Raw genomic sequence first — 144,179 nt, 5'->3', positions numbered from 1 at the left:
AATACTATAGCATGCCGTTCGAGACCATGGGCTATAGCCCATCGCCATGGCCATAAATGATGAAAAACAAGGATTTGAAAAAAAGACGAAAATGACTACGAGACGATGGGCTATAGCCCATGGTCTCGGAGTGATTTTCGCCTTTTTATCAAATCCTCAAAAATTATGGAAAACGGCATGCTATAGTATGCCGTTCGAGACCATGGGCTATAGCCCATCGCAAAGTCAGTATTTGACTTTTGAAAAGTCAAACGGTGACTTTTCCCGGGGTCTGTCAAAAAGTCGAGGTTTGACTTTTAATTGTGATACTGGGCTGCCCATCGCCATGGTCATAAATTATGAAAAACGAGGATTTGAAAAAAAGACGAAAATGACTCCAAGACGATGGGCTATATATAGCCCATGGTCTCGGAGTGATTTTCGTCTTTTTTTCAAATCCTCAAAAATGATGGAAAACGGCATGCTATAGTATGCCGTTCGAGACCATGGGCTATAGCCCATCGCCATGGTCATAAATTATGAAAAACGAGGATTTGAAAAAAAGACGAAAATGACTCCGAGACGATGGGCTATAGCCCATGGTCTCGGAGTCATTTTCGTCTTTTTTTCAAATCCTCAAAAATGATGGAAAACGGCATGCTATAGTATGCCGTTCGAGACCATGGGCTATAGCCCATCGCAAAGTCAGTATTTGACTTTTGAAAAGTCAAACGGTGACTTTTCCCGGGGTCTGTCAAAAAGTCGAGGTTTGACTTTTAATTGTGATACTAGGCTGCCCATCGCCATGGTCATAAATTATGAAAAACGAGGATTTGAAAAAAAGACGAAAATGACTCCAAGACGATGGGCTATATATAGCCCATGGTCTCGGAGTGATTTTCGTCTTTTTTTCAAATCCTCAAAAATGATGGAAAACGGCATGCTATAGTATGCCGTTCGAGACCATGGGCTATAGCCCATCGCCATGGTCATAAATGATAAAAAACGAGGATTTGAAAAAAAGACGAAAATGACTCCGAGACGATGGGCTATAGCCCATGGTCTCGGAGTCATTTTCGTCTTTTTTTCAAATCCTCAAAAATGATGGAAAACGGCATGCTATAGTATGCCGTTCGAGACCATGGGCTATAGCCCATCGCAAAGTCAGTATTTGACTTTTGAAAAGTCAAACGGTGACTTTTCCCGGGGTCTGTCAAAAAGTCGAGGTTTGACTTTTAATTGTGATACTGGGCTGCCCATCGCCATGGTCATAAATTATGAAAAACGAGGATTTGAAAAAAAGACGAAAATGACTCCAAGACGATGGGCTATATATAGCCCATGGTCTCGGAGTGATTTTCGTCTTTTTTTCAAATCCTCAAAAATGATGGAAAACGGCATGCTATAGTATGCCGTTCGAGACCATGGGCTATAGCCCATCGCCATGGTCATAAATTATGAAAAACGAGGATTTGAAAAAAAGACGAAAATGACTCCGAGACGATGGGCTATAGCCCATGGTCTCGGAGTCATTTTCGTCTTTTTTTCAAATCCTCAAAAATGATGGAAAACGGCATGCTATAGTATGCCGTTCGAGACCATGGGCTATAGCCCATCGCAAAGTCAGTATTTGACTTTTGAAAAGTCAAACGGTGACTTTTCCCGGGGTCTGTCAAAAAGTCGAGGTTTGACTTTTAATTGTGATACTAGGCTGCCCATCGCCATGGTCATAAATTATGAAAAACGAGGATTTGAAAAAAAGACGAAAATGACTCCAAGACGATGGGCTATATATAGCCCATGGTCTCGGAGTGATTTTCGTCTTTTTTTCAAATCCTCAAAAATGATGGAAAACGGCATGCTATAGTATGCCGTTCGAGACCATGGGCTATAGCCCATCGCCATGGTCATAAATGATAAAAAACGAGGATTTGAAAAAAAGACGAAAATGACTCCGAGACGATGGGCTATAGCCCATGGTCTCGGAGTCATTTTCGTCTTTTTTTCAAATCCTCAAAAATGATGGAAAACGGCATGCTATAGTATGCCGTTCGAGACCATGGGCTATAGCCCATCGCAAAGTCAGTATTTGACTTTTGAAAAGTCAAACGGTGACTTTTCCCGGGGTCTGTCAAAAAGTCGAGGTTTGACTTTTAATTGTGATACTGGGCTGCCCATCGCCATGGTCATAAATTATGAAAAACGAGGATTTGAAAAAAAGACGAAAATGACTCCAAGACGATGGGCTATATATAGCCCATGGTCTCGGAGTGATTTTCGTCTTTTTTTCAAATCCTCAAAGATGATGCAAAACGGCATGCTATAGTATGCCGTTCGAGACCATGGGCTATAGCCCATCGCCATGGTCATAAATTATGAAAAACAAGGATTTGAAAAAAAGACGAAAATGACTCCGAGACGATGGGCTATAGCCCATGGTCTCGGAGTGATTTTCGTCTTTTTTTCAAATCCTCAAAAATGATGCAAAACGGAATACTATAGCATGCCGTTCGAGACCATGGGCTATAGCCCATCGCCATGGCCATAAATGATGAAAAACAAGGATTTGAAAAAAAGACGAAAATGACTACGAGACGATGGGCTATAGCCCATGGTCTCGGAGTGATTTTCGCCTTTTTATCAAATCCTCAAAAATTATGGAAAACGGCATGCTATAGTATGCCGTTCGAGACCATGGGCTATAGCCCATCGCCATGGTCATAAATGATGAAAAACGAGGATTTGAAAAAAAGACGAAAATGACTCCGAGACGATGGGCTATATATAGCCCATGGTCTCGGAGTCATTTTCGTCTTTTTTTCAAATCCTCAAAAATGATGGAAAACGGCATGCTATAGTATGCCGTTCGAGACCATGGGCTATAGCCCATCGCAAAGTCAGTATTTGACTTTTGAAAAGTCAAACGGTGACTTTTCCCGGGGTCTGTCAAAAAGTCGAGGTTTGACTTTTAATTGTGATACTGGGCTGCCCATCGCCATGGTCATAAATTATGAAAAACGAGGATTTGAAAAAAAGACGAAAATGACTCCAAGACGATGGGCTATATATAGCCCATGGTCTCGGAGTGATTTTCGTCTTTTTTTCAAATCCTCAAAAATGATGGAAAACGGCATGCTATAGTATGCCGTTCGAGACCATGGGCTATAGCCCATCGCCATGGTCATAAATGATGAAAAACGAGGATTTGAAAAAAAGACGAAAATGACTCCGAGACGATGGGCTATAGCCCATGGTCTCGGAGTCATTTTCGTCTTTTTTTCAAATCCTCAAAAATGATGGAAAACGGCATGCTATAGTATGCCGTTCGAGACCATGGGCTATAGCCCATCGCAAAGTCAGTATTTGACTTTTGAAAAGTCAAACGGTGACTTTTCCCGGGGTCTGTCAAAAAGTCGAGGTTTGACTTTTAATTGTGATACTGGGCTGCCCATCGCCATGGTCATAAATTATGAAAAACGAGGATTTGAAAAAAAGACGAAAATGACTCCAAGACGATGGGCTATATATAGCCCATGGTCTCGGAGTGATTTTCGTCTTTTTTTCAAATCCTCAAAAATGATGGAAAACGGCATGCTATAGTATGCCGTTCGAGACCATGGGCTATGGCCCATCGCCATGGTCATAAATGATGAAAAACGAGGATTTGAAAAAAAGACGAAAATGACTCCGAGACGATGGGCTATAGCCCATGGTCTCGGAGTCATTTTCGTCTTTTTTTCAAATCCTCAAAAATGATGGAAAACGGCATGCTATAGTATGCCGTCCGATATGGGCTATAGCCCATGGTCATAAATGATGAAAAACGAGGATTTGAAAAAAAGACGAAAATGACTCCGAGACCATGGGCTATATATAGCCCATGGTCTCGGAGTGATTTTCGTCTTTTTTTCAAATCCTCAAAAATGATGGAAAACGGCATGCTATAGTATGCCGTTCGAGACCATGGGCTATAGCCCATCGCCATGGTCATAAATTATGAAAAACGAGGATTTGAAAAAAAGACGAAAATGACTCCGAGACGTTGGGCTATAGCCCATGGTCTCGGAGTCATTTTCGTCTTTTTTTCAAATCCTCAAAAATGATGGAAAACGGCATGCTATAGTATGCCGTTCGAGACCATGGGCTATAGCCCATCGCAAAGTCAGTATTTGACTTTTGAAAAGTCAAACGGTGACTTTTCCCGGGGTCTGTCAAAAAGTCGAGGTTTGACTTTTAATTGTGATACTGGGCTGCCCATCGCCATGGTCATAAATTATGAAAAACGAGGATTTGAAAAAAAGACGAAAATGACTCCAAGACGATGGGCTATATATAGCCCATGGTCTCGGAGTGATTTTCGTCTTTTTTTCAAATCCTCAAAGATGATGCAAAACGGCATGCTATAGTATGCCGTTCGAGACCATGGGCTATAGCCCATCGCCATGGTCATAAATTATGAAAAACAAGGATTTGAAAAAAAGACAAAAATGACTCCGAGACGATGGGCTATAGCCCATGGTCTCGGAGTGATTTTCGTCTTTTTTTCAAATCCTCAAAAATGATGCAAAACGGAATACTATAGCATGCCGTTCGAGACCATGGGCTATAGCCCATCGCCATGGCCATAAATGATGAAAAACAAGGATTTGAAAAAAAGACGAAAATGACTACGAGACGATGGGCTATAGCCCATGGTCTCGGAGTGATTTTCGCCTTTTTATCAAATCCTCAAAAATTATGGAAAACGGCATGCTATAGTATGCCGTTCGAGACCATGGGCTATAGCCCATCGCCATGGTCATAAATGATGAAAAACGAGGATTTGAAAAAAAGACGAAAATGACTCCGAGACGATGGGCTATAGCCCATGGTCTCGGAGTCATTTTCGTCTTTTTTTCAAATCCTCAAAAATGATGGAAAACGGCATGCTATAGTATGCCGTTCGAGACCATGGGCTATAGCCCATCGCAAAGTCAGTATTTGACTTTTGAAAAGACAAACGGTGACTTTTCCCGGGGTCTGTCAAAAAGTCGAGGTTTGACTTTTAATTGTGATACTGGGCTGCCCATCGCCATGGTCATAAATTATGAAAAACGAGGATTTGAAAAAAAGACGAAAATGACTCCAAGACGATGGGCTATATATAGCCCATGGTCTCGGAGTGATTTTCGTCTTTTTTTCAAATCCTCAAAAATGATGGAAAACGGCATGCTATAGTATGCCGTTCGAGACCATGGGCTATAGCCCATCGCCATGGTCATAAATTATGAAAAACGAGGATTTGAAAAAAAGACGAAAATGACTCCGAGACGATGGGCTATAGCCCATGGTCTCGGAGTCATTTTCGTCTTTTTTTCAAATCCTCAAAAATGATGGAAAACGGCATGCTATAGTATGCCGTTCGAGACCATGGGCTATAGCCCATCGCAAAGTCAGTATTTGACTTTTGAAAAGTCAAACGGTGACTTTTCCCGGGGTCTGTCAAAAAGTCGAGGTTTGACTTTTAATTGTGATACTGGGCTGCCCATCGCCATGGTCATAAATTATGAAAAACGAGGATTTGAAAAAAAGACGAAAATGACTCCAAGACGATGGGCTATATATAGCCCATGGTCTCGGAGTGATTTTCGTCTTTTTTTCAAATCCTCAAAAATGATGGAAAACGGCATGCTATAGTATGCCGTTCGAGACCATGGGCTATAGCCCATCGCCATGGTCATAAATTATGAAAAACGAGGATTTGAAAAAAAGACGAAAATGACTCCGAGACGTTGGGCTATAGCCCATGGTCTCGGAGTCATTTTCGTCTTTTTTTCAAATCCTCAAAAATGATGGAAAACGGCATGCTATAGTATGCCGTTCGAGACCATGGGCTATAGCCCATCGCAAAGTCAGTATTTGACTTTTGAAAAGTCAAACGGTGACTTTTCCCGGGGTCTGTCAAAAAGTCGAGGTTTGACTTTTAATTGTGATACTGGGCTGCCCATCGCCATGGTCATAAATTATGAAAAACGAGGATTTGAAAAAAAGACGAAAATGACTCCAAGACGATGGGCTATATATAGCCCATGGTCTCGGAGTGATTTTCGTCTTTTTTTCAAATCCTCAAAGATGATGCAAAACGGCATGCTATAGTATGCCGTTCGAGACCATGGGCTATAGCCCATCGCCATGGTCATAAATTATGAAAAACAAGGATTTGAAAAAAAGACGAAAATGACTCCGAGACGATGGGCTATAGCCCATGGTCTCGGAGTGATTTTCGTCTTTTTTTCAAATCCTCAAAAATGATGCAAAACGGAATACTATAGCATGCCGTTCGAGACCATGGGCTATAGCCCATCGCCATGGCCATAAATGATGAAAAACAAGGATTTGAAAAAAAGACGAAAATGACTACGAGACGATGGGCTATAGCCCATGGGCTATAGCCCATGGTCTCGGAGTGATTTTCGCCTTTTTATCAAATCCTCAAAAATTATGGAAAACGGCATGCTATAGTATGCCGTTCGAGACCATGGGCTATAGCCCATCGCAAAGTCAGTATTTGACTTTTGAAAAGTCAAACGGTGACTTTTCCCGGGGTCTGTCAAAAAGTCGAGGTTTGACTTTTAATTGTGATACTGGGCTGCCCATCGCCATGGTCATAAATTATGAAAAACGAGGATTTGAAAAAAAGACGAAAATGACTCCAAGACGATGGGCTATATATAGCCCATGGTCTCGGAGTGATTTTCGTCTTTTTTTCAAATCCTCAAAAATGATGGAAAACGGCATGCTATAGTATGCCGTTCGAGACCATGGGCTATAGCCCATCGCCATGGTCATAAATTATGAAAAACGAGGATTTGAAAAAAAGACGAAAATGACTCCGAGACGATGGGCTATAGCCCATGGTCTCGGAGTCATTTTCGTCTTTTTTTCAAATCCTCAAAAATGATGGAAAACGGCATGCTATAGTATGCCGTTCGAGACCATGGGCTATAGCCCATCGCAAAGTCAGTATTTGACTTTTGAAAAGTCAAACGGTGACTTTTCCCGGGGTCTGTCAAAAAGTCGAGGTTTGACTTTTAATTGTGATACTGGGCTGCCCATCGCCATGGTCATAAATTATGAAAAACGAGGATTTGAAAAAAAGACGAAAATGACTCCAAGACGATGGGCTATATATAGCCCATGGTCTCGGAGTGATTTTCGTCTTTTTTTCAAATCCTCAAAAATGATGGAAAACGGCATGCTATAGTATGCCGTTCGAGACCATGGGCTATAGCCCATCGCCATGGTCATAAATGATGAAAAACGAGGATTTGAAAAAAAGACGAAAATGACTCCGAGACGATGGGCTATAGCCCATGGTCTCGGAGTCATTTTCGTCTTTTTTTCAAATCCTCAAAAATGATGGAAAACGGCATGCTATAGTATGCCGTTCGAGACCATGGGCTATAGCCCATCGCAAAGTCAGTATTTGACTTTTGAAAAGTCAAACGGTGACTTTTCCCGGGGTCTGTCAAAAAGTCGAGGTTTGACTTTTAATTGTGATACTGGGCTGCCCATCGCCATGGTCATAAATTATGAAAAACGAGGATTTGAAAAAAAGACGAAAATGACTCCAAGACGATGGGCTATATATAGCCCATGGTCTCGGAGTGATTTTCGTCTTTTTTTCAAATCCTCAAAAATGATGGAAAACGGCATGCTATAGTATGCCGTTCGAGACCATGGGCTATAGCCCATCGCCATGGTCATAAATTATGAAAAACGAGGATTTGAAAAAAAGACGAAAATGACTCCGAGACGATGGGCTATAGCCCATGGTCTCGGAGTCATTTTCGTCTTTTTTTCAAATCCTCAAAAATGATGGAAAACGGCATGCTATAGTATGCCGTTCGAGACCATGGGCTATAGCCCATCGCAAAGTCAGTATTTTACTTTTGAAAAGTCAAACGGTGACTTTTCCCGGGGTCTGTCAAAAAGTCGAGGTTTGACTTTTAATTGTGATACTGGGCTGCCCATCGCCATGGTCATAAATTATGAAAAACGAGGATTTGAAAAAAAGACGAAAATGACTCCAAGACGATGGGCTATATATAGCCCATGGTCTCGGAGTGATTTTCGTCTTTTTTTCAAATCCTCAAAAATGATGGAAAACGGCATGCTATAGTATGCCGTTCGAGACCATGGGCTATAGCCCATCGCCATGGTCATAAATTATGAAAAACGAGGATTTGAAAAAAAGACGAAAATGACTCCGAGACGATGGGCTATAGCCCATGGTCTCGGAGTCATTTTCGTCTTTTTTTCAAATCCTCAAAAATGATGGAAAACGGCATGCTATAGTATGCCGTTCGAGACCATGGGCTATAGCCCATCGCAAAGTCAGTATTTGACTTTTGAAAAGTCAAACGGTGACTTTTCCCGGGGTCTGTCAAAAAGTCGAGGTTTGACTTTTAATTGTGATACTGGGCTGCCCATCGCCATGGTCATAAATTATGAAAAACGAGGATTTGAAAAAAAGACGAAAATGACTCCAAGACGATGGGCTATATATAGCCCATGGTCTCGGAGTGATTTTCGTCTTTTTTTCAAATCCTCAAAAATGATGGAAAACGGCATGCTATAGTATGCCGTTCGAGACCATGGGCTATAGCCCATCGCCATGGTCATAAATTATGAAAAACGAGGATTTGAAAAAAAGACGAAAATGACTCCGAGACGTTGGGCTATAGCCCATGGTCTCGGAGTCATTTTCGTCTTTTTTTCAAATCCTCAAAAATGATGGAAAACGGCATGCTATAGTATGCCGTTCGAGACCATGGGCTATAGCCCATCGCAAAGTCAGTATTTGACTTTTGAAAAGTCAAACGGTGACTTTTCCCGGGGTCTGTCAAAAAGTCGAGGTTTGACTTTTAATTGTGATACTGGGCTGCCCATCGCCATGGTCATAAATTATGAAAAACGAGGATTTGAAAAAAAGACGAAAATGACTCCAAGACGATGGGCTATATATAGCCCATGGTCTCGGAGTGATTTTCGTCTTTTTTTCAAATCCTCAAAGATGATGCAAAACGGCATGCTATAGTATGCCGTTCGAGACCATGGGCTATAGCCCATCGCCATGGTCATAAATTATGAAAAACAAGGATTTGAAAAAAAGACGAAAATGACTCCGAGACGATGGGCTATAGCCCATGGTCTCGGAGTGATTTTCGTCTTTTTTTCAAATCCTCAAAAATGATGCAAAACGGAATACTATAGCATGCCGTTCGAGACCATGGGCTATAGCCCATCGCCATGGCCATAAATGATGAAAAACAAGGATTTGAAAAAAAGACGAAAATGACTACGAGACGATGGGCTATAGCCCATGGTCTCGGAGTGATTTTCGCCTTTTTATCAAATCCTCAAAAATTATGGAAAACGGCATGCTATAGTATGCCGTTCGAGACCATGGGCTATAGCCCATCGCAAAGTCAGTATTTGACTTTTGAAAAGTCAAACGGTGACTTTTCCCGGGGTCTGTCAAAAAGTCGAGGTTTGACTTTTAATTGTGATACTGGGCTGCCCATCGCCATAGTCATAAATTATGAAAAACGAGGATTTGAAAAAAAGACGAAAATGACTCCAAGACGATGGGCTATATATAGCCCATGGTCTCGGAGTGATTTTCGTCTTTTTTTCAAATCCTCAAAAATGATGGAAAACGGCATGCTATAGTATGCCGTTCGAGACCATGGGCTATAGCCCATCGCCATGGTCATAAATTATGAAAAACGAGGATTTGAAAAAAAGACGAAAATGACTCCAAGACGATGGGCTATATATAGCCCATGGTCTCGGAGTGATTTTCGTCTTTTTTTCAAATCCTCAAAAATGATGGAAAACGGCATGCTATAGTATGCCGTTCGAGACCATGGGCTATAGCCCATCGCCATGGTCATAAATGATGAAAAACGAGGATTTGAAAAAAAGACGAAAATGACTCCGAGACGATGGGCTATAGCCCATGGTCTCGGAGTCATTTTCGTCTTTTTTTCAAATCCTCAAAAATGATGGAAAACGGCATGCTATAGTATGCCGTTCGAGACCATGGGCTATAGCCCATCGCAAAGTCAGTATTTGACTTTTGAAAAGTCAAACGGTGACTTTTCCCGGGGTCTGTCAAAAAGTCGAGGTTTGACTTTTAATTGTGATACTGGGCTGCCCATCGCCATGGTCATAAATTATGAAAAACGAGGATTTGAAAAAAAGACGAAAATGACTCCAAGACGATGGGCTATATATAGCCCATGGTCTCGGAGTGATTTTCGTCTTTTTTTCAAATCCTCAAAAATGATGGAAAACGGCATGCTATAGTATGCCGTTCGAGACCATGGGCTATAGCCCATCGCCATGGTCATAAATTATGAAAAACGAGGATTTGAAAAAAAGACGAAAATGACTCCGAGACGATGGGCTATAGCCCATGGTCTCGGAGTCATTTTCGTCTTTTTTTCAAATCCTCAAAAATGATGGAAAACGGCATGCTATAGTATGCCGTTCGAGACCATGGGCTATAGCCCATCGCAAAGTCAGTATTTGACTTTTGAAAAGTCAAACGGTGACTTTTCCCGGGGTCTGTCAAAAAGTCGAGGTTTGACTTTTAATTGTGATACTGGGCTGCCCATCGCCATGGTCATAAATTATGAAAAACGAGGATTTGAAAAAAAGACGAAAATGACTCCAAGACGATGGGCTATATATAGCCCATGGTCTCGGAGTGATTTTCGTCTTTTTTTCAAATCCTCAAAAATGATGGAAAACGGCATGCTATAGTATGCCGTTCGAGACCATGGGCTATAGCCCATCGCCATGGTCATAAATTATGAAAAACGAGGATTTGAAAAAAAGACGAAAATGACTCCGAGACGATGGGCTATAGCCCATGGTCTCGGAGTCATTTTCGTCTTTTTTTCAAATCCTCAAAAATGATGGAAAACGGCATGCTATAGTATGCCGTTCGAGACCATGGGCTATAGCCCATCGCAAAGTCAGTATTTGACTTTTGAAAAGTCAAACGGTGACTTTTCCCGGGGTCTGTCAAAAAGTCGAGGTTTGACTTTTAATTGTGATACTGGGCTGCCCATCGCCATGGTCATAAATTATGAAAAACGAGGATTTGAAAAAAAGACGAAAATGACTCCAAGACGATGGGCTATATATAGCCCATGGTCTCGGAGTGATTTTCGTCTTTTTTTCAAATCCTCAAAAATGATGGAAAACGGCATGCTATAGTATGCCGTTCGAGACCATGGGCTATAGCCCATCGCCATGGTCATAAATTATGAAAAACGAGGATTTGAAAAAAAGACGAAAATGACTCCGAGACGATGGGCTATAGCCCATGGTCTCGGAGTCATTTTCGTCTTTTTTTCAAATCCTCAAAAATGATGGAAAACGGCATGCTATAGTATGCCGTTCGAGACCATGGGCTATAGCCCATCGCCATGGTCATAAATTATGAAAAACGAGGATTTGAAAAAAAGACGAAAATGACTCCGAGACGATGGGCTATAGCCCATGGTCTCGGAGTCATTTTCGTCTTTTTTTCAAATCCTCAAAAATGATGGAAAACGGCATGCTATAGTATGCCGTTCGAGACCATGGGCTATAGCCCATCGCCATGGTCATAAATTATGAAAAACGAGGATTTGAAAAAAAGACGAAAATGACTCCGAGACGATGGGCTATAGCCCATGGTCTCGGAGTCATTTTCGTCTTTTTTTCAAATCCTCAAAAATGATGGAAAACGGCATGCTATAGTATGCCGTTCGAGACCATGGGCTATAGCCCATCGCAAAGTCAGTATTTGACTTTTGAAAAGTCAAACGGTGACTTTTCCCGGGGTCTGTCAAAAAGTCGAGGTTTGACTTTTAATTGTGATACTGGGCTGCCCATCGCCATGGTCATAAATTATGAAAAACGAGGATTTGAAAAAAAGACGAAAATGACTCCAAGACGATGGGCTATATATAGCCCATGGTCTCGGAGTGATTTTCGTCTTTTTTTCAAATCCTCAAAAATGATGGAAAACGGCATGCTATAGTATGCCGTTCGAGACCATGGGCTATAGCCCATCGCCATGGTCATAAATGATAAAAAACGAGGATTTGAAAAAAAGACGAAAATGACTCCGAGACGATGGGCTATAGCCCATGGTCTCGGAGTCATTTTCGTCTTTTTTTCAAATCCTCAAAAATGATGGAAAACGGCATGCTATAGTATGCCGTTCGAGACCATGGGCTATAGCCCATCGCAAAGTCAGTATTTGACTTTTGAAAAGTCAAACGGTGACTTTTCCCGGGGTCTGTCAAAAAGTCGAGGTTTGACTTTTAATTGTGATACTGGGCTGCCCATCGCCATGGTCATAAATTATGAAAAACGAGGATTTGAAAAAAAGACGAAAATGACTCCAAGACGATGGGCTATATATAGCCCATGGTCTCGGAGTGATTTTCGTCTTTTTTTCAAATCCTCAAAGATGATGCAAAACGGCATGCTATAGTATGCCGTTCGAGACCATGGGCTATAGCCCATCGCCATGGTCATAAATTATGAAAAACAAGGATTTGAAAAAAAGACGAAAATGACTCCGAGACGATGGGCTATAGCCCATGGTCTCGGAGTGATTTTCGTCTTTTTTTCAAATCCTCAAAAATGATGCAAAACGGAATACTATAGCATGCCGTTCGAGACCATGGGCTATAGCCCATCGCCATGGCCATAAATGATGAAAAACAAGGATTTGAAAAAAAGACGAAAATGACTACGAGACGATGGGCTATAGCCCATGGTCTCGGAGTGATTTTCGCCTTTTTATCAAATCCTCAAAAATTATGGAAAACGGCATGCTATAGTATGCCGTTCGAGACCATGGGCTATAGCCCATCGCCATGGTCATAAATGATGAAAAACGAGGATTTGAAAAAAAGACGAAAATGACTCCGAGACGATGGGCTATATATAGCCCATGGTCTCGGAGTCATTTTCGTCTTTTTTTCAAATCCTCAAAAATGATGGAAAACGGCATGCTATAGTATGCCGTTCGAGACCATGGGCTATAGCCCATCGCAAAGTCAGTATTTGACTTTTGAAAAGTCAAACGGTGACTTTTCCCGGGGTCTGTCAAAAAGTCGAGGTTTGACTTTTAATTGTGATACTGGGCTGCCCATCGCCATGGTCATAAATTATGAAAAACGAGGATTTGAAAAAAAGACGAAAATGACTCCAAGACGATGGGCTATATATAGCCCATGGTCTCGGAGTGATTTTCGTCTTTTTTTCAAATCCTCAAAAATGATGGAAAACGGCATGCTATAGTATGCCGTTCGAGACCATGGGCTATAGCCCATCGCCATGGTCATAAATGATGAAAAACGAGGATTTGAAAAAAAGACGAAAATGACTCCGAGACGATGGGCTATAGCCCATGGTCTCGGAGTCATTTTCGTCTTTTTTTCAAATCCTCAAAAATGATGGAAAACGGCATGCTATAGTATGCCGTTCGAGACCATGGGCTATAGCCCATCGCAAAGTCAGTATTTGACTTTTGAAAAGTCAAACGGTGACTTTTCCCGGGGTCTGTCAAAAAGTCGAGGTTTGACTTTTAATTGTGATACTGGGCTGCCCATCGCCATGGTCATAAATTATGAAAAACGAGGATTTGAAAAAAAGACGAAAATGACTCCAAGACGATGGGCTATATATAGCCCATGGTCTCGGAGTGATTTTCGTCTTTTTTTCAAATCCTCAAAAATGATGGAAAACGGCATGCTATAGTATGCCGTTCGAGACCATGGGCTATGGCCCATCGCCATGGTCATAAATGATGAAAAACGAGGATTTGAAAAAAAGACGAAAATGACTCCGAGACGATGGGCTATAGCCCATGGTCTCGGAGTCATTTTCGTCTTTTTTTCAAATCCTCAAAAATGATGGAAAACGGCATGCTATAGTATGCCGTCCGATATGGGCTATAGCCCATGGTCATAAATGATGAAAAACGAGGATTTGAAAAAAAGACGAAAATGACTCCGAGACCATGGGCTATATATAGCCCATGGTCTCGGAGTGATTTTCGTCTTTTTTTCAAATCCTCAAAAATGATGGAAAACGGCATGCTATAGTATGCCGTTCGAGACCATGGGCTATAGCCCATCGCCATGGTCATAAATTATGAAAAACGAGGATTTGAAAAAAAGACGAAAATGACTCCGAGACGTTGGGCTATAGCCCATGGTCTCGGAGTCATTTTCGTCTTTTTTTCAAATCCTCAAAAATGATGGAAAACGGCATGCTATAGTATGCCGTTCGAGACCATGGGCTATAGCCCATCGCAAAGTCAGTATTTGACTTTTGAAAAGTCAAACGGTGACTTTTCCCGGGGTCTGTCAAAAAGTCGAGGTTTGACTTTTAATTGTGATACTGGGCTGCCCATCGCCATGGTCATAAATTATGAAAAACGAGGATTTGAAAAAAAGACGAAAATGACTCCAAGACGATGGGCTATATATAGCCCATGGTCTCGGAGTGATTTTCGTCTTTTTTTCAAATCCTCAAAGATGATGCAAAACGGCATGCTATAGTATGCCGTTCGAGACCATGGGCTATAGCCCATCGCCATGGTCATAAATTATGAAAAACAAGGATTTGAAAAAAAGACAAAAATGACTCCGAGACGATGGGCTATAGCCCATGGTCTCGGAGTGATTTTCGTCTTTTTTTCAAATCCTCAAAAATGATGCAAAACGGAATACTATAGCATGCCGTTCGAGACCATGGGCTATAGCCCATCGCCATGGCCATAAATGATGAAAAACAAGGATTTGAAAAAAAGACGAAAATGACTACGAGACGATGGGCTATAGCCCATGGTCTCGGAGTGATTTTCGCCTTTTTATCAAATCCTCAAAAATTATGGAAAACGGCATGCTATAGTATGCCGTTCGAGACCATGGGCTATAGCCCATCGCCATGGTCATAAATGATGAAAAACGAGGATTTGAAAAAAAGACGAAAATGACTCCGAGACGATGGGCTATAGCCCATGGTCTCGGAGTCATTTTCGTCTTTTTTTCAAATCCTCAAAAATGATGGAAAACGGCATGCTATAGTATGCCGTTCGAGACCATGGGCTATAGCCCATCGCAAAGTCAGTATTTGACTTTTGAAAAGACAAACGGTGACTTTTCCCGGGGTCTGTCAAAAAGTCGAGGTTTGACTTTTAATTGTGATACTGGGCTGCCCATCGCCATGGTCATAAATTATGAAAAACGAGGATTTGAAAAAAAGACGAAAATGACTCCAAGACGATGGGCTATATATAGCCCATGGTCTCGGAGTGATTTTCGTCTTTTTTTCAAATCCTCAAAAATGATGGAAAACGGCATGCTATAGTATGCCGTTCGAGACCATGGGCTATAGCCCATCGCCATGGTCATAAATTATGAAAAACGAGGATTTGAAAAAAAGACGAAAATGACTCCGAGACGATGGGCTATAGCCCATGGTCTCGGAGTCATTTTCGTCTTTTTTTCAAATCCTCAAAAATGATGGAAAACGGCATGCTATAGTATGCCGTTCGAGACCATGGGCTATAGCCCATCGCAAAGTCAGTATTTGACTTTTGAAAAGTCAAACGGTGACTTTTCCCGGGGTCTGTCAAAAAGTCGAGGTTTGACTTTTAATTGTGATACTGGGCTGCCCATCGCCATGGTCATAAATTATGAAAAACGAGGATTTGAAAAAAAGACGAAAATGACTCCAAGACGATGGGCTATATATAGCCCATGGTCTCGGAGTGATTTTCGTCTTTTTTTCAAATCCTCAAAAATGATGGAAAACGGCATGCTATAGTATGCCGTTCGAGACCATGGGCTATAGCCCATCGCCATGGTCATAAATTATGAAAAACGAGGATTTGAAAAAAAGACGAAAATGACTCCGAGACGTTGGGCTATAGCCCATGGTCTCGGAGTCATTTTCGTCTTTTTTTCAAATCCTCAAAAATGATGGAAAACGGCATGCTATAGTATGCCGTTCGAGACCATGGGCTATAGCCCATCGCAAAGTCAGTATTTGACTTTTGAAAAGTCAAACGGTGACTTTTCCCGGGGTCTGTCAAAAAGTCGAGGTTTGACTTTTAATTGTGATACTGGGCTGCCCATCGCCATGGTCATAAATTATGAAAAACGAGGATTTGAAAAAAAGACGAAAATGACTCCAAGACGATGGGCTATATATAGCCCATGGTCTCGGAGTGATTTTCGTCTTTTTTTCAAATCCTCAAAGATGATGCAAAACGGCATGCTATAGTATGCCGTTCGAGACCATGGGCTATAGCCCATCGCCATGGTCATAAATTATGAAAAACAAGGATTTGAAAAAAAGACGAAAATGACTCCGAGACGATGGGCTATAGCCCATGGTCTCGGAGTGATTTTCGTCTTTTTTTCAAATCCTCAAAAATGATGCAAAACGGAATACTATAGCATGCCGTTCGAGACCATGGGCTATAGCCCATCGCCATGGCCATAAATGATGAAAAACAAGGATTTGAAAAAAAGACGAAAATGACTACGAGACGATGGGCTATAGCCCATGGGCTATAGCCCATGGTCTCGGAGTGATTTTCGCCTTTTTATCAAATCCTCAAAAATTATGGAAAACGGCATGCTATAGTATGCCGTTCGAGACCATGGGCTATAGCCCATCGCAAAGTCAGTATTTGACTTTTGAAAAGTCAAACGGTGACTTTTCCCGGGGTCTGTCAAAAAGTCGAGGTTTGACTTTTAATTGTGATACTGGGCTGCCCATCGCCATGGTCATAAATTATGAAAAACGAGGATTTGAAAAAAAGACGAAAATGACTCCAAGACGATGGGCTATATATAGCCCATGGTCTCGGAGTGATTTTCGTCTTTTTTTCAAATCCTCAAAAATGATGGAAAACGGCATGCTATAGTATGCCGTTCGAGACCATGGGCTATAGCCCATCGCCATGGTCATAAATTATGAAAAACGAGGATTTGAAAAAAAGACGAAAATGACTCCGAGACGATGGGCTATAGCCCATGGTCTCGGAGTCATTTTCGTCTTTTTTTCAAATCCTCAAAAATGATGGAAAACGGCATGCTATAGTATGCCGTTCGAGACCATGGGCTATAGCCCATCGCAAAGTCAGTATTTGACTTTTGAAAAGTCAAACGGTGACTTTTCCCGGGGTCTGTCAAAAAGTCGAGGTTTGACTTTTAATTGTGATACTGGGCTGCCCATCGCCATGGTCATAAATTATGAAAAACGAGGATTTGAAAAAAAGACGAAAATGACTCCAAGACGATGGGCTATATATAGCCCATGGTCTCGGAGTGATTTTCGTCTTTTTTTCAAATCCTCAAAAATGATGGAAAACGGCATGCTATAGTATGCCGTTCGAGACCATGGGCTATAGCCCATCGCCATGGTCATAAATTATGAAAAACGAGGATTTGAAAAAAAGACGAAAATGACTCCGAGACGTTGGGCTATAGCCCATGGTCTCGGAGTCATTTTCGTCTTTTTTTCAAATCCTCAAAAATGATGGAAAACGGCATGCTATAGTATGCCGTTCGAGACCATGGGCTATAGCCCATCGCAAAGTCAGTATTTGACTTTTGAAAAGTCAAACGGTGACTTTTCCCGGGGTCTGTCAAAAAGTCGAGGTTTGACTTTTAATTGTGATACTGGGCTGCCCATCGCCATGGTCATAAATTATGAAAAACGAGGATTTGAAAAAAAGACGAAAATGACTCCAAGACGATGGGCTATATATAGCCCATGGTCTCGGAGTGATTTTCGTCTTTTTTTCAAATCCTCAAAGATGATGCAAAACGGCATGCTATAGTATGCCGTTCGAGACCATGGGCTATAGCCCATCGCCATGGTCATAAATTATGAAAAACAAGGATTTGAAAAAAAGACGAAAATGACTCCGAGACGATGGGCTATAGCCCATGGTCTCGGAGTGATTTTCGTCTTTTTTTCAAATCCTCAAAAATGATGCAAAACGGAATACTATAGCATGCCGTTCGAGACCATGGGCTATAGCCCATCGCCATGGCCATAAATGATGAAAAACAAGGATTTGAAAAAAAGACGAAAATGACTACGAGACGATGGGCTATAGCCCATGGGCTATAGCCCATGGTCTCGGAGTGATTTTCGCCTTTTTATCAAATCCTCAAAAATTATGGAAAACGGCATGCTATAGTATGCCGTTCGAGACCATGGGCTATAGCCCATCGCAAAGTCAGTATTTGACTTTTGAAAAGTCAAACGGTGACTTTTCCCGGGGTCTGTCAAAAAGTCGAGGTTTGACTTTTAATTGTGATACTGGGCTGCCCATCGCCATGGTCATAAATTATGAAAAACGAGGATTTGAAAAAAAGACGAAAATGACTCCAAGACGATGGGCTATATATAGCCCATGGTCTCGGAGTGATTTTCGTCTTTTTTTCAAATCCTCAAAAATGATGGAAAACGGCATGCTATAGTATGCCGTTCGAGACCATGGGCTATAGCCCATCGCCATGGTCATAAATTATGAAAAACGAGGATTTGAAAAAAAGACGAAAATGACTCCGAGACGATGGGCTATAGCCCATGGTCTCGGAGTCATTTTCGTCTTTTTTTCAAATCCTCAAAAATGATGGAAAACGGCATGCTATAGTATGCCGTTCGAGACCATGGGCTATAGCCCATCGCAAAGTCAGTATTTGACTTTTGAAAAGTCAAACGGTGACTTTTCCCGGGGTCTGTCAAAAAGTCGAGGTTTGACTTTTAATTGTGATACTGGGCTGCCCATCGCCATGGTCATAAATTATGAAAAACGAGGATTTGAAAAAAAGACGAAAATGACTCCAAGACGATGGGCTATATATAGCCCATGGTCTCGGAGTGATTTTCGTCTTTTTTTCAAATCCTCAAAAATGATGGAAAACGGCATGCTATAGTATGCCGTTCGAGACCATGGGCTATAGCCCATCGCCATGGTCATAAATGATGAAAAACGAGGATTTGAAAAAAAGACGAAAATGACTCCGAGACGATGGGCTATAGCCCATGGTCTCGGAGTCATTTTCGTCTTTTTTTCAAATCCTCAAAAATGATGGAAAACGGCATGCTATAGTATGCCGTTCGAGACCATGGGCTATAGCCCATCGCAAAGTCAGTATTTGACTTTTGAAAAGTCAAACGGTGACTTTTCCCGGGGTCTGTCAAAAAGTCGAGGTTTGACTTTTAATTGTGATACTGGGCTGCCCATCGCCATGGTCATAAATTATGAAAAACGAGGATTTGAAAAAAAGACGAAAATGACTCCAAGACGATGGGCTATATATAGCCCATGGTCTCGGAGTGATTTTCGTCTTTTTTTCAAATCCTCAAAAATGATGGAAAACGGCATGCTATAGTATGCCGTTCGAGACCATGGGCTATAGCCCATCGCCATGGTCATAAATTATGAAAAACGAGGATTTGAAAAAAAGACGAAAATGACTCCGAGACGATGGGCTATAGCCCATGGTCTCGGAGTCATTTTCGTCTTTTTTTCAAATCCTCAAAAATGATGGAAAACGGCATGCTATAGTATGCCGTTCGAGACCATGGGCTATAGCCCATCGCAAAGTCAGTATTTGACTTTTGAAAAGTCAAACGGTGACTTTTCCCGGGGTCTGTCAAAAAGTCGAGGTTTGACTTTTAATTGTGATACTGGGCTGCCCATCGCCATGGTCATAAATTATGAAAAACGAGGATTTGAAAAAAAGACGAAAATGACTCCAAGACGATGGGCTATATATAGCCCATGGTCTCGGAGTGATTTTCGTCTTTTTTTCAAATCCTCAAAAATGATGGAAAACGGCATGCTATAGTATGCCGTTCGAGACCATGGGCTATAGCCCATCGCCATGGTCATAAATTATGAAAAACGAGGATTTGAAAAAAAGACGAAAATGACTCCGAGACGATGGGCTATAGCCCATGGTCTCGGAGTCATTTTCGTCTTTTTTTCAAATCCTCAAAAATGATGGAAAACGGCATGCTATAGTATGCCGTTCGAGACCATGGGCTATAGCCCATCGCAAAGTCAGTATTTGACTTTTGAAAAGTCAAACGGTGACTTTTCCCGGGGTCTGTCAAAAAGTCGAGGTTTGACTTTTAATTGTGATACTGGGCTGCCCATCGCCATGGTCATAAATTATGAAAAACGAGGATTTGAAAAAAAGACGAAAATGACTCCAAGACGATGGGCTATATATAGCCCATGGTCTCGGAGTGATTTTCGTCTTTTTTTCAAATCCTCAAAAATGATGGAAAACGGCATGCTATAGTATGCCGTTCGAGACCATGGGCTATAGCCCATCGCCATGGTCATAAATTATGAAAAACGAGGATTTGAAAAAAAGACGAAAATGACTCCGAGACGTTGGGCTATAGCCCATGGTCTCGGAGTCATTTTCGTCTTTTTTTCAAATCCTCAAAAATGATGGAAAACGGCATGCTATAGTATGCCGTTCGAGACCATGGGCTATAGCCCATCGCAAAGTCAGTATTTGACTTTTGAAAAGTCAAACGGTGACTTTTCCCGGGGTCTGTCAAAAAGTCGAGGTTTGACTTTTAATTGTGATACTGGGCTGCCCATCGCCATGGTCATAAATTATGAAAAACGAGGATTTGAAAAAAAGACGAAAATGACTCCAAGACGATGGGCTATATATAGCCCATGGTCTCGGAGTGATTTTCGTCTTTTTTTCAAATCCTCAAAGATGATGCAAAACGGCATGCTATAGTATGCCGTTCGAGACCATGGGCTATAGCCCATCGCCATGGTCATAAATTATGAAAAACAAGGATTTGAAAAAAAGACGAAAATGACTCCGAGACGATGGGCTATAGCCCATGGTCTCGGAGTGATTTTCGTCTTTTTTTCAAATCCTCAAAAATGATGCAAAACGGAATACTATAGCATGCCGTTCGAGACCATGGGCTATAGCCCATCGCCATGGCCATAAATGATGAAAAACAAGGATTTGAAAAAAAGACGAAAATGACTACGAGACGATGGGCTATAGCCCATGGTCTCGGAGTGATTTTCGCCTTTTTATCAAATCCTCAAAAATTATGGAAAACGGCATGCTATAGTATGCCGTTCGAGACCATGGGCTATAGCCCATCGCAAAGTCAGTATTTGACTTTTGAAAAGTCAAACGGTGACTTTTCCCGGGGTCTGTCAAAAAGTCGAGGTTTGACTTTTAATTGTGATACTGGGCTGCCCATCGCCATAGTCATAAATTATGAAAAACGAGGATTTGAAAAAAAGACGAAAATGACTCCAAGACGATGGGCTATATATAGCCCATGGTCTCGGAGTGATTTTCGTCTTTTTTTCAAATCCTCAAAAATGATGGAAAACGGCATGCTATAGTATGCCGTTCGAGACCATGGGCTATAGCCCATCGCCATGGTCATAAATTATGAAAAACGAGGATTTGAAAAAAAGACGAAAATGACTCCGAGACGATGGGCTATAGCCCATGGTCTCGGAGTCATTTTCGTCTTTTTTTCAAATCCTCAAAAATGATGGAAAACGGCATGCTATAGTATGCCGTTCGAGACCATGGGCTATAGCCCATCGCAAAGTCAGTATTTGACTTTTGAAAAGTCAAACGGTGACTTTTCCCGGGGTCTGTCAAAAAGTCGAGGTTTGACTTTTAATTGTGATACTGGGCTGCCCATCGCCATGGTCATAAATTATGAAAAACGAGGATTTGAAAAAAAGACGAAAATGACTCCAAGACGATGGGCTATATATAGCCCATGGTCTCGGAGTGATTTTCGTCTTTTTTTCAAATCCTCAAAAATGATGGAAAACGGCATGCTATAGTATGCCGTTCGAGACCATGGGCTATAGCCCATCGCCATGGTCATAAATGATGAAAAACGAGGATTTGAAAAAAAGACGAAAATGACTCCGAGACGATGGGCTATAGCCCATGGTCTCGGAGTCATTTTCGTCTTTTTTTCAAATCCTCAAAAATGATGGAAAACGGCATGCTATAGTATGCCGTTCGAGACCATGGGCTATAGCCCATCGCAAAGTCAGTATTTGACTTTTGAAAAGTCAAACGGTGACTTTTCCCGGGGTCTGTCAAAAAGTCGAGGTTTGACTTTTAATTGTGATACTGGGCTGCCCATCGCCATGGTCATAAATTATGAAAAACGAGGATTTGAAAAAAAGACGAAAATGACTCCAAGACGATGGGCTATATATAGCCCATGGTCTCGGAGTGATTTTCGTCTTTTTTTCAAATCCTCAAAAATGATGGAAAACGGCATGCTATAGTATGCCGTTCGAGACCATGGGCTATAGCCCATCGCCATGGTCATAAATTATGAAAAACGAGGATTTGAAAAAAAGACGAAAATGACTCCGAGACGATGGGCTATAGCCCATGGTCTCGGAGTCATTTTCGTCTTTTTTTCAAATCCTCAAAAATGATGGAAAACGGCATGCTATAGTATGCCGTTCGAGACCATGGGCTATAGCCCATCGCAAAGTCAGTATTTGACTTTTGAAAAGTCAAACGGTGACTTTTCCCGGGGTCTGTCAAAAAGTCGAGGTTTGACTTTTAATTGTGATACTGGGCTGCCCATCGCCATGGTCATAAATTATGAAAAACGAGGATTTGAAAAAAAGACGAAAATGACTCCAAGACGATGGGCTATATATAGCCCATGGTCTCGGAGTGATTTTCGTCTTTTTTTCAAATCCTCAAAAATGATGGAAAACGGCATGCTATAGTATGCCGTTCGAGACCATGGGCTATAGCCCATCGCCATGGTCATAAATTATGAAAAACGAGGATTTGAAAAAAAGACGAAAATGACTCCGAGACGATGGGCTATAGCCCATGGTCTCGGAGTCATTTTCGTCTTTTTTTCAAATCCTCAAAAATGATGGAAAACGGCATGCTATAGTATGCCGTTCGAGACCATGGGCTATAGCCCATCGCAAAGTCAGTATTTGACTTTTGAAAAGTCAAACGGTGACTTTTCCCGGGGTCTGTCAAAAAGTCGAGGTTTGACTTTTAATTGTGATACTGGGCTGCCCATCGCCATGGTCATAAATTATGAAAAACGAGGATTTGAAAAAAAGACGAAAATGACTCCAAGACGATGGGCTATATATAGCCCATGGTCTCGGAGTGATTTTCGTCTTTTTTTCAAATCCTCAAAAATGATGGAAAACGGCATGCTATAGTATGCCGTTCGAGACCATGGGCTATAGCCCATCGCCATGGTCATAAATTATGAAAAACGAGGATTTGAAAAAAAGACGAAAATGACTCCGAGACGATGGGCTATAGCCCATGGTCTCGGAGTCATTTTCGTCTTTTTTTCAAATCCTCAAAAATGATGGAAAACGGCATGCTATAGTATGCCGTTCGAGACCATGGGCTATAGCCCATCGCAAAGTCAGTATTTGACTTTTGAAAAGTCAAACGGTGACTTTTCCCGGGGTCTGTCAAAAAGTCGAGGTTTGACTTTTAATTGTGATACTGGGCTGCCCATCGCCATGGTCATAAATTATGAAAAACGAGGATTTGAAAAAAAGACGAAAATGACTCCAAGACGATGGGCTATATATAGCCCATGGTCTCGGAGTGATTTTCGTCTTTTTTTCAAATCCTCAAAAATGATGGAAAAAGGCATGCTAAAGTATGCCGTTCGAGACCATGGGCTATAGCCCATCGCCATGGTCATAAATTATGAAAAACGAGGATTTGAAAAAAAGACGAAAATGACTCCAAGACGATGGGCTATATATAGCCCATGGTCTCGGAGTGATTTTCGTCTTTTTTTCAAATCCTCAAAAATGATGGAAAACGGCATGCTATAGTATGCCGTTCGAGACCATGGGCTATAGCCCATCGCCATGGTCATAAATTATGAAAAACGAGGATTTGAAAAAAAGACGAAAATGACTCCAAGACGATGGGCTATATATAGCCCATGGTCTCGGAGTGATTTTCGTCTTTTTTTCAAATCCTCAAAAATGATGGAAAACGGCATGCTATAGTATGCCGTTCGAGACCATGGGCTATAGCCCATCGCCATGGTCATAAATGATGAAAAACGAGGATTTGAAAAAAAGACGAAAATGACTCCGAGACGATGGGCTATAGCCCATGGTCTCGGAGTCATTTTCGTCTTTTTTTCAAATCCTCAAAAATGATGGAAAACGGCATGCTATAGTATGCCGTTCGAGACCATGGGCTATAGCCCATCGCAAAGTCAGTATTTGACTTTTGAAAAGTCAAACGGTGACTTTTCCCGGGGTCTGTCAAAAAGTCGAGGTTTGACTTTTAATTGTGATACTGGGCTGCCCATCGCCATGGTCATAAATTATGAAAAACGAGGATTTGAAAAAAAGACGAAAATGACTCCAAGACGATGGGCTATATATAGCCCATGGTCTCGGAGTGATTTTCGTCTTTTTTTCAAATCCTCAAAGATGATGCAAAACGGCATGCTATAGTATGCCGTTCGAGACCATGGGCTATAGCCCATCGCCATGGTCATAAATTATGAAAAACAAGGATTTGAAAAAAAGACGAAAATGACTCCGAGACGATGGGCTATAGCCCATGGTCTCGGAGTGATTTTCGTCTTTTTTTCAAATCCTCAAAAATGATGCAAAACGGAATACTATAGCATGCCGTTCGAGACCATGGGCTATAGCCCATCGCCATGGCCATAAATGATGAAAAACAAGGATTTGAAAAAAAGACGAAAATGACTACGAGACGATGGGCTATAGCCCATGGTCTCGGAGTGATTTTCGCCTTTTTATCAAATCCTCAAAAATGATGGAAAACGGCATGCTATAGTATGCCGTTCGAGACCATGGGCTATAGCCCATCGCCATGGTCATAAATGATGAAAAACGAGGATTTGAAAAAAAGACGAAAATGACTCCGAGACGATGGGCTATAGCCCATGGTCTCGGAGTGATTTTCGTCTTTTTTTCAAATCCTCAAAAATGATGGAAAACCGCATGCTATAGTATGCCGTTCGAGACCATGGGCTATAGCCCATCGCCATGGTCATAAATGATGAAAAACGAGGATTTGAAAAAAAGACGAAAATGACTCCGAGACGATGGGCTATAGCCCATGGTCTCGGAGTCATTTTCGTCTTTTTTTCAAATCCTCAAAAATGATGGAAAACGGCATGCTATAGTATGCCGTTCGAGACCATGGGCTATAGCCCATCGCAAAGTCAGTATTTGACTTTTGAAAAGTCAAACGGTGACTTTTCCCGGGGTCTGTCAAAAAGTCGAGGTTTGACTTTTAATTGTGATACTGGGCTGCCCATCGCCATGGTCATAAATTATGAAAAACGAGGATTTGAAAAAAAGACGAAAATGACTCCAAGACGATGGGCTATATATAGCCCATGGTCTCGGAGTGATTTTCGTCTTTTTTTCAAATCCTCAAAAATGATGGAAAACGGCATGCTATAGTATGCCGTTCGAGACCATGGGCTATAGCCCATCGCCATGGTCATAAATTATGAAAAACAAGGATTTGAAAAAAAGACGAAAATGACTCCGAGACGATGGGCTATAGCCCATGGTCTCGGAGTCATTTTCGTATTTTTTTCAAATCCTCAAAAATGATGGAAAACGGCATGCTATAGTATGCCGTTCGAGACCATGGGCTATAGCCCATCGCAAAGTCAGTATTTGACTTTTGAAAAGTCAAACGGTGACTTTTCCCGGGGTCTGTCAAAAAGTCGAGGTTTGACTTTTAATTGTGATACTGGGCTGCCCATCGCCATGGTCATAAATTATGAAAAACGAGGATTTGAAAAAAAGACGAAAATGACTCCAAGACGATGGGCTATATATAGCCCATGGTCTCGGAGTGATTTTCGTCTTTTTTTCAAATCCTCAAAAATGATGGAAAACGGCATGCTATAGTATGCCGTTCGAGACCATGGGCTATAGCCCATCGCCATGGTCATAAATTATGAAAAACGAGGATTTGAAAAAAAGACGAAAATGACTCCAAGACGATGGGCTATATATAGCCCATGGTCTCGGAGTGATTTTCGTCTTTTTTTCAAATCCTCAAAAATGATGGAAAACGGCATGCTATAGTATGCCGTTCGAGACCATGGGCTATAGCCCATCGCCATGGTCATAAATGATGAAAAACGAGGATTTGAAAAAAAGACGAAAATGACTCCGAGACGATGGGCTATAGCCCATGGTCTCGGAGTCATTTTCGTCTTTTTTTCAAATCCTCAAAAATGATGGAAAACGGCATGCTATAGTATGCCGTTCGAGACCATGGGCTATAGCCCATCGCAAAGTCAGTATTTGACTTTTGAAAAGTCAAACGGTGACTTTTCCCGGGGTCTGTCAAAAAGTCGAGGTTTGACTTTTAATTGTGATACTGGGCTGCCCATCGCCATGGTCATAAATTATGAAAAACGAGGATTTGAAAAAAAAGACGAAAATGACTCCAAGACGATGGGCTATATATAGCCCATGGTCTCGGAGTGATTTTCGTCTTTTTTTCAAATCCTCAAAGATGATGCAAAACGGCATGCTATAGTATGCCGTTCGAGACCATGGGCTATAGCCCATCGCCATGGTCATAAATTATGAAAAACAAGGATTTGAAAAAAAGACGAAAATGACTCCGAGACGATGGGCTATAGCCCATGGTCTCGGAGTGATTTTCGTCTTTTTTTCAAATCCTCAAAAATGATGCAAAACGGAATACTATAGCATGCCGTTCGAGACCATGGGCTATAGCCCATCGCCATGGCCATAAATGATGAAAAACAAGGATTTGAAAAAAAGACGAAAATGACTACGAGACGATGGGCTATAGCCCATGGTCTCGGAGTGATTTTCGCCTTTTTATCAAATCCTCAAAAATGATGGAAAACGGCATGCTATAGTATGCCGTTCGAGACCATGGGCTATAGCCCATCGCCATGGTCATAAATGATGAAAAACGAGGATTTGAAAAAAAGACGAAAATGACTCCGAGACGATGGGCTATAGCCCATGGTCTCGGAGTGATTTTCGTCTTTTTTTCAAATCCTCAAAAATGATGGAAAACCGCATGCTATAGTATGCCGTTCGAGACCATGGGCTATAGCCCATCGCCATGGTCATAAATGATGAAAAACGAGGATTTGAAAAAAAGACGAAAATGACTCCGAGACGATGGGCTATAGCCCATGGTCTCGGAGTCATTTTCGTCTTTTTTTCAAATCCTCAAAAATGATGGAAAACGGCATGCTATAGTATGCCGTTCGAGACCATGGGCTATAGCCCATCGCAAAGTCAGTATTTGACTTTTGAAAAGTCAAACGGTGACTTTTCCCGGGGTCTGTCAAAAAGTCGAGGTTTGACTTTTAATTGTGATACTGGGCTGCCCATCGCCATGGTCATAAATTATGAAAAACGAGGATTTGAAAAAAAGACGAAAATGACTCCAAGACGATGGGCTATATATAGCCCATGGTCTCGGAGTGATTTTCGTCTTTTTTTCAAATCCTCAAAAATGATGGAAAACGGCATGCTATAGTATGCCGTTCGAGACCATGGGCTATAGCCCATCGCCATGGTCATAAATTATGAAAAACGAGGATTTGAAAAAAAGACGAAAATGACTCCGAGACGATGGGCTATAGCCCATGGTCTCGGAGTCATTTTCGTCTTTTTTTCAAATCCTCAAAAATGATGGAAAACGGCATGCTATAGTATGCCGTTCGAGACCATGGGCTATAGCCCATCGCAAAGTCAGTATTTGACTTTTGAAAAGTCAAACGGTGACTTTTCCCGGGGTCTGTCAAAAAGTCGAGGTTTGACTTTTAATTGTGATACTGGGCTGCCCATCGCCATGGTCATAAATTATGAAAAACGAGGATTTGAAAAAAAGACGAAAATGACTCCAAGACGATGGGCTATATATAGCCCATGGTCTCGGAGTGATTTTCGTCTTTTTTTCAAATCCTCAAAAATGATGGAAAACGGCATGCTATAGTATGCCGTTCGAGACCATGGGCTATAGCCCATCGCAAAGTCAGTATTTGACTTTTGAAAAGTCAAACGGTGACTTTTCCCGGGGTCTGTCAAAAAGTCGAGGTTTGACTTTTAATTGTGATACTGGGCTGCCCATCGCCATGGTCATAAATTATGAAAAACGAGGATTTGAAAAAAAGACGAAAATGACTCCAAGACGATGGGCTATATATAGCCCATGGTCTCGGAGTGATTTTCGTCTTTTTTTCAAATCCTCAAAAATGATGGAAAACGGCATGCTATAGTATGCCGTTCGAGACCATGGGCTATAGCCCATCGCCATGGTCATAAATTATGAAAAACGAGGATTTGAAAAAAAGACGAAAATGACTCCGAGACGATGGGCTATAGCCCATGGTCTCGGAGTCATTTTCGTCTTTTTTTCAAATCCTCAAAAATGATGGAAAACGGCATGCTATAGTATGCCGTTCGAGACCATGGGCTATAGCCCATCGCAAAGTCAGTATTTGACTTTTGAAAAGTCAAACGGTGACTTTTCCCGGGGTCTGTCAAAAAGTCGAGGTTTGACTTTTAATTGTGATACTGGGCTGCCCATCGCCATGGTCATAAATTATGAAAAACGAGGATTTGAAAAAAAGACGAAAATGACTCCAAGACGATGGGCTATATATAGCCCATGGTCTCGGAGTGATTTTCGTCTTTTTTTCAAATCCTCAAAAATGATGGAAAACGGCATGCTATAGTATGCCGTTCGAGACCATGGGCTATAGCCCATCGCCATGGTCATAAATTATGAAAAACGAGGATTTGAAAAAAAGACGAAAATGACTCCGAGACGATGGGCTATAGCCCATGGTCTCGGAGTCATTTTCGTCTTTTTTTCAAATCCTCAAAAATGATGGAAAACGGCATGCTATAGTATGCCGTTCGAGACCATGGGCTATAGCCCATCGCAAAGTCAGTATTTGACTTTTGAAAAGTCAAACGGTGACTTTTCCCGGGGTCTGTCAAAAAGTCGAGGTTTGACTTTTAATTGTGATACTGGGCTGCCCATCGCCATGGTCATAAATTATGAAAAACGAGGATTTGAAAAAAAGACGAAAATGACTCCAAGACGATGGGCTATATATAGCCCATGGTCTCGGAGTGATTTTCGTCTTTTTTTCAAATCCTCAAAAATGATGGAAAACGGCATGCTATAGTATGCCGTTCGAGACCATGGGCTATAGCCCATCGCCATGGTCATAAATTATGAAAAACGAGGATTTGAAAAAAAGACGAAAATGACTCCAAGACGATGGGCTATATATAGCCCATGGTCTCGGAGTCATTTTCGTCTTTTTTTCAAATCCTCAAAAATGATGGAATACGGCATGCTATAGTATGCCGTTCGAGACCATGGGCTATAGCCCATCGCCATGGTCATAAATTATGAAAAACGAGGATTTGAAAAAAAGACGAAAATGACTCCAAGACGATGGGCTATATATAGCCCATGGTCTCGGAGTGATTTTCGTCTTTTTTTCAAATCCTCAAAAATGATGGAAAACGGCATGCTATAGTATGCCGTTCGAGACCATGGGCTATAGCCCATCGCCATGGTCATAAATGATGAAAAACGAGGATTTGAAAAAAAGACGAAAATGACTCCGAGACGATGGGCTATAGCCCATGGTCTCGGAGTCATTTTCGTCTTTTTTTCAAATCCTCAAAAATGATGGAAAACGGCATGCTATAGTATGCCGTTCGAGACCATGGGCTATAGCCCATCGCAAAGTCAGTATTTGACTTTTGAAAAGTCAAACGGTGACTTTTCCCGGGGTCTGTCAAAAAGTCGAGGTTTGACTTTTAATTGTGATACTGGGCTGCCCATCGCCATGGTCATAAATTATGAAAAACGAGGATTTGAAAAAAAAGACGAAAATGACTCCAAGACGATGGGCTATATATAGCCCATGGTCTCGGAGTGATTTTCGTCTTTTTTTCAAATCCTCAAAGATGATGCAAAACGGCATGCTATAGTATGCCGTTCGAGACCATGGGCTATAGCCCATCGCCATGGTCATAAATTATGAAAAACAAGGATTTGAAAAAAAGACGAAAATGACTCCGAGACGATGGGCTATAGCCCATGGTCTCGGAGTGATTTTCGTCTTTTTTTCAAATCCTCAAAAATGATGCAAAACGGAATACTATAGCATGCCGTTCGAGACCATGGGCTATAGCCCATCGCCATGGCCATAAATGATGAAAAACAAGGATTTGAAAAAAAGACGAAAATGTCTACGAGACGATGGGCTATAGCCCATGGTCTCGGAGTGATTTTCGCCTTTTTATCAAATCCTCAAAAATGATGGAAAACGGCATGCTATAGTATGCCGTTCGAGACCATGGGCTATAGCCCATCGCCATGGTCATAAATGATGAAAAACGAGGATTTGAAAAAAAGACGAAAATTACTCCGAGACGATGGGCTATAGCCCATGGTCTCGGAGTGATTTTCGTCTTTTTTTCAAATCCTCAAAAATGATGGAAAACCGCATGCTATAGTATGCCGTTCGAGACCATGGGCTATAGCCCATCGCCATGGTCATAAATGATGAAAAACGAGGATTTGAAAAAAAGACGAAAATGACTCCGAGACGATGGGCTATAGCCCATGGTCTCGGAGTCATTTTCGTCTTTTTTTCAAATCCTCAAAAATGATGGAAAACGGCATGCTATAGTATGCCGTTCGAGACCATGGGCTATAGCCCATCGCAAAGTCAGTATTTGACTTTTGAAAAGTCAAACGGTGACTTTTCCCGGGGTCTGTCAAAAAGTCGAGGTTTGACTTTTAATTGTGATACTGGGCTGCCCATCGCCATGGTCATAAATTATGAAAAACGAGGATTTGAAAAAAAGACGAAAATGACTCCAAGACGATGGGCTATATATAGCCCATGGTCTCGGAGTGATTTTCGTCTTTTTTTCAAATCCTCAAAAATTATGGAAAACGGCATGCTATAGTATGCCGTTCGAGACCATGGGCTATAGCCCATCGCCATGGTCATAAATTATGAAAAACGAGGATTTGAAAAAAAGACGAAAATGACTCCGAGACGATGGGCTATAGCCCATGGTCTCGGAGTCATTTTCGTCTTTTTTTCAAATCCTCAAAAATGATGGAAAACGGCATGCTATAGTATGCCGTTCGAGACCATGGGCTATAGCCCATCGCAAAGTCAGTATTTGACTTTTGAAAAGTCAAACGGTGACTTTTCCCGGGGTCTGTCAAAAAGTCGAGGTTTGACTTTGAATTGTGATACTGGGCTGCCCATCGCCATGGTCATAAATTATGAAAAACGAGGATTTGAAAAAAAGACGAAAATGACTCCAAGACGATGGGCTATATATAGCCCATGGTCTCGGAGTGATTTTCGTCTTTTTTTCAAATCCTCAAAAATGATGGAAAACGGCATGCTATAGTATGCCGTTCGAGACCATGGGCTATAGCCCATCGCCATGGTCATAAATTATGAAAAACGAGGATTTGAAAAAAAGACGAAAATGACTCCGAGACGATGGGCTATAGCCCATGGTCTCGGAGTCATTTTCGTCTTTTTTTCAAATCCTCAAAAATGATGGAAAACGGCATGCTATAGTATGCCGTTCAAGACCATGGGCTATAGCCCATCGCAAAGTCAGTATTTGACTTTTGAAAAGTCAAACGGTGACTTTTCCCGGGGTCTGTCAAAAAGTCGAGGTTTGACTTTTAATTGTGATACTGGGCTGCCCATCGCCATGGTCATAAATTATGAAAAACGAGGATTTGAAAAAAAGACGAAAATGACTCCAAGACGATGGGCTATATATAGCCCATGGTCTCGGAGTGATTTTCGTCTTTTTTTCAAATCCTCAAAATGATGGAAAACGGCATGCTATAGTATGCCGTTCGAGACCATGGGCTATAGCCCATCGCCATGGTCATAAATTATGAAAAACAAGGATTTGAAAAAAAGACGAAAATGACTCCGAGACGATGGGCTATAGCCCATGGTCTCGGAGTCATTTTCGTCTTTTTTTCAAATCCTCAAAAATGATGGAAAACGGCATGCTATAGTATGCCGTTCGAGACCATGGGCTATAGCCCATCGCCATGGTCATAAATTATGAAAAACGAGGATTTGAAAAAAAGACGAAAATGACTCCGAGACGATGGGCTATAGCCCATGGTCTCGGAGTCATTTTCGTCTTTTTTTCAAATCCTCAAAAATGATGGAAAACGGCATGCTATAGTATGCCGTTCGAGACCATGGGCTATAGCCCATCGCAAAGTCAGTATTTGACTTTTGAAAAGTCAAACGGTGACTTTTCCCGGGGTCTGTCAAAAAGTCGAGGTTTGACTTTTAATTGTGATACTGGGCTGCCCTTCGCCATGGTCATAAATTATGAAAAACGAGGATTTGAAAAAAAGACGAAAATGACTCCAAGACGATGGGCTATATATAGCCCATGGTCTCGGAGTGATTTTCGTCTTTTTTTCAAATCCTCAAAAATGATGGAAAACGGCATGCTATAGTATGCCGTTCGAGACCATGGGCTATAGCCCATCGCCATGGTCATAAATTATGAAAAACGAGGATTTGAAAAAAAGACGAAAATGACTCCGAGACGATGGGCTATAGCCCATGGTCTCGGAGTCATTTTCGTCTTTTTTTCAAATCCTCAAAAATGATGGAAAACGGCATGCTATAGTATGCCGTTCGAGACCATGGGCTATAGCCCATCGCAAAGTCAGTATTTGACTTTTGAAAAGTCAAACGGTGACTTTTCCCGGGGTCTGTCAAAAAGTCGAGGTTTGACTTTTAATTGTGATACTGGGCTGCCCATCGCCATGGTCATAAATTATGAAAAACGAGGATTTGAAAAAAAGACGAAAATGACTCCAAGACGATGGGCTATATATAGCCCATGGTCTCGGAGTGATTTTCGTCTTTTTTTCAAATCCTCAAAAATGATGGAAAACGGCATGCTATAGTATGCCGTTCGAGACCATGGGCTATAGCCCATCGCAAAGTCAGTATTTGACTTTTGAAAAGTCAAACGGTGACTTTTCCCGGGGTCTGTCAAAAAGTCGAGGTTTGACTTTTAATTGTGATACTGGGCTGCCCATCGCCATGGTCATAAATTATGAAAAACGAGGATTTGAAAAAAAGACGAAAATGACTCCAAGACGATGGGCTATATATAGCCCATGGTCTCGGAGTGATTTTCGTCTTTTTTTCAAATCCTCAAAAATGATGGAAAACGGCATGCTATAGTATGCCGTTCGAGACCATGGGCTATAGCCCATCGCCATGGTCATAAATTATGAAAAACGAGGATTTGAAAAAAAGACGAAAATGACTCCGAGACGATGGGCTATAGCCCATGGTCTCGGAGTCATTTTCGTCTTTTTTTCAAATCCTCAAAAATGATGGAAAACGGCATGCTATAGTATGCCGTTCGAGACCATGGGCTATAGCCCATCGCAAAGTCAGTATTTGACTTTTGAAAAGTCAAACGGTGACTTTTCCCGGGGTCTGTCAAAAAGTCGAGGTTTGACTTTTAATTGTGATACTGGGCTGCCCATCGCCATGGTCATAAATTATGAAAAACGAGGATTTGAAAAAAAGACGAAAATGACTCCAAGACGATGGGCTATATATAGCCCATGGTCTCGGAGTGATTTTCGTCTTTTTTTCAAATCCTCAAAAATGATGGAAAACGGCATGCTATAGTATGCCGTTCGAGACCATGGGCTATAGCCCATCGCCATGGTCATAAATTATGAAAAACGAGGATTTGAAAAAAAGACGAAAATGACTCCGAGACGATGGGCTATAGCCCATGGTCTCGGAGTCATTTTCGTCTTTTTTTCAAATCCTCAAAAATGATGGAAAACGGCATGCTATAGTATGCCGTTCGAGACCATGGGCTATAGCCCATCGCAAAGTCAGTATTTGACTTTTGAAAAGTCAAACGGTGACTTTTCCCGGGGTCTGTCAAAAAGTCGAGGTTTGACTTTTAATTGTGATACTGGGCTGCCCATCGCCATGGTCATAAATTATGAAAAACGAGGATTTGAAAAAAAGACGAAAATGACTCCAAGACGATGGGCTATATATAGCCCATGGTCTCGGAGTGATTTTCGTCTTTTTTTCAAATCCTCAAAAATGATGGAAAACGGCATGCTATAGTATGCCGTTCGAGACCATGGGCTATAGCCCATCGCCATGGTCATAAATTATGAAAAACGAGGATTTGAAAAAAAGACGAAAATGACTCCGAGACGATGGGCTATAGCCCATGGTCTCGGAGTCATTTTCGTCTTTTTTTCAAATCCTCAAAAATGATGGAAAACGGCATGCTATAGTATGCCGTTCGAGACCATGGGCTATAGTAGCCTGGTTAATAAACCAGACCGAATCAGCCGTTGGCAAAAAAAAGTTGCCTACCAGCGGATTACGGTCTGGCGAGGCTCAGTAGCACGCCTCTTTCCTACAGCAGAGAACAGGTCGGACCAATCGGGACACGGTATGCAATATAGGCGGGCTTTGGTACAGTGACGTTCAATGCTTGAGACTTTTGACTGACAGTAGCTCTGACCAATTGCGTCAAAGAGAAAATGTTCCCCGGGAAATGAAATCCAAGTGGAGCCAGCCCAGACTGATATACCGCGACAGTGTTGTGTGATATTAGTCTGGCTTATTAGCCAGGCTAGGGCTATAGCCCATCGCAAAGTCAGTATTTGACTTTTGAAAAGTCAAACGGTGACTTTTCCCGGGGTCTGTCAAAAAGTCGAGGTTTGACTTTTAATTGTGATACTGGGCTGCCCATCGCCATGGTCATAAATTATGAAAAACGAGGATTTGAAAAAAAGACGAAAATGACTCCAAGACGATGGGCTATATATAGCCCATGGTCTCGGAGTGATTTTCGTCTTTTTTTCAAATCCTCAAAAATGATGGAAAACGGCATGCTATAGTATGCCGTTCGAGACCATGGGCTATAGCCCATCGCCATGGTCATAAATTATGAAAAACGTGGATTTGAAAAAAAGACGAAAATGACTCCAAGACGATGGGCTATATATAGCCCATGGTCTCGGAGTGATTTTCGTCTTTTTTTCAAATCCTCAAAAATGATGGAAAACGGCATGCTATAGTATGCCGTTCGAGACCATGGGCTATAGCCCATCGCAAAGTCAGTATTTGACTTTTGAAAAGTCAAACGGTGACTTTTCCCGGGGTCTGTCAAAAAGTCGAGGTTTGACTTTTAATTGTGATACTGGGCTGCCCATCGCCATGGTCATAAATTATGAAAAACGAGGATTTGAAAAAAAGACGAAAATGACTCCAAGACGATGGGCTATATATAGCCCATGGTCTCGGAGTGATTTTCGTCTTTTTTTCAAATCCTCAAAAATGATGGAAAACGGCATGCTATAGTATGCCGTTCGAGACCATGGGCTATAGCCCATCGCCATGGTCATAAATGATGAAAAACGAGGATTTGAAAAAAAGACGAAAATGACTCCGAGACGATGGGCTATAGCCCATGGTCTCGGAGTCATTTTCGTCTTTTTTTCAAATCCTCAAAAATGATGGAAAACGGCATGCTATAGTATGCCGTTCGAGACCATGGGCTATAGCCCATCGCAAAGTCAGTATTTGACTTTTGAAAAGTCAAACGGTGACTTTTCCCGGGGTCTGTCAAAAAGTCGAGGTTTGACTTTTAATTGTGATACTGGGCTGCCCATCGCCATGGTCATAAATTATGAAAAACGAGGATTTGAAAAAAAGACGAAAATGACTCCAAGACGATGGGCTATATATAGCCCATGGTCTCGGAGTGATTTTCGTCTTTTTTTCAAATCCTCAAAAATGATGGAAAACGGCATGCTATAGTATGCCGTTCGAGACCATGGGCTATAGCCCATCGCCATGGTCATAAATTATGAAAAACGAGGATTTGAAAAAAAGACGAAAATGACTCCGAGACGATGGGCTATAGCCCATGGTCTCGGAGTCATTTTCGTCTTTTTTTCAAATCCTCAAAAATGATGGAAAACGGCATGCTATAGTATGCCGTTCGAGACCATGGGCTATAGCCCATCGCAAAGTCAGTATTTGACTTTTGAAAAGTCAAACGGTGACTTTTCCCGGGGTCTGTCAAAAAGTCGAGGTTTGACTTTTAATTGTGATACTGGGCTGCCCATCGCCATGGTCATAAATTATGAAAAACGAGGATTTGAAAAAAAGACGAAAATGACTCCAAGACGATGGGCTATATATAGCCCATGGTCTCGGAGTGATTTTCGTCTTTTTTTCAAATCCTCAAAAATGATGGAAAACGGCATGCTATAGTATGCCGTTCGAGACCATGGGCTATAGCCCATCGCCATGGTCATAAATGATGAAAAACGAGGATTTGAAAAAAAGACGAAAATGACTCCGAGACGATGGGCTATAGCCCATGGTCTCGGAGTCATTTTCGTCTTTTTTTCAAATCCTCAAAAATGATGGAAAACGGCATGCTATAGTATGCCGTTCGAGACCATGGGCTATAGCCCATCGCAAAGTCAGTATTTGACTTTTGAAAAGTCAAACGGTGACTTTTCCCGGGGTCTGTCAAAAAGTCGAGGTTTGACTTTTAATTGTGATACTGGGCTGCCCATCGCCATGGTCATAAATTATGAAAAACGAGGATTTGAAAAAAAGACGAAAATGACTCCAAGACGATGGGCTATATATAGCCCATGGTCTCGGAGTGATTTTCGTCTTTTTTTCAAATCCTCAAAAATGATGGAAAACGGCATGCTATAGTATGCCGTTCGAGACCATGGGCTATAGCCCATCGCCATGGTCATAAATTATGAAAAACGAGGATTTGAAAAAAAGACGAAAATGACTCCGAGACGATGGGCTATAGCCCATGGTCTCGGAGTCATTTTCGTCTTTTTTTCAAATCCTCAAAAATGATGGAAAACGGCATGCTATAGTATGCCGTTCGAGACCATGGGCTATAGCCCATCGCAAAGTCAGTATTTGACTTTTGAAAAGTCAAACGGTGACTTTTCCCGGGGTCTGTCAAAAAGTCGAGGTTTGACTTTTAATTGTGATACTGGGCTGCCCATCGCCATGGTCATAAATTATGAAAAACGAGGATTTGAAAAAAAGACGAAAATGACTCCAAGACGATGGGCTATATATAGCCCATGGTCTCGGAGTGATTTTCGTCTTTTTTTCAAATCCTCAAAAATGATGGAAAACGGCATGCTATAGTATGCCGTTCGAGACCATGGGCTATAGCCCATCGCAAAGTCAGTATTTGACTTTTGAAAAGTCAAACGGTGACTTTTCCCGGGGTCTGTCAAAAAGTCGAGGTTTGACTTTTAATTGTGATACTGGGCTGCCCATCGCCATGGTCATAAATTATGAAAAACGAGGATTTGAAAAAAAGACGAAAATGACTCCAAGACGATGGGCTATATATAGCCCATGGTCTCGGAGTGATTTTCGTCTTTTTTTCAAATCCTCAAAAATGATGGAAAACGGCATGCTATAGTATGCCGTTCGAGACCATGGGCTATAGCCCATCGCCATGGTCATAAATTATGAAAAACGAGGATTTGAAAAAAAGACGAAAATGACTCCGAGACGATGGGCTATAGCCCATGGTCTCGGAGTCATTTTCGTCTTTTTTTCAAATCCTCAAAAATGATGGAAAACGGCATGCTATAGTATGCCGTTCGAGACCATGGGCTATAGCCCATCGCAAAGTCAGTATTTGACTTTTGAAAAGTCAAACGGTGACTTTTCCCGGGGTCTGTCAAAAAGTCGAGGTTTGACTTTTAATTGTGATACTGGGCTGCCCATCGCCATGGTCATAAATTATGAAAAACGAGGATTTGAAAAAAAGACGAAAATGACTCCAAGACGATGGGCTATATATAGCCCATGGTCTCGGAGTGATTTTCGTCTTTTTTTCAAATCCTCAAAAATGATGGAAAACGGCATGCTATAGTATGCCGTTCGAGACCATGGGCTATAGCCCATCGCCATGGTCATAAATTATGAAAAACGAGGATTTGAAAAAAAGACGAAAATTACTCCGAGACGATGGGCTATAGCCCATGGTCTCGGAGTCATTTTCGTCTTTTTTTCAAATCCTCAAAAATGATGGAAAACGGCATGCTATAGTATGCCGTTCGAGACCATGGGCTATAGCCCATCGCAAAGTCAGTATTTGACTTTTGAAAAGTCAAACGGTGACTTTTCCCGGGGTCTGTCAAAAAGTCGAGGTTTGACTTTTAATTGTGATACTGGGCTGCCCATCGCCATGGTCATAAATTATGAAAAACGAGGATTTGAAAAAAAGACGAAAATGACTCCAAGACGATGGGCTATATATAGCCCATGGTCTCGGAGTGATTTTCGTCTTTTTTTCAAATCCTCAAAAATGATGGAAAACGGCATGCTATAGTATGCCGTTCGAGACCATGGGCTATAGCCCATCGCCATGGTCATAAATTATGAAAAACGAGGATTTGAAAAAAAGACGAAAATGACTCCGAGACGATGGGCTATAGCCCATGGTCTCGGAGTCATTTTCGTCTTTTTTTCAAATCCTCAAAAATGATGGAAAACGGCATGCTATAGTATGCCGTTCGAGACCATGGGCTATAGCCCATCGCAAAGTCAGTATTTGACTTTTGAAAAGTCAAACGGTGACTTTTCCCGGGGTCTGTCAAAAAGTCGAGGTTTGACTTTTAATTGTGATACTGGGCTGCCCATCGCCATGGTCATAAATTATGAAAAACGAGGATTTGAAAAAAAGACGAAAATGACTCCAAGACGATAGGCTATATATAGCCCATGGTCTCGGAGTGATTTTCGTCTTTTTTTCAAATCCTCAAAAATGATGGAAAACGGCATGCTATAGTATGCCGTTCGAGACCATGGGCTATATATAGCCCATCGCCATGGTCATAAATTATGAAAAACGAGGATTTGAAAAAAAGACGAAAATGACTCCGAGACGATGGGCTATAGCCCATGGTCTCGGAGTGATTTTCGTCTTTTTTTCAAATCCTCAAAAATGATGGAAAACGGCATGCTATAGTATGCCGTTCGAGACCATGGGCTATAGCCCATCGCCATGGTCATAAATTATGAAAAACGAGGATTTGAAAAAAAGACGAAAATGACTCCGAGACGATGGGCTATAGCCCATGGTCTCGGAGTCATTTTCGTCTTTTTTTCAAATCCTCAAAAATGATGGAAAACGGCATGCTATAGTATGCCGTTCGAGACCATGGGCTATAGCCCATCGCAAAGTCAGTATTTGACTTTTGAAAAGTCAAACGGTGACTTTTCCCGGGGTCTGTCAAAAAGTCGAGGTTTGACTTTTAATTGTGATACTGGGCTGCCCATCGCCATGGTCATAAATTATGAAAAACGAGGATTTGAAAAAAAGACGAAAATGACTCCAAGACGATGGGCTATATATAGCCCATGGTCTCGGAGTGATTTTCGTCTTTTTTTCAAATCCTCAAAAATGATGGAAAACGGCATGCTATAGTATGCCGTTCGAGACCATGGGCTATAGCCCATCGCCATGGTCATAAATTATGAAAAACGAGGATTTGAAAAAAAGACGAAAATGACTCCGAGACGATGGGCTATAGCCCATGGTCTCGGAGTCATTTTCGTCTTTTTTTCAAATCCTCAAAAATGATGGAAAACGGCATGCTATAGTATGCCGTTCGAGACCATGGGCTATAGCCCATCGCAAAGTCAGTATTTGACTTTTGAAAAGTCAAACGGTGACTTTTCCCGGGGTCTGTCAAAAAGTCGAGGTTTGACTTTTAATTGTGATACTGGGCTGCCCATCGCCATGGTCATAAATTATGAAAAACGAGGATTTGAAAAAAAGACGAAAATGACTCCAAGACGATGGGCTATATATAGCCCATGGTCTCGGAGTGATTTTCGTCTTTTTTTCAAATCCTCAAAAATGATGGAAAACGGCATGCTATAGTATGCCGTTCGAGACCATGGGCTATAGCCCATCGCCATGGTCATAAATTATGAAAAACGAGGATTTGAAAAAAAGACGAAAATGACTCCGAGACGATGGGCTATAGCCCATGGTCTCGGAGTCATTTTCGTCTTTTTTTCAAATCCTCAAAAATGATGGAAAACGGCATGCTATAGTATGCCGTTCGAGACCATGGGCTATAGCCCATCGCAAAGTCAGTATTTGACTTTTGAAAAGTCAAACGGTGACTTTTCCCGGGGTCTGTCAAAAAGTCGAGGTTTGACTTTTAATTGTGATACTGGGCTGCCCATCGCCATGGTCATAAATTATGAAAAACGAGGATTTGAAAAAAAGACGAAAATGACTCCAAGACGATGGGCTATATATAGCCCATGGTCTCGGAGTGATTTTCGTCTTTTTTTCAAATCCTCAAAAATGATGGAAAACGGCATGCTATAGTATGCCGTTCGAGACCATGGGCTATAGCCCATCGCCATGGTCATAAATTATGAAAAACGAGGATTTGAAAAAAAGACGAAAATGACTCCGAGACGATGGGCTATAGCCCATGGTCTCGGAGTCATTTTCGTCTTTTTTTCAAATCCTCAAAAATGATGGAAAACGGCATGCTATAGTATGCCGTTCGAGACCATGGGCTATAGCCCATCGCAAAGTCAGTATTTGACTTTTGAAAAGTCAAACGGTGACTTTTCCCGGGGTCTGTCAAAAAGTCGAGGTTTGACTTTTCATTGTGATACTGGGCTGCCCATCGCCATGGTCATAAATTATGAAAAACGAGGATTTGAAAAAAAGACGAAAATCACTCCGAGACCATGGGCTATATATAGCCCATCGTCTTGGAGTCATTTTCGTCTTTTTTTCAAATCCTCAAAAATGATGGAAAACGGCATGCTATAGTATGCCGTTCGAGACCATGGGCTATAGCCCATCGCCATGGTCATAAATGATGAAAAACGAGGATTTGAAAAAAAGACGAAAATGACTCCGAGACGATGGGCTATAGCCCATGGTCTCGGATTCATTTTCGTCTTTTTTTCAAATCCTCAAAAATGATGGAAAACGGCATGCTATAGTATGCCGTTCGAGACCATGGGCTATAGCCCATCGCAAAGTCAGTATTTGACTTTTGAAAAGTCAAACGGTGACTTTTCCCGGGGTCTGTCAAAAAGTCGAGGTTTGACTTTTAATTGTGATACTGGGCTGCCCATCGCCATGGTCATAAATTATGAAAAACGAGGATTTGAAAAAAAGACGAAAATGACTCCAAGACGATGGGCTATATATAGCCCATGGTCTCGGAGTGATTTTCGTCTTTTTTTCAAATCCTCAAAAATGATGGAAAACGGCATGCTATAGTATGCCGTTCGAGACCATGGGCTATAGCCCATCGCCATGGTCATAAATTATGAAAAACGAGGATTTGAAAAAAAAACGAAAATGACTCCGAGACGATGGGCTATAGCCCATGGTCTCGGAGTCATTTTCGTCTTTTTTTCAAATCCTCAAAAATGATGGAAAACGGCATGCTATAGTATGCCGTTCGAGACCATGGGCTATAGCCCATCGCAAAGTCAGTATTTGACTTTTGAAAAGTCAAACGGTGACTTTTCCCGGGGTCTGTCAAAAAGTCGAGGTTTGACTTTTAATTGTGATACTGGGATGCCCATCGCCATGGTCATAAATTATGAAAAACGAGGATTTGAAAAAAAGACGAAAATGACTCCAAGACGATGGGCTATATATAGCCCATGGTCTCGGAGTGATTTTCGTCTTTTTTTCAAATCCTCAAAAATGATGGAAAACGGCATGCTATAGTATGCCGTTCGAGACCATGGGCTATAGCCCATCGCCATGGTCATAAATTATGAAAAACGAGGATTTGAAAAAAAGACGAAAATGACTCCGAGACGATGGGCTATAGCCCATGGTCTCGGAGTCATTTTCGTCTTTTTTTCAAATCCTCAAAAATGATGGAAAACGGCATGCTATAGTATGCCGTTCGAGACCATGGGCTATAGCCCATCGCAAAGTCAGTATTTGACTTTTGAAAAGTCAAACGGTGACTTTTCCCGGGGTCTGTCAAAAAGTCGAGGTTTGACTTTTAATTGTGATACTGGGCTGCCCATCGCCATGGTCATAAATTATGAAAAACGAGGATTTGAAAAAAAGACGAAAATGACTCCAAGACGATGGGCTATATATAGCCCATGGTCTCGGTTTGATTTTCGTCTTTTTTTCAAATCCTCAAAAATGATGGAAAACGGCATGCTATAGTATGCCGTTCGAGACCATAGGCTATAGCCCATCGCCATGGTCATAAATTATGAAAAACGAGGATTTGAAAAAAAGACGAAAATGACTCCGAGACGATGGGCTATAGCCCATGGTCTCGGAGTCATTTTCGTCTTTTTTTCAAATCCTCAAAAATGATGGAAAACGGCATGTTATAGTGTGCCGTTCGAGACCATGGGCTATAGCCCATCGCAAAGTCAGTATTTGACTTTTGTAAAGTCAAACGGTGACTTTTCCCGGGGTCTGTCAAAAAGTCGAGGTTTGACTTTTAATTGTGATACTGGGCTGCCCATCGCCATGGTCATAAATTATGAAAAACGAGGATTTGAAAAAAAGACGAAAATGACTCCAAGACGATGGGCTATATATAGCCCATGGTCTCGGAGTGATTTTCGTCTTTTTTTCAAATCCTCAAAAATGATGGAAAACGGCATGCTATAGTATGCCGTTCGAGACCATGGGCTATAGCCCATCGCCATGGTCATAAATTATGAAAAACGAGGATTTGAAAAAAAGACGAAAATGACTCCGAGACGATGGGCTATAGCCCATGGTCTCGGAGTCATTTTCGTCTTTTTTTCAAATCCTCAAAAATGATGGAAAACGGCATGCTATAGTATGCCGTTCGAGACCATGGGCTATAGCCCATCGCAAAGTCAGTATTTGACTTTTGAAAAGTCAAACGGTGACTTTTCCCGGGGTCTGTCAAAAAGTCGAGGTTTGACTTTTAATTGTGATACTGGGCTGCCCATCGCCATGGTCATAAATTATGAAAAACGAGGATTTGAAAAAAAGACGAAAATGACTCCAAGACGATGGGCTATATATAGCCCATGGTCTCGGAGTGATTTTCGTCTTTTTTTCAAATCCTCAAAAATGATGGAAAACGGCATGCTATAGTATGCCGTTCGAGACCATGGGCTATAGCCCATCGCCATGGTCATAAATTATGAAAAACGAGGATTTGAAAAAAAGACGAAAATGACTCCGAGACGATGGGCTATAGCCCATGGTCTCGGAGTCATTTTCGTCTTTTTTTCAAATCCTCAAAAATGATGGAAAACGGCATGCTATAGTATGCCGTTCGAGACCATGGGCTATAGCCCATCGCAAAGTCAGTATTTGACTTTTGAAAAGTCAAACGGTGACTTTTCCCGGGGTCTGTCAAAAAGTCGAGGTTTGACTTTTAATTGTGATACTGGGATGCCCATCGCCATGGTCATAAATTATGAAAAACGAGGATTTGAAAAAAAGACGAAAATGACTCCAAGACGATGGGCTATATATAGCCCATGGTCTCGGAGTGATTTTCGTCTTTTTTTCAAATCCTCAAAAATGATGGAAAACGGCATGCTATAGTATGCCGTTCGAGACCATGGGCTATAGCCCATCGCCATGGTCATAAATTATGAAAAACGAGGATTTGAAAAAAAGACGAAAATGACTCCGAGACGATGGGCTATAGCCCATGGTCTCGGAGTCATTTTCGTCTTTTTTTCAAATCCTCAAAAATGATGGAAAACGGCATGCTATAGTATGCCGTTCGAGACCATGGGCTATAGCCCATCGCAAAGTCAGTATTTGACTTTTGAAAAGTCAAACGGTGACTTTTCCCGGGGTCTGTCAAAAAGTCGAGGTTTGACTTTTAATTGTGATACTGGGCTGCCCATCGCCATGGTCATAAATTATGAAAAACGAGGATTTGAAAAAAAGACGAAAATGACTCCAAGACGATGGGCTATATATAGCCCATGGTCTCGGTTTGATTTTCGTCTTTTTTTCAAATCCTCAAAAATGATGGAAAACGGCATGCTATAGTATGCCGTTCGAGACCATAGGCTATAGCCCATCGCCATGGTCATAAATTATGAAAAACGAGGATTTGAAAAAAAGACGAAAATGACTCCGAGACGATGGGCTATAGCCCATGGTCTCGGAGTCATTTTCGTCTTTTTTTCAAATCCTCAAAAATGATGGAAAACGGCATGTTATAGTGTGCCGTTCGAGACCATGGGCTATAGCCCATCGCAAAGTCAGTATTTGACTTTTGTAAAGTCAAACGGTGACTTTTCCCGGGGTCTGTCAAAAAGTCGAGGTTTGACTTTTAATTGTGATACTGGGCTGCCCATCGCCATGGTCATAAATTATGAAAAACGAGGATTTGAAAAAAAGACGAAAATGACTCCAAGACGATGGGCTATATATAGCCCATGGTCTCGGAGTGATTTTCGTCTTTTTTTCAAATCCTCAAAAATGATGGAAAACGGCATGCTATAGTATGCCGTTCGAGACCATGGGCTATAGCCCATCGCCATGGTCATAAATTATGAAAAACGAGGATTTGAAAAAAAGACGAAAATGACTCCGAGACGATGGGCTATAGCCCATGGTCTCGGAGTCATTTTCGTCTTTTTTTCAAATCCTCAAAAATGATGGAAAACGGCATGCTATAGTATGCCGTTCGAGACCATGGGCTATAGCCCATCGCAAAGTCAGTATTTGACTTTTGAAAAGTCAAACGGTGACTTTTCCCGGGGTCTGTCAAAAAGTCGAGGTTTGACTTTTAATTGTGATACTGGGCTGCCCATCGCCATGGTCATAAATTATGAAAAACGAGGATTTGAAAAAAAGACGAAAATGACTCCAAGACGATGGGCTATATATAGCCCATGGTCTCGGAGTGATTTTCGTCTTTTTTTCAAATCCTCAAAAATGATGGAAAACGGCATGCTATAGTATGCCGTTCGAGACCATGGGCTATAGCCCATCGCCATGGTCATAAATTATGAAAAACGAGGATTTGAAAAAAAGACGAAAATGACTCCGAGACGATGGGCTATAGCCCATGGTCTCGGAGTCATTTTCGTCTTTTTTTCAAATCCTCAAAAATGATGGAAAACGGCATGCTATAGTATGCCGTTCGAGACCATGGGCTATAGCCCATCGCAAAGTCAGTATTTGACTTTTGAAAAGTCAAACGGTGACTTTTCCCGGGGTCTGTCAAAAAGTCGAGGTTTGACTTTTAATTGTGATACTGGGCTGCCCATCGCCATGGTCATAAATTATGAAAAACGAGGATTTGAAAAAAAGACGAAAATGACTCCAAGACGATGGGCTATATATAGCCCATGGTCTCGGAGTGATTTTCGTCTTTTTTTCAAATCCTCAAAAATGATGGAAAACGGCATGCTATAGTATGCCGTTCGAGACCATGGGCTATAGCCCATCGCCATGGTCATAAATTATGAAAAACGAGGATTTGAAAAAAAGACGAAAATGACTCCGAGACGATGGGCTATAGCCCATGGTCTCGGAGTCATTTTCGTCTTTTTTTCAAATCCTCAAAAATGATGGAAAACGGCATGCTATAGTATGCCGTTCGAGACCATGGGCTATAGCCCATCGCAAAGTCAGTATTTGACTTTTGAAAAGTCAAACGGTGACTTTTCCCGGGGTCTGTCAAAAAGTCGAGGTTTGACTTTTAATTGTGATACTGGGCTGCCCATCGCCATGGTCATAAATTATGAAAAACGAGGATTTGAAAAAAAGACGAAAATGACTCCAAGACGATGGGCTATATATAGCCCATGGTCTCGGAGTGATTTTCGTCTTTTTTTCAAATCCTCAAAAATGATGGAAAACGGCATGCTATAGTATGCCGTTCGAGACCATGGGCTATAGCCCATCGCCATGGTCATAAATTATGAAAAACGAGGATTTGAAAAAAAGACGAAAATGACTCCGAGACGATGGGCTATAGCCCATGGTCTCGGAGTCATTTTCGTCTTTTTTTCAAATCCTCAAAAATGATGGAAAACGGCATGCTATAGTATGCCGTTCGAGACCATGGGCTATAGCCCATCGCAAAGTCAGTATTTGACTTTTGAAAAGTCAAACGGTGACTTTTCCCGGGGTCTGTCAAAAAGTCGAGGTTTGACTTTTAATTGTGATACTGGGCTGCCCATCGCCATGGTCATAAATTATGAAAAACGAGGATTTGAAAAAAAGACGAAAATGACTCCAAGACGATGGGCTTTATATAGCCCATGGTCTCGGAGTGATTTTCGTCTTTTTTTCAAATCCTCAAAAATGATGGAAAACGGCATGCTATAGTATGCCGTTCGAGACCATGGGCTATAGCCCATCGCCATGGTCATAAATTATGAAAAACGAGGATTTGAAAAAAAGACGAAAATGACTCCGAGACGATGGGCTATAGCCCATGGTCTCGGAGTCATTTTCGTCTTTTTTTCAAATCCTCAAAAATGATGGAAAACGGCATGCTATAGTATGCCGTTCGAGACCATGGGCTATAGCCCATCGCAAAGTCAGTATTTGACTTTTGAAAAGTCAAACGGTGACTTTTCCCGGGGTCTGTCAAAAAGTCGAGGTTTGACTTTTAATTGTGATACTGGGCTGCCCATCGCCATGGTCATAAATTATGAAAAACGAGGATTTGAAAAAAAGACGAAAATGACTCCAAGACGATGGGCTATATATAGCCCATGGTCTCGGAGTGATTTTCGTCTTTTTTTCAAATCCTCAAAAATGATGGAAAACGGCATGCTATAGTATGCCGTTCGAGACCATGGGCTATAGCCCATCGCCATGGTCATAAATTATGAAAAACGAGGATTTGAAAAAAAGACGAAAATGACTCCGAGACGATGGGCTATAGCCCATGGTCTCGGAGTCATTTTCGTCTTTTTTTCAAATCCTCAAAAATGATGGAAAACGGCATGCTATAGTATGCCGTTCGAGACCATGGGCTATAGCCCATCGCAAAGTCAGTATTTGACTTTTGAAAAGTCAAACGGTGACTTTTCCCGGGGTCTGTCAAAAAGTCGAGGTTTGACTTTTAATTGTGATACTGGGCTGCCCATCGCCATGGTCATAAATTATGAAAAACGAGGATTTGAAAAAAAGACGAAAATGACTCCAAGACGATGAGCTATATATAGCCCATGGTCTCGGAGTGATTTTCGTCTTTTTTTCAAATCCTCAAAAATGATGGAAAACGGCACGCTATAGTATGCCGTTCGAGACCATGGGCTATAGCCCATCGCCATGGTCATAAATTATGAAAAACGAGGATTTGAAAAAAAGACGAAAATGACTCCGAGACGATGGGCTATAGCCCATGGTCTCGGAGTCATTTTCGTCTTTTTTTCAAATCCTCAAAAATGATGGAAAACGGCATGCTATAGTATGCCGTTCGAGACCATGGGCTATAGCCCATCGCAAAGTCAGTATTTTACTTTTGAAAAGTCAAACGGTGACTTTTCCCGGGGTCTGTCAAAAAGTCGAGGTTTGACTTTTAATTGTGATACTGGGCTGCCCATCGCCATGGTCATAAATTATGAAAAACGAGGATTTGAAAAAAAGACGAAAATGACTCCAAGACGATGGGCTATATATAGCCCATGGTCTCGGAGTGATTTTTGTCTTTTTTTCAAATCCTCAAAAATGATGGAAAACGGCATGCTATAGTATGCCGTTCGAGACCATGGGCTATAGCCCATCGCCATGGTCATAAATTATGAAAAACGAGGATTTGAAAAAAAGACGAAAATGACTCCGAGACGATGGGCTATAGCCCATGGTCTCGGAGTCATTTTCGTCTTTTTTTCAAATCCTCAAAAATGATGGAAAACGGCATGCTATAGTATGCCGTTCGAGACCATGGGCTATAGCCCATCGCAAAGTCAGTATTTGACTTTTGAAAAGTCAAACGGTGACTTTTCCCGGGGTCTGTCAAAAAGTCGAGGTTTGACTTTTAATTGTGATACTGGGCTGCCCATCGCCATGGTCATAAATTATGAAAAACGAGGATTTGAAAAAAAGACGAAAATGACTCCAAGACGATGGGCTATATATAGCCCATGGTCTCGGAGTGATTTTCGTCTTTTTTTCAAATCCTCAAAAATGATGGAAAACGGCATGCTATAGTATGCCGTTCGAGACCATGGGCTATAGCCCATCGCCATGGTCATAAATTATGAAAAACGAGGATTTGAAAAAAAGACGAAAATGACTCCGAGACGATGGGCTATAGCCCATGGTCTCGGAGTCATTTTCGTCTTTTTTTCAAATCCTCAAAAATGATGGAAAACGGCATGCTATAGTATGCCGTTCGAGACCATGGGCTATAGCCCATCGCAAAGTCAGTATTTGACTTTTGAAAAGTCAAACGGTGACTTTTCCCGGGGTCTGTCAAAAAGTCGAGGTTTGACTTTTAATTGTGATACTGGGCTGCCCATCGCCATGGTCATAAATTATGAAAAACGAGGATTTGAAAAAAAGACGAAAATGACTCCAAGACGATGGGCTATATATAGCCCATGGTCTCGGAGTGATTTTCGTCTTTTTTTCAAATCCTCAAAAATGATGGAAAACGGCATGCTATAGTATGCCGTTCGAGACCATGGGCTATAGCCCATCGCCATGGTCATAAATTATGAAAAACGAGGATTTGAAAAAAAGACGAAAATGACTCCGAGACGATGGGCTATAGCCCATGGTCTCGGAGTCATTTTCGTCTTTTTTTCAAATCCTCAAAAATGATGGAAAACGGCATGCTATAGTATGCCGTTCGAGACCATGGGCTATAGCCCATCGCAAAGTCAGTATTTGACTTTTGAAAAGTCAAACGGTGACTTTTCCCGGGGTCTGTCAAAAAGTCGAGGTTTGACTTTTAATTGTGATACTGGGCTGCCCATCGCCATGGTCATAAATTATGAAAAACGAGGATTTGAAAAAAAAACGAAAATGACTCCAAGACGATGGGCTATATATAGCCCATGGTCTCGGAGTGATTTTCGTCTTTTTTTCAAATCCTCAAAAATGATGGAAAACGGCATGCTATAGTATGCCGTTCGAGACCATGGGCTATAGCCCATCGCCATGGTCATAAATTATGAAAAACGAGGATTTGAAAAAAAGACGAAAATGACTCCGAGACGATGGGCTATAGCCCATGGTCTCGGAGTCATTTTCGTCTTTTTTTCAAATCCTCAAAAATGATGGAAAACGGCATGCTATAGTATGCCGTTCGAGACCATGGGCTATAGCCCATCGCAAAGTCAGTATTTGACTTTTGAAAAGTCAAACGGTGACTTTTCCCGGGGTCTGTCAAAAAGTCGAGGTTTGACTTTTAATTGTGATACTGGGCTGCCCATCGCCATGGTCATAAATTATGAAAAACGAGGATTTGAAAAAAAGACGAAAATGACTCCAAGACGATGGGCTATATATAGCCCATGGTCTCGGAGTGATTTTCGTCTTTTTTTCAAATCCTCAAAAATGATGGAAAACGGCATGCTATAGTATGCCGTTCGAGACCATGGGCTATAGCCCATCGCCATGGTCATAAATTATGAAAAACGAGGATTTGAAAAAAAGACGAAAATGACTCCGAGACGATGGGCTATAGCCCATGGTCTCGGAGTCATTTTCGTCTTTTTTTCAAATCCTCAAAAATGATGGAAAACGGCATGCTATAGTATGCCGTTCGAGACCATGGGCTATAGCCCATCGCAAAGTCAGTATTTGACTTTTGAAAAGTCAAACGGTGACTTTTCCCGGGGTCTGTCAAAAAGTCGAGGTTTGACTTTTAATTGTGATACTGGGCTGCCCATCGCCATGGTCATAAATTATGAAAAACGAGGATTTGAAAAAAAGACGAAAATGACTCCAAGACGATGGGCTATATATAGCCCATGGTCTCGGAGTGATTTTCGTCTTTTTTTCAAATCCTCAAAAATGATGGAAAACGGCATGCTATAGTATGCCGTTCGAGACCATGGGCTATAGCCCATCGCCATGGTCATAAATTATGAAAAACGAGGATTTGAAAAAAAGACGAAAATGACTCCGAGACGATGGGCTATAGCCCATGGTCTCGGAGTCATTTTCGTCTTTTTTTCAAATCCTCAAAAATGATGGAAAACGGCATGCTATAGTATGCCGTTCGAGACCATGGGCTATAGCCCATCGCAAAGTCAGTATTTGACTTTTGAAAAGTCAAACGGTGACTTTTCCCGGGGTCTGTCAAAAAGTCGAGGTTTGACTTTTAATTGTGATACTGGGCTGCCCATCGCCATGGTCATAAATTATGAAAAACGAGGATTTGAAAAAAAGACGAAAATGACTCCAAGACGATGGGCTATATATAGCCCATGGTCTCGGAGTGATTTTCGTCTTTTTTTCAAATCCTCAAAAATGATGGAAAACGGCATGCTATAGTATGCCGTTCGAGACCATGGGCTATAGCCCATCGCCATGGTCATAAATTATGAAAAACGAGGATTTGAAAAAAAGACGAAAATGACTCCGAGACGATGGGCTATAGCCCATGGTCTCGGAGTCATTTTCGTCTTTTTTTCAAATCCTCAAAAATGATGGAAAACGGCATGCTATAGTATGCCGTTCGAGACCATGGGCTATAGCCCATCGCAAAGTCAGTATTTGACTTTTGAAAAGTCAAACGGTGACTTTTCCCGGGGTCTGTCAAAAAGTCGAGGTTTGACTTTTAATTGTGATACTGGGCTGCCCATCGCCATGGTCATAAATTATGAAAAACGAGGATTTGAAAAAAAGACGAAAATGACTCCAAGACGATGGGCTATATATAGCCCATGGTCTCGGAGTGATTTTCGTCTTTTTTTCAAATCCTCAAAAATGATGGAAAACGGCATGCTATAGTATGCCGTTCGAGACCATGGGCTATAGCCCATCGCCATGGTCATAAATTATGAAAAACGAGGATTTGAAAAAAAGACGAAAATGACTCCGAGACGATGGGCTATAGCCCATGGTCTCGGAGTCATTTTCGTCTTTTTTTCAAATCCTCAAAAATGATGGAAATTGGCATGCTATAGTATGCCGTTCGAGACCATGGGCTATAGCCCATCGCAAAGTCAGTATTTGACTTTTGAAAAGTCAAACGGTGACTTTTCCCGGGGTCTGTCAAAAAGTCGAGGTTTGACTTTTAATTGTGATACTGGGCTGCCCATCGCCATGGTCATAAATTATGAAAAACGAGGATTTGAAAAAAAGACGAAAATGACTCCAAGACGATGGGCTATATATAGCCCATGGTCTCGGAGTGATTTTCGTCTTTTTTTCAAATCCTCAAAAATGATGGAAAACGGCATGCTATAGTATGCCGTTCGAGACCATGGGCTATAGCCCATCGCCATGGTCATAAATTATGAAAAACGAGGATTTGAAAAAAAGACGAAAATGACTCCGAGACGATGGGCTATAGCCCATGGTCTCGGAGTCATTTTCGTCTTTTTTTCAAATCCTCAAAAATGATGGAAAACGGCATGCTATAGTATGCCGTTCGAGACCATGGGCTATAGCCCATCGCAAAGTCAGTATTTGACTTTTGAAAAGTCAAACGGTGACTTTTCCCGGGGTCTGTCAAAAAGTCGAGGTTTGACTTTTAATTGTGATACTGGGCTGCCCATCGCCATGGTCATAAATTATGAAAAACGAGGATTTGAAAAAAAGACGAAAATTACTCCAAGACGATGGGCTATATATAGCCCATGGTCTCGGAGTGATTTTCGTCTTTTTTTCAAATCCTCAAAAATGATGGAAAACGGCATGCTATAGTATGCCGTTCGAGACCATGGGCTATAGCCCATCGCCATGGTCATAAATTATGAAAAACGAGGATTTGAAAAAAAGACGAAAATGACTCCGAGACGATGGGCTATAGCCCATGGTCTCGGAGTCATTTTCGTCTTTTTTTCAAATCCTCAAAAATGATGGAAAACGGCATGCTATAGTATGCCGTTCGAGACCATGGGCTATAGCCCATCGCAAAGTCAGTATTTGACTTTTGAAAAGTCAAACGGTGACTTTTCCCGGGGTCTGTCAAAAAGTCGAGGTTTGACTTTTAATTGTGATACTGGGCTGCCCATCGCCATGGTCATAAATTATGAAAAACGAGGATTTGAAAAAAAGACGAAAATTACTCCAAGACGATGGGCTATATATAGCCCATGGTCTCGGAGTGATTTTCGTCTTTTTTTCAAATCCTCAAAAATGATGGAAAACGGCATGCTATAGTATGCCGTTCGAGACCATGGGCTATAGCCCATCGGCATGGTCATAAATTATGAAAAACGAGGATTTGAAAAAAAGACGAAAATGACTCCGAGACGATGGGCTATAGCCCATGGTCTCGGAGTCATTTTCGTCTTTTTTTCAAATCCTCAAAAATGATGGAAAACGGCATGCTATAGTATGCCGTTCGAGACCATGGGCTATAGCCCATCGCCATGGTCATAAATTATGAAAAACGAGGATTTGAAAAAAAGACGAAAATGACTCCGAGACGATGGGCTATAGCCCATGGTCTCGGAGTCATTTTCGTCTTTTTTTCAAATCCTCAAAAATGATGGAAAACGGCATGCTATAGTATGCCGTTCGAGACCATGGGCTATAGCCCATCGCAAAGTCAGTATTTGACTTTTGAAAAGTCAAACGGTGACTTTTCCCGGGGTCTGTCAAAAAGTCGAGGTTTGACTTTTAATTGTGATACTGGGCTGCCCATCGCCATGGTCATAAATTATGAAAAACGAGGATTTGAAAAAAAGACGAAAATGACTCCAAGACGATGGGCTATATATAGCCCATGGTCTCGGAGTGATTTTCATCTTTTTTTCAAATCCTCAAAAATGATGGAAAACGGCATGCTATAGTATGCCGTTCGAGACCATGGGCTATAGCCCATCGGCATGGTCATAAATTATGAAAAACGAGGATTTGAAAAAAAGACGAAAATGACTCCGAGACGATGGGCTATAGCCCATGGTCTCGGAGTCATTTTCGTCTTTTTTTCAAATCCTCAAAAATGATGGAAAACGGCATGCTATAGTATGCCGTTCGAGACCATGGGCTATAGCCCATCGCAAAGTCAGTATTTGACTTTTGAAAAGTCAAACGGTGACTTTTCCCGGGGTCTGTCAAAAAGTCGAGGTTTGACTTTTAATTGTGATACTGGGCTGCCCATCGCCATGGTCATAAATTATGAAAAACGAGGATTTGAAAAAAAGACGAAAATGACTCCAAGACGATGGGCTATATATAGCCCATGGTCTCGGAGTGATTTTCGTCTTTTTTTCAAATCCTCAAAAATGATGGAAAACGGCATGCTATAGTATGCCGTTCGAGACCATGGGCTATAGCCCATCGCAAAGTCAGTATTTGACTTTTGAAAAGTCAAACGGTGACTTTTCCCGGGGTCTGTCAAAAAGTCGAGGTTTGACTTTTAATTGTGATACTGGGCTGCCCATAGCCATGGTCATAAATTATGAAAAACGAGGATTTGAAAAAAAGACGAAAATGACTCCAAGACGATGGGCTATATATAGCCCATGGTCTCGGAGTGATTTTCGTCTTTTTTTCAAATCCTCAAAAATGATGGAAAACGGCATGCTATAGTATGCCGTTCGAGACCATGGGCTATAGCCCATCGGCATGGTCATAAATTATGAAAAACGAGGATTTGAAAAAAAGACGAAAATGACTCCGAGACGATGGGCTATAGCCCATGGTCTCGGAGTCATTTTCGTCTTTTTTTCAAATCCTCAAAAATGATGGAAAACGGCATGCTATAGTATGCCGTTCGAGACCATGGGCTATAGCCCATCGCAAAGTCAGTATTTGACTTTTGAAAAGTCAAACGGTGACTTTTCCCGGGGTCTGTCAAAAAGTCGAGGTTTGACTTTTAATTGTGATACTGGGCTGCCCATCGCCATGGTCATAAATTATGAAAAACGAGGATTTGAAAAAAAGACGAAAATGACTCCAAGACGATGGGCTATATATAGCCCATGGTCTCGGAGTGATTTTCGTCTTTTTTTCAAATCCTCAAAAATGATGGAAAACGGCATGCTATAGTATGCCGTTCGAGACCATGGGCTATAGCCCATCGCCATGGTCATAAATTATGAAAAACGAGGATTTGAAAAAAAGACGAAAATGACTCCGAGACGATGGGCTATAGCCCATGGTCTCGGAGTCATTTTCGTCTTTTTTTCAAATCCTCAAAAATGATGGAAAACGGCATGCTATAGTATGCCGTTCGAGACCATGGGCTATAGCCCATCGCAAAGTCAGTATTTGACTTTTGAAAAGTCAAACGGTGACTTTTCCCGGGGTCTGTCAAAAAGTCGAGGTTTGACTTTTAATTGTGATACTGGGCTGCCCATCGCCATGGTCATAAATTATGAAAAACGAGGATTTGAAAAAAAGGCGAAAATGACTCCAAGACGATGGGCTATATATAGCCCATGGTCTCGGAGTGATTTTCGTCTTTTTTTCAAATCCTCAAAAATGATGGAAAACGGCATGCTATAGTATGCCGTTCGAGACCATGGGCTATAGCCCATCGCCATGGTCATAAATTATGAAAAACGAGGATTTGAAAAAAAGACGAAAATGACTCCGAGACGATGGGCTATAGCCCATGGTCTCGGAGTGATTTTCGTCTTTTTTTCAAATCCTCAAAAATGATGGAAAACGGCATGCTATAGTATGCCGTTCGAGACCATGGGCTATAGCCCATCGCCATGGTCATAAATTATGAAAAACGAGGATTTGAAAAAAATACGAAAATGACTCCGAGACGATGGGCTATAGCCCATGGTCTCGGAGTCATTTTCGTCTTTTTTTCAAATCCTCAAAAATGATGGAAAACGGCATGCTATAGTATGCCGTTCGAGACCATGGGCTATAGCCCATCGCAAAGTCAGTATTTGACTTTTGAAAAGTCAAACGGTGACTTTTCCCGGGGTCTGTCAAAAAGTCGAGGTTTGACTTTTAATTGTGATACTGGGCTGCCCATCGCCATGGTCATAAATTATGAAAAACGAGGATTTGAAAAAAAGACGAAAATGACTCCAAGACGATGGGCTATATATAGCCCATGGTCTCTGAGTGATTTTCGTCTTTTTTTCAAATCCTCAAAAATGATGGAAAACGGCATGCTATAGTATGCCGTTCGAGACCATGGGCTATAGCCCATCGCCATGGTCATAAATTATGAAAAACGAGGATTTGAAAAAAAGACGAAAATGACTCCGAGACGATGGGCTATAGCCCATGGTCTCGGAGTCATTTTCGTCTTTTTTTCAAATCCTCAAAAATGATGGAAAACGGCATGCTATAGTATGCCGTTCGAGACCATGGGCTATAGCCCATCGCAAAGTCAGTATTTGACTTTTGAAAAGTCAAACGGTGACTTTTCCCGGGGTCTGTCAAAAAGTCGAGGTTTGACTTTTAATTGTGATACTGGGCTGCCCATCGCCATGGTCATAAATTATGAAAAACGAGGATTTGAAAAAAAGACGAAAATGACTCCAAGACGATGGGCTATATATAGCCCATGGTCTCGGAGTGATTTTCGTCTTTTTTTCAAATCCTCAAAAATGATGGAAAACGGCATGCTATAGTATGCCGTTCGAGACCATGGGCTATAGCCCATCGCCATGGTCATAAATTATGAAAAACGAGGATTAGAAAAAAAGACGAAAATTACTCCGAGACGATGGGCTATAGCCCATGGTCTCGGAGTCATTTTCGTCTTTTTTTCAAATCCTCAAAAATGATGGAAAACGGCATGCTATAGTATGCCGTTCGAGACCATGGGCTATAGCCCATCGCAAAGTCAGTATTTGACTTTTGAAAAGTCAAACGGTGACTTTTCCCGGGGTCTGTCAAAAAGTCGAGGTTTGACTTTTAATTGTGATACTGGGCTGCCCATCGCCATGGTCATAAATTATGAAAAACGAGGATTTGAAAAAAAGACGAAAATGACTCCAAGACGATGGGCTATATATAGCCCATGGTCTCGGAGTGATTTTCGTCTTTTTTTCAAATCCTCAAAAATGATGGAAAACGGCATGCTATAGTATGCCGTTCGAGACCATGGGCTATATCCCATCGCCATGGTCATAAATTATGAAAAACGAGGATTTGAAAAAAAGACGAAAATGACTCCGAGACGATGGGCTATAGCCCATGGTCTCGGAGTCATTTTCGTCTTTTTTTCAAATCCTCAAAAATGATGGAAATCGGCATGCTATAGTATGCCGTTCGAGACCATGGGCTATAGCCCATCGCAAAGTCAGTATTTGACTTTTGAAAAGTCAAACGGTGACTTTTCCCGGGGTCTGTCAAAAAGTCGAGGTTTGACTTTTAATTGTGATACTGGGCTGCCCATCGCCATGGTCATAAATTATGAAAAACGAGGATTTGAAAGAAAGACGAAAATGACTCCAAGACGATGGGCTTTATATAGCCCATGGTCTCGGAGTGATTTTCGTCTTTTTTTCAAATCCTCAAAAATGATGGAAAACGGCATGCTATAGTATGCCGTTCGAGACCATGGGCTATAGCCCATCGCCATGGTCATAAATTATGAAAAACGAGGATTTGAAAAAAAGACGAAAATGACTCCAAGACGATGGGCTATATATAGCCCATGGTCTCGTTGTGATTTTCGTCTTTTTTTCAAATCCTCAAAAATGATGGAAAACGGCATGCTATAGTATGCCGTTCGAGACCATGGGCTATAGCCCATCGCCATGGTCATAAATTATGAAAAACGAGGATTTGAAAAAAAGACGAAAATGACTCCGAGACGATGGGCTATAGCCCATGGTCTCGGAGTCATTTTCGTCTTTTTTTCAAATCCTCAAAAATGATGGAAAACGGCATGCTATAGTATGCCGTTCGAGACCATGGGCTATAGCCCATCGCAAAGTCAGTATTTGACTTTTGAAAAGTCAAACGGTGACTTTTCCCGGGGTCTGTCAAAAAGTCGAGGTTTGACTTTTAATTGTGATACTGGGCTGCCCATCGCCATGGTCATAAATTATGAAAAACGAGGATTTGAAAAAAAGACGAAAATGACTCCAAGACGATGGGCTATATATAGCCCATGGTCTCGGAGTGATTTTCGTCTTTTTTTCAAATCCTCAAAAATGATGGAAAACGGCATGCTATAGTATGCCGTTCGAGACCATGGGCTATAGCCCATCGCCATGGTCATAAATTATGAAAAACGAGGATTTGAAAAAAAGACGAAAATGACTCCGAGACGATGGGCTATAGCCCATGGTCTCGGAGTCATTTTCGTCTTTTTTTCAAATCCTCAAAAATGATGGAAAACGGCATGCTATAGTATGCCGTTCGAGACCATGGGCTATAGCCCATCGCAAAGTCAGTATTTGACTTTTGAAAAGTCAAACGGTGACTTTTCCCGGGGTCTGTCAAAAAGTCGAGGTTTGACTTTTAATTGTGATACTGGGCTGCCCATCGCCATGGTCATAAATTATGAAAAACGAGGATTTGAAAAAAAGACGAAAATGACTCCAAGACGATGGGCTATATATAGCCCATGGTCTCGGAGTGATTTTCGTCTTTTTTTCAAATCCTCAAAAATGATGGAAAACGGCATGCTATAGTATGCCGTTCGAGACCATGGGCTTTAGCCCATCGCCATGGTCATAAATTATGAAAAACGAGGATTTGAAAAAAAGACGAAAATGACTCCGAGACGATGGGCTATAGCCCATGGTCTCGGAGTCATTTTCGTCTTTTTTTCAAATCCTCAAAAATGATGGAAAACGGCATGCTATAGTATGCCGTTCGAGACCATGGGCTATAGCCCATCGCAAAGTCAGTATTTGACTTTTGAAAAGTCAAACGGTGACTTTTCCCGGGGTCTGTCAAAAAGTCGAGGTTTGACTTTTAATTGTGATACTGGGCTGCCCATCGCCATGGTCATAAATTATGAAAAACGAGGATTTGAAAAAAAGACGAAAATGACTCCAAGACGATGGGCTATATATAGCCCATGGTCTCGGAGTGATTTTCGTCTTTTTTTCAAATCCTCAAAAATGATGGAAAACGGCATGCTATAGTATGCCGTTCGAGACCATGGGCTATAGCCCATCGCCATGGTCATAAATGATGAAAAACGAGGATTTGAAAAAAAGACGAAAATGACTCCGAGACGATGGGCTATAGCCCATGGTCTCGGAGTCATTTTCGTCTTTTTTTCAAATCCTCAAAAATGATGGAAAACGGCATGCTATAGTATGCCGTTCGAGACCATGGGCTATAGCCCATCGCAAAGTCAGTATTTGACTTTTGAAAAGTCAAACGGTGACTTTTCCCGGGGTCTGTCAAAAAGTCGAGGTTTGACTTTTAATTGTGATACTGGGCTGCCCATCGCCATGGTCATAAATTATGAAAAACGAGGATTTGAAAAAAAGACGAAAATGACTCCAAGACGATGGGCTATATATAGCCCATGGTCTCGGAGTGATTTTCGTCTTTTTTTCAAATCCTCAAAAATGATGGAAAACGGCATGCTATAGTATGCCGTTCGAGACCATGGGCTTTAGCCCATCGCCATGGTCATAAATTATGAAAAACGAGGATTTGAAAAAAAGACGAAAATGACTCCGAGACGATGGGCTATAGCCCATGGTCTCGGAGTCATTTTCGTCTTTTTTTCAAATCCTCAAAAATGATGGAAAACGGCATGCTATAGTATGCCGTTCGAGACCATGGGCTATAGCCCATCGCAAAGTCAGTATTTGACTTTTGAAAAGTCAAACGGTGACTTTTCCCGGGGTCTGTCAAAAAGTCGAGGTTTGACTTTTAATTGTGATACTGGGCTGCCCATCGCCATGGTCATAAATTATGAAAAACGAGGATTTGAAAAAAAGACGAAAATGACTCCAAGACGATGGGCTATATATAGCCCATGGTCTCGGAGTGATTTTCGTCTTTTTTTCAAATCCTCAAAAATGATGGAAAACGGCATGCTATAGTATGCCGTTCGAGACCATGGGCTATAGCCCATCGCCATGGTCATAAATGATGAAAAACGAGGATTTGAAAAAAAGACGAAAATGACTCCGAGACGATGGGCTATAGCCCATGGTCTCGGAGTCATTTTCGTCTTTTTTTCAAATCCTCAAAAATGATGGAAAACGGCATGCTATAGTATGCCGTTCGAGACCATGGGCTATAGCCCATCGCAAAGTCAGTATTTGACTTTTGAAAAGTCAAACGGTGACTTTTCCCGGGGTCTGTCAAAAAGTCGAGGTTTGACTTTTAATTGTGATACTGGGCTGCCCATCGCCATGGTCATAAATTATGAAAAACGAGGATTTGAAAAAAAGACGAAAATGACTCCAAGACGATGGGCTATATATAGCCCATGGTCTCGGAGTGATTTTCGTCTTTTTTTCAAATCCTCAAAAATGATGGAAAACGGCATGCTATAGTATGCCGTTCGAGACCATGGGCTATAGCCCATCGCCATGGTCATAAATTATGAAAAACGAGGATTTGAAAAAAATACGAAAATGACTCCGAGACAATGGGCTATAGCCCATGGTCTCGGAGTCATTTTCGTCTTTTTTTCAAATCCTCAAAAATGATGGAAAACGGCATGCTATAGTATGCCGTTCGATACCATGGGCTATAGCCCATCGCAAAGTCAGTATTTGACTTTTGAAAAGTCAAACGCTGACTTTTCCCGGGGTCTGTCAAAAAGTCGAGGTTTGACTTTTAATTGTGATACTGGGCTGCCCATCGCCATGGTCATAAATTATGAAAAACGAGGATTTGAAAAAAAGACGAAAATGACTCCAAGACGATGGGCTATATATAGCCCATGGTCTCGGAGTGATTTTCGTCTTTTTTTCAAATCCTCAAAAATGATGGAAAACGGCATGCTATAGTATGCCGTTCGAGACCATGGGCTATAGCCCATCGCCATGGTCATAAATTATGAAAAACGAGGATTTGAAAAAAAGACGAAAATGACTCCGAGACGATGGGCTATAGCCCATGGTCTCGGAGTCATTTTCGTCTTTTTTTCAAATCCTCAAAAATGATGGAAAACGGCATGCTATAGTATGCCGTTCGAGACCATGGGCTATAGCCCATCGCAAAGTCAGTATTTGACTTTTGAAAAGTCAAACGGTGACTTTTCCCGGGGTCTGTCAAAAAGTCGAGGTTTGACTTTTAATTGTGATACTGGGCTGCCCATCGCCATGGTCATAAATTATGAAAAACGAGGATTTGAAAAAAAGACGAAAATGACTCCAAGACGATGGGCTATATATAGCCCATGGTCTCGGAGTGATTTTCGTCTTTTTTTCAAATCCTCAAAAATGATGGAAAACGGCATGCTATAGTATGCCGTTCGAGACCATGGGCTATAGCCCATCGCCATGGTCATAAATGATGAAAAACGAGGATTTGAAAAAAAGACGAAAATGACTCCGAGACGATGGGCTATAGCCCATGGTCTCGGAGTCATTTTCGTCTTTTTTTCAAATCCTCAAAAATGATGGAAAACGGCATGCTATAGTATGCCGTTCGAGACCATGGGCTATAGCCCATCGCAAAGTCAGTATTTGACTTTTGAAAAGTCAAACGGTGACTTTTCCCGGGGTCTGTCAAAAAGTCGAGGTTTGACTTTTAATTGTGATACTGGGCTGCCCATCGCCATGGTCATAAATTATGAAAAACGAGGATTTGAAAAAAAGACGAAAATGACTCCAAGACGATGGGCTATATATAGCCCATGGTCTCGGAGTGATTTTCGTCTTTTTTTCAAATCCTCAAAAATGATGGAAAACGGCATGCTATAGTATGCCGTTCGAGACCATGGGCTATAGCCCATCGCCATGGTCATAAATTATGAAAAACGAGGATTTGAAAAAAAGACGAAAATGACTCCGAGACGATGGGCTATAGCCCATGGTCTCGGAGTCATTTTCGTCTTTTTTTCAAATCCTCAAAAATGATGGAAAACGGCATGCTATAGTATGCCGTTCGAGACCATGGGCTATAGCCCATCGCAAAGTCAGTATTTGACTTTTGAAAAGTCAAACGGTGACTTTTCCCGGGGTCTGTCAAAAAGTCGAGGTTTGACTTTTAATTGTGATACTGGGCTGCCCATCGCCATGGTCATAAATTATGAAAAACGAGGATTTGAAAAAAAGACGAAAATGACTCCAAGACGATGGGCTATATACAGCCCATGGTCTCGGAGTGATTTTCGTCTTTTTTTCAAATCCTCAAAAATGATGGAAAACGGCATGCTATAGTATGCCGTTCGAGACCATGGGCTATAGCCCATCGCCATGGTCATAAATGATGAAAAACGAGGATTTGAAAAAAAGACGAAAATGACTCCGAGACGATGGGCTATAGCCCATGGTCTCGGAGTCATTTTCGTCTTTTTTTCAAATCCTCAAAAATGATGGAAAACGGCATGCTATAGTATGCCGTTCGAGACCATGGGCTATAGCCCATCGCAAAGTCAGTATTTGACTTTTGAAAAGTCAAACGGTGACTTTTCCCGGGGTCTGTCAAAAAGTCGAGGTTTGACTTTTAATTGTGATACTGGGCTGCCCATCGCCATGGTCATAAATTATGAAAAACGAGGATTTGAAAAAAAGACGAAAATGACTCCAAGACGATGGGCTATATATAGCCCATGGTCTCGGAGTGATTTTCGTCTTTTTTTCAAATCCTCAAAAATGATGGAAAACGGCATGCTATAGTATGCCGTTCGAGACCATGGGCTATAGCCCATCGCCATGGTCATAAATGATGAAAAACGAGGATTTGAAAAAAAGACGAAAATGACTCCGAGACGATGGGCTATAGCCCATGGTCTCGGAGTCATTTTCGTCTTTTTTTCAAATCCTCAAAAATGATGGAAAACGGCATGCTATAGTATGCCGTTCGAGACCATGGGCTATAGCCCATCGCAAAGTCAGTATTTGACTTTTGAAAAGTCAAACGGTGACTTTTCCCGGGGTCTGTCAAAAAGTCGAGGTTTGACTTTTAATTGTGATACTGGGCTGCCCATCGCCAAGGTCATAAATTATGAAAAACGAGGATTTGAAAAAAAGACGAAAATGACTCCAAGACGATGGGCTATATATAGCCCATGGTCTCGGAGTGATTTTCGTCTTTTTTTCAAATCCTCAAAAATGATGGAAAACGGCATGCTATAGTATGCCGTTCGAGACCATGGGCTATAGCCCATCGCCATGGTCATAAATTATGAAAAACGAGGATTTGAAAAAAAGACGAAAATGACTCCGAGACGATGGGCTATAGCCCATGGTCTCGGAGTCATTTTCGTCTTTTTTTCAAATCCTCAAAAATGATGGAAAACGGCATGCTATAGTATGCCGTTCGAGACCATGGGCTATAGCCCATCACAAAGTCAGTATTTGACTTTTGAAAAGTCAAACGGTGACTTTTCCCGGGGTCTGTCAAAAAGTCGAGGTTTGACTTTTAATTGTGATACTGGGCTGCCCATCGCCATGGTCATAAATTATGAAAAACGAGGATTTGAAAAAAAGACGAAAATGACTCCAAGACGATGGGCTATATATAGCCCATGGTCTCGGAGTGATTTTCGTCTTTTTTTCAAATCCTCAAAAATGATGGAAAACGGCATGCTATAGTATGCCGTTCGAGACCATGGGCTATAGCCCATCGCCATGGTCATAAATTATGAAAAACGAGGATTTGAAAAAAAGACGAAAATGACTCCGAGACGATGGGCTATAGCCCATGGTCTCGGAGTAATTTTCGTCTTTTTTTCAAATCCTCAAAAATGATGGAAAACGGCATGCTATAGTATGCCGTTCGAGACCATGGGCTATAGCCCATCGCAAAGTCAGTATTTGACTTTTGAAAAGTCAAACGGTGACTTTTCCCGGGGTCTGTCAAAAAGTCGAGGTTTGACTTTTAATTGTGATACTGGGCTGCCCATCGAAATGGTCATAAATTATGAAAAACGAGGATTTGAAAAAAAGACGAAAATGACTCCAAGACGATGGGCTATATATAGCCCATGGTCTCGGAGTGATTTTCGTCTTTTTTTCAAATCCTCAAAAATGATGGAAAACGGCATGCTATAGTATGCCGTTCGAGACCATGGGCTATAGCCCATCGCCATGGTCATAAATTATGAAAAACGAGGATTTGAAAAAAAGACGAAAATGACTCCGAGACGATGGGCTATAGCCCATGGTCTCGGAGTCATTTTCGTCTTTTTTTCAAATCCTCAAAAATGATGGAAAACGGCATGCTATAGTATGCCGTTCGAGACCATGGGCTATAGCCCATCGCAAAGTCAGTATTTGACTTTTGAAAAGTCAAACGGTGACTTTTCCCGGGGTCTGTCAAAAAGTCGAGGTTTGACTTTTAATTGTGATACTGGGCTGCCCATCGCCATGGTCATAAATTATGAAAAACGAGGATTTGAAAAAAAGACGAAAATGACTCCAAGACGATGGGCTATATATAGCCCATGGTCTCGGAGTGATTTTCGTCTTTTTTTCAAATCCTCAAAAATGATGGAAAACGGCATGCTATAGTATGCCGTTCGAGACCATGGGCTATAGCCCATCGCCATGGTCATAAATTATGAAAAACGAGGATTTGAAAAAAAGACGAAAATGACTCCGAGACGATGGGCTATAGCCCATGGTCTCGGAGTCATTTTCGTCTTTTTTTCAAATCCTCAAAAATGATGGAAAACGGCATGCTATAGTATGCCGTTCGAGACCATGGGCTATAGCCCATCGCAAAGTCAGTATTTGACTTTTGAAAAGTCAAACGGTGACTTTTCCCGGGGTCTGTCAAAAAGTCGAGGTTTGACTTTTAATTGTGATACTGGGCTGCCCATCGCCATGGTCATAAATTATGAAAAACGAGGATTTGAAAAAAAGACGAAAATGACTCCAAGACGATGGGCTATATATAGCCCATGGTCTCGGAGTGATTTTCGTCTTTTTTTCAAATCCTCAAAAATGATGGAAAACGGCATGCTATAGTATGCCGTTCGAGACCATGGGCTATAGCCCATCGCCATGGTCATAAATGATGAAAAACGAGGATTTGAAAAAAAGACGAAAATGACTCCGAGACGATGGGCTATAGCCCATGGTCTCGGAGTCATTTTCGTCTTTTTTTCAAATCCTCAAAAATGATGGAAAACGGCATGCTATAGTATGCCGTTCGAGACCATGGGCTATAGCCCATCGCAAAGTCAGTATTTGACTTTTGAAAAGTCAAACGGTGACTTTTCCCGGGGTCTGTCAAAAAGTCGAGGTTTGACTTTTAATTGTGATACTGGGCTGCCCATCGCCATGGTCATAAATTATGAAAAAAAGAGGATTTGAAAAAAAGACGAAAATGACTCCAAGACGATGGGCTATATATAGCCCATGGTCTCGGAGTGATTTTCGTCTTTTTTTCAAATCCTCAAAAATGATGGAAAACGGCATGCTATAGTATGCCGTTCGAGACCATGGGCTATAGCCCATCGCCATGGTCATAAATGATGAAAAACGAGGATTTGAAAAAAAGACGAAAATGACTCCGAGACGATGGGCTATAGCCCATGGTCTCGGAGTCATTTTCGTCTTTTTTTCAAATCCTCAAAAATGATGGAAAACGGCATGCTATAGTATGCCGTTCGAGACCATGGGCTATAGCCCATCGCAAAGTCAGTATTTGACTTTTGAAAAGTCAAACGGTGACTTTTCCCGGGGTCTGTCAAAAAGTCGAGGTTTGACTTTTAATTGTGATACTGGGCTGCCCATCGCCATGGTCATAAATTATGAAAAAAAGAGGATTTGAAAAAAAGACGAAAATGACTCCAAGACGATGGGCTATATATAGCCCATGGTCTCGGAGTGATTTTCGTCTTTTTTTCAAATCCTCAAAAATGATGGAAAACGGCATGCTATAGTATGCCGTTCGAGACCATGGGCTATAGCCCATCGCCATGGTCATAAATGATGAAAAACGAGGATTTGAAAAAAAGACGAAAAGGACTCCGAGACGATGGGCTATAGCCCATGGTCTCGGAGTCATTTTCGTCTTTTTTTCAAATCCTCAAAAATGATGGAAAACGGCATGCTATAGTATGCCGTTCGAGACCATGGGCTATAGCCCATCGCAAAGTCAGTATTTGACTTTTGAAAAGTCAAACGGTGACTTTTCCCGGGGTCTGTCAAAAAGTCGAGGTTTGACTTTTAATTGTGATACTGGGCTGCCCATCGCCATGGTCATAAATTATGAAAAACGAGGATTTGAAAAAAAGACGAAAATGACTCCAAGACGATGGGCTATATATAGCCCATGGTCTCGGAGTGATTTTCGTCTTTTTTTCAAATCCTCAAAAATGATGGAAAACGGCATGCTATAGTATGCCGTTCGAGACCATGGGCTATAGCCCATCGCCATGGTCATAAATTATGAAAAACGAGGATTTGAAAAAAAGACGAAAATGACTCCGAGACGATGGGCTATAGCCCATGGTCTCGGAGTCATTTTCGTCTTTTTTTCAAATCCTCAAAAATGATGGAAAACGGCATGCTATAGTATGCCGTTCGAGACCATGGGCTATAGCCCATCGCAAAGTCAGTATTTGACTTTTGAAAAGTCAAACGGTGACTTTTCCCGGGGTCTGTCAAAATGTCGAGGTTTGACTTTTAATTGTGATACTGGGCTGCCCATCGCCATGGTCATAAATTATGAAAAACGAGGATTTGAAAAAAAGACGAAAATGACTCCAAGACGATGGGCTATATATAGCCCATGGTCTCGGAGTGATTTTCGTCTTTTTTTCAAATCCTCAAAAATGATGGAAAACGGCATGCTATAGTATGCCGTTCGAGACCATGGGCTATAGCCCATCGCCATGGTCATAAATGATGAAAAACGAGGATTTGAAAAAAAAGACGAAAATGACTCCGAGACGATGGGCTATAGCCCATGGTCTCGGAGTCATTTTCGTCTTTTTTTCAAATCCTCAAAAATGATGGAAAACGGCATGCTATAGTATGCCGTTCGAGACCATGGGCTATAGCCCATCGCAAAGTCAGTATTTGACTTTTGAAAAGTCAAACGGTGACTTTTCCCGGGGTCTGTCAAAAAGTCGAGGTTTGACTTTTAATTGTGATACTGGGCTGCCCATCGCCATGGTCATAAATTATGAAAAACGAGGATTTGAAAAAAAGACGAAAATGACTCCAAGACGATGGGCTATATATAGCCCATGGTCTCGGAGTGATTTTCGTCTTTTTTTCAAATCCTCAAAAATGATGGAAAACGGCATGCTATAGTATGCCGTTCGAGACCATGGGCTATAGCCCATCGCAAAGTCAGTATTTGACTTTTGAAAAGTCAAACGGTGACTTTTCCCGGGGTCTGTCAAAAAGTCGAGGTTTGACTTTTAATTGTGATACTGGGCTGCCCATCGCCATGGTCATAAATTATGAAAAACGAGGATTTGAAAAAAAGACGAAAATGACTCCAAGACGATGGGCTATATATAGCCCATGGTCTCGGAGTGATTTTCGTCTTTTTTTCAAATCCTCAAAAATGATGGAAAACGGCATGCTATAGTATGCCGTTCGAGACCATGGGCTATAGCCCATCGCCATGGTCATAAATTATGAAAAACGAGGATTTGAAAAAAAGACGAAAATGACTCCGAGACGATGGGCTATAGCCCATGGTCTCGGAGTCATTTTCGTCTTTTTTTCAAATCCTCAAAAATGATGGAAAACGGCATGCTATAGTATGCCGTTCGAGACCATGGGCTATAGCCCATCACAAAGTCAGTATTTGACTTTTGAAAAGTCAAACGGTGACTTTTCCCGGGGTCTGTCAAAAAGTCGAGGTTTGACTTTTAATTGTGATACTGGGCTGCCCATCGCCATGGTCATAAATTATGAAAAACGAGGATTTGAAAAAAAGACGAAAATGACTCCAAGACGATGGGCTATATATAGCCCATGGTCTCGGAGTGATTTTCGTCTTTTTTTCAAATCCTCAAAAATGATGGAAAACGGCATGCTATAGTATGCCGTTCGAGACCATGGGCTATAGCCCATCGCCATGGTCATAAATTATGAAAAACGAGGATTTGAAAAAAAGACGAAAATGACTCCGAGACGATGGGCTATAGCCCATGGTCTCGGAGTCATTTTCGTCTTTTTTTCAAATCCTCAAAAATGATGGAAAACGGCATGCTATAGTATGCCGTTCGAGACCATGGGCTATAGCCCATCGCAAAGTCAGTATTTGACTTTTGAAAAGTCAAACGGTGACTTTTCCCGGGGTCTGTCAAAAAGTCGAGGTTTGACTTTTAATTGTGATACTGGGCTGCCCATCGCCATGGTCATAAATTATGAAAAACGAGGATTTGAAAAAAAGACGAAAATGACTCCAAGACGATGGGCTATATATAGCCCATGGTCTCGGAGTGATTTTCGTCTTTTTTTCAAATCCTCAAAAATGATGGAAAACGGCATGCTATAGTATGCCGTTCGAGACCATGGGCTATAGCCCATCGCCATGGTCATAAATTATGAAAAACGAGGATTTGAAAAAAAGACGAAAATGACTCCGAGACGATGGGCTATAGCCCATGGTCTCGGAGTCATTTTCGTCTTTTTTTCAAATCCTCAAAAATTATGGAAAACGGCATGCTATAGTATGCCGTTCGAGACCATGGGCTATAGCCCATCGCAAAGTCAGTATTTGACTTTTGAAAAGTCAAACGGTGACTTTTCCCGGGGTCTGTCAAAAAGTCGAGGTTTGACTTTTAATTGTGATACTGGGCTGCCCATCGCCATGGTCATAAATTATGAAAAACGAGGATTTGAAAAAAAGACGAAAATGACTCCAAGACGATGGGCTATATATAGCCCATGGTCTCGGAGTGATTTTCGTCTTTTTTTCAAATTCTCAAAAATGATGGAAAACGGCATGCTATAGTATGCCGTTCGAGACCATGGGCTATAGCCCATCGCCATGGTCATAAATGATGAAAAACGAGGATTTGAAAAAAAGACGAAAATGACTCCGAGACGATGGGCTATAGCCCATGGTCTCGGAGTCATTTTCGTCTTTTTTTCAAATCCTCAAAAATGATGGAAAACGGCATGCTATAGTATGCCGTTCGAGACCATGGGCTATAGCCCATCGCAAAGTCAGTATTTGACTTTTGAAAAGTCAAACGGTGACTTTTCCCGGGGTCTGTCAAAAAGTCGAGGTTTGACTTTTAATTGTGATACTGGGCTGCCCATCGCCATGGTCATAAATTATGAAAAAAAGAGGATTTGAAAAAAAGACGAAAATGACTCCAAGACGATGGGCTATATATAGCCCATGGTCTCGGAGTGATTTTCGTCTTTTTTTCAAATCCTCAAAAATGATGGAAAACGGCATGCTATAGTATGCCGTTCGAGACCATGGGCTATAGCCCATCGCCATGGTCATAAATGATGAAAAACGAGGATTTGAAAAAAAGACGAAAATGACTCCGAGACGATGGGCTATAGCCCATGGTCTCGGAGTCATTTTCGTCTTTTTTTCAAATCCTCAAAAATGATGGAAAACGGCATGCTATAGTATGCCGTTCGAGACCATGGGCTATAGCCCATCGCAAAGTCAGTATTTGACTTTTGAAAAGTCAAACGGTGACTTTTCCCGGGGTCTGTCAAAAAGTCGAGGTTTGACTTTTAATTGTGATACTGGGCTGCCCATCGCCATGGTCATAAATTATGAAAAAAAGAGGATTTGAAAAAAAGACGAAAATGACTCCAAGACGATGGGCTATATATAGCCCATGGTCTCGGAGTGATTTTCGTCTTTTTTTCAAATCCTCAAAAATGATGGAAAACGGCATGCTATAGTATGCCGTTCGAGACCATGGGCTATAGCCCATCGCCATGGTCATAAATGATGAAAAACGAGGATTTGAAAAAAAGACGAAAAGGACTCCGAGACGATGGGCTATAGCCCATGGTCTCGGAGTCATTTTCGTCTTTTTTTCAAATCCTCAAAAATGATGGAAAACGGCATGCTATAGTATGCCGTTCGAGACCATGGGCTATAGCCCATCGCAAAGTCAGTATTTGACTTTTGAAAAGTCAAACGGTGACTTTTCCCGGGGTCTGTCAAAAAGTCGAGGTTTGACTTTTAATTGTGATACTGGGCTGCCCATCGCCATGGTCATAAATTATGAAAAACGAGGATTTGAAAAAAAGACGAAAATGACTCCAAGACGATGGGCTATATATAGCCCATGGTCTCGGAGTGATTTTCGTCTTTTTTTCAAATCCTCAAAAATGATGGAAAACGGCATGCTATAGTATGCCGTTCGAGACCATGGGCTATAGCCCATCGCCATGGTCATAAATTATGAAAAACGAGGATTTGAAAAAAAGACGAAAATGACTCCGAGACGATGGGCTATAGCCCATGGTCTCGGAGTCATTTTCGTCTTTTTTTCAAATCCTCAAAAATGATGGAAAACGGCATGCTATAGTATGCCGTTCGAGACCATGGGCTATAGCCCATCGCAAAGTCAGTATTTGACTTTTGAAAAGTCAAACGGTGACTTTTCCCGGGGTCTGTCAAAAAGTCGAGGTTTGACTTTTAATTGTGATACTGGGCTGCCCATCGCCATGGTCATAAATTATGAAAAACGAGGATTTGAAAAAAAGACGAAAATGACTCCAAGACGATGGGCTATATATAGCCCATGGTCTCGGAGTGATTTTCGTCTTTTTTTCAAATCCTCAAAAATGATGGAAAACGGCATGCTATAGTATGCCGTTCGAGACCATGGGCTATAGCCCATCGCCATGGTCATAAATGATGAAAAACGAGGATTTGAAAAAAAAGACGAAAATGACTCCGAGACGATGGGCTATAGCCCATGGTCTCGGAGTCATTTTCGTCTTTTTTTCAAATCCTCAAAAATGATGGAAAACGGCATGCTATAGTATGCCGTTCGAGACCATGGGCTATAGCCCATCGCAAAGTCAGTATTTGACTTTTGAAAAGTCAAACGGTGACTTTTCCCGGGGTCTGTCAAAAAGTCGAGGTTTGACTTTTAATTGTGATACTGGGCTGCCCATCGCCATGGTCATAAATTATGAAAAACGAGGATTTGAAAAAAAGACGAAAATGACTCCAAGACGATGGGCTATATATAGCCCATGGTCTCGGAGTGATTTTCGTCTTTTTTTCAAATCCTCAAAAATGATGGAAAACGGCATGCTATAGTATGCCGTTCGAGACCATGGGCTATAGCCCATCGCCATGGTCATAAATGATGAAAAACGAGGATTTGAAAAAAAAGACGAAAATGACTCCGAGACGATGGGCTATAGCCCATGGTCTCGGAGTCATTTTCGTCTTTTTTTCAAATCCTCAAAAATGATGGAAAACGGCATGCTATAGTATGCCGTTCGAGACCATGGGCTATAGCCCATCGCAAAGTCAGTATTTGACTTTTGAAAAGTCAAACGGTGACTTTTCCCGGGGTCTGTCAAAAAGTCGAGGTTTGACTTTTAATTGTGATACTGGGCTGCCCATCGCCATGGTCATAAATTATGAAAAACGAGGATTTGAAAAAAAGACGAAAATGACTCCAAGACGATGGGCTATATATAGCCCATGGTCTCGGAGTGATTTTCGTCTTTTTTTCAAATCCTCAAAAATGATGGAAAACGGCATGCTATAGTATGCCGTTCGAGACCATGGGCTATAGCCCATCGCCATGGTCATAAATGATGAAAAACGAGGATTTGAAAAAAAGACGAAAAGGACTCCGAGACGATGGGCTATAGCCCATGGTCTCGGAGTCATTTTCGTCTTTTTTTCAAATCCTCAAAAATGATGGAAAACGGCATGCTATAGTATGCCGTTCGAGACCATGGGCTATAGCCCATCGCAAAGTCAGTATTTGACTTTTGAAAAGTCAAACGGTGACTTTTCCCGGGGTCTGTCAAAAAGTCGAGGTTTGACTTTTAATTGTGATACTGGGCTGCCCATCGCCATGGTCATAAATTATGAAAAACGAGGATTTGAAAAAAAGACGAAAATGACTCCAAGACGATGGGCTATATATAGCCCATGGTCTCGGAGTGATTTTCGTCTTTTTTTCAAATCCTCAAAAATGATGGAAAACGGCATGCTATAGTATGCCGTTCGAGACCATGGGCTATAGCCCATCGCCATGGTCATAAATTATGAAAAACGAGGATTTGAAAAAAAGACGAAAATGACTCCGAGACGATGGGCTATAGCCCATGGTCTCGGAGTCATTTTCGTCTTTTTTTCAAATCCTCAAAAATGATGGAAAACGGCATGCTATAGTATGCCGTTCGAGACCATGGGCTATAGCCCATCGCAAAGTCAGTATTTGACTTTTGAAAAGTCAAACGGTGACTTTTCCCGGGGTCTGTCAAAATGTCGAGGTTTGACTTTTAATTGTGATACTGGGCTGCCCATCGCCATGGTCATAAATTATGAAAAACGAGGATTTGAAAAAAAGACGAAAATGACTCCAAGACGATGGGCTATATATAGCCCATGGTCTCGGAGTGATTTTCGTCTTTTTTTCAAATCCTCAAAAATGATGGAAAACGGCATGCTATAGTATGCCGTTCGAGACCATGGGCTATAGCCCATCGCCATGGTCATAAATGATGAAAAACGAGGATTTGAAAAAAAAGACGAAAATGACTCCGAGACGATGGGCTATAGCCCATGGTCTCGGAGTCATTTTCGTCTTTTTTTCAAATCCTCAAAAATGATGGAAAACGGCATGCTATAGTATGCCGTTCGAGACCATGGGCTATAGCCCATCGCAAAGTCAGTATTTGACTTTTGAAAAGTCAAACGGTGACTTTTCCCGGGGTCTGTCAAAAAGTCGAGGTTTGACTTTTAATTGTGATACTGGGCTGCCCATCGCCATGGTCATAAATTATGAAAAACGAGGATTTGAAAAAAAGACGAAAATGACTCCAAGACGATGGGCTATATATAGCCCATGGTCTCGGAGTGATTTTCGTCTTTTTTTCAAATCCTCAAAAATGATGGAAAACGGCATGCTATAGTATGCCGTTCGAGACCATGGGCTATAGCCCATCGCCATGGTCATAAATGATGAAAAACGAGGATTTGAAAAAAAAGACGAAAATGACTCCGAGACGATGGGCTATAGCCCATGGTCTCGGAGTCATTTTCGTCTTTTTTTCAAATCCTCAAAAATGATGGAAAACGGCATGCTATAGTATGCCGTTCGAGACCATGGGCTATAGCCCATCGCAAAGTCAGTATTTGACTTTTGAAAAGTCAAACGGTGACTTTTCCCGGGGTCTGTCAAAAAGTCGAGGTTTGACTTTTAATTGTGATACTGGGCTGCCCATCGCCATGGTCATAAATTATGAAAAACGAGGATTTGAAAAAAAGACGAAAATGACTCCAAGACGATGGGCTATATATAGCCCATGGTCTCGGAGTGATTTTCGTCTTTTTTTCAAATCCTCAAAAATGATGGAAAACGGCATGCTATAGTATGCCGTTCGAGACCATGGGCTATAGCCCATCGCCATGGTCATAAATGATGAAAAACGAGGATTTGAAAAAAAAGACGAAAATGACTCCGAGACGATGGGCTATAGCCCATGGTCTCGGAGTCATTTTCGTCTTTTTTTCAAATCCTCAAAAATGATGGAAAACGGCATGCTATAGTATGCCGTTCGAGACCATGGGCTATAGCCCATCGCAAAGTCAGTATTTGACTTTTGAAAAGTCAAACGGTGACTTTTCCCGGGGTCTGTCAAAAAGTCGAGGTTTGACTTTTAATTGTGATACTGGGCTGCCCATCGCCATGGTCATAAATTATGAAAAACGAGGATTTGAAAAAAAGACGAAAATAACTCCAAGACGATGGGCTATATATAGCCCATGGTCTCGGAGTGATTTTCGTCTTTTTTTCAAATCCTCAAAAATGATGGAAAACGGCATGCTATAGTATGCCGTTCGAGACCATGGGCTATAGCCCATCGCCATGGTCATAAATTATGAAAAACGAGGATTTGAAAAAAAGACGAAAATGACTCCGAGACGATGGGCTATAGCCCATGGTCTCGGAGTAATTTTCGTCTTTTTTTCAAATCCTCAAAAATGATGGAAAACGGCATGCTATAGTATGCCGTTCGAGACCATGGGCTATAGCCCATCGCAAAGTCAGTATTTGACTTTTGAAAAGTCAAACGGTGACTTTTCCCGGGGTCTGTCAAAAAGTCGAGGTTTGACTTTTAATTGTGATACTGGGCTGCCCATCGCCATGGTCATAAATTATGAAAAACGAGGATTTGAAAAAAAGACGAAAATGACTCCAAGACGATGGGCTATATATAGCCCATGGTCTCGGAGTGATTTTCGTCTTTTTTTCAAATCCTCAAAAATGATGGAAAACGGCATGCTATAGTATGCCGTTCGAGACCATGGGCTATAGCCCATCGCCATGGTCATAAATTATGAAAAACGAGGATTTGAAAAAAAGACGAAAATGACTCCGAGACGATGGGCTATAGCCCATGGTCTCGGAGTCATTTTCGTCTTTTTTTCAAATCCTCAAAAATGATGGAAAACGGCATGCTATAGTATGCCGTTCGAGACCATGGGCTATAGCCCATCGCAAAGTCAGTATTTGACTTTTGAAAAGTCAAACGGTGACTTTTCCCGGGGTCTGTCAAAAAGTCGAGGTTTGACTTTTAATTGTGATACTGGGCTGCCCATCGCCATGGTCATAAATTATGAAAAACGAGGATTTGAAAAAAAGACGAAAATGACTCCAAGACGATGGGCTATATATAGCCCATGGTCTCGGAGTGATTTTCGTCTTTTTTTCAAATCCTCAAAAATGATGGAAAACGGCATGCTATAGTATGCCGTTCGAGACCATGGGCTATAGCCCATCGCCATGGTCATAAATTATGAAAAACGAGGATTTGAAAAAAAGACGAAAATGACTCCGAGACGATGGGCTATAGCCCATGGTCTCGGAGTCATTTTCGTCTTTTTTTCAAATCCTCAAAAATGATGGAAAACGGCATGCTATAGTATGCCGTTCGAGACCATGGGCTATAGCCCATCGCAAAGTCAGTATTTGACTTTTGAAAAGTCAAACGGTGACTTTTCCCGGGGTCTGTCAAAAAGTCGAGGTTTGACTTTTAATTGTGATACTGGGCTGCCCATCGCCATGGTCATAAATTATGAAAAACGAGGATTTGAAAAAAAGACGAAAATGACTCCAAGACGATGGGCTATATATAGCCCATGGTCTCGGAGTGATTTTCGTCTTTTTTTCAAATCCTCAAAAATGATGGAAAACGGCATGCTATAGTATGCCGTTCGAGACCATGGGCTATAGCCCATCGCCATGGTCATAAATGATGAAAAACGAGGATTTGAAAAAAAAGACGAAAATGACTCCGAGACGATGGGCTATAGCCCATGGTCTCGGAGTCATTTTCGTCTTTTTTTCAAATCCTCAAAAATGATGGAAAACGGCATGCTATAGTATGCCGTTCGAGACCATGGGCTATAGCCCATCGCAAAGTCAGTATTTGACTTTTGAAAAGTCAAACGGTGACTTTTCCCGGGGTCTGTCAAAAAGTCGAGGTTTGACTTTTAATTGTGATACTGGGCTGCCCATCGCCATGGTCATAAATTATGAAAAAAAGAGGATTTGAAAAAAAGACGAAAATGACTCCAAGACGATGGGCTATATATAGCCCATGGTCTCGGAGTGATTTTCGTCTTTTTTTCAAATCCTCAAAAATGATGGAAAACGGCATGCTATAGTATGCCGTTCGAGACCATGGGCTATAGCCCATCGCCATGGTCATAAATGATGAAAAACGAGGATTTGAAAAAAAGACGAAAAGGACTCCGAGACGATGGGCTATAGCCCATGGTCTCGGAGTCATTTTCGTCTTTTTTTCAAATCCTCAAAAATGATGGAAAACGGCATGCTATAGTATGCCGTTCGAGACCATGGGCTATAGCCCATCGCAAAGTCAGTATTTGACTTTTGAAAAGTCAAACGGTGACTTTTCCCGGGGTCTGTCAAAAAGTCGAGGTTTGACTTTTAATTGTGATACTGGGCTGCCCATCGCCATGGTCATAAATTATGAAAAACGAGGATTTGAAAAAAAGACGAAAATGACTCCAAGACGATGGGCTATATATAGCCCATGGTCTCGGAGTGATTTTCGTCTTTTTTTCAAATCCTCAAAAATGATGGAAAACGGCATGCTATAGTATGCCGTTCGAGACCATGGGCTATAGCCCATCGCCATGGTCATAAATTATGAAAAACGAGGATTTGAAAAAAAGACGAAAATGACTCCGAGACGATGGGCTATAGCCCATGGTCTCGGAGTCATTTTCGTCTTTTTTTCAAATCCTCAAAAATGATGGAAAACGGCATGCTATAGTATGCCGTTCGAGACCATGGGCTATAGCCCATCGCAAAGTCAGTATTTGACTTTTGAAAAGTCAAACGGTGACTTTTCCCGGGGTCTGTCAAAATGTCGAGGTTTGACTTTTAATTGTGATACTGGGCTGCCCATCGCCATGGTCATAAATTATGAAAAACGAGGATTTGAAAAAAAGACGAAAATGACTCCAAGACGATGGGCTATATATAGCCCATGGTCTCGGAGTGATTTTCGTCTTTTTTTCAAATCCTCAAAAATGATGGAAAACGGCATGCTATAGTATGCCGTTCGAGACCATGGGCTATAGCCCATCGCCATGGTCATAAATGATGAAAAACGAGGATTTGAAAAAAAAGACGAAAATGACTCCGAGACGATGGGCTATAGCCCATGGTCTCGGAGTCATTTTCGTCTTTTTTTCAAATCCTCAAAAATGATGGAAAACGGCATGCTATAGTATGCCGTTCGAGACCATGGGCTATAGCCCATCGCAAAGTCAGTATTTGACTTTTGAAAAGTCAAACGGTGACTTTTCCAGGGGTCTGTCAAAAAGTCGAGGTTTGACTTTTAATTGTGATACTGGGCTGCCCATCGCCATGGTCATAAATTATGAAAAACGAGGATTTGAAAAAAAGACGAAAATGACTCCAAGACGATGGGCTATATATAGCCCATGGTCTCGGAGTGATTTTCGTCTTTTTTTCAAATCCTCAAAAATGATGGAAAACGGCATGCTATAGTATGCCGTTCGAGACCATGGGCTATAGCCCATCGCCATGGTCATAAATGATGAAAAACGAGGATTTGAAAAAAAAGACGAAAATGACTCCGAGACGATGGGCTATAGCCCATGGTCTCGGAGTCATTTTCGTCTTTTTTTCAAATCCTCAAAAATGATGGAAAACGGCATGCTATAGTATGCCGTTCGAGACCATGGGCTATAGCCCATCGCAAAGTCAGTATTTGACTTTTGAAAAGTCAAACGGTGACTTTTCCCGGGGTCTGTCAAAAAGTCGAGGTTTGACTTTTAATTGTGATACTGGGCTGCCCATCGCCATGGTCATAAATTATGAAAAACGAGGATTTGAAAAAAAGACGAAAATGACTCCAAGACGATGGGCTATATATAGCCCATGGTCTCGGAGTGATTTTCGTCTTTTTTTCAAATCCTCAAAAATGATGGAAAACGGCATGCTATAGTATGCCGTTCGAGACCATGGGCTATAGCCCATCGCCATGGTCATAAATGATGAAAAACGAGGATTTGAAAAAAAAGACGAAAATGACTCCGAGACGATGGGCTATAGCCCATGGTCTCGGAGTCATTTTCGTCTTTTTTTCAAATCCTCAAAAATGATGGAAAACGGCATGCTATAGTATGCCGTTCGAGACCATGGGCTATAGCCCATCGCAAAGTCAGTATTTGACTTTTGAAAAGTCAAACGGTGACTTTTCCCGGGGTCTGTCAAAAAGTCGAGGTTTGACTTTTAATTGTGATACTGGGCTGCCCATCGCCATGGTCATAAATTATGAAAAACGAGGATTTGAAAAAAAGACGAAAATGACTCCAAGACGATGGGCTATATATAGCCCATGGTCTCGGAGTGATTTTCGTCTTTTTTTCAAATCCTCAAAAATGATGGAAAACGGCATGCTATAGTATGCCGTTCGAGACCATGGGCTATAGCCCATCGCCATGGTCATAAATTATGAAAAACGAGGATTTGAAAAAAAGACGAAAATGACTCCGAGACGATGGGCTATAGCCCATGGTCTCGGAGTCATTTTCGTCTTTTTTTCAAATCCTCAAAAATGATGGAAAACGGCATGCTATAGTATGCCGTTCGAGACCATGGGCTATAGCCCATCGCAAAGTCAGTATTTGACTTTTGAAAAGTCAAACGGTGACTTTTCCCGGGGTCTGTCAAAAAGTCGAGGTTTGACTTTTAATTCTGATACTGGGCTGCCCATCGCCATGGTCATAAATTATGAAAAACGAGGATTTGAAAAAAAGACGAAAATGACTCCAAGACGATGGGCTATATATAGCCCATGGTCTCGGAGTGATTTTCGTCTTTTTTTCAAATCCTCAAAAATGATGGAAAACGGCATGCTATAGTATGCCGTTCGAGACCATGGGCTATAGCCCATCGCCATGGTCATAAATTATGAAAAACGAGGATTTGAAAAAAAGACGAAAATGACTCCGAGACGATGGGCTATAGCCCATGGTCTCGGAGTCATTTTCGTCTTTTTTTCAAATCCTCAAAAATGATGGAAAACGGCATGCTATAGTATGCCGTTCGAGACCATGGGCTATAGCCCATCGCAAAGTCAGTATTTGACTTTTGAAAAGTCAAACGGTGACTTTTCCCGGGGTCTGTCAAAAAGTTGAGGTTTGACTTTTAATTGTGATACTGGGCTGCCCATCGCCATGGTCATAAATTATGAAAAACGAGGATTTGAAAAAAAGACGAAAATGACTCCAAGACGATGGGCTATATATAGCCCATGGTCTCGGAGTGATTTTCGTCTTTTTTTCAAATCCTCAAAAATGATGGAAAACGGCATGCTATAGTATGCCGTTCGAGACCATGGGCTATAGCCCATCGCCATGGTCATAAATGATGAAAAACGAGGATTTGAAAAAAAAGACGAAAATGACTCCGAGACGATGGGCTATAGCCCATGGTCTCGGAGTCATTTTCGTCTTTTTTTCAAATCCTCAAAAATGATGGAAAACGGCATGCTATAGTATGCCGTTCGAGACCATGGGCTATAGCCCATCGCAAAGTCAGTATTTGACTTTTGAAAAGTCAAACGGTGACTTTTCCCGGGGTCTGTCAAAAAGTCGAGGTTTGACTTTTAATTGTGATACTGGGCTGCCCATCGCCATGGTCATAAATTATGAAAAAAAGAGGATTTGAAAAAAAGACGAAAATGACTCCAAGACGATGGGCTATATATAGCCCATGGTCTCGGAGTGATTTTCGTCTTTTTTTCAAATCCTCAAAAATGATGGAAAACGGCATGCTATAGTATGCCGTTCGAGACCATGGGCTATAGCCCATCGCCATGGTCATAAATGATGAAAAACGAGGATTTGAAAAAAAGACGAAAAGGACTCCGAGACGATGGGCTATAGCCCATGGTCTCGGAGTCATTTTCGTCTTTTTTTCAAATCCTCAAAAATGATGGAAAACGGCATGCTATAGTATGCCGTTCGAGACCATGGGCTATAGCCCATCGCAAAGTCAGTATTTGACTTTTGAAAAGTCAAACGGTGACTTTTCCCGGGGTCTGTCAAAAAGTCGAGGTTTGACTTTTAATTGTGATACTGGGCTGCCCATCGCCATGGTCATAAATTATGAAAAACGAGGATTTGAAAAAAAGACGAAAATGACTCCAAGACGATGGGCTATATATAGCCCATGGTCTCGGAGTGATTTTCGTCTTTTTTTCAAATCCTCAAAAATGATGGAAAACGGCATGCTATAGTATGCCGTTCGAGACCATGGGCTATAGCCCATCGCCATGGTCATAAATGATGAAAAACGAGGATTTGAAAAAAAAGACGAAAATGACTCCGAGACGATGGGCTATAGCCCATGGTCTCGGAGTCATTTTCGTCTTTTTTTCAAATCCTCAAAAATGATGGAAAACGGCATGCTATAGTATGCCGTTCGAGACCATGGGCTATAGCCCATCGCAAAGTCAGTATTTGACTTTTGAAAAGTCAAACGGTGACTTTTCCCGGGGTCTGTCAAAAAGTCGAGGTTTGACTTTTAATTGTGATACTGGGCTGCCCATCGCCATGGTCATAAATTATGAAAAACGAGGATTTGAAAAAAAGACGAAAATGACTCCAAGACGATGGGCTATATATAGCCCATGGTCTCGGAGTGATTTTCGTCTTTTTTTCAAATCCTCAAAAATGATGGAAAACGGCATGCTATAGTATGCCGTTCGAGACCATGGGCTATAGCCCATCGCCATGGTCATAAATGATGAAAAACGAGGATTTGAAAAAAAAGACGAAAATGACTCCGAGACGATGGGCTATAGCCCATGGTCTCGGAGTCATTTTCGTCTTTTTTTCAAATCCTCAAAAATGATGGAAAACGGCATGCTATAGTATGCCGTTCGAGACCATGGGCTATAGCCCATCGCAAAGTCAGTATTTGACTTTTGAAAAGTCAAACGGTGACTTTTCCCGGGGTCTGTCAAAAAGTCGAGGTTTGACTTTTAATTGTGATACTGGGCTGCCCATCGCCATGGTCATAAATTATGAAAAACGAGGATTTGAAAAAAAGACGAAAATGACTCCAAGACGATGGGCTATATATAGCCCATGGTCTCGGAGTGATTTTCGTCTTTTTTTCAAATCCTCAAAAATGATGGAAAACGGCATGCTATAGTATGCCGTTCGAGACCATGGGCTATAGCCCATCGCCATGGTCATAAATTATGAAAAACGAGGATTTGAAAAAAAGACGAAAATGACTCCGAGACGATGGGCTATAGCCCATGGTCTCGGAGTCATTTTCGTCTTTTTTTCAAATCCTCAAAAATGATGGAAAACGGCATGCTATAGTATGCCGTTCGAGACCATGGGCTATAGCCCATCGCAAAGTCAGTATTTGACTTTTGAAAAGTCAAACGGTGACTTTTCCCGGGGTCTGTCAAAAAGTCGAGGTTTGACTTTTAATTCTGATACTGGGCTGCCCATCGCCATGGTCATAAATTATGAAAAACGAGGATTTGAAAAAAAGACGAAAATGACTCCAAGACGATGGGCTATATATAGCCCATGGTCTCGGAGTGATTTTCGTCTTTTTTTCAAATCCTCAAAAATGATGGAAAACGGCATGCTATAGTATGCCGTTCGAGACCATGGGCTATAGCCCATCGCCATGGTCATAAATTATGAAAAACGAGGATTTGAAAAAAAGACGAAAATGACTCCGAGACGATGGGCTATAGCCCATGGTCTCGGAGTCATTTTCGTCTTTTTTTCAAATCCTCAAAAATGATGGAAAACGGCATGCTATAGTATGCCGTTCGAGACCATGGGCTATAGCCCATCGCAAAGTCAGTATTTGACTTTTGAAAAGTCAAACGGTGACTTTTCCCGGGGTCTGTCAAAAAGTTGAGGTTTGACTTTTAATTGTGATACTGGGCTGCCCATCGCCATGGTCATAAATTATGAAAAACGAGGATTTGAAAAAAAGACGAAAATGACTCCAAGACGATGGGCTATATATAGCCCATAGTCTCGGAGTGATTTTCGTCTTTTTTTCAAATCCTCAAAAATGATGGAAAACGGCATGCTATAGTATGCCGTTCGAGACCATGGGCTATAGCCCATCGCCATGGTCATAAATGATGAAAAACGAGGATTTGAAAAAAAGACGAAAATGACTCCGAGACGATGGGCTATAGCCCATGGTCTCGGAGTCATTTTCGTCTTTTTTTCAAATCCTCAAAAATGATGGAAAACGGCATGCTATAGTATGCCGTTCGAGACCATGGGCTATAGCCCATCGCAAAGTCAGTATTTGACTTTTGAAAAGTCAAACGGTGACTTTTCCCGGGGTCTGTCAAAAAGTCGAGGTTTGACTTTTAATTGTGATACTGGGCTGCCCATCGCCATGGTCATAAATTATGAAAAACGAGGATTTGAAAAAAAGACGAAAATGACTCCAAGACGATGGGCTATATATAGCCCATGGTCTCGGAGTGATTTTCGTCTTTTTTTCAAATCCTCAAAAATGATGGAAAACGGCATGCTATAGTATGCCGTTCGAGACCATGGGCTATAGCCCATCGCCATGGTCATAAATGATGAAAAACGAGGATTTGAAAAAAAGACGAAAATGACTCCGAGACGATGGGCTATAGCCCATGGTCTCGGAGTCATTTTCGTCTTTTTTTCAAATCCTCAAAAATGATGGAAAACGGCATGCTATAGTATGCCGTTCGAGACCATGGGCTATAGCCCATCGCAAAGTCAGTATTTGACTTTTGAAAAGTCAAACGGTGACTTTTCCCGGGGTCTGTCAAAAAGTCGAGGTTTGACTTTTAATTGTGATACTGGGCTGCCCATCGCCATGGTCATAAATTATGAAAACCGAGGATTTGAAAAAAAGACGAAAATGACTCCAAGACGATGGGCTATATATAGCCCATGGTCTCGGAGTGATTTTCGTCTTTTTTTCAAATCCTCAAAAATGATGGAAAACGGCATGCTATAGTATGCCGTTCGAGACCATGGGCTATAGCCCATCGCCATGGTCATAAATGATGAAAAACGAGGATTTGAAAAAAAGACGAAAATGACTCCGAGACGATGGGCTATAGCCCATGGTCTCGGAGTCATTTTCGTCTTTTTTTCAAATCCTCAAAAATGATGGAAAACGGCATGCTATAGTATGCCGTTCGAGACCATGGGCTATAGCCCATCGCCATGGTCATAAATGATGAAAAACGAGGATTTGAAAAAAAGACGAAAATGACTCCGAGACGATGGGCTATAGCCCATGGTCTCGGAGTCATTTTCGTCTTTTTTTCAAATCCTCAAAAATGATGGAAAACGGCATGCTATAGTATGCCGTTCGAGACCATGGGCTATAGCCCATCGCAAAGTCAGTATTTGACTTTTGAAAAGTCAAACGGTGACTTTTCCCGGGGTCTGTCAAAAAGTCGAGGTTTGACTTTTAATTGTGATACTGGGCTGCCCATCGCCATGGTCATAAATTATGAAAAACGAGGATTTGAAAAAAAGACGAAAATGACTCCGAGACGATGGGCTATATATAGCCCATGGTCTCGGTGTGATTTTCGTCTTTTTTTCAAATCCTCAAAAATGATGGAAAACGGCATGCTATAGTATGCCGTTCGAGACCATGGGCTATAGCCCATCGCCATGGTCATAAAGATGAAAAACGAGGATTTGAAAAAAAGACGAAAATGACTCCGAGACGATGGGCTATAGCCCATGGTCTCGGAGTCATTTTCGTCTTTTTTTCAAATCCTCAAAAATGATGGAAAACGGCATGCTATAGTATGCCGTTCGAGACCATGGGCTATAGCCCATCGCAAAGTCAGTATTTGACTTTTGAAAAGTCAAACGGTGACTTTTCCCGGGGTCTGTCAAAAAGTCGAGGTTTGACTTTTAATTGTGATACTGGGCTGCCCATCGCCATGGTCATAAATTATGAAAAACGAGGATTTGAAAAAAAGACGAAAATGACTCCAAGACGATGGGCTATATATAGCCCATGGTCTCGGAGTGATTTTCGTCTTTTTTTCAAATCCTCAAAAATGATGGAAAACGGCATGCTATAGTATGCCGTTCGAGACCATGGGCTATAGCCCATCGCCATGGTCATAAATGATGAAAAACGAGGATTTGAAAAAAAAGACGAAAATGACTCCGAGACGATGGGCTATAGCCCATGGTCTCGGAGTCATTTTCGTCTTTTTTTCAAATCCTCAAAAATGATGGAAAACGGAATGCTATAGTATGCCGTTCGAGACCATGGGCTATAGCCCATCGCAAAGTCAGTATTTGACTTTTGAAAAGTCAAACGGTGACTTTTCCCGGGGTCTGTCAAAAAGTCGAGGTTTGACTTTTAATTGTGATACTGGGCTGCCCATCGCCATGGTCATAAATTATGAAAAACGAGGATTTGAAAAAAAGACGAAAATGACTCCAAGACGATGGGCTATATATAGCCCATGGTCTCGGAGTGATTTTCGTCTTTTTTTCAAATCCTCAAAAATGATGGAAAACGGCATGCTATAGTATGCCGTTCGAGACCATGGGCTATAGCCCATCGCCATGGTCATAAATTATGAAAAACGAGGATTTGAAAAAAAGACGAAAATGACTCCGAGACGATGGGCTATAGCCCATGGTCTCGGAGTCATTTTCGTCTTTTTTTCAAATCCTCAAAAATGATGGAAAACGGCATGCTATAGTATGCCGTTCGAGACCATGGGCTATAGCCCATCGCAAAGTCAGTATTTGACTTTTGAAAAGTCAAACGGTGACTTTTCCCGGGGTCTGTCAAAAAGTCGAGGTTTGACTTTTAATTGTGATACTGGGCTGCCCATCGCCATGGTCATAAATTATGAAAAACGAGGATTTGAAAAAAAGACGAAAATGACTCCAAGACGATGGGCTATATATAGCCCATGGTCTCGGAGTGATTTTCGTCTTTTTTTCAAATCCTCAAAAATGATGGAAAACGGCATGCTATAGTATGCCGTTCGAGACCATGGGCTATAGCCCATCGCCATGGTCATAAATGATGAAAAACGAGGATTTGAAAAAAAGACGAAAATGACTCCGAGACGATGGGCTATAGCCCATGGTCTCGGAGTCATTTTCGTCTTTTTTTCAAATCCTCAAAAATGATGGAAAACGGCATGCTATAGTATGCCGTTCGAGACTATGGGCTATAGCCCATCGCAAAGTCAGTATTTGACTTTTGAAAAGTCAAACGGTGACTTTTCCCGGGGTCTGTCAAAAAGTCGAGGTTTGACTTTTAATTGTGATACTGGGCTGCCCATCGCCATGGTCATAAATTATGAAAAACGAGGATTTGAAAAAAAGACGAAAATGACTCCAAGACGATGGGCTGTATATAGCCCATGGTCTCGGAGTGATTTTCGTCTTTTTTTCAAATCCTCAAAAATGATGGAAAACGGCATGCTATAGTATGCCGTTCGAGACCATGGGCTATAGCCCATCGCCATGGTCATAAATGATGAAAAACGAGGATTTGAAAAAAAGACGAAAATGACTCCGAGACGATGGGCTATAGCCCATGGTCTCGGAGTCATTTTCGTCTTTTTTTCAAATCCTCAAAAATGATGGAAAACGGCATGCTATAGTATGCCGTTCGAGACCATGGGCTATAGCCCATCGCAAAGTCAGTATTTGACTTTTGAAAAGTCAAACGGTGACTTTTCCCGGGGTCTGTCAAAAAGTCGAGGTTTGACTTTTAATTGTGATACTGGGCTGCCCATCGCCATGGTCATAAATTATGAAAAACGAGGATTTGAAAAAAAGACGAAAATGACTCCAAGACGATGGGCTATATATAGCCCATGGTCTCGGAGTGATTTTCGTCTTTTTTTCAAATCCTCAAAAATGATGGAAAACGGCATGCTATATAGTATGCCGTTCGAGACCATGGGCTATAGCCCATCGCCATGGTCATAAATTATGAAAAACGAGGATTTGAAAAAAAGACGAAAATGACTCCGAGACGATGGGCTATAGCCCATGGTCTCGGAGTCATTTTCGTCTTTTTTTCAAATCCTCAAAAATGATGGAAAACGGCATGCTATAGTATGCCGTTCGAGACCATGGGCTATAGCCCATCGCAAAGTCAGTATTTGACTTTTGAAAAGTCAAACGGTGACTTTTCCCGGGGTCTGTCAAAAAGTCGAGGTTTGACTTTTAATTGTGATACTGGGCTGCCCATCGCCATGGTCATAAATTATGAAAAACGAGGATTTGAAAAAAAGACGAAAATGACTCCGAGACGATGGGCTATATATAGCCCATGGTCTCGGTGTGATTTTCGTCTTTTTTTCAAATCCTCAAAAATGATGGAAAACGGCATGCTATAGTATGCCGTTCGAGACCATGGGCTATAGCCCATCGCCATGGTCATAAATTATGAAAAACGATGATTTGAAAAAAAGACGAAAATGACTCCGAGACGATGGGCTATAGCCCATGGTCTCGGAGTGATTTTGTGTCTTTTTTTCAAATCCTCAAAGATGATGCAAAACGGCATGCTATAGTATGCCGTTCGAGACCATGGGCTATAGCCCATCGCCATGGTCATAAATTATGAAAAACAAGGATTTGAAAAAAAGACGAAAATGACTCCAAGACGATGGGCTATATATAGCCCATGGTCTCGGAGTGATTTTCGTCTTTTTTTCAAATCCTCAAAAATGATGGAAAACGGCATGCTATAGTATGCCGTTCGAGACCATGGGCTATAGCCCATCGCCATGGTCATAAATGATGAAAAACGAGGATTTGAAAAAAAGACGAAAATGACTCCGAGACGATGGGCTATAGCCCATGGTCTCGGAGTCATTTTCGTATTTTTTTCAAATCCTCAAAAATGATGGAAAACGGCATGCTATAGTATGCCGTTCGAGACTATGGGCTATAGCCCATCGCAAAGTCAGTATTTGACTTTTGAAAAGTCAAACGGTGACTTTTCCCGGGGTCTGTCAAAAAGTCGAGGTTTGACTTTTAATTGTGATACTGGGCTGCCCATCGCCATGGTCATAAATTATGAAAAACGAGGATTTGAAAAAAAGACGAAAATGACTCCAAGACGATGGGCTGTATATAGCCCATGGTCTCGGAGTGATTTTCGTCTTTTTTTCAAATCCTCAAAAATGATGGAAAACGGCATGCTATAGTATGCCGTTCGAGACCATGGGCTATAGCCCATCGCCATGGTCATAAATGATGAAAAACGAGGATTTGAAAAAAAGACGAAAATGACTCCGAGACGATGGGCTATAGCCCATGGTCTCGGAGTCATTTTCGTCTTTTTTTCAAATCCTCAAAAATGATGGAAAACGGCATGCTATAGTATGCCGTTCGAGACCATGGGCTATAGCCCATCGCAAAGTCAGTATTTGACTTTTGAAAAGTCAAACGGTGACTTTTCCCGGGGTCTGTCAAAAAGTCGAGGTTTGACTTTTAATTGTGATACTGGGCTGCCCATCGCCATGGTCATAAATTATGAAAAACGAGGATTTGAAAAAAAGACGAAAATGACTCCAAGACGATGGGCTATATATAGCCCATGGTCTCGGAGTGATTTTCGTCTTTTTTTCAAATCCTCAAAAATGATGGAAAACGGCATGCTATATAGTATGCCGTTCGAGACCATGGGCTATAGCCCATCGCCATGGTCATAAATTATGAAAAACGAGGATTTGAAAAAAAGACGAAAATGACTCCGAGACGATGGGCTATAGCCCATGGTCTCGGAGTCATTTTCGTCTTTTTTTCAAATCCTCAAAAATGATGGAAAACGGCATGCTATAGTATGCCGTTCGAGACCATGGGCTATAGCCCATCGCAAAGTCAGTATTTGACTTTTGAAAAGTCAAACGGTGACTTTTCCCGGGGTCTGTCAAAAAGTCGAGGTTTGACTTTTAATTGTGATACTGGGCTGCCCATCGCCATGGTCATAAATTATGAAAAACGAGGATTTGAAAAAAAGACGAAAATGACTCCGAGACGATGGGCTATATATAGCCCATGGTCTCGGTGTGATTTTCGTCTTTTTTTCAAATCCTCAAAAATGATGGAAAACGGCATGCTATAGTATGCCGTTCGAGACCATGGGCTATAGCCCATCGCCATGGTCATAAATTATGAAAAACGATGATTTGAAAAAAAGACGAAAATGACTCCGAGACGATGGGCTATAGCCCATGGTCTCGGAGTGATTTTGTGTCTTTTTTTCAAATCCTCAAAGATGATGCAAAACGGCATGCTATAGTATGCCGTTCGAGACCATGGGCTATAGCCCATCGCCATGGTCATAAATTATGAAAAACAAGGATTTGAAAAAAAGACGAAAATGACTCCGAGACGATGGGCTATAGCCCATGGTCTCGGAGTCATTTTCGTCTTTTTTTCAAATCCTCAAATTATGGAAAACGGCATGCTATAGTATGCCGTTCGAGACCATGGGCTATAGCCCATCGCCATGGTCATAAATGATGAAAAACAAGGATTTGAAAAAAAGACGAAAATGACTCCGAGACGATGGGCTATAGCCCATGGTCTCGACTCGGAGTGATTTTCGTCTTTTTTTCAAATCCTCAAAAATGATGGAAAACGGCATGCTATAGTATGCCGTTCGAGACCATGGGCTATAGCCCATCCCCATGGTCATAAATGATGAAAAACGAGGATTTGAAAAAAAGAAGAAAATGACTCCGAGACGATGGGCTATATATAGCCCATGGTCTCGGAGTGATTTTCGTCTTTTTTTCAAATCCTCAAAAATGATGGAAAACGGCATGCTATAGTATGCCGTTCGAGACCATGGGCTATAGCCCATCGCCATGGTCATAAATTATGAAAAACGAGGATTTGAAAAAAAGACGAAAATGACTCCGAGACGATGGGCTATAGCCCATGGTCTCGGAGTCATTTTCGTCTTTTTTTCAAATCCTCAAAAATGATGGAAAACGGCATGCTATAGTATGCCATTCGAGACCATGGGCTATAGCCCATCGCAAAGTCAGTATTTGACTTTTGAAAAGTCAAACGGTGACTTTTCCCGGGGTCTGTCAAAAAGTCGAGGTTTGACTTTTAATTGTGATACTGGGCTGCCCATCGCCATGGTCATAAATTATGAAAAACGAGGATTTGAAAAAAAGACGAAAATGACTCCAAGACGATGGGCTGTATATAGCCCATGGTCTCGGAGTGATTTTCGTCTTTTTTTCAAATCCTCAAAAATGATGGAAAACGGCATGCTATAGTATGCCGTTCGAGACCATGGGCTATAGCCCATCGCCATGGTCATAAATGATGAAAAACGAGGATTTGAAAAAAATACGAAAATGACTCCGAGACGATGGGCTATAGCCCATGGTCTCGGAGTCATTTTCGTCTTTTTTTCAAATCCTCAAAAATGATGGAAAACGGCATGCTATAGTATGCCGTTCGAGACCATGGGCTATAGCCCATCGCAAAGTCAGTATTTGACTTTTGAAAAGTCAAACGGTGACTTTTCCCGGGGTCTGTCAAAAAGTCGAGGTTTGACTTTTAATTGTGATACTGGGCTGCCCATCGCCATGGTCATAAATTATGAAAAACGAGGATTTGAAAAAAAGACGAAAATGACTCCAAGACGATGGGCTATATATAGCCCATGGTCTCGGAGTGATTTTCGTCTTTTTTTCAAATCCTCAAAAATGATGGAAAACGGCATGCTATAGTATGCCGTTCGAGACCATGGGCTATAGCCCATCGCCATGGTCATAAATTATGAAAAACGAGGATTTGAAAAAAAGACGAAAATGACTCCGAGACGATGGGCTATAGCCCATGGTCTCGGAGTCATTTTCGTCTTTTTTTCAAATCCTCAAAAATGATGGAAAACGGCATGCTATAGTATGCCGTTCGAGACCATGGGCTATAGCCCATCGCAAAGTCAGTATTTGACTTTTGAAAAGTCAAACGGTGACTTTTCCCGGGGTCTGTCAAAAAGTCGAGGTTTGACTTTTAATTGTGATACTGGGCTGCCCATCGCCATGGTCATAAATTATGAAAAACGAGGATTTGAAAAAAAGACGAAAATGACTCCAAGACGATGGGCTATATATAGCCCATGGTCTCGGAGTGATTTTCGTCTTTTTTTCAAATCCTCAAAAATGATGGAAAACGGCATGCTATAGTATGCCGTTCGAGACCATGGGCTAAAGCCCATCGCCATGGTCATTATGAAAAACGAGGATTTGAAAAAAAGACGAAAATGACTCCGAGACGATGGGCTATAGCCCATGGTCTCGGAGTCATTTTCGTCTTTTTTTCAAATCCTCAAAAATGATGGAAAACGGCATGCTATAGTATGCCGTTCGAGACCATGGGCTATAGCCCATCGCAAAGTCAGTATTTGACTTTTGAAAAGTCAAACGGTGACTTTTCCCGGGGTCTGTCAAAAAGTCGAGGTTTGACTTTTAATTGTGATACTGGGCTGCCCATCGCCATGGTCATAAATTATGAAAAACGAGGATTTGAAAAAAAGACGAAAATGACTCCGAGACGATGGGCTATATATAGCCCATGGTCTCGGTGTGATTTTCGTCTTTTTTTCAAATCCTCAAAAATGATGGAAAACGGCATGCTATAGTATTCCGTTCGAGACCATGGGCTATAGCCCATCGCCATGGTCATAAATTATGAAAAACGATGATTTGAAAAAAAGACGAAAATGACTCCGAGACGATGGGCTATAGCCCATGGTCTCGGAGTGATTTTGTGTCTTTTTTTCAAATCCTCAAAGATGATGCAAAACGGCATGCTATAGTATGCCGTTCGAGACCATGGGCTATAGCCCATCGCCATGGTCATAAATTATGAAAAACAAGGATTTGAAAAAAAGACGAAAATGACTCCGAGACGATGGGCTATAGCCCATGGTCTCGGAGTCATTTTCGTCTTTTTTTCAAATCCTCAAAAATTATGGAAAACGGCATGCTATAGTATGCCGTTCGAGACCATGGGCTATAGCCCATCGCCATGGTCATAAATGATGAAAAACAAGGATTTGAAAAAAAGACGAAAATGACTCCGAGACGATGGGCTATAGCCCATGGTCTCGACTCGGAGTGATTTTCGTCTTTTTTTCAAATCCTCAAAAATGATGGAAAACGGCATGCTATAGTATGCCGTTCGAGACCATGGGCTATAGCCCATCCCCATGGTCATAAATGATGAAAAACGAGGATTTGAAAAAAAGAAGAAAATGACTCCGAGACGATGGGCTATATATAGCCCATGGTCTCGGAGTGATTTTCGTCTTTTTTTCAAATCCTCAAAAATGATGGAAAACGGCATGCTATAGTATGCCGTTCGAGACCATGGGCTATAGCCCATCGCCATGGTCATAAATTATGAAAAACGAGGATTTGAAAAAAAGACGAAAATGACTCCGAGACGATGGGCTATAGCCCATGGTCTCGGAGTCATTTTCGTCTTTTTTTCAAATCCTCAAAAATGATGGAAAACGGCATGCTATAGTATGCCATTCGAGACCATGGGCTATAGCCCATCGCAAAGTCAGTATTTGACTTTTGAAAAGTCAAACGGTGACTTTTCCCGGGGTCTGTCAAAAAGTCGAGGTTTGACTTTTAATTGTGATACTGGGCTGCCCATCGCCATGGTCATAAATTATGAAAAACGAGGATTTGAAAAAAAGACGAAAATGACTCCAAGACGATGGGCTATATATAGCCCATGGTCTCGGAGTGATTTTCGTCTTTTTTTCAAATCCTCAAAAATGATGGAAAACGGCATGCTATAGTATGCCGTTCGAGACCATGGGCTATAGCCCATCGCCATGGTCATAAATGATGAAAAACGAGGATTTGAAAAAAAGACGAAAATGACTCCGAGACGATGGGCTATAGCCCATGGTCTCGGAGTCATTTTCGTCTTTTTTTCAAATCCTCAAAAATGATGGAAAACGGCATGCTATAGTATGCCGTTCGAGACTATGGGCTATAGCCCATCGCAAAGTCAGTATTTGACTTTTGAAAAGTCAAACGGTGACTTTTCCCGGGGTCTGTCAAAAAGTCGAGGTTTGACTTTTAATTGTGATACTGGGCTGCCCATCGCCATGGTCATAAATTATGAAAAACGAGGATTTGAAAAAAAGACGAAAATGACTCCAAGACGATGGGCTGTATATAGCCCATGGTCTCGGAGTGATTTTCGTCTTTTTTTCAAATCCTCAAAAATGATGGAAAACGGCATGCTATAGTATGCCGTTCGAGACCATGGGCTATAGCCCATCGCCATGGTCATAAATGATGAAAAACGAGGATTTGAAAAAAAGACGAAAATGACTCCGAGACGATGGGCTATAGCCCATGGTCTCGGAGTCATTTTCGTCTTTTTTTCAAATCCTCAAAAATGATGGAAAACGGCATGCTATAGTATGCCGTTCGAGACCATGGGCTATAGCCCATCGCAAAGTCAGTATTTGACTTTTGAAAAGTCAAACGGTGACTTTTCCCGGGGTCTGTCAAAAAGTCGAGGTTTGACTTTTAATTGTGATACTGGGCTGCCCATCGCCATGGTCATAAATTATGAAAAACGAGGATTTGAAAAAAAGACGAAAATGACTCCAAGACGATGGGCTATATATAGCCCATGGTCTCGGAGTGATTTTCGTCTTTTTTTCAAATCCTCAAAAATGATGGAAAACGGCATGCTATAGTATGCCGTTCGAGACCATGGGCTATAGCCCATCGCCATGGTCATAAATTATGAAAAACGAGGATTTGAAAAAAAGACGAAAATGACTCCGAGACGATGGGCTATAGCCCATGGTCTCGGAGTCATTTTCGTCTTTTTTTCAAATCCTCAAAAATGATGGAAAACGGCATGCTATAGTATGCCGTTCGAGACCATGGGCTATAGCCCATCGCAAAGTCAGTATTTGACTTTTGAAAAGTCAAACGGTGACTTTTCCCGGGGTCTGTCAAAAAGTCGAGGTTTGACTTTTAATTGTGATACTGGGCTGCCCATCGCCATGGTCATAAATTATGAAAAACGAGGATTTGAAAAAAAGACGAAAATGACTCCGAGACGATGGGCTATATATAGCCCATGGTCTCGGTGTGATTTTCGTCTTTTTTTCAAATCCTCAAAAATGATGGAAAACGGCATGCTATAGTATGCCGTTCGAGACCATGGGCTATAGCCCATCGCCATGGTCATAAATTATGAAAAACGAGGATTTGAAAAAAAGACGAAAATGACTCCGAGACGATGGGCTATAGCCCATGGTCTCGGAGTGATTTTGTGTCTTTTTTTCAAATCCTCAAAGATGATGCAAAACGGCATGCTATAGTATGCCGTTCGAGACCATGGGCTATAGCCCATCGCCATGGTCATAAATTATGAAAAACAAGGATTTGAAAAAAAGACGAAAATGACTCCGAGACGATGGGCTATAGCCCATGGTCTCGGAGTCATTTTCGTCTTTTTTTCAAATCCTCAAAAATTATGGAAAACGGCATGCTATAGTATGCCGTTCGAGACCATGGGCTATAGCCCATCGCCATGGTCATAAATGATGAAAAACAAGGATTTGAAAAAAAGACGAAAATGACTCCGAGACGATGGGCTATAGCCCATGGTCTCGACTCGGAGTGATTTTCGTCTTTTTTTCAAATCCTCAAAAATGATGGAAAACGGCATGCTATAGTATGCCGTTCGAGACCATGGGCTATAGCCCATCCCCATGGTCATAAATGATGAAAAACGAGGATTTGAAAAAAAGAAGAAAATGACTCCGAGACGATGGGCTATATATAGCCCATGGTCTCGGAGTGATTTTCGTCTTTTTTTCAAATCCTCAAAAATGATGGAAAACGGCATGCTATAGTATGCCGTTCGAGACCATGGGCTATAGCCCATCGCCATGGTCATAAATTATGAAAAACGAGGATTTGAAAAAAAGACGAAAATGACTCCAAGACGATGGGCTATATATAGCCCATGGTCTCGGAGTGATTTTCGTCTTTTTTTCAAATCCTCAAAAATGATGGAAAACGGCATGCTATAGTATGCCGTTCGAGACCATGGGCTATAGCCCATCGCCATGGTCATACATGATGAAAAACGAGGATTTGAAAAAAAGACGAAAATGACTCCGAGACGATGGGCTATAGCCCATGGTCTCGGAGTCATTTTCGTCTTTTTTTCAAATCCTCAAAAATGATGGAAAACGGCATGCTATAGTATGCCGTTCGAGACCATGGGCTATAGCCCATCGCAAAGTCAGTATTTGACTTTTGAAAAGTCAAACGGTGACTTTTCCCGGGGTCTGTCAAAAAGTCGAGGTTTGACTTTTAATTGTGATACTGGGCTGCCCATCGCCATGGTCATAAATTATGAAAAACGAGGATTTGAAAAAAAGACGAAAATGACTCCAAGACGATGGGCTATATATAGCCCATGGTCTCGGTGTGATTTTCGTCTTTTTTTCAAATCCTCAAAAATGATGGAAAACGGCATGCTATAGTATGCCGTTCGAGACCATGGGCTATAGCCCATCGCCATGGTCATAAATGATGAAAAACGAGGATTTGAAAAAAAGACGAAAATGAATCCGAGACGATGGGCTATAGCCCATGGTCTCGGAGTCATTTTCGTTTTTTTTTCAAATCCTCAAAAATGATGGAAAACGGCATGCTATAGTATGCCGTTCGAGACCATGGGCTATAGCCCATCGCAAAGTCAGTATTTGACTTTTGAAAAGTCAAACGGTGACTTTTCCCGGGGTCTGTCAAAAAGTCGAGGTTTGACTTTTAATTGTGATACTGGGCTGCCCATCGCCATGGTCATAAATTATGAAAAACGAGGATTTGAAAAAAAGACGAAAATGACTCCAAGACGATGGGCTATATATAGCCCATGGTCTCGGAGTGATTTTCGTCTTTTTTTCAAATCCTCAAAAATGATGGAAAACGGCATGCTATAGTATGCCGTTCGAGACCATGGGCTATAGCCCATCGCCATGGTCATAAATTATGAAAAACGAGGATTTGAAAAAAAGACGAAAATGACTCCAAGACGATGGGCTATATATAGCCCATGGTCTCGGTGTGATTTTCGTCTTTTTTTCAAATCCTCAAAAATGATGGAAAACGGCATGCTATAGTATGCCGTTCGAGACCATGGGCTATAGCCCATCGCCATGGTCATAAATGATGAAAAACGAGGATTTGAAAAAAAGACGAAAATGACTCCGAGACGATGGGCTATAGCCCATGGTCTCGGAGTCATTTTCGTCTTTTTTTCAAATCCTCAAAAATGATGGAAAACGGCATGCTATAGTATGCCGTTCGAGACCATGGGCTATAGCCCATCGCAAAGTCAGTATTTGACTTTTGAAAAGTCAAACGGTGACTTTTCCCGGGGTCTGTCAAAAAGTCGAGGTTTGACTTTTAATTGTGATACTGGGCTGCCCATCGCCATGGTCATAAATTATGAAAAACGAGGATTTGAAAAAAAGACGAAAATGACTCCAAGACGATGGGCTATATATAGCCCATGGTCTCGGAGTGATTTTCGTCTTTTTTTCAAATCCTCAAAAATGATGGAAAACGGCATGCTATAGTATGCCGTTCGAGACCATGGGCTATAGCCCATCGCCATGGTCATAAATGATGAAAAACGAGGATTTGAAAAAAAGACGAAAATGACTCCGAGACCATGGGCTATAGCCCATGGTCTCGGAGTCATTTTCGTCTTTTTTTCAAATCCTCAAAAATGATGGAAAACGGCATGCTATAGTATGCCGTTCGAGACCATGGGCTATAGCCCATCGCAAAGTCAGTATTTGACTTTTGAAAAGTCAAACGGTGACTTTTCCCGGGGTCTGTCAAAAAGTCGAGGTTTGACTTTTAATTGTGATACTGGGCTGCCCATCGCCATGGTCATAAATTATGAAAAACGAGGATTTGAAAAAAAGACGAAAATGACTCCAAGACGATGGGCTATATATAGCCCATGGTCTCGGAGTGATTTTCGTCTTTTTTTCAAATCCTCAAAGATGATGCAAAACGGCATGCTATAGTATGCCGTTCGAGACCATGGGCTATAGCCCATCGCCATGGTCATAAATTATGAAAAACAAGGATTTGAAAAAAAGACGAAAATGACTCCGAGACGATGGGCTATAGCCCATGGTCTCGGAGTGATTTTCGTCTTTTTTTCAAATCCTCAAAAATGATGCAAAACGGAATACTATAGCATGCTGTTCGAGACCATGGGCTATAGCCCATCGCCATGTTCATAAATGATGAAAAACGAGGATTTGAAAAAAAGACGAAAATGACTCCGAGACGATGGGCTATAGCCCATGGTCTCGGAGTCATTTTCGTCTTTTTTTCAAATCCTCAAAAATGATGGAAAACGGCATGCTATAGTATGCCGTTCGAGACCATGGGCTATAGCCCATCGCAAAGTCAGTATTTGACTTTTGAAAAGTCAAACGGTGACTTTTCCCGGGGTCTGTCAAAAAGTCGAGGTTTGACTTTTAATTGTGATACTGGGCTGCCCATCGCCATGGTCATAAATTATGAAAAACGAGGATTTGAAAAAAATACGAAAATGACTCCAAGACGATGGGCTATATATAGCCCATGGTCTCGGAGTGATTTTCGTCTTTTTTTCAAATCCTCAAAAATGATGGAAAACGGCATGCTATAGTATGCCGTTCGAGACCATGGGCTATAGCCCATCGCCATGGTCATAAATTATGAAAAACGAGGATTTGAAAAAAAGACGAAAATGACTCCGAGACGATGGGCTATAGCCCATGGTCTCGGAGTCATTTTCGTCTTTTTTTCAAATCCTCAAAAATGATGGAAAACGGCATGCTATAGTATGCCGTTCGAGACCATGGGCTATAGCCCATCGCAAAGTCAGTATTTGACTTTTGAAAAGTCAAACGGTGACTTTTCCCGGGGTCTGTCAAAAAGTCGAGGTTTGACTTTTAATTGTGATACTGGGCTGCCCATCGCCATGGTCATAAATTATGAAAAACGAGGATTTGAAAAAAAGACGAAAATGACTCCAAGACGATGGGCTATATATAGCCCATGGTCTCGGAGTGATTTTCGTCTTTTTTTCAAATCCTCAAAAATGATGGAAAACGGCATGCTATAGTATGCCGTTCGAGACCATGGGCTATAGCCCATCGCCATGGTCATAAATTATGAAAAACGAGGATTTGAAAAAAAGACGAAAATGACTCCGAGACGATGGGCTATAGCCCATGGTCTCGGAGTCATTTTCGTCTTTTTTTCAAATCCTCAAAAATGATGGAAAACGGCATGCTATAGTATGCCGTTCGAGACCATGGGCTATAGCCCATCGCAAAGTCAGTATTTGACTTTTGAAAAGTCAAACGGTGACTTTTCCCGGGGTCTGTCAAAAAGTCGAGGTTTGACTTTTAATTGTGATACTGGGCTGCCCATCGCCATGGTCATAAATTATGAAAAACGAGGATTTGAAAAAAAGACGAAAATGACTCCAAGACGATGGGCTATATAGCCCATGGTCTCGGAGTGATTTTCGTCTTTTTTTCAAATCCTCAAAAATGATGGAAAACGGCATGCTATAGTATGCCGTTCGAGACCATGGGCTATAGCCCATCGCCATGGTCATAAATTATGAAAAACGAGGATTTGAAAAAAAGACGAAAATGACTCCGAGACGATGGGCTATAGCCCATGGTCTCGGAGTCATTTTCGTCTTTTTTTCAAATCCTCAAAAATGATGGAAAACGGCATGCTATAGTATGCCGTTCGAGACCATGGGCTATAGCCCATCGCAAAGTCAGTATTTGACTTTTGAAAAGTCAAACGGTGACTTTTCCCGTGGTCTGTCAAAAAGTCGAGGTTTGACTTTTAATTGTGATACTGGGCTGCCCATCGCCATGGTCATAAATTATGAAAAACGAGGATTTGAAAAAAAGACGAAAATGACTCCAAGACGATGGGCTATATATAGCCCATGGTCTCGGAGTCATTTTCGTCTTTTTTTCAAATCCTCAAAAATGATGGAAAACGGCATGCTATAGTATGCCGTTCGAGACCATGGGCTATAGCCCATCGCAAAGTCAGTATTTGACTTTTGAAAAGTCAAACGGTGACTTTTCCCGGGGTCTGTCAAAAAGTCGAGGTTTGACTTTTAATTGTGATACTGGGCTGCCCATCGCCATGGTCATAAATTATGAAAAACGAGGATTTGAAAAAAAGACGAAAATGACTCCAAGACGATGGGCTATATATAGCCCATGGTCTCGGAGTGATTTTCGTCTTTTTTTCAAATCCTCAAAAATGATGGAAAACGGCATGCTATATATGCCGTTCGAGACCATGGGCTATAGCCCATCGCCATGGTCATAAATGATGAAAAACGAGGATTTGAAAAAAAGACGAAAATGACTCCGAGACGATGGGCTATAGCCCATGGTCTCGGAGTCATTTTCGTCTTTTTTTCAAATCCTCAAAAATGATGGAAAACGGCATGCTATAGTATGCCGTTCGAGACCATGGGCTATAGCCCATCGCAAAGTCAGTATTTGACTTTTGAAAAGTCAAACGGTGACTTTTCCCGGGGTCTGTCAAAAAGTCGAGGTTTGACTTTTAATTGTGATACTGGGCTGCCCATCGCCATGGTCATAAATTATGAAAAACGAGGATTTGAAAAAAAGACGAAAATGACTCCAAGACGATGGGCTATATATAGCCCATGGTCTCGGAGTGATTTTCGTCTTTTTTTCAAATCGTCAAAGATGATGCAAAACGGCATGCTATAGTATGCCGTTCGAGACCATGGGCTATAGCCCATCGCCATGGTCATAAATTATGAAAAACAAGGATTTGAAAAAAAGACGAAAATGACTCCGAGACGATGGGCTATAGCCCATGGTCTCGGAGTGATTTTCGTCTTTTTTTTCAAATCCTCAAAAATGATGCAAAACGGAATACTATAGCATGCTGTTCGAGACCATGGGCTATAGCCCATCGCCATGTTCATAAATGATGAAAAACGAGGATTTGAAAAAAAGACGAAAATGACTCCGAGACGATGGGCTATAGCCCATGGTCTCGGAGTCATTTTCGTCTTTTTTTCAAATCCTCAAAAATGATGGAAAACGGCATGCTATAGTATGCCGTTCGAGACCATGGGCTATAGCCCATCGCAAAGTCAGTATTTGACTTTTGAAAAGTCAAACGGTGACTTTTCCCGGGGTCTGTCAAAAAGTCGAGGTTTGACTTTTAATTGTGATACTGGGCTGCCCATCGCCATGGTCATAAATTATGAAAAACGAGGATTTGAAAAAAAGACGAAAATGACTCCAAGACGATGGGCTATATAGCCCATGGTCTCGGAGTGATTTTCGTCTTTTTTTCAAATCCTCAAAAATGATGCAAAACGGAATACTATAGCATGCTGTTCGAGACCATGGGCTATAGCCCATCGCCATGGTCATAAATTATGAAAAACGAGGATTTGAAAAAAAGACGAAAATGACTCCGAGACGATGGGCTATAGCCCATGGTCTCGGAGTCATTTTCGTCTTTTTTTCAAATCCTCAAAAATGATGGAAAACGGCATGCTATAGTATGCCGTTCGAGACCATGGGCTATAGCCCATCGCAAAGTCAGTATTTGACTTTTGAAAAGTCAAACGGTGACTTTTCCCGGGGTCTGTCAAAAAGTCGAGGTTTGACTTTTAATTGTGATACTGGGCTGCCCATCGCCATGGTCATAAATTATGAAAAACGAGGATTTGAAAAAAAGACGAAAATGACTCCAAGACGATGGGCTATATAGCCCATGGTCTCGGAGTGATTTTCGTCTTTTTTTCAAATCCTCAAAAATGATGGAAAACGGCATGCTATAGTATGCCGTTCGAGACCATGGGCTATAGCCCATCGCCATGGTCATAAATTATGAAAAACGAGGATTTGAAAAAAAGACGAAAATGACTCCGAGACGATGGGCTATAGCCCATGGTCTCGGAGTCATTTTCGTCTTTTTTTCAAATCCTCAAAAATGATGGAAAACGGCATGCTATAGTATGCCGTTCGAGACCATGGGCTATAGCCCATCGCAAAGTCAGTATTTGACTTTTGAAAAGTCAAACGGTGACTTTTCCCGTGGTCTGTCAAAAAGTCGAGGTTTGACTTTTAATTGTGATACTGGGCTGCCCATCGCCATGGTCATAAATTATGAAAAACGAGGATTTGAAAAAAAGACGAAAATGACTCCAAGACGATGGGCTATATATAGCCCATGGTCTCGGAGTGATTTTCGTCTTTTTTTCAAATCCTCAAAAATGATGGAAAACGGCATGCTATAGTATGCCGTTCGAGACCATGGGCTATAGCCCATCGCCATGGTCATAAATTATGAAAAACGAGGATTTGAAAAAAAGACGAAAATGACTCCGAGACGATGGGCTATAGCCCATGGTCTCGGAGTCATTTTCGTCTTTTTTTCAAATCCTCAAAAATGATGGAAAACGGCATGCTATAGTATGCCGTTCGAGACCATGGGCTATAGCCCATCGCAAAGTCAGTATTTGACTTTTGAAAAGTCAAACGGTGACTTTTCCCGGGGTCTGTCAAAAAGTCGAGGTTTGACTTTTAATTGTGATACTGGGCTGCCCATCGCCATGGTCATAAATTATGAAAAACGAGGATTTGAAAAAAAGACGAAAATGACTCCAAGACGATGGGCTATATATAGCCCATGGTCTCGGAGTGATTTTCGTCTTTTTTTCAAATCCTCAAAGATGATGCAAAACGGCATGCTATAGTATGCCGTTCGAGACCATGGGCTATAGCCCATCGCCATGGTCATAAATTATGAAAAACAAGGATTTGAAAAAAAGACGAAAATGACTCCGAGACGATGGGCTATAGCCCATGGTCTCGGAGTGATTTTCGTCTTTTTTTCAAATCCTCAAAAATGATGCAAAACGGAATACTATAGCATGCCGTTCGAGACCATGGGCTATAGCCCATCGCCATGGCCATAAATGATGAAAAACAAGGATTTGAAAAAAAGACGAAAATGACTACGAGACGATGGGCTATAGCCCATGGTCTCGGAGTGATTTTCGCCTTTTTATCAAATCCTCAAAAATGATGGAAAACGGCATGCTATAGTATACCGTTCGAGACCATGGGCTATAGCCCATCGCCATGGTCATAAATGATGAAAAACGAGGATTTGAAAAAAAGACGAAAATGACTCCGAGACGATGGGCTATAGCCCATGGTCTCGGAGTCATTTTCGTCTTTTTTTCAAATCCTCAAAAATGATGGAAAACGGCATGCTATAGTATGCCGTTCGAGACCATGGGCTATAGCCCATCGCAAAGTCAGTATTTGACTTTTGAAAAGTCAAACGGTGACTTTTCCCGGGGTCTGTCAAAAAGTCGAGGTTTGACTTTTAATTGTGATACTGGGCTGCCCATCGCCATGGTCATAAATTATGAAAAACGAGGATTTGAAAAAAAGACGAAAATGACTCCAAGACGATGGGCTATATATAGCCCATGGTCTCGGAGTGATTTTCGTCTTTTTTTCAAATCCTCAAAAATGATGGAAAACGGCATGCTATAGTATGCCGTTCGAGACCATGGGCTATAGCCCATCGCCATGGTCATAAATGATGAAAAACGAGGATTTGAAAAAAAGACGAAAATGACTCCGAGACGATGGGCTATAGCCCATGGTCTCGGAGTCATTTTCGTCTTTTTTTCAAATCCTCAAAAATGATGGAAAACGGCATGCTATAGTATGCCGTTCGAGACCATGGGCTATAGCCCATCGCAAAGTCAGTATTTGACTTTTGAAAAGTCAAACGGTGACTTTTCCCGGGGTCTGTCAAAAAGTCGAGGTTTGACTTTTAATTGTGATACTGGGCTGCCCATCGCCATGGTCATAAATTATGAAAAACGAGGATTTGAAAAAAAGACGAAAATGACTCCAAGACGATGGGCTATATATAGCCCATGGTCTCGGAGTGATTTTCGTCTTTTTTTCAAATCCTCAAAAATGATGGAAAACGGCATGCTATAGTATGCCGTTCGAGACCATGGGCTATAGCCCATCGCCATGGTCATAAATTATGAAAAACGAGGATTTGAAAAAAAGACGAAAATGACTCCGAGACGATGGGCTATAGCCCATGGTCTCGGAGTCATTTTCGTCTTTTTTTCAAATCCTCAAAAATGATGGAAAACGGCATGCTATAGTATGCCGTTCGAGACCATGGGCTATAGCCCATCGCAAAGTCAGTATTTGACTTTTGAAAAGTCAAACGGTGACTTTTCCCGGGGTCTGTCAAAAAGTCGAGGTTTGACTTTTAATTGTGATACTGGGCTGCCCATCGCCATGGTCATAAATTATGAAAAACGAGGATTTGAAAAAAAGACGAAAATGACTCCAAGACGATGGGCTATATATAGCCCATGGTCTCGGAGTGATTTTCGTCTTTTTTTCAAATCCTCAAAAATGATGGAAAACGGCATGCTATAGTATGCCGTTCGAGACCATGGGCTATAGCCCATCGCCATGGTCATAAATGATGAAAAACGAGGATTTGAAAAAAAGACGAAAATGACTCCGAGACGATGGGCTATAGCCCATGGTCTCGGAGTCATTTTCGTCTTTTTTTCAAATCCTCAAAAATGATGGAAAACGGCATGCTATAGTATGCCGTTCGAGACCATGGGCTATAGCCCATCGCAAAGTCAGTATTTGACTTTTGAAAAGTCAAACGGTGACTTTTCCTGGGGTCTGTCAAAAAGTCGAGGTTTGACTTTTAATTGTGATACTGGGCTGCCCATCGCCATGGTCATAAATTATGAAAAACGAGGATTTGAAAAAAAGACGAAAATGACTCCAAGACGATGGGCTATATATAGCCCATGGTCTCGGAGTGATTTTCGTCTTTTTTTCAAATCCTCAAAAATGATGGAAAACGGCATGCTATAGTATGCCGTTCGAGACCATGGGCTATAGCCCATCGCCATGGTCATAAATTATGAAAAACGAGGATTTGAAAAAAAGACGAAAATGACTCCGAGACGATGGGCTATAGCCCATGGTCTCGGAGTCATTTTCGTCTTTTTTTCAAATCCTCAAAAATGATGGAAAACGGCATGCTATAGTATGCCGTTCGAGACCATGGGCTATAGCCCATCGCAAAGTCAGTATTTGACTTTTGAAAAGTCAAACGGTGACTTTTCCCGGGGTCTGTCAAAAAGTCGAGGTTTGACTTTTAATTGTGATACTGGGCTGCCCATCGCCATGGTCATAAATTATGAAAAACGAGGATTTGAAAAAAAGACGAAAATGACTCCAAGACGATGGGCTATATATAGCCCATGGTCTCGGAGTGATTTTCGTCTTTTTTTCAAATCCTCAAAAATGATGGAAAACGGCATGCTATAGTATGCCGTTCGAGACCATGGGCTATAGCCAGGGTTGGGAAGGTTACTATTACAAAGTAATCCCCTACAGTTACAAGTTACTTGCTAAAAATTGTAGTCAGTAACGTAATCCGAGTACCACAATTTAAAAAGTAGGGGGTTACTTTCAGTTACTTTTTGATTACTTTTAAGCAAAACTCAATTTAATTAGATAAAACACGTTTTACCATTGATAACCAGACAAGAATGTTGAGCTTATGAAATTAAGAAAAGGACAACAGAAATATGTTTAAATAAGTGGTTCTCAACCTTTTTACAACAATCAGAACCTCCTCAGAAAATATTTGGCTCTCAAGTTCCAACCTTATTATGATTCATGTTAAAATACAGTCCTATTCGGCTAGGCAATTAAGGCACGTGTTCACACAAAAGGCTAATTCATTTAAAATCATAATATATACAAATATAAAGAATATAGGCCCTAGCCAAAGTCATGCTGTAGGGTAAGACTACAAAATGATATTGATTAAAACAAAAGAAGGAAAACACTAGCACTTTAACACCAAGTTGTCACAGACACAGACAGACAGACAGGCAGGCAGGCAGGCAGGCAGGCAGACAGATAGGTGCGCGCACACACAGACGCAGACGCGCGCACACAAACGCGCGCACACACACACACACACACACACACACACACAGCTTTCTAGCGCAACGTTACGGAGCTGATGAGTTTCAGACTGTTTCACTTTGCAATGCGCGACCCAGCGCATTGCAATCGCATCTATTGGTCACAGCTGAAATTAATCGCAGATTTAATTACAACTGATTCAACTGAAACTCTTTGGATTTGTATCCCGTTTGAACATATCACCAAGCTGTTGAGGAGGGCTGATTACACCCCGCTGCATGTTATTATGTCCATAGAGTTATGGTTTTTAGCGAGCCTACTACTACAGTATTAAAGTGTCATTTGAACGGTGTCTTTTATATCATTTTTCCACTCCCCGTCAAAATCTAACCCAGAGCGCTCCAGTCAGTCCACCCCGACGCGGCGCCTCCTCTCACTGTCTCCCCTAGCTCTGTCCCCGGGTACAGTAGCCTACAGATCATTGTCCGCTGGTTACAGATCACAGCACTAATGAAATATAATATAATATAATATGTCGGGACTGGGGAGTCTGACGGCAGGGGAAACCACTGCCTGTGACCGATGTGGCTCGTGTTGGAGCCGAGCGGCGCGAGCCTGTGTTCACTGCGCAGTAAGCAGCAGCAGCAGCAACACACACACAGCGCAAAGACTTGATTATTTTATTGTTTGGTGTTTTAACTTATTTGTAGCCCTAAAATTGATGAGGGGAAGGGGAGATTGTAATCAAGCCTGTAACCCCCGTTACTATACGGCCGTTACTGTAATCCAGATTACACATTTTAAAATGTACCCTAAGACGTTACAGTTACCGTTTTTTTGTACTCTGATTACGTAACGGCGTTACATGTAATCCGTTACTTCCCAACCCTGGCTATAGCCCATCGCCATGGTCATAAATTATGAAAAACGAGGATTTGAAAAAAAGACGAAAATGACTCCGAGACGATGGGCTATAGCCCATGGTCTCGGAGTCATTTTCGTCTTTTTTTCAAATCCTCAAAAATGATGGAAAACGGCATGCTATAGTATGCCGTTCGAGACCATGGGCTATAGCCCATCGCAAAGTCAGTATTTGACTTTTGAAAAGTCAAACGGTGACTTTTCCCGGGGTCTGTCAAAAAGTCGAGGTTTGACTTTTAATTGTGATACTGGGCTGCCCATCGCCATGGTCATAAATTATGAAAAACGAGGATTTGAAAAAAAGACGAAAATGACTCCAAGACGATGGGCTATATATAGCCCATGGTCTCGGAGTGATTTTCGTCTTTTTTTCAAATCCTCAAAGATGATGCAAAACGGCATGCTATAGTATGCCGTTCGAGACCATGGGCTATAGCCCATCGCCATGGTCATAAATTATGAAAAACAAGGATTTGAAAAAAAGACGAAAATGACTCCGAGACGATGGGCTATAGCCCATGGTCTCGGAGTGATTTTCGTCTTTTTTTCAAATCCTCAAAAATGATGCAAAACGGAATACTATAGCATGCCGTTCGAGACCATGGGCTATAGCCCATCGCCATGGCCATAAATGATGAAAAACAAGGATTTGAAAAAAAGACGAAAATGACTACGAGACGATGGGCTATAGCCCATGGTCTCGGAGTGATTTTCGCCTTTTTATCAAATCCTCAAAAATGATGGAAAACGGCATGCTATAGTATGCCGTTCGAGACCATGGGCTATAGCCCATCGCCATGGTCATAAATGATGAAAAACGAGGATTTGAAAAAAAGACGAAAATGACTCCAAGACGATGGGCTATATATAGCCCATGGTCTCGGAGTGATTTTCGTTTTTTTTTCAAATCCTCAAAAATGATGGAAAACGGCATGCTATAGTATGCCGTTCGAGACCATGGGCTATAGCCCATCGCAAAGTCAGTATTTGACTTTTGAAAAGTCAAACGGTGACTTTTCCTGGGGTCTGTCAAAAAGTCGAGGTTTGACTTTTAATTGTGATACTGGGCTGCCCATCGCCATGGTCATAAATTATGAAAAACGAGGATTTGAAAAAAAGACGAAAATGACTCCAAGACGATGGGCTATATATAGCCCATGGTCTCGGAGTGATTTTCGTTTTTTTTTCAAATCCTCAAAAATGATGGAAAACGGCATGCTATAGTATGCCGTTCGAGACCATGGGCTATAGCCCATCGCCATGGTCATAAATTATGAAAAACGAGGATTTGAAAAAAAGACGAAAATGACTCCGAGACGATGGGCTATAGCCCATGGTCTCGGAGTCATTTTCGTCTTTTTTTCAAATCCTCAAAAATGATGGAAAACGGCATGCTATAGTATGCCGTTCGAGACCATGGGCTATAGCCCATCGCAAAGTCAGTATTTGACTTTTGAAAAGTCAAACGGTGACTTTTCCCGGGGTCTGTCAAAAAGTCGAGTTTTGACTTTTAATTGTGATACTGGGCTGCCCATCGCCATGGTCATAAATTAAGAAAAACGAGGATTTGAAAAAAAGACGAAAATGACTCCAAGACGATGGGCTATATATAGCCCATGGTCTCGGAGTGATTTTCGTCTTTTTGTCAAATCCTCAAAAATGATGGAAAACGGCATGCTATAGTATGCCGTTCGAGACCATGGGCTATAGCCCATCGCCATGGTCATAAATGATGAAAAACGAGGATTTGAAAAAAAGACGAAAATGACTCCGAGACGATGGGCTATAGCCCATGGTCTCGGAGTCATTTTCGTCTTTTTTTCAAATCCTCAAAAATGATGGAAAACGGCATGCTATAGTATGCCGTTCGAGACCATGGGCTATAGCCCATCGCAAAGTCAGTATTTGACTTTTGAAAAGTCAAACGGTGACTTTTCCCGGGGTCTGTCAAAAAGTCGAGGTTTGACTTTTAATTGTGATACTGGGCTGCCCATCGCCATGGTCATAAATTATGAAAAACGAGGATTTGAAAAAAAGACGAAAATGACTCCAAGACGATGGGCTATATATAGCCCATGGTCTCGGAGTGATTTTCGTCTTTTTTTCAAATCCTCAAAGATGATGCAAAACGGCATGCTATAGTATGCCGTTCGAGACCATGGGCTATAGCCCATCGCCATGGTCATAAATTATGAAAAACAAGGATTTGAAAAAAAGACGAAAATGACTCCGAGACGATGGGCTATAGCCCATGGTCTCGGAGTGATTTTCGTCTTTTTTTCAAATCCTCAAAAATGATGCAAAACGGAATACTATAGCATGCCGTTCGAGACCATGGGCTATAGCCCATCGCCATGGCCATAAATGATGAAAAACAAGGATTTGAAAAAAAGACGAAAATGACTACGAGACGATGGGCTATAGCCCATGGTCTCGGAGTGATTTTCGCCTTTTTATCAAATACTCAAAAATGATGGAAAACGGCATGCTATAGTATGCCGTTCGAGACCATGGGCTATAGCCCATCGCCATGGTCATAAATGATGAAAAACGAGGATTTGAAAAAAAGACGAAAATGACTCCGAGACGATGGGCTATAGCCCATGGTCTCGGAGTCATTTTCGTCTTTTTTTCAAATCCTCAAAAATGATGGAAAACGGCATGCTATAGTATGCCGTTCGAGACCATGGGCTATAGCCCATCGCAAAGTCAGTATTTGACTTTTGAAAAGTCAAACGGTGACTTTTCCTGGGGTCTGTCAAAAAGTCGAGGTTTGACTTTTAATTGTGATACTGGGCTGCCCATCGCCATGGTCATAAATTATGAAAAACGAGGATTTGAAAAAAAGACGAAAATGACTCCAAGACGATGGGCTATATATAGCCCATGGTCTCGGAGTGATTTTCGTTTTTTTTTCAAATCCTCAAAAATGATGGAAAACGGCATGCTATAGTATGCCGTTCGAGACCATGGGCTATAGCCCATCGCCATGGTCATAAATTATGAAAAACGAGGATTTGAAAAAAAGACGAAAATGACTCCGAGACGATGGGCTATAGCCCATGGTCTCGGAGTCATTTTCGTCTTTTTTTCAAATCCTCAAAAATGATGGAAAACGGCATGCTATAGTATGCCGTTCGAGACCATGGGCTATAGCCCATCGCAAAGTCAGTATTTGACTTTTGAAAAGTCAAACGGTGACTTTTCCCGGGGTCTGTCAAAAAGTCGAGTTTTGACTTTTAATTGTGATACTGGGCTGCCCATCGCCATGGTCATAAATTATGAAAAACGAGGATTTGAAAAAAAGACGAAAATGACTCCAAGACGATGGGCTATATATAGCCCATGGTCTCGGAGTGATTTTCGTCTTTTTGTCAAATCCTCAAAAATGATGGAAAACGGCATGCTATAGTATGCCGTTCGAGACCATGGGCTATAGCCCATCGCCATGGTCATAAATGATGAAAAACGAGGATTTGAAAAAAAGACGAAAATGACTCCGAGACGATGGGCTATAGCCCATGGTCTCGGAGTCATTTTCGTCTTTTTTTCAAATCCTCAAAAATGATGGAAAACGGCATGCTATAGTATGCCGTTCGAGACCATGGGCTATAGCCCATCGCAAAGTCAGTATTTGACTTTTGAAAAGTCAAACGGTGACTTTTCCCGGGGTCTGTCAAAAAGTCGAGGTTTGACTTTTAATTGTGATACTGGGCTGCCCATCGCCATGGTCATAAATTATGAAAAACGAGGATTTGAAAAAAAGACGAAAATGACTCCAAGACGATGGGCTATATATAGCCCATGGTCTCGGAGTGATTTTCGTCTTTTTTTCAAATCCTCAAAAATGATGGAAAACGGCATGCTATAGTATGCCGTTCGAGACCATGGGCTATAGCCCATCGCCATGGTCATAAATTATGAAAAACGAGGATTTGAAAAAAAGACGAAAATGACTCCGAGACGATGGGCTATAGCCCATGGTCTCGGAGTCATTTTCGTCTTTTTTTCAAATCCTCAAAAATGATGGAAAACGGCATGCTATAGTATGCCGTTCGAGACCATGGGCTATAGCCCATCGCAAAGTCAGTATTTGACTTTTGAAAAGTCAAACGGTGACTTTTCCCGGGGTCTGTCAAAAAGTCGAGGTTTGACTTTTAATTGTGATACTGGGCTGCCCATCGCCATGGTCATAAATTATGAAAAACGAGGATTTGAAAAAAAGACGAAAATGACTCCAAGACGATGGGCTATATATAGCCCATGGTCTCGGAGTGATTTTCGTCTTTTTTTCAAATCCTCAAAAATGATGGAAAACGGCATGCTATAGTATGCCGTTCGAGACCATGGGCTATAGCCCATCGCCATGGTCATAAATGATGAAAAACGAGGATTTGTAAAAAAGATACGAAAATGACTCCGAGACGATGGGCTATAGCCCATGGTCTCGGAGTCATTTTCGTCTTTTTTTCAAATCCTCAAAAATGATGGAAAACGGCATGCTATAGTATGCCGTTCGAGACCATGGGCTATAGCCCATCGCAAAGTCAGTATTTGACTTTTGAAAAGTCAAACGGTGACTTTTCCCGGGGTCTGTCAAAAAGTCGAGGTTTGACTTTTAATTGTGATACTGGGCTGCCCATCGCCATGGTCATAAATTATGAAAAACGAGGATTTGAAAAAAAGACGAAAATGACTCCAAGACGATGGGCTATATATAGCCCATGGTCTCGGAGTGATTTTCGTCTTTTTTTCAAATCCTCAAAGATGATGCAAAACGGCATGCTATAGTATGCCGTTCGAGACCATGGGCTATAGCCCATCGCCATGGTCATAAATTATGAAAAACAAGGATTTGAAAAAAAGACGAAAATGACTCCGAGACGATGGGCTATAGCCCATGGTCTCGGAGTGATTTTCGTCTTTTTTTCAAATCCTCAAAAATGATGCAAAACGGAATACTATAGCATGCCGTTCGAGACCATGGGCTATAGCCCATCGCCATGGCCATAAATGATGAAAAACAAGGATTTGAAAAAAAGACGAAAATGACTACGAGACGATGGGCTATAGCCCATGGTCTCGGAGTGATTTTCGCCTTTTTATCAAATCCTCAAAAATGATGGAAAACGGCATGCTATAGTATGCCGTTCGAGACCATGGGCTATAGCCCATCGCCATGGTCATAAATGATGAAAAACGAGGATTTGAAAAAAAGACGAAAATGACTCCGAGACGATGGGCTATAGCCCATGGTCTCGGAGTCATTTTCGTCTTTTTTTCAAATCCTCAAAAATGATGGAAAACGGCATGCTATAGTATGCCGTTCGAGACCATGGGCTATAGCCCATCGCAAAGTCAGTATTTGACTTTTGAAAAGTCAAACGGTGACTTTTCCCGGGGTCTGTCAAAAAGTCGAGGTTTGACTTTTAATTGTGATACTGGGCTGCCCATCGCCATGGTCATAAATTATGAAAAACGAGGATTTGAAAAAAAGACGAAAATGACTCCAAGACGATGGGCTATATATAGCCCATGGTCTCGGAGTGATTTTCGTCTTTCTTTCAAATCCTCAAAGATGATGCAAAACGGCATGCTATAGTATGCCGTTCGAGACCATGGGCTATAGCCCATCGCCATGGTCATAAATTATGAAAAACAAGGATTTGAAAAAAAGACGAAAATGACTCCGAGACGATGGGCTATAGCCCATGGTCTCGGAGTGATTTTCGTCTTTTTTTCAAATCCTCAAAAATGATGCAAAACGGAATACTATAGCATGCCGTTCGAGACCATGGGCTATAGCCCATCGCCATGGCCATAAATGATGAAAAACAAGGATTTGAAAAAAAGACGAAAATGACTACGAGACGATGGGCTATAGCCCATGGTCTCGGAGTCATTTTCGTCTTTTTTTCAAATCCTCAAAAATGATGGAAAACGGCATGCTATAGTATGCCGTTCGAGACCATGGGCTATAGCCCATCGCAAAGTCAGTATTTGACTTTTGAAAAGTCAAACGGTGACTTTTCCCGGGGTCTGTCAAAAAGTCGAGGTTTGACTTTTAATTGTGATACTGGGCTGCCCATCGCCATGGTCATAAATTATGAAAAACGAGGATTTGAAAAAAAGACGAAAATGACTCCAAGACGATGGGCTATATATAGCCCATGGTCTCGGAGTGATTTTCGTCTTTTTTTCAAATCCTCAAAAATGATGGAAAACGGCATGCTATAGTATGCCGTTCGAGACCATGGGCTATAGCCCATCGCCATGGTCATAAATGATGAAAAACGAGGATTTGAAAAAAAGACGAAAATGACTCCGAGACGATGGGCTATAGCCCATGGTCTCGGAGTCATTTTCGTCTTTTTTTCAAATCCTCAAAAATGATGGAAAACGGCATGCTATAGTATGCCGTTCGAGACCATGGGCTATAGCCCATCGCAAAGTCAGTATTTGACTTTTGAAAAGTCAAACGGTGACTTTTCCCGGGGTCTGTCAAAAAGTCGAGGTTTGACTTTTAATTGTGATACTGGGCTGCCCATCGCCATGGTCATAAATTATGAAAAACGAGGATTTGAAAAAAAGACGAAAATGACTCCAAGACGATGGGCTATATATAGCCCATGGTCTCGGAGTGATTTTCGTCTTTTTTTCAAATCCTCAAAAATGATGGAAAACGGCATGCTATAGTATGCCGTTCGAGACCATGGGCTATAGCCCATCGCCATGGTCATAAATTATGAAAAACGAGGATTTGAAAAAAAGACGAAAATGACTCCGAGACGTTGGGCTATAGCCCATGGTCTCGGAGTCATTTTCGTCTTTTTTTTCAAATCCTCAAAAATGATGGAAAACGGCATGCTATAGTATGCCGTTCGAGACCATGGGCTATAGCCCATCGCAAAGTCAGTATTTGACTTTTGAAAAGTCAAACGGTGACTTTTCCCGGGGTCTGTCAAAAAGTCGAGGTTTGACTTTTAATTGTGATACTGGGCTGCCCATCGCCATGGTCATAAATTATGAAAAACGAGGATTTGAAAAAAAGACGAAAATGACTCCAAGACGATGGGCTATATATAGCCCATGGTCTCGGAGTGATTTTCGTCTTTTTTTCAAATCCTCAAAGATGATGCAAAACGGCATGCTATAGTATGCCGTTCGAGACCATGGGCTATAGCCCATCGCCATGGCCATAAATGATGAAAAACAAGGATTTGAAAAAAAGACGAAAATGACTACGAGACGATGGGCTATAGCCCATGGTCTCGGAGTCATTTTCGTCTTTTTTTCAAATCCTCAAAAATGATGGAAAACGGCATGCTATAGTATGCCGTTCGAGACCATGGGCTATAGCCCATCGCAAAGTCAGTATTTGACTTTTGAAAAGTCAAACGGTGACTTTTCCCGGGGTCTGTCAAAAAGTCGAGGTTTGACTTTTAATTGTGATACTGGGCTGCCCATCGCCATGGTCATAAATTATGAAAAACGAGGATTTGAAAAAAAGACGAAAATGACTCCAAGACGATGGGCTATATATAGCCCATGGTCTCGGAGTGATTTTCGTCTTTTTTTCAAATCCTCAAAAATGATGGAAAACGGCATGCTATAGTATGCCGTTCGAGACCATGGGCTATAGCCCATCGCCATGGTCATAAATGATGAAAAACGAGGATTTGAAAAAAAGACGAAAATGACTCCGAGACGATGGGCTATAGCCCATGGTCTCGGAGTCATTTTCGTCTTTTTTTCAAATCCTCAAAAATGATGGAAAACGGCATGCTATAGTATGCCGTTCGAGACCATGGGCTATAGCCCATCGCAAAGTCAGTATTTGACTTTTGAAAAGTCAAACGGTGACTTTTCCCGGGGTCTGTCAAAAAGTCGAGGTTTGACTTTTAATTGTGATACTGGGCTGCCCATCGCCATGGTCATAAATTATGAAAAACGAGGATTTGAAAAAAAGACGAAAATGACTCCAAGACGATGGGCTATATATAGCCCATGGTCTCGGAGTGATTTTCGTCTTTTTTTCAAATCCTCAAAAATGATGGAAAACGGCATGCTATAGTATGCCGTTCGAGACCATGGGCTATAGCCCATCGCCATGGTCATAAATTATGAAAAACGAGGATTTGAAAAAAAGACGAAAATGACTCCGAGACGTTGGGCTATAGCCCATGGTCTCGGAGTCATTTTCGTCTTTTTTTCAAATCCTCAAAAATGATGGAAAACGGCATGCTATAGTATGCCGTTCGAGACCATGGGCTATAGCCCATCGCAAAGTCAGTATTTGACTTTTGAAAAGTCAAACGGTGACTTTTCCCGGGGTCTGTCAAAAAGTCGAGGTTTGACTTTTAATTGTGATACTGGGCTGCCCATCGCCATGGTCATAAATTATGAAAAACGAGGATTTGAAAAAAAGACGAAAATGACTCCAAGACGATGGGCTATATATAGCCCATGGTCTCGGAGTGATTTTCGTCTTTTTTTCAAATCCTCAAAGATGATGCAAAACGGCATGCTATAGTATGCCGTTCGAGACCATGGGCTATAGCCCATCGCCATGGTCATAAATTATGAAAAACAAGGATTTGAAAAAAAGACGAAAATGACTCCGAGACGATGGGCTATAGCCCATGGTCTCGGAGTGATTTTCGTCTTTTTTTCAAATCCTCAAAAATGATGCAAAACGGAATACTATAGCATGCCGTTCGAGACCATGGGCTATAGCCCATCGCCATGGCCATAAATGATGAAAAACAAGGATTTGAAAAAAAGACGAAAATGACTACGAGACGATGGGCTATAGCCCATGGTCTCGGAGTGATTTTCGCCTTTTTATCAAATCCTCAAAAATTATGGAAAACGGCATGCTATAGTATGCCGTTCGAGACCATGGGCTATAGCCCATCGCCATGGTCATAAATGATGAAAAACGAGGATTTGAAAAAAAGACGAAAATGACTCCGAGACGATGGGCTATAGCCCATGGTCTCTGAGTCATTTTCGTCTTTTTTTCAAATCCTCAAAAATGATGGAAAACGGCATGCTATAGTATGCCGTTCGAGACCATGGGCTATAGCCCATCGCAAAGTCAGTATTTGACTTTTGAAAAGTCAAACGGTGACTTTTCCCGGGGTCTGTCAAAAAGTCGAGGTTTGACTTTTAATTGTGATACTGGGCTGCCCATCGCCATGGTCATAAATTATGAAAAACGAGGATTTGAAAAAAAGACGAAAATGACTCCAAGACGATGGGCTATATATAGCCCATGGTCTCGGAGTGATTTTCGTCTTTTTTTCAAATCCTCAAAAATGATGGAAAACGGCATGCTATAGTATGCCGTTCGAGACCATGGGCTATAGCCCATCGCCATGGTCATAAATTATGAAAAACGAGGATTTGAAAAAAAGACGAAAATGACTCCGAGACGATGGGCTATAGCCCATGGTCTCGGAGTCATTTTCGTCTTTTTTTCAAATCCTCAAAAATGATGGAAAACGGCATGCTATAGTATGCCGTTCGAGACCATGGGCTATAGCCCATCGCCATGGCCATAAATGATGAAAAACAAGGATTTGAAAAAAAGACGAAAATGACTCCGAGACGATGGGCTATAGCCCATGGTCTCGGAGTCATTTTCGTCTTTTTTTCAAATCCTCAAAAATGATGGAAAACGGCATGCTATAGTATGCCGTTCGAGACCATGGGCTATAGCCCATCGCAAAGTCAGTATTTGACTTTTGAAAAGTCAAACGGTGACTTTTCCCGGGGTCTGTCAAAAAGTCGAGGTTTGACTTTTAATTGTGATACTGGGCTGCCCATCGCCATGGTCATAAATTATGAAAAACGAGGATTTGAAAAAAAGACGAAAATGACTCCAAGACGATGGGCTATATATAGCCCATGGTCTCGGAGTGATTTTCGTCTTTTTTTCAAATCCTCAAAAATGATGGAAAACGGCATGCTATAGTATGCCGTTCGAGACCATGGGCTATAGCCCATCGCCATGGTCATAAATTATGAAAAACGAGGATTTGAAAAAAAGACGAAAATGACTCCGAGACGATGGGCTATAGCCCATGGTCTCGGAGTCATTTTCGTCTTTTTTTCAAATCCTCAAAAATGATGGAAAACGGCATGCTATAGTATGCCGTTCGAGACCATGGGCTATAGCCCATCGCAAAGTCAGTATTTGACTTTTGAAAAGTCAAACGGTGACTTTTCCCGGGGTCTGTCAAAAAGTCGAGGTTTGACTTTTAATTGTGATACTGGGCTGCCCATCGCCATGGTCATAAATTATGAAAAACGAGGATTTGAAAAAAAGACGAAAATGACTCCAAGACGATGGGCTATATATAGCCCATGGTCTCGGAGTGATTTTCGTCTTTTTTTCAAATCCTCAAAAATGATGGAAAACGGCATGCTATAGTATGCCGTTCGAGACCATGGGCTATAGCCCATCGCCATAAATGATGAAAAACAAGGATTTGAAAAAAAGACGAAAATGACTCCGAGACGATGGGCTATAGCCCATGGTCTCGGAGTCATTTTCGTCTTTTTTTCAAATCCTCAAAAATGATGGAAAACGGCATGCTATAGTATGCCGTTCGAGACCATGGGCTATAGCCCATCGCAAAGTCAGTATTTGACTTTTGAAAAGTCAAACGGTGACTTTTCCCGGGGTCTGTCAAAAAGTCGAGGTTTGACTTTTAATTGTGATACTGGGCTGCCCATCGCCATGGTCATAAATTATGAAAAACGAGGATTTGAAAAAAAGACGAAAATGACTCCAAGACGATGGGCTATATATAGCCCATGGTCTCGGAGTGATTTTCGTCTTTTTTTCAAATCCTCAAAAATGATGGAAAACGGCATGCTATAGTATGCCGTTCGAGACCATGGGCTATAGCCCATCGCCATGGTCATAAATTATGAAAAACGAGGATTTGAAAAAAAGACGAAAATGACTCCGAGACGATGGGCTATAGCCCATGGTCTCGGAGTCATTTTCGTCTTTTTTTCAAATCCTCAAAAATGATGGAAAACGGCATGCTATAGTATGCCGTTCGAGACCATGGGCTATAGCCCATCGCAAAGTCAGTATTTGACTTTTGAAAAGTCAAACGGTGACTTTTCCCGGGGTCTGTCAAAAAGTCGAGGTTTGACTTTTAATTGTGATACTGGGCTGCCCATCGCCATGGTCATAAATTATGAAAAACGAGGATTTGAAAAAAAGACGAAAATGACTCCAAGACGATGGGCTATATATAGCCCATGGTCTCGGAGTGATTTTCGTCTTTTTTTCAAATCCTCAAAAATGATGGAAAACGGCATGCTATAGTATGCCGTTCGAGACCATGGGCTATAGCCCATCGCCATGGTCATAAATGATGAAAAACGAGGATTTGAAAAAAAGACGAAAATGACTCCGAGACGATGGGCTATAGCCCATGGTCTCGGAGTCATTTTCGTCTTTTTTTCAAATCCTCAAAAATGATGGAAAACGGCATGCTATAGTATGCCGTTCGAGACCATGGGCTATAGCCCATCGCAAAGTCAGTATTTGACTTTTGAAAAGTCAAACTGTGACTTTTCCCGGGGTCTGTCAAAAAGTCGAGGTTTGACTTTTAATTGTGATACTGGGCTGCCCATCGCCATGGTCATAAATGATGAAAAACAAGGATTTGAAAAAAAGACGAAAATGACTCCAAGACGATGGGCTATATATAGCCCATGGTCTCGGAGTGATTTTCGTCTTTTTTTCAAATCCTCAAAAATGATGGAAAACGGCATGCTATAGTATGCCGTTCGAGACCATGGGCTATAGCCCATGGCAAAGTCAGTATTTGACTTTTGAAAAGTCAAACGGTGACTTTTCCCGGGGTCTGTCAAAAAGTCGAGGTTTGACTTTTAATTGTGATACTGGGCTGCCCATCGCCATGGTCATAAATTATGAAAAACGAGGATTTGAAAAAAAGACGAAAATGACTCCAAGACGATGGGCTATATATAGCCCATGGTCTCGGAGTGATTTTCGTCTTTTTTTCAAATCCTCAAAGATGATGCAAAACGGCATGCTATAGTATGCCGTTCGAGACCATGGGCTATAGCCCATCGCCATGGTCATAAATTATGAAAAACAAGGATTTGAAAAAAAGACGAAAATGACTCCGAGACGATGGGCTATAGCCCATGGTCTCGGAGTGATTTTCGTCTTTTTTTCAAATCCTCAAAAATGATGCAAAACGGAATACTATAGCATGCCGTTCGAGACCATGGGCTATAGCCCATCGCCATGGCCATAAATGATGAAAAACAAGGATTTGAAAAAAAGACGAAAATGACTACGAGACGATGGGCTATAGCCCATGGTCTCGGAGTGATTTTCGCCTTTTTATCAAATCCTCAAAAATGATGGAAAACGGCATGCTATAGTATGCCGTTCGAGACCATGGGCTATAGCCCATCGCCATGGTCATAAATGATGAAAAACGAGGATTTGAAAAAAAGACGAAAATGACTCCGAGACGATGGGCTATAGCCCATGGTCTCGGAGTCATTTTCGTCTTTTTTTCAAATCCTCAAAAATGATGAAAAACGGCATGCTATAGTATGCCGTTCGAGACCATGGGCTATAGCCCATCGCAAAGTCAGTATTTGACTTTTGAAAAGTCAAACGGTGACTTTTCCTGGGGTCTGTCAAAAAGTCGAGGTTTGACTTTTAATTGTGATACTGGGCTGCCCATCGCCATGGTCATAAATTATGAAAAACGAGGATTTGAAAAAAAGACGAAAATGACTCCAAGACGATGGGCTATATATAGCCCATGGTCTCGGAGTGATTTTCGTCTTTTTTTCAAATCCTCAAAAATGATGGAAAACGGCATGCTATAGTATGCCGTTCGAGACCATGGGCTATAGCCCATCGCCATGGTCATAAATGATGAAAAACGAGGATTTGTAAAAAAGATACGAAAATGACTCCGAGACGATGGGCTATAGCCCATGGTCTCGGAGTCATTTTCGTCTTTTTTTCAAATCCTCAAAAATGATGGAAAACGGCATGCTATAGTATGCCGTTCGAGACCATGGGCTATAGCCCATCGCAAAGTCAGTATTTGACTTTTGAAAAGTCAAACGGTGACTTTTCCCGGGGTCTGTCAAAAAGTCGAGGTTTGACTTTTAATTGTGATACTGGGCTGCCCATCGCCATGGTCATAAATTATGAAAAACGAGGATTTGAAAAAAAGACGAAAATGACTCCAAGACGATGGGCTATATATAGCCCATGGTCTCGGAGTGATTTTCGTCTTTTTTTCAAATCCTCAAAGATGATGCAAAACGGCATGCTATAGTATGCCGTTCGAGACCATGGGCTATAGCCCATCGCCATGGTCATAAATTATGAAAAACAAGGATTTGAAAAAAAGACGAAAATGACTCCGAGACGATGGGCTATAGCCCATGGTCTCGGAGTGATTTTCGTCTTTTTTTCAAATCCTCAAAAATGATGCAAAACGGAATACTATAGCATGCCGTTCGAGACCATGGGCTATAGCCCATCGCCATGGCCATAAATGATGAAAAACAAGGATTTGAAAAAAAGACGAAAATGACTACGAGACGATGGGCTATAGCCCATGGTCTCGGAGTGATTTTCGCCTTTTTATCAAATCCTCAAAAATGATGGAAAACGGCATGCTATAGTATGCCGTTCGAGACCATGGGCTATAGCCCATCGCCATGGTCATAAATGATGAAAAACGAGGATTTGAAAAAAAGACGAAAATGACTCCGAGACGATGGGCTATAGCCCATGGTCTCGGAGTCATTTTCGTCTTTTTTTCAAATCCTCAAAAATGATGGAAAACGGCATGCTATAGTATGCCGTTCGAGACCATGGGCTATAGCCCATCGCAAAGTCAGTATTTGACTTTTGAAAAGTCAAACGGTGACTTTTCCCGGGGTCTGTCAAAAAGTCGAGGTTTGACTTTTAATTGTGATACTGGGCTGCCCATCGCCATGGTCATAAATTATGAAAAACGAGGATTTGAAAAAAAGACGAAAATGACTCCAAGACGATGGGCTATATATAGCCCATGGTCTCGGAGTGATTTTCGTCTTTTTTTCAAATCCTCAAAAATGATGGAAAACGGCATGCTATAGTATGCCGTTCGAGACCATGGGCTATAGCCCATGGCAAAGTCAGTATTTGACTTTTGAAAAGTCAAACGGTGACTTTTCCCGGGGTCTGTCAAAAAGTCGAGGTTTGACTTTTAATTGTGATACTGGGCTGCCCATCGCCATGGTCATAAATTATGAAAAACGAGGATTTGAAAAAAAGACGAAAATGACTCCAAGACGATGGGCTATATATAGCCCATGGTCTCGGAGTGATTTTCGTCTTTTTTTCAAATCCTCAAAGATGATGCAAAACGGCATGCTATAGTATGCCGTTCGAGACCATGGGCTATAGCCCATCGCCATGGTCATAAATGATGAAAAACAAGGATTTGAAAAAAAGACGAAAATGACTACGAGACGATGGGCTATAGCCCATGGTCTCGGAGTCATTTTCGTCTTTTTTTCAAATCCTCAAAAATGATGGAAAACGGCATGCTATAGTATGCCGTTCGAGACCATGGGCTATAGCCCATCGCCATGGCCATAAATGATGAAAAACAAGGATTTGAAAAAAAGACGAAAATGACTACGAGACGATGGGCTATAGCCCATGGTCTCGGAGTCATTTTCGTCTTTTTTTCAAATCCTCAAAAATGATGGAAAACGGCATGCTATAGTATGCCGTTCGAGACCATGGGCTATAGCCCATCGCAAAGTCAGTATTTGACTTTTGAAAAGTCAAACGGTGACTTTTCCCGGGGTCTGTCAAAAAGTCGAGGTTTGACTTTTAATTGTGATACTGGGCTGCCCATCGCCATGGTCATAAATTATGAAAAACGAGGATTTGAAAAAAAGACGAAAATGACTCCAAGACGATGGGCTATATATAGCCCATGGTCTCGGAGTGATTTTCGTCTTTTTTTCAAATCCTCAAAAATGATGGAAAACGGCATGCTATAGTATGCCGTTCGAGACCATGGGCTATAGCCCATCGCCATGGTCATAAATGATGAAAAACGAGGATTTGAAAAAAAGACGAAAATGACTCCGAGACGATGGGCTATAGCCCATGGTCTCGGAGTCATTTTCGTCTTTTTTTCAAATCCTCAAAAATGATGGAAAACGGCATGCTATAGTATGCCGTTCGAGACCATGGGCTATAGCCCATCGCAAAGTCAGTATTTGACTTTTGAAAAGTCAAACGGTGACTTTTCCCGGGGTCTGTCAAAAAGTCGAGGTTTGACTTTTAATTGTGATACTGGGCTGCCCATCGCCATGGTCATAAATTATGAAAAACGAGGATTTGAAAAAAAGACGAAAATGACTCCAAGACGATGGGCTATATATAGCCCATGGTCTCGGAGTGATTTTCGTCTTTTTTTCAAATCCTCAAAAATGATGGAAAACGGCATGCTATAGTATGCCGTTCGAGACCATGGGCTATAGCCCATCGCCATGGTCATAAATTATGAAAAACGAGGATTTGAAAAAAAGACGAAAATGACTCCGAGACGTTGGGCTATAGCCCATGGTCTCGGAGTCATTTTCGTCTTTTTTTCAAATCCTCAAAAATGATGGAAAACGGCATGCTATAGTATGCCGTTCGAGACCATGGGCTATAGCCCATCGCAAAGTCAGTATTTGACTTTTGAAAAGTCAAACGGTGACTTTTCCCGGGGTCTGTCAAAAAGTCGAGGTTTGACTTTTAATTGTGATACTGGGCTGCCCATCGCCATGGTCATAAATTATGAAAAACGAGGATTTGAAAAAAAGACGAAAATGACTCCAAGACGATGGGCTATATATAGCCCATGGTCTCGGAGTGATTTTCGTCTTTTTTTCAAATCCTCAAAGATGATGCAAAACGGCATGCTATAGTATGCCGTTCGAGACCATGGGCTATAGCCCATCGCCATGGTCATAAATTATGAAAAACAAGGATTTGAAAAAAAGACGAAAATGACTCCGAGACGATGGGCTATAGCCCATGGTCTCGGAGTGATTTTCGTCTTTTTTTCAAATCCTCAAAAATGATGCAAAACGGAATACTATAGCATGCCGTTCGAGACCATGGGCTATAGCCCATCGCCATGGCCATAAATGATGAAAAACAAGGATTTGAAAAAAAGACGAAAATGACTACGAGACGATGGGCTATAGCCCATGGTCTCGGAGTGATTTTCGCCTTTTTATCAAATCCTCAAAAATTATGGAAAACGGCATGCTATAGTATGCCGTTCGAGACCATGGGCTATAGCCCATCGCAAAGTCAGTATTTGACTTTTGAAAAGTCAAACGGTGACTTTTCCCGGGGTCTGTCAAAAAGTCGAGGTTTGACTTTTAATTGTGATACTGGGCTGCCCATCGCCATGGTCATAAATTATGAAAAACGAGGATTTGAAAAAAAGACGAAAATGACTCCAAGACGATGGGCTATATATAGCCCATGGTCTCGGAGTGATTTTCGTCTTTTTTTCAAATCCTCAAAAATGATGGAAAACGGCATGCTATAGTATGCCGTTCGAGACCATGGGCTATAGCCCATCGCCATGGTCATAAATTATGAAAAACGAGGATTTGAAAAAAAGACGAAAATGACTCCGAGACGATGGGCTATAGCCCATGGTCTCGGAGTCATTTTCGTCTTTTTTTCAAATCCTCAAAAATGATGGAAAACGGCATGCTATAGTATGCCGTTCGAGACCATGGGCTATAGCCCATCGCCATGGCCATAAATGATGAAAAACAAGGATTTGAAAAAAAGACGAAAATGACTACGAGACGATGGGCTATAGCCCATGGTCTCGGAGTGATTTTCGCCTTTTTATCAAATCCTCAAAAATTATGGAAAACGGCATGCTATAGTATGCCGTTCGAGACCATGGGCTATAGCCCATCGCCATGGTCATAAATGATGAAAAACGAGGATTTGAAAAAAAGACGAAAATGACTCCGAGACGATGGGCTATAGCCCATGGTCTCGGAGTCATTTTCGTCTTTTTTTCAAATCCTCAAAAATGATGGAAAACGGCATGCTATAGTATGCCGTTCGAGACCATGGGCTATAGCCCATCGCAAAGTCAGTATTTGACTTTTGAAAAGTCAAACGGTGACTTTTCCCGGGGTCTGTCAAAAAGTCGAGGTTTGACTTTTAATTGTGATACTGGGCTGCCCATCGCCATGGTCATAAATTATGAAAAACGAGGATTTGAAAAAAAGACGAAAATGACTCCAAGACGATGGGCTATATATAGCCCATGGTCTCGGAGTGATTTTCGTCTTTTTTTCAAATCCTCAAAAATGATGGAAAACGGCATGCTATAGTATGCCGTTCGAGACCATGGGCTATAGCCCATCGCCATGGTCATAAATTATGAAAAACGAGGATTTGAAAAAAAGACGAAAATGACTCCGAGACGATGGGCTATAGCCCATGGTCTCGGAGTCATTTTCGTCTTTTTTTCAAATCCTCAAAAATGATGGAAAACGGCATGCTATAGTATGCCGTTCGAGACCATGGGCTATAGCCCATCGCAAAGTCAGTATTTGACTTTTGAAAAGTCAAACGGTGACTTTTCCCGGGGTCTGTCAAAAAGTCGAGGTTTGACTTTTAATTGTGATACTGGGCTGCCCATCGCCATGGTCATAAATTATGAAAAACGAGGATTTGAAAAAAAGACGAAAATGACTCCAAGACGATGGGCTATATATAGCCCATGGTCTCGGAGTGATTTTCGTCTTTTTTTCAAATCCTCAAAAATGATGGAAAACGGCATGCTATAGTATGCCGTTCGAGACCATGGGCTATAGCCCATCGCCATGGTCATAAATGATGAAAAACGAGGATTTGAAAAAAAGACGAAAATGACTCCGAGACGATGGGCTATAGCCCATGGTCTCGGAGTCATTTTCGTCTTTTTTTCAAATCCTCAAAAATGATGGAAAACGGCATGCTATAGTATGCCGTTCGAGACCATGGGCTATAGCCCATCGCAAAGTCAGTATTTGACTTTTGAAAAGTCAAACGGTGACTTTTCCCGGGGTCTGTCAAAAAGTCGAGGTTTGACTTTTAATTGTGATACTGGGCTGCCCATCGCCATGGTCATAAATTATGAAAAACGAGGATTTGAAAAAAAGACGAAAATGACTCCAAGACGATGGGCTATATATAGCCCATGGTCTCGGAGTGATTTTCGTCTTTTTTTCAAATCCTCAAAGATGATGCAAAACGGCATGCTATAGTATGCCGTTCGAGACCATGGGCTATAGCCCATCGCCATGGTCATAAATTATGAAAAACAAGGATTTGAAAAAAAGACGAAAATGACTCCGAGACGATGGGCTATAGCCCATGGTCTCGGAGTGATTTTCGTCTTTTTTTCAAATCCTCAAAAATGATGCAAAACGGAATGCTATAGCATGCCGTTCGAGACCATGGGCTATAGCCCATCGCCATGGCCATAAATGATGAAAAACAAGGATTTGAAAAAAAGACGAAAATGACTACGAGACGATGGGCTATAGCCCATGGTCTCGGAGTGATTTTCGCCTTTTTATCAAATCCTCAAAAATGATGGAAAACGGCATGCTATAGTATGCCGTTCGAGACCATGGGCTATAGCCCATCGCCATGGTCATAAATGATGAAAAACGAGGATTTGAAAAAAAGACGAAAATGACTCAGAGACGATGGGCTATAGCCCATGGTCTCGGAGTCATTTTCGTCTTTTTTTCAAATCCTCAAAAATGATGGAAAACGGCATGCTATAGTATGCCGTTCGAGACCATGGGCTATAGCCCATCGCAAAGTCAGTATTTGACTTTTGAAAAGTCAAACGGTGACTTTTCCCGGGGTCTGTCAAAAAGTCGAGGTTTGACTTTTAATTGTGATACTGGGCTGCCCATCGCCATGGTCATAAATTATGAAAAACGAGGATTTGAAAAAAAGACGAAAATGACTCCAAGACGATGGGCTATATATAGCCCATGGTCTCGGAGTGATTTTCGTCTTTTTTTCAAATCCTCAAAAATGATGGAAAACGGCATGCTATAGTATGCCGTTCGAGACCATGGGCTATAGCCCATCGCCATGGTCATAAATGATGAAAAACGAGGATTTGAAAAAAAGACGAAAATGACTCCGAGACGATGGGCTATAGCCCATGGTCTCGGAGTCATTTTCGTCTTTTTTTCAAATCCTCAAAAATGATGGAAAACGGCATGCTATAGTATGCCGTTCGAGACCATGGGCTATAGCCCATCGCAAAGTCAGTATTTGACTTTTGAAAAGTCAAACTGTGACTTTTCCCGGGGTCTGTCAAAAAGTCGAGGTTTGACTTTTAATTGTGATACTGGGCTGCCCATCGCCATGGTCATAAATGATGAAAAACAAGGATTTGAAAAAAAGACGAAAATGACTCCAAGACGATGGGCTATATATAGCCCATGGTCTCGGAGTGATTTTCGTCTTTTTTTCAAATCCTCAAAAATGATGGAAAACGGCATGCTATAGTATGCCGTTCGAGACCATGGGCTATAGCCCATGGCAAAGTCAGTATTTGACTTTTGAAAAGTCAAACGGTGACTTTTCCCGGGGTCTGTCAAAAAGTCGAGGTTTGACTTTTAATTGTGATACTGGGCTGCCCATCGCCATGGTCATAAATTATGAAAAACGAGGATTTGAAAAAAAGACGAAAATGACTCCAAGACGATGGGCTATATATAGCCCATGGTCTCGGAGTGATTTTCGTCTTTTTTTCAAATCCTCAAAGATGATGCAAAACGGCATGCTATAGTATGCCGTTCGAGACCATGGGCTATAGCCCATCGCCATGGTCATAAATTATGAAAAACAAGGATTTGAAAAAAAGACGAAAATGACTCCGAGACGATGGGCTATAGCCCATGGTCTCGGAGTGATTTTCGTCTTTTTTTCAAATCCTCAAAAATGATGCAAAACGGAATGCTATAGCATGCCGTTCGAGACCATGGGCTATAGCCCATCGCCATGGCCATAAATGATGAAAAACAAGGATTTGAAAAAAAGACGAAAATGACTACGAGACGATGGGCTATAGCCCATGGTCTCGGAGTGATTTTCGCCTTTTTATCAAATCCTCAAAAATGATGGAAAACGGCATGCTATAGTATGCCGTTCGAGACCATGGGCTATAGCCCATCGCCATGGTCATAAATGATGAAAAACGAGGATTTGAAAAAAAGACGAAAATGACTCAGAGACGATGGGCTATAGCCCATGGTCTCGGAGTCATTTTCGTCTTTTTTTCAAATCCTCAAAAATGATGGAAAACGGCATGCTATAGTATGCCGTTCGAGACCATGGGCTATAGCCCATCGCAAAGTCAGTATTTGACTTTTGAAAAGTCAAACGGTGACTTTTCCCGGGGTCTGTCAAAAAGTCGAGGTTTGACTTTTAATTGTGATACTGGGCTGCCCATCGCCATGGTCATAAATTATGAAAAACGAGGATTTGAAAAAAAGACGAAAATGACTCCAAGACGATGGGCTATATATAGCCCATGGTCTCGGAGTGATTTTCGTCTTTTTTTCAAATCCTCAAAAATGATGGAAAACGGCATGCTATAGTATGCCGTTCGAGACCATGGGCTATAGCCCATCGCCATGGTCATAAATGATGAAAAACGAGGATTTGAAAAAAAGACGAAAATGACTCCGAGACGATGGGCTATAGCCCATGGTCTCGGAGTCATTTTCGTCTTTTTTTCAAATCCTCAAAAATGATGGAAAACGGCATGCTATAGTATGCCGTTCGAGACCATGGGCTATAGCCCATCGCAAAGTCAGTATTTGACTTTTGAAAAGTCAAACTGTGACTTTTCCCGGGGTCTGTCAAAAAGTCGAGGTTTGACTTTTAATTGTGATACTGGGCTGCCCATCGCCATGGTCATAAATGATGAAAAACAAGGATTTGAAAAAAAGACGAAAATGACTCCAAGACGATGGGCTATATATAGCCCATGGTCTCGGAGTGATTTTCGTCTTTTTTTCAAATCCTCAAAAATGATGGAAAACGGCATGCTATAGTATGCCGTTCGAGACCATGGGCTATAGCCCATGGCAAAGTCAGTATTTGACTTTTGAAAAGTCAAACGGTGACTTTTCCCGGGGTCTGTCAAAAAGTCGAGGTTTGACTTTTAATTGTGATACTGGGCTGCCCATCGCCATGGTCATAAATTATGAAAAACGAGGATTTGAAAAAAAGACGAAAATGACTCCAAGACGATGGGCTATATATAGCCCATGGTCTCGGAGTGATTTTCGTCTTTTTTTCAAATCCTCAAAGATGATGCAAAACGGCATGCTATAGTATGCCGTTCGAGACCATGGGCTATAGCCCATCGCCATGGTCATAAATTATGAAAAACAAGGATTTGAAAAAAAGACGAAAATGACTCCGAGACGATGGGCTATAGCCCATGGTCTCGGAGTCATTTTCGTCTTTTTTTCAAATCCTCAAAAATGATGGAAAACGGCATGCTATAGTATGCCGTTCGAGACCATGGGCTATAGCCCATCGCAAAGTCAGTATTTGACTTTTGAAAAGTCAAACTGTGACTTTTCCCGGGGTCTGTCAAAAAGTCGAGGTTTGACTTTTAATTGTGATACTGGGCTGCCCATCGCCATGGTCATAAATGATGAAAAACAAGGATTTGAAAAAAAGACGAAAATGACTCCAAGACGATGGGCTATATATAGCCCATGGTCTCGGAGTGATTTTCGTCTTTTTTTCAAATCCTCAAAAATGATGGAAAACGGCATGCTATAGTATGCCGTTCGAGACCATGGGCTATAGCCCATGGCAAAGTCAGTATTTGACTTTTGAAAAGTCAAACGGTGACTTTTCCCGGGGTCTGTCAAAAAGTCGAGGTTTGACTTTTAATTGTGATACTGGGCTGCCCATCGCCATGGTCATAAATTATGAAAAACGAGGATTTGAAAAAAAGACGAAAATGACTCCAAGACGATGGGCTATATATAGCCCATGGTCTCGGAGTGATTTTCGTCTTTTTTTCAAATCCTCAAAGATGATGCAAAACGGCATGCTATAGTATGCCGTTCGAGACCATGGGCTATAGCCCATCGCCATGGTCATAAATTATGAAAAACAAGGATTTGAAAAAAAGACGAAAATGACTCCGAGACGATGGGCTATAGCCCATGGTCTCGGAGTGATTTTCGTCTTTTTTTCAAATCCTCAAAAATGATGCAAAACGGAATACTATAGCATGCCGTTCGAGACCATGGGCTATAGCCCATCGCCATGGCCATAAATGATGAAAAACAAGGATTTGAAAAAAAGACGAAAATGACTACGAGACGATGGGCTATAGCCCATGGTCTCGGAGTGATTTTCGCCTTTTTTTCAAATCCTCAAAAATGATGGAAAACGGCATGCTATAGTATGCCGTTCGAGACCATGGGCTATAGCCCATCGCAAAGTCAGTATTTGACTTTTGAAAAGTCAAACTGTGACTTTTCCCGGGGTCTGTCAAAAAGTCGAGGTTTGACTTTTAATTGTGATACTGGGCTGCCCATCGCCATGGTCATAAATGATGAAAAACAAGGATTTGAAAAAAAGACGAAAATGACTCCAAGACGATGGGCTATATATAGCCCATGGTCTCGGAGTGATTTTCGTCTTTTTTTCAAATCCTCAAAAATGATGGAAAACGGCATGCTATAGTATGCCGTTCGAGACCATGGGCTATAGCCCATGGCAAAGTCAGTATTTGACTTTTGAAAAGTCAAACGGTGACTTTTCCCGGGGTCTGTCAAAAAGTCGAGGTTTGACTTTTAATTGTGATACTGGGCTGCCCATCGCCATGGTCATAAATTATGAAAAACGAGGATTTGAAAAAAAGACGAAAATGACTCCAAGACGATGGGCTATATATAGCCCATGGTCTCGGAGTGATTTTCGTCTTTTTTTCAAATCCTCAAAGATGATGCAAAACGGCATGCTATAGTATGCCGTTCGAGACCATGGGCTATAGCCCATCGCCATGGTCATAAATTATGAAAAACAAGGATTTGAAAAAAAGACGAAAATGACTCCGAGACGATGGGCTATAGCCCATGGTCTCGGAGTGATTTTCGTCTTTTTTTCAAATCCTCAAAAATGATGCAAAACGGAATACTATAGCATGCCGTTCGAGACCATGGGCTATAGCCCATCGCCATGGCCATAAATGATGAAAAACAAGGATTTGAAAAAAAGACGAAAATGACTACGAGACGATGGGCTATAGCCCATGGTCTCGGAGTGATTTTCGCCTTTTTATCAAATCCTCAAAAATGATGGAAAACGGCATGCTATAGTATGCCGTTCGAGACCATGGGCTATAGCCCATCGCCATGGTCATAAATGATGAAAAACGAGGATTTGAAAAAAAGACGAAAATGACTCCGAGACGATGGGCTATAGCCCATGGTCTCGGAGTCATTTTCGTCTTTTTTTCAAATCCTCAAAAATGATGGAAAACGGCATGCTATAGTATGCCGTTCGAGACCATGGGCTATAGCCCATCGCAAAGTCAGTATTTGACTTTTGAAAAGTCAAACGGTGACTTTTCCCGGGGTCTGTCAAAAAGTCGAGGTTTGACTTTTAATTGTGATACTGGGCTGCCCATCGCCATGGTCATAAATTATGAAAAACGAGGATTTGAAAAAAAGACGAAAATGACTCCAAGACGATGGGCTATATATAGCCCATGGTCTCGGAGTGATTTTCGTCTTTTTTTCAAATCCTCAAAGATGATGGAAAACGGCATGCTATAGTATGCCGTTCGAGACCATGGGCTATAGCCCATCGCCATGGTCATAAATTATGAAAAACAAGGATTTGAAAAAAAGACGAAAATGACTCCGAGACGATGGGCTATAGCCCATGGTCTCGGAGTGATTTTCGTCTTTTTTTCAAATCCTCAAAAATGATGCAAAACGGAATACTATAGCATGCCGTTCGAGACCATGGGCTATAGCCCATCGCCATGGCCATAAATGATGAAAAACAAGGATTTGAAAAAAAGACGAAAATGACTACGAGACGATGGGCTATAGCCCATGGTCTCGGAGTGATTTTCGCCTTTTTATCAAATCCTCAAAAATGATGGAAAACGGCATGCTATAGTATGCCGTTCGAGACCATGGGCTATAGCCCATCGCCATGGTCATAAATGATGAAAAACGAGGATTTGAAAAAAAGACGAAAATGACTCCGAGACGATGGGCTATAGCCCATGGTCTCGGAGTCATTTTCGTCTTTTTTTCAAATCCTCAAAAATGATGGAAAACGGCATGCTATAGTATGCCGTTCGAGACCATGGGCTATAGCCCATCGCAAAGTCAGTATTTGACTTTTGAAAAGTAAAACGGTGACTTTTCCTGGGGTCTGTCAAAAAGTCGAGGTTTGACTTTGAATTGTGATACTGGGCTGCCCATCGCCATGGTCATAAATTATGAAAAACGAGGATTTGAAAAAAAGACGAAAATGACTCCAAGACGATGGGCTATATATAGCCCATGGTCTCGGAGTGATTTTCGTCTTTTTTTCAAATCCTCAAAAATGATGGAAAACGGCATGCTATAGTATGCCGTTCGAGACCATGGGCTATAGCCCATCGCCATGGTCATAAATGATGAAAAACGAGGATTTGAAAAAAAGACGAAAATGACTCCGAGACGATGGGCTATAGCCCATGGTCTCGGAGTCATTTTCGTCTTTTTTTCAAATCCTCAAAAATGATGGAAAACGGCATGCTATAGTATGCCGTTCGAGACCATGGGCTATAGCCCATCGCAAAGTCAGTATTTGACTTTTGAAAAGTCAAACGGTGACTTTTCCCGGGGTCTGTCAAAAAGTCGAGGTTTGACTTTTAATTGTGATACTGGGCTGCCCATCGCCATGGTCATAAATTATGAAAAACGAGGATTTGAAAAAAAGACGAAAATGACTCCAAGACGATGGGCTATATATAGCCCATGGTCTCGGAGTGATTTTCGTCTTTTTTTCAAATCCTCAAAGATGATGCAAAACGGCATGCTATAGTATGCCGTTCGAGACCATGGGCTATAGCCCATCGCCATGGTCATAAATTATGAAAAACAAGGATTTGAAAAAAAGACGAAAATGACTCCGAGACGATGGGCTATAGCCCATGGTCTCGGAGTGATTTTCGTCTTTTTTTCAAATCCTCAAAAATGATGCAAAACGGAATACTATAGCATGCCGTTCGAGACCATGGGCTATAGCCCATCGCCATGGCCATAAATGATGAAAAACAAGGATTTGAAAAAAAGACGAAAATGACTACGAGACGATGGGCTATAGCCCATGGTCTCGGAGTGATTTTCGCCTTTTTATCAAATCCTCAAAAATGATGGAAAACGGCATGCTATAGTATGCCGTTCGAGACCATGGGCTATAGCCCATCGCCATGGTCATAAATGATGAAAAACGAGGATTTGAAAAAAAGACGAAAATGACTCCGAGACGATGGGCTATAGCCCATGGTCTCGGAGTCATTTTCGTCTTTTTTTCAAATCCTCAAAAATGATGGAAAACGGCATGCTATAGTATGCCGTTCGAGACCATGGGCTATAGCCCATCGCAAAGTCAGTATTTGACTTTTGAAAAGTAAAACGGTGACTTTTCCTGGGGTCTGTCAAAAAGTCGAGGTTTGACTTTTAATTGTGATACTGGGCTGCCCATCGCCATGGTCATAAATTATGAAAAACGAGGATTTGAAAAAAAGACGAAAATGACTCCAAGACGATGTGCTATATATAGCCCATGGTCTCGGAGTGATTTTCGTCTTTTTTTCTAATCCTCAAAAATGATGGAAAACGGCATGCTATAGTATGCCGTTCGAGACCATGGGCTATAGCCCATCGCAAAGTCAGTATTTGACTTTTGAAAAGTCAAACGGTGACTTTTCCTGGGGTCTGTCAAAAAGTCGAGGTTTGACTTTTAATTGTGATACTGGGCTGCCCATCGCCATGGTCATAAATTATGAAAAACGAGGATTTGAAAAAAAGACGAAAATGACTCCAAGACGATGGGCTATATATAGCCCATGGTCTCGGAGTGATTTTCGTCTTTTTTTCAAATCCACAAAAATGATGGAAAACGGCATGCTATAGTATGCCGTTCGAGACCATGGGCTATAGCCCATCGCCATGGTCATAAATGATGAAAAACGAGGATTTGAAAAAAAGACGAAAATGACTCCGAGACGATGGGCTATAGCCCATGGTCTCGGAGTCATTTTCGTCTTTTTTTCAAATCCTCAAAAATGATGGAAAACGGCATGCTATAGTATGCCGTTCGAGACCATGGGCTATAGCCCATCGCAAAGTCAGTATTTGACTTTTGAAAAGTCAAACGGTGACTTTTCCCGGGGTTTGTCAAAAAGTCGAGGTTTGACTTTTAATTGTGATACTGGGCTGCCCATCGCCATGGTCATAAATTATGAAAAACGAGGATTTGAAAAAAAGACGAAAATGACTCCAAGACGATGGGCTATATATAGCCCATGGTCTCGGAGTGATTTTCGTCTTTTTTTCAAATCCTCAAAAATGATGGAAAACGGCATGCTATAGTATGCCGTTCGAGACCATGGGCTATAGCCCATCGCCATGGTCATAAATGATGAAAAACGAGGATTTGAAAAAAAGACGAAAATGACTCCGAGACGATGGGCTATAGCCCATGGTCTCGGAGTCATTTTCGTCTTTTTTTCAAATCCTCAAAAATGATGGAAAACGGCATGCTATAGTATGCCGTTCGAGACCATGGGCTATAGCCCATCGCAAAGTCAGTATTTGACTTTTGAAAAGTCAAACGGTGACTTTTCCCGGGGTCTGTCAAAAAGTCGAGGTTTGACTTTTAATTGTGATACTGGGCTGCCCATCGCCATGGTCATAAATTATGAAAAACGAGGATTTGAAAAAAAGACGAAAATGACTCCAAGACGATGGGCTATATATAGCCCATGGTCTCGGAGTGATTTTCGTCTTTTTTTTAAATCCTCAAAGATGATGCAAAACGGCATGCTATAGTATGCCGTTCGAGACCATGGGCTATAGCCCATCGCCATGGTCATAAATTATGAAAAACAAGGATTTGAAAAAAAGACGAAAATGACTCCGAGACGATGGGCTATAGCCCATGGTCTCGGAGTGATTTTCGTCTTTTTTTCAAATCCTCAAAAATGATGCAAAACGGAATACTATAGCATGCCGTTCGAGACCATGGGCTATAGCCCATCGCCATGGCCATAAATGATGAAAAACAAGGATTTGAAAAAAAGACGAAAATGACTACGAGACGATGGGCTATAGCCCATGGTCTCGGAGTGATTTTCGCCTTTTTTTCAAATCCTCAAAAATGATGGAAAACGGCATGCTATAGTATGCCGTTCGAGACCATGGGCTATAGCCCATCGCAAAGTCAGTATTTGACTTTTGAAAAGTCAAACTGTGACTTTTCCCGGGGTCTGTCAAAAAGTCGAGGTTTGACTTTTAATTGTGATACTGGGCTGCCCATCGCCATGGTCATAAATGATGAAAAACAAGGATTTGAAAAAAAGACGAAAATGACTCCAAGACGATGGGCTATATATAGCCCATGGTCTCGGAGTGATTTTCGTCTTTTTTTCAAATCCTCAAAAATGATGGAAAACGGCATGCTATAGTATGCCGTTCGAGACCATGGGCTATAGCCCATGGCAAAGTCAGTATTTGACTTTTGAAAAGTCAAACGGTGACTTTTCCCGGGGTCTGTCAAAAAGTCGAGGTTTGACTTTTAATTGTGATACTGGGCTGCCCATCGCCATGGTCATAAATTATGAAAAACGAGGATTTGAAAAAAAGACGAAAATGACTCCAAGACGATGGGCTATATATAGCCCATGGTCTCGGAGTGATTTTCGTCTTTTTTTCAAATCCTCAAAGATGATGCAAAACGGCATGCTATAGTATGCCGTTCGAGACCATGGGCTATAGCCCATCGCCATGGTCATAAATTATGAAAAACAAGGATTTGAAAAAAAGACGAAAATGACTCCGAGACGATGGGCTATAGCCCATGGTCTCGGAGTGATTTTCGTCTTTTTTTCAAATCCTCAAAAATGATGCAAAACGGAATACTATAGCATGCCGTTCGAGACCATGGGCTATAGCCCATCGCCATGGCCATAAATGATGAAAAACAAGGATTTGAAAAAAAGACGAAAATGACTACGAGACGATGGGCTATAGCCCATGGTCTCGGAGTGATTTTCGCCTTTTTATCAAATCCTCAAAAATGATGGAAAACGGCATGCTATAGTATGCCGTTCGAGACCATGGGCTATAGCCCATCGCCATGGTCATAAATGATGAAAAACGAGGATTTGAAAAAAAGACGAAAATGACTCCGAGACGATGGGCTATAGCCCATGGTCTCGGAGTCATTTTCGTCTTTTCTTCAAATCCTCAAAAATGATGGAAAACGGCATGCTATAGTATGCCGTTCGAGACCATGGGCTATAGCCCATCGCAAAGTCAGTATTTGACTTTTGAAAAGTCAAACGGTGACTTTTCCTGGGGTCTGTCAAAAAGTCGAGGTTTGACTTTTAATTGTGATACTGGGCTGCCCATCGCCATGGTCATAAATTATGAAAAACGAGGATTTGAAAAAAAGACGAAAATGACTCCAAGACGATGGGCTATATATAGCCCATGGTCTCGGAGTGATTTTCGTCTTTTTTTCAAATCCTCAAAAATGATGGAAAACGGCATGCTATAGTATGCCGTTCGAGACCATGGGCTATAGCCCATCGCCATGGTCATAAATGATGAAAAACGAGGATTTGAAAAAAAGACGAAAATGACTCCGAGACGATGGGCTATAGCCCGTGGTCTCGGAGTCATTTTCGTCTTTTTTTCAAATCCTCAAAAATGATGGAAAACGGCATGCTATAGTATGCCGTTCGAGACCATGGGCTATAGCCCATCGCAAAGTCAGTATTTGACTTTTGAAAAGTCAAACTGTGACTTTTCCCGGGGTCTGTCAAAAAGTCGAGGTTTGACTTTTAATTGTGATACTGGGCTGCCCATCGCCATGGTCATAAATGATGAAAAACAAGGATTTGAAAAAAAGACGAAAATGACTCCAAGACGATGGGCTATATATAGCCCATGGTCTCGGAGTGATTTTCGTCTTTTTTTCAAATCCTCAAAAATGATGGAAAACGGCATGCTATAGTATGCCGTTCGAGACCATGGGCTATAGCCCATGGCAAAGTCAGTATTTGACTTTTGAAAAGTCAAACGGTGACTTTTCCCGGGGTCTGTCAAAAAGTCGAGGTTTGACTTTTAATTGTGATACTGGGCTGCCCATCGCCATGGTCATAAATTATGAAAAACGAGGATTTGAAAAAAAGACGAAAATGACTCCAAGACGATGGGCTATATATAGCCCATGGTCTCGGAGTGATTTTCGTCTTTTTTTCAAATCCTCAAAGATGATGCAAAACGGCATGCTATAGTATGCCGTTCGAGACCATGGGCTATAGCCCATCGCCATGGTCATAAATTATGAAAAACAAGGATTTGAAAAAAAGACGAAAATGACTCCGAGACGATGGGCTATAGCCCATGGTCTCGGAGTGATTTTCGTCTTTTTTTCAAATCCTCAAAAATGATGCAAAACGGAATACTATAGCATGCCGTTCGAGACCATGGGCTATAGCCCATCGCCATGGCCATAAATGATGAAAAACAAGGATTTGAAAAAAAGACGAAAATGACTACGAGACGATGGGCTATAGCCCATGGTCTCGGAGTGATTTTCGCCTTTTTATCAAATCCTCAAAAATGATGGAAAACGGCATGCTATAGTATGCCGTTCGAGACCATGGGCTATAGCCCATCGCCATGGTCATAAATGATGAAAAACGAGGATTTGAAAAAAAGACGAAAATGACTCCGAGACGATGGGCTATAGCCCATGGTCTCGGAGTCATTTTCGTCTTTTTTTCAAATCCTCAAAAATGATGAAAAACGGCATGCTATAGTATGCCGTTCGAGACCATGGGCTATAGCCCATCGCAAAGTCAGTATTTGACTTTTGAAAAGTCAAACGGTGACTTTTCCTGGGGTCTGTCAAAAAGTCGAGGTTTGACTTTTAATTGTGATACTGGGCTGCCCATCGCCATGGTCATAAATTATGAAAAACGAGGATTTGAAAAAAAGACGAAAATGACTCCAAGACGATGTGCTATATATAGCCCATGGTCTCGGAGTGATTTTCGTCTTTTTTTCTAATCCTCAAAAATGATGGAAAACGGCATGCTATAGTATGCCGTTCGAGACCATGGGCTATAGCCCATCGCAAAGTCAGTATTTGACTTTTGAAAAGTCAAACGGTGACTTTTCCTGGGGTCTGTCAAAAGGTCGAGGTTTGACTTTTAATTGTGATACTGGGCTGCCCATCGCCATGGTCATAAATTATGAAAAACGAGGATTTGAAAAAAAGACGAAAATGACTCCAAGACGATGGGCTATATATAGCCCATGGTCTCGGAGTGATTTTCGTCTTTTTTTCAAATCCTCAAAAATGATGGAAAACGGCATGCTATAGTATGCCGTTCGAGACCATGGGCTATAGCCCATCGCAAAGTCAGTATTTGACTTTTGAAAAGTCAAACGGTGACTTTTCCCGGGGTTTGTCAAAAAGTCGAGGTTTGACTTTTAATTGTGATACTGGGCTGCCCATCGCCATGGTCATAAATTATGAAAAACGAGGATTTGAAAAAAAGACGAAAATGACTCCAAGACGATGGGCTATATATAGCCCATGGTCTCGGAGTGATTTTCGTCTTTTTTTCAAATCCTCAAAGATGATGCAAAACGGCATGCTATAGTATGCCGTTCGAGACCATGGGCTATAGCCCATCGCCATGGTCATAAATTATGAAAAACAAGGATTTGAAAAAAAGACGAAAATGACTCCGAGACGATGGGCTATAGCCCATGGTCTCGGAGTGATTTTCGTCTTTTTTTCAAATCCTCAAAAATGATGCAAAACGGAATACTATAGCATGCCGTTCGAGACCATGGGCTATAGCCCATCGCCATGGCCATAAATGATGAAAAACAAGGATTTGAAAAAAAGACGAAAATGACTACGAGACGATGGGCTATAGCCCATGGTCTCGGAGTGATTTTCGCCTTTTTTTCAAATCCTCAAAAATGATGGAAAACGGCATGCTATAGTATGCCGTTCGAGACCATGGGCTATAGCCCATCGCAAAGTCAGTATTTGACTTTTGAAAAGTCAAACTGTGACTTTTCCCGGGGTCTGTCAAAAAGTCGAGGTTTGACTTTTAATTGTGATACTGGGCTGCCCATCGCCATGGTCATAAATGATGAAAAACAAGGATTTGAAAAAAAGACGAAAATGACTCCAAGACGATGGGCTATATATAGCCCATGGTCTCGGAGTGATTTTCGTCTTTTTTTCAAATCCTCAAAAATGATGGAAAACGGCATGCTATAGTATGCCGTTCGAGACCATGGGCTATAGCCCATGGCAAAGTCAGTATTTGACTTTTGAAAAGTCAAACGGTGACTTTTCCCGGGGTCTGTCAAAAAGTCGAGGTTTGACTTTTAATTGTGATACTGGGCTGCCCATCGCCATGGTCATAAATTATGAAAAACGAGGATTTGAAAAAAAGACGAAAATGACTCCAAGACGATGGGCTATATATAGCCCATGGTCTCGGAGTGATTTTCGTCTTTTTTTCAAATCCTCAAAGATGATGCAAAACGGCATGCTATAGTATGCCGTTCGAGACCATGGGCTATAGCCCATCGCCATGGTCATAAATTATGAAAAACAAGGATTTGAAAAAAAGACGAAAATGACTCCGAGACGATGGGCTATAGCCCATGGTCTCGGAGTGATTTTCGTCTTTTTTTCAAATCCTCAAAAATGATGCAAAACGGAATACTATAGCATGCCGTTCGAGACCATGGGCTATAGCCCATCGCCATGGCCATAAATGATGAAAAACAAGGATTTGAAAAAAAGACGAAAATGACTACGAGACGATGGGCTATAGCCCATGGTCTCGGAGTGATTTTCGCCTTTTTATCAAATCCTCAAAAATGATGGAAAACGGCATGCTATAGTATGCCGTTCGAGACCATGGGCTATAGCCCATCGCCATGGTCATAAATGATGAAAAACGAGGATTTGAAAAAAAGACGAAAATGACTCCGAGACGATGGGCTATAGCCCATGGTCTCGGAGTCATTTTCGTCTTTTTTTCAAATCCTCAAAAATGATGGAAAACGGCATGCTATAGTATGCCGTTCGAGACCATGGGCTATAGCCCATCGCAAAGTCAGTATTTGACTTTTGAAAAGTCAAACGGTGACTTTTCCCGGGGTCTGTCAAAAAGTCGAGGTTTGACTTTTAATTGTGATACTGGGCTGCCCATCGCCATGGTCATAAATTATGAAAAACGAGGATTTGAAAAAAAGACGAAAATGACTCCAAGACGATGGGCTATATATAGCCCATGGTCTCGGAGTGATTTTCGTCTTTTTTTCAAATCCTCAAAGATGATGGAAAACGGCATGCTATAGTATGCCGTTCGAGACCATGGGCTATAGCCCATCGCCATGGTCATAAATTATGAAAAACAAGGATTTGAAAAAAAGACGAAAATGACTCCGAGACGATGGGCTATAGCCCATGGTCTCGGAGTGATTTTCGTCTTTTTTTCAAATCCTCAAAAATGATGCAAAACGGAATACTATAGCATGCCGTTCGAGACCATGGGCTATAGCCCATCGCCATGGCCATAAATGATGAAAAACAAGGATTTGAAAAAAAGACGAAAATGACTACGAGACGATGGGCTATAGCCCATGGTCTCGGAGTGATTTTCGCCTTTTTATCAAATCCTCAAAAATGATGGAAAACGGCATGCTATAGTATGCCGTTCGAGACCATGGGCTATAGCCCATCGCCATGGTCATAAATGATGAAAAACGAGGATTTGAAAAAAAGACGAAAATGACTCCGAGACGATGGGCTATAGCCCATGGTCTCGGAGTCATTTTCGTCTTTTTTTCAAATCCTCAAAAATGATGGAAAACGGCATGCTATAGTATGCCGTTCGAGACCATGGGCTATAGCCCATCGCAAAGTCAGTATTTGACTTTTGAAAAGTAAAACGGTGACTTTTCCTGGGGTCTGTCAAAAAGTCGAGGTTTGACTTTGAATTGTGATACTGGGCTGCCCATCGCCATGGTCATAAATTATGAAAAACGAGGATTTGAAAAAAAGACGAAAATGACTCCAAGACGATGGGCTATATATAGCCCATGGTCTCGGAGTGATTTTCGTCTTTTTTTCAAATCCTCAAAAATGATGGAAAACGGCATGCTATAGTATGCCGTTCGAGACCATGGGCTATAGCCCATCGCCATGGTCATAAATGATGAAAAACGAGGATTTGAAAAAAAGACGAAAATGACTCCGAGACGATGGGCTATAGCCCATGGTCTCGGAGTCATTTTCGTCTTTTTTTCAAATCCTCAAAAATGATGGAAAACGGCATGCTATAGTATGCCGTTCGAGACCATGGGCTATAGCCCATCGCAAAGTCAGTATTTGACTTTTGAAAAGTCAAACGGTGACTTTTCCCGGGGTCTGTCAAAAAGTCGAGGTTTGACTTTTAATTGTGATACTGGGCTGCCCATCGCCATGGTCATAAATTATGAAAAACGAGGATTTGAAAAAAAGACGAAAATGACTCCAAGACGATGGGCTATATATAGCCCATGGTCTCGGAGTGATTTTCGTCTTTTTTTCAAATCCTCAAAGATGATGCAAAACGGCATGCTATAGTATGCCGTTCGAGACCATGGGCTATAGCCCATCGCCATGGTCATAAATTATGAAAAACAAGGATTTGAAAAAAAGACGAAAATGACTCCGAGACGATGGGCTATAGCCCATGGTCTCGGAGTGATTTTCGTCTTTTTTTCAAATCCTCAAAAATGATGCAAAACGGAATACTATAGCATGCCGTTCGAGACCATGGGCTATAGCCCATCGCCATGGCCATAAATGATGAAAAACAAGGATTTGAAAAAAAGACGAAAATGACTACGAGACGATGGGCTATAGCCCATGGTCTCGGAGTGATTTTCGCCTTTTTATCAAATCCTCAAAAATGATGGAAAACGGCATGCTATAGTATGCCGTTCGAGACCATGGGCTATAGCCCATCGCCATGGTCATAAATGATGAAAAACGAGGATTTGAAAAAAAGACGAAAATGACTCCGAGACGATGGGCTATAGCCCATGGTCTCGGAGTCATTTTCGTCTTTTTTTCAAATCCTCAAAAATGATGGAAAACGGCATGCTATAGTATGCCGTTCGAGACCATGGGCTATAGCCCATCGCAAAGTCAGTATTTGACTTTTGAAAAGTAAAACGGTGACTTTTCCTGGGGTCTGTCAAAAAGTCGAGGTTTGACTTTTAATTGTGATACTGGGCTGCCCATCGCCATGGTCATAAATTATGAAAAACGAGGATTTGAAAAAAAGACGAAAATGACTCCAAGACGATGGGCTATATATAGCCCATGGTCTCGGAGTGATTTTCGTCTTTTTTTCAAATCCTCAAAAATGATGGAAAACGGCATGCTATAGTATGCCGTTCGAGACCATGGGCTATAGCCCATCGCCATGGTCATAAATTATGAAAAACGAGGATTTGAAAAAAAGACGAAAATGACTCCGAGACGATGGGCTATAGCCCATGGTCTCGGAGTCATTTTCGTCTTTTTTTCAAATCCTCAAAAATGATGGAAAACGGCATGCTATAGTATGCCGTTCGAGACCATGGGCTATAGCCCATCGCAAAGTCAGTATTTGACTTTTGAAAAGTCAAACGGTGACTTTTCCCGGGGTCTGTCAAAAAGTCGAGGTTTGACTTTTAATTGTGATACTGGGCTGCCCATCGCCATGGTCATAAATTATGAAAAACGAGGATTTGAAAAAAAGACGAAAATGACTCCAAGACGATGGGCTATATATAGCCCATGGTCTCGGAGTGATTTTCGTCTTTTTTTCAAATCCTCAAAAATGATGGAAAACGGCATGCTATAGTATGCCGTTCGAGACCATGGGCTATAGCCCATCGCCATGGTCATAAATGATGAAAAACGAGGATTTGAAAAAAAGACGAAAATGACTCCGAGACGATGGGCTATAGCCCATGGTCTCGGAGTAATTTTCGTCTTTTTTTCAAATCCTCAAAAATGATGGAAAACGGCATGCTATAGTATGCCGTTCGAGACCATGGGCTATAGCCCATCGCAAAGTCAGTATTTGACTTTTGAAAAGTCAAACGGTGACTTTTCCCGGGGTCTGTCAAAAAGTCGAGGTTTGACTTTTAATTGTGATACTGGGCTGCCCATCGCCATGGTCATAAATTATGAAAAACGAGGATTTGAAAAAAAGACGAAAATGACTCCAAGACGATGGGCTATATATAGCCCATGGTCTCGGAGTGATTTTCGTCTTTTTTTCAAATCCTCAAAAATGATGGAAAACGGCATGCTATAGTATGCCGTTCGAGACCATGGGCTATAGCCCATCGCCATGGTCATAAATTATGAAAAACGAGGATTTGAAAAAAAGACGAAAATGACTCCGAGACGATGGGCTATAGCCCATGGTCTCGGAGTGATTTTCGTCTTTTTTTCAAATCCTCAAAAATGATGCAAAACGGAATACTATAGCATGCCGTTCGAGACCATGGGCTATAGCCCATCGCCATGGCCATAAATGATGAAAAACAAGGATTTGAAAAAAAGACGAAAATGACTACGAGACGATGGGCTATAGCCCATGGTCTCGGAGTGATTTTCGCCTTTTTATCAAATCCTCAAAAATTATGGAAAACGGCATGCTATAGTATGCCGTTCGAGACCATGGGCTATAGCCCATCGCCATGGTCATAAATGATGAAAAACGAGGATTTGAAAAAAAGACGAAAATGACTCCGAGACGATGGGCTATAGCCCATGGTCTCGGAGTCATTTTCGTCTTTTTTTCAAATCCTCAAAAATGATGGAAAACGGCATGCTATAGTATGCCGTTCGAGACCATGGGCTATAGCCCATCGCAAAGTCAGTATTTTACTTTTGAAAAGTCAAACGGTGACTTTTCCCGGGGTCTGTCAAAAAGTCGAGGTTTGACTTTTAATTGTGATACTGGGCTGCCCATCGCCATGGTCATAAATTATGAAAAACGAGGATTTGAAAAAAAGACGAAAATGACTCCAAGACGATGGGCTATATATAGCCCATGGTCTCGGAGTGATTTTCGTCTTTTTTTCAAATCCTCAAAAATGATGGAAAACGGCATGCTATAGTATGCCGTTCGAGACCATGGGCTATAGCCCATCGCCATGGTCATAAATTATGAAAAACGAGGATTTGAAAAAAAGACGAAAATGACTCCGAGACGATGGGCTATAGCCCATGGTCTCGGAGTGATTTTCGCCTTTTTATCAAATCCTCAAAAATTATGGAAAACGGCATGCTATAGTATGCCGTTCGAGACCATGGGCTATAGCCCATCGCCATGGTCATAAATGATGAAAAACGAGGATTTGAAAAAAAGACGAAAATGACTCCGAGACGATGGGCTATAGCCCATGGTCTCGGAGTCATTTTCGTCTTTTTTTCAAATCCTCAAAAATGATGGAAAACGGCATGCTATAGTATGCCGTTCGAGACCATGGGCTATAGCCCATCGCAAAGTCAGTATTTTACTTTTGAAAAGTCAAACGGTGACTTTTCCCGGGGTCTGTCAAAAAGTCGAGGTTTGACTTTTAATTGTGATACTGGGCTGCCCATCGCCATGGTCATAAATTATGAAAAACGAGGATTTGAAAAAAAGACGAAAATGACTCCAAGACGATGGGCTATATATAGCCCATGGTCTCGGAGTGATTTTCGTCTTTTTTTCAAATCCTCAAAAATGATGGAAAACGGCATGCTATAGTATGCCGTTCGAGACCATGGGCTATAGCCCATCGCCATGGTCATAAATTATGAAAAACGAGGATTTGAAAAAAAGACGAAAATGACTCCGAGACGTTGGGCTATAGCCCATGGTCTCGGAGTCATTTTCGTCTTTTTTTCAAATCCTCAAAAATGATGGAAAACGGCATGCTATAGTATGCCGTTCGAGACCATGGGCTATAGCCCATCGCAAAGTCAGTATTTGACTTTTGAAAAGTCAAACGGTGACTTTTCCCGGGGTCTGTCAAAAAGTCGAGGTTTGACTTTTAATTGTGATACTGGGCTGCCCATCGCCATGGTCATAAATTATGAAAAACGAGGATTTGAAAAAAAGACGAAAATGACTCCAAGACGATGGGCTATATATAGCCCATGGTCTCGGAGTGATTTTCGTCTTTTTTTCAAATCCTCAAAGATGATGCAAAACGGCATGCTATAGTATGCCGTTCGAGACCATGGGCTATAGCCCATCGCCATGGTCATAAATTATGAAAAACAAGGATTTGAAAAAAAGACGAAAATGACTCCGAGACGATGGGCTATAGCCCATGGTCTCGGAGTGATTTTCGTCTTTTTTTCAAATCCTCAAAAATGATGCAAAACGGAATACTATAGCATGCCGTTCGAGACCATGGGCTATAGCCCATCGCCATGGCCATAAATGATGAAAAACAAGGATTTGAAAAAAAGACGAAAATGACTACGAGACGATGGGCTATAGCCCATGGTCTCGGAGTGATTTTCGCCTTTTTATCAAATCCTCAAAAATTATGGAAAACGGCATGCTATAGTATGCCGTTCGAGACCATGGGCTATAGCCCATCGCAAAGTCAGTATTTGACTTTTGAAAAGTCAAACGGTGACTTTTCCCGGGGTCTGTCAAAAAGTCGAGGTTTGACTTTTAATTGTGATACTGGGCTGCCCATCGCCATGGTCATAAATTATGAAAAACGAGGATTTGAAAAAGAGACGAAAATGACTCCAAGACGATGGGCTATATATAGCCCATGGTCTCGGAGTGATTTTCGTCTTTTTTTCAAATCCTCAAAAATGATGGAAAACGGCATGCTATAGTATGCCGTTCGAGACCATGGGCTATAGCCCATCGCCATGGTCATAAATTATGAAAAACGAGGATTTGAAAAAAAGACGAAAATGACTCCAAGACGATGGGCTATATATAGCCCATGGTCTCGGAGTGATTTTCGTCTTTTTTTCAAATCCTCAAAAATGATGGAAAACGGCATGCTATAGTATGCCGTTCGAGACCATGGGCTATAGCCCATCGCCATGGTCATAAATTATGAAAAACAAGGATTTGAAAAAAAGACGAAAATGACTCCGAGACGATGGGCTATATCCCATGGTCTCGGAGTCATTTTCGTCTTTTTTTCAAATCCTCAAAAATGATGGAAAACGGCATGCTATAGTATGCCGTTCGAGACCATGGGCTATAGCCCATCGCAAAGTCAGTATTTGACTTTTGAAAAGTAAAACGGTGACTTTTCCCGGGGTCTGTCAAAAAGTCGAGGTTTGACTTTTAATTGTGATACTGGGCTGCCCATCGCCATGGTCATAAATTATGAAAAACGAGGATTTGAAAAAAAGACGAAAATGACTCCAAGACGATGGGCTATATATAGCCCATGGTCTCGGAGTGATTTTCGTCTTTTTTTCAAATCCTCAAAAATGATGGAAAACGGCATGCTATAGTATGCCGTTCGAGACCATGGGCTATAGCCCATCGCCATGGTCATAAATGATGAAAAACGAGGATTTGAAAAAAAGACGAAAATGACTCCGAGACGATGGGCTATAGCCCATGGTCTCGGAGTCATTTTCGTCTTTTTTTCAAATCCTCAAAAATGATGGAAAACGGCATGCTATAGTATGCCGTTCGAGACCATGGGCTATAGCCCATCGCAAAGTCAGTATTTGACTTTTGAAAAGTCAAACGGTGACTTTTCCCGGGGTCTGTCAAAAAGTCGAGGTTTGACTTTTAATTGTGATACTGGGCTGCCCATCGCCATGGTCATAAATTATGAAAAACGAGGATTTGAAAAAAAGACGAAAATGACTCCAAGACGATGGGCTATATATAGCCCATGGTCTCGGAGTGATTTTCGTCTTTTTTTCAAATCCTCAAAAATGATGGAAAACGGCATGCTATAGTATGCCGTTCGAGACCATGGGCTATAGCCCATCGCCATGGTCATAAATTATGAAAAACGAGGATTTGAAAAAAAGACGAAAATGACTCCGAGACGATGGGCTATAGCCCATGGTCTCGGAGTGATTTTCGTCTTTTTTTCAAATCCTCAAAAATGATGGAAAACGGCATGCTATAGTATGCCGTTCGAGACCATGGGCTATAGCCCATCGCCATGGTCATAAATTATGAAAAACAAGGATTTGAAAAAAAGACGAAAATGACTCCGAGACGATGGGCTATATCCCATGGTCTCGGAGTCATTTTCGTCTTTTTTTCAAATCCTCAAAAATGATGGAAAACGGCATGCTATAGTATGCCGTTCGAGACCATGGGCTATAGCCCATCGCAAAGTCAGTATTTGACTTTTGAAAAGTAAAACGGTGACTTTTCCCGGGGTCTGTCAAAAAGTCGAGGTTTGACTTTTAATTGTGATACTGGGCTGCCCATCGCCATGGTCATAAATTATGAA

This window comes from Electrona antarctica, assembly GCF_951216825.1.
Source record: "Electrona antarctica genome assembly, chromosome: 10".
In the NCBI taxonomy this organism is placed as follows: domain Eukaryota; kingdom Metazoa; phylum Chordata; class Actinopteri; order Myctophiformes; family Myctophidae; genus Electrona; species Electrona antarctica.
The sequence above is the reverse complement of the archived record's forward strand: the minus strand, read 5'-3'. Positions refer to the sequence as shown.